The sequence below is a fragment of the Poromitra crassiceps genome (genome assembly GCF_964638095.1).
Source record: "Poromitra crassiceps genome assembly, chromosome: 1".
NCBI classification, from domain to species: Eukaryota; Metazoa; Chordata; class Actinopteri; order Beryciformes; family Melamphaidae; genus Poromitra; species Poromitra crassiceps.
In genome coordinates, this window is record NC_139623.1 from 77,698,428 (window position 1) to 77,842,606 (window position 144,179).

A 144,179-nucleotide genomic window follows, 5' to 3' on the forward strand; every position below is an offset into this window, starting at 1 on the left:
GTGTATGTGTGTGTGTGTGTGTGTGTGTGTGTGTGTGTGTGCTGTGCATGTCTGTGTGAATGTGTGTGTGTGCTGTGCATGTCTGTGTGAATGTGTGTGTGTGCTGTGCTGTGCATGTCTGTGTGAATGTGTGTGTGTGTGTGTGTGCGCTGTGCATGTCTGTGTGAATGTGTGTGTGTGCTGTGCATGTCTGTGTGAATGTGTGTGTGCTGTGCATGTCTGTGTGAATGTGTGTGTGTGTGTGTGTGCTGTGCATGTCTGTGTGAATGTGTGTGTGTGCTGTGCATGTCTGTGTGAATGTGTGTGTGTGCTGTGCATGTCTGTGTGAATGTGTGTGTGCGTGCTGTGCATGTCTGTGTGAATGTGTGTGTGTGTGTGTGTGTGTGTGTGTGTGTGCTGTGCTGTGCATGTCTGTGTGAATGTGTGTGTGTGCTGTGCATGTCTGTGTGAATGTGTGTGTGCTGTGCATGTCTGTGTGAATGTGTGTGTGTGCTGTGCATGTCTGTGTGAATGTGTGTGTGTGCTGTGCATGTCTGTGTGAATGTGTGTGTGTGTGCTGTGCATGTGTGAATGTGTGTGTGTGTGTGCTGTGCATGTCTGTGTGAATGTGTGTGTGTGCTGTGCATGTCTGTGTGAATGTGTGTGTGTGCTGTGCATGTCTGTGAATGTGTGTGTGTGTGTGTGCTGTGCATGTCTGTGTGAATGTGTGTGTGTGTGTGTGTGCTGTGCATGTCTGTGTGAATGTGTGTGTGTGTGTGTGTGTGTGTGTGTGTGTGCTGTGCATGTCTGTGAGGTGAATGTGTCTAGAGCTGCACAATATATCGTTTCAACATCGTCATCGCAATGTGCGCATGCGCAATACTCACATCGCAGAACGCGCAATGTCATAGGATAAGGCAAAGTAACTCAAACATGTCATGCTATAACTCTTTTGCTGGTTGATACTCAGCATTAGCACACTAGCATCCTGCCAATCACTCTGGCTGCAGCTAAAAACACTTGCTACTATGTCACCCACGCAGGTTACCCACTACCTTCTTAAAGGGACAAGGCTTGATGAGCTAATCAAGTCATTTGGTGAAAATTCCTGTATTCTTTCATATCGCAATATATATTGCAGAAACCAAATATATTGCAATGTCTGTTTTTTCCAATATCGTGCAGCCCTAGTGTGAATGTGTGTGTGTGCTGTGCATGTCTGTGTGAATGTGTGTGTGTGTGTGTGCTGTGCATGTCTGTGAGGTGAATGTGTGTGTGAATGTGTGTGTGTGTGCTGTGCATGTCTGTGTGAATGTGTGTGTGTGCGCTTGCGTGTACGCGTGTGACAGCAGGGTTACTGCTGCCAGGTCCCAGCCCACTTACTGTCACTACGATGTCTCTGTCTACAGAGAACTGGAATGTATTTTCAGTGTCTCAGCAGGCTGTCACCCCCTGTGTGTGTCGGTGGTAATACGAGTGCTGTCAGGCGTGTTTGTGTGTGTGTGTGTGTGTGTGTGTGTGTGTGTGTGTGTGTGTGTGTGCACAGGCAGACACACAATGCATTTCCCCCTCATATAAAAGTTGCCAATCCTGCAAAACAGAGACATAGAAAAGGCTGACTGAGACACGCAGACATCCCCCATGAATATCAGCATAATATCCATATTCATATCCACACAGCTGGAACACTGAGGCCAAATACTGTACATAGACATCCCCCCAGAGAAATAATCCACAGCCACAACACATCGTAAACACAGACACTCAGCCCTTCTGGCCTCTTTCTCTTTTGTTAGTATGCATGTCTGCGATATCGCCAGTCCAGAGTTGGCCTATTTTCTATCCTGTGTTTTCCCCCCTCCTCCTCCTCTGACCCGTCAGGTCATCCTCCTTCCTTCCTTCCACTCTCTCCATCTGCTCTCTTGGGTCGATTCTCCAGCTCCTGTCCCAAAACATGCATCAGCAGCAGCAGCAGCAGCAGCAGTCATAATCCTGTGAGCTTGACCCTTGAACACTCTCCAAGCACACGCTCCACATCCCAACAGTGCCAGAGATTACACACACACACACGCACGCACGTGCGAGCGCGCATGCAGGCACGCACACACACACACACACGGCGCGCACACACACGCACACACGGCGCGCACACACACGCACACACACACACACACACACACAGACACAGACAGACACACACACACACACAGACAGACACACACACACGCACACACGCACGCACACACGCACGCATGGATGCACGTGCACGCGCACGCATGCACACACACACACGCACACACACGCACGCACGCACGCACACACACACACACACACAGACCTCAGTCAAATACAATAAGAGATTGCAATTGATTTAGAACGTAATATGAATAGTAGAAGAAGCATTCTCTGTCTCACTCAGTTGAACATATGCATGTGTACATACACACACCTACACGCACACATTTGGCAAAAATTGATATCAAAAAGTACATTTTCATTGTTGGTAAACACAATTTGTATGATCAGTTATCTGTTGGTTTAGTTTACCGCAAGAAAATAGTATAGTCACAGATACTATACTGTATTGTATCACAGTATTATTATCGCAAACAAGTTGAGCATTCAGACTTATATCTATATTTATGTATTTGGGAGGTTTTTGTTTGATAATATTGCGTGTGTGTGTGTGTGTGTGTGTGTGTGTGTGTGTGTGTGTGTGTGTGTGTGTGAGAGAGAGAGAGAGAGAGAGCGCCGATCTTTGCTCTGCTTCAGGTTTCCCGAACACAGTAAGTCAAAAGGCCAAAGACACAAACGCAGTGTAATCCCTGATCAATCACAGATTTGATGGTCTAAAGATGAAACAGTTAATCTGTTCTCCTGAACGCCTGGACGGAATTTCATCAGATTCGCCTTAAACATTCACTTAGGCTCAAGGATGGATTTTGGTGGTCAAAGGTCAAAGGTCAGGGTCACTGTGACCTCTCAAACGCCATTTTCAAGCTTGTTAACGCGATATCTGAGGAACGCCTGGACGGAATTTCATCAGATTCGCCTTAAACATTCACTTAGGCTCAAGGATGATCTGATTAGATTTTGGTGGTCAAAGGTCAAAGGTCAAGGTCACTGTGACCTCTCGAACGCCATTTTCAAGCTTGTTAACGCCATATCTGACGAACGCCTGGACGGAATTTCATCAGATTCGCCTTAAACATTCACTTAGGCTCAAGGATGATCTGATTAGATTTTGGTGGTCAAAGGTCAAAGGTCAGGGTCACTGTGACCTCTCGAACGCCATTTTGAAGCTTGTTAACGCGATATCTGAGGAACGCCTGGACGGAATTTCATCAGATTCGCCTTAAACATTCACTTAGGCTCAAGGATGATCTGATTAGATTTTGGTGGTCAAAGGTCAAAGGTCAAGGTCACTGTGACCTCTCGAACGCCATTTTCAAGCTTGTTAACGCGATATCTGAGGAACGCCTGGACGGAATTTCATCAGATTCGCCTTAAACATTCACTTAGGCTCAAGGATGATCTGATTAGATTTTGGTGGTCAAAGGTCAAAGGTCAAGGTCACTGTGACCTCTCGAACGCCATTTTCAAGCTTGTTAACGCCATATCTGACGAACGCCTGGACGGAATTTCATCAGATTCGCCTTAAACATTCACTTAGGCTCAAGGATGATCTGATTAGATTTTGGTGGTCAAAGGTCAAAGGTCAGGGTCACTGTGACCTCTCGAACGCCATTTTGAAGCTTGTTAACGCGATATCTGAGGAACGCCTGGACGGAATTTCATCAGATTCGCCTTAAACATTCACTTAGGCTCAAGGATGATCTGATTAGATTTTGGTGGTCAAAGGTCAAAGGTCAAGGTCACTGTGACCTCTCGAACGCCATTTTCAAGCTTGTTAACGCGATATCTGAGGAACGCCTGGACGGAATTTCATCAGATTCGCCTTAAACATTCACTTAGGCTCAAGGATGATCTGATTAGATTTTGGTGGTCAAAGGTCAAAGGTCAGGGTCACTGTGACCTCTCAAACGCCATTTTCAAGCTTGTTAACGCGATATCTGAGGAACGCCTAGACGGAATTTCATCAGATTCGCCTTAAACATTCACTTAGGCTCAAGGATGATCTGATTAGATTTTGGTGGTCAAAGGTCAAAGGTCAGGGTCACTGTGACCTCTCAAACGCCATTTTCAAGCTTGTTAACGCGATATCTGAGGAACGCCTGGACGGAATTTAATCAGATTCGCCTTAAACATTCACTTAGGCTCAAGGATGAACTGATTCCATTATGGTTATCAAAGGTCAAAGGTCAAGGTCACATTGACCTAACAAATGCCATTTTCAAGCTCGGTAACGCCATATCTCAGTAACACCTTGACTAAATTTCTTCACATTTGGCTCAAATATCAAATTCTGCACAGAAACGCCTTGATGCAATTTCTTCCAATTTGGCTCCAACATCCACTTGGACCCAAGAATGAATAACGTCATGATATTTTATATCCAACAGTTCACATTACTGTGTATTAATTAATAATATGTTCAATAAATGAAGACTGGCCTTGCATTGATCAATTTAAAGTTTATTTTTTATATCCAACCATTCACATTAATTATACATGTTCAATAAATGAAGACTGGTCTTGCATTGATCAATTTATAGTTTATTTTGTCAAAAGTTCAGTGTAGGCTGAGCTGGCCCTTCCATGCGATTTTGTTCATTGAACAGTAAGCCAAAGGTAACTGTGATCTCACACACCCATACTCTCTCAGCCACCTGCAGATCCAAGAGCAGCACAATAAGTTAAAAAAGGATACGACACAAAGCACAATTACCGTGCCGGGATGCTCTTACCGCTCCTGAATGTTGCACATTCAAGTTGGAAACAATATGACTATTGTTGTTCTTGTTCTGTGGCGTTCCCATGTTCCCATGCTCTTTCCTCTAACACTGTTTATGGACTGATGAGGTCATTTCCCATACTCTGAACAATGGCAGAATATGAATGGAAGCAATGAGAGGAAAGGAAGGCGGGAGAGGATGAGATGTGGGGCAAACACAGTCAGAGAGGGGCATGGTGTGTGTGTGTGTGTGTGTGTGTGTGTGTGTGTGTGTGCACTGTGCACATGTCAGAGGTAGGGTGTCTGTTGTTCCACCCCCACCTAAAGCCCCTAATCAGATGAGCTGCACAACTCAGTGGGGCAGGGGGAGGGGTGTGTGTGTGTTTTGTTTACTCAGTAAATCTAATTAGTCACTTATTACTCATTTAAAAATGTATACAATTACTTTACTTATGACTTGGTATCAAAAGTAATTAGTTACGTTACTCGTTACTTTATTATTACTTTCGCTACCCTACCCTCTCATTTACAAAAAAAAAGTGACCTACAACCTGTTTAGCCAGCTCCTTTTAGATCTGAATCCACTTTATTGGAACAATTAAGGTTAATTAATTAACCTTACAGGAGGAGTCAACAATTAGCCAAACTGCATAATTTTTTATTTTATCTCCCCAATGTCCCATGGCCGAGAGACAGGGACTCTGTCCTGTGAGTGAGCACCGCCCTTCAGATGAGACGTTAAACCGAGGTCCTGACGCTCTGTGGTCATTAAAGATCCCATCTGCACTCTTCACAAGAGTAGGGGTGTAACCCCGGTGCCCTGGAGGGTGTAACCCCGGTGCCCTGAGGGGTGTAACCCCGGTGCCCTGGAGGGTGTAACCCCGGTGCCCTGGTGGGTGTAACCCCGATGCCCTGGGGGGTGTAACCCCGGTGCCCTGGAGGGTGTAACCCCGGTGCCCTGGAGGGTGTAACCCCGGTGCCCTGGGGGGTGTAACCCCGGTGCCCTGGGGGGTGTAACCCCGGTGCCCTGGAGGGTGTAACCCCGGTGCCCTGGTGGGTGTAACCCCGGTGCCCTGGGGGGTGTAACCCCGGTGCCCTGGAGGGTGTAACCCCGGTGCCCTGGAGGGTGTAACCCCGGTGCCCTGGAGGGTGTAACCCCGGTGCCCTGGAGGGTGTAACCCCGGTGCCCTGGTGGGTGTAACCCCGGTGCCCTGGGGGGTGTAACCCCGGTGCCCTGGTGGGTGTAATCCCGGTGCCCTGCCCTGGTGGGTGTAACCCCGGTGCCCTGGTGGGTGTAACCCCGGTGCCCTGGGGGGTGTAACCCCGGTGCCCTGGGGGGTGTAACCTCTGTGCCCTGGGGGGTGTGGCCCCGGTGCCCTGGGGGGTGTGGCCCCGGTGCCCTGGGGGGTGTAACCCCGGTGCCCTGGCTAAATTCCCACACAGGCTTTCCTTCAATCATGCCCACCTAATCATCCCTCGTTACTTAATTGGCACATTCAGTCCTCAACTCTCCACTGGCACTCCGTTCTGGCGCAAACTGGCTGCCGTGCATCACCCAGGTGGGTGCTACATGATGAGTGGATGAGTTGAGTCCCCCCCCCTTCCCTCCGCTGATATGTGAAGTGCTTTGAGTGTCTGGAAAGGCGCAATATAAATCTCCTGAATTATTATTATTTGTCTACAGTACATAGAACAAAAAACGAATCTCCCAGTAATGTAAGACTTACATTGCTAGTTACTGGGAAGGTAATAAGTTACAATTACAGTAATGTGTTACTTTACTGCCCAACACTGGTTGTGTGTATGACATGCGTGTGTGTGTGTGTGTGTGTGTGTGTGTGTGTGTGTGTGTGTGTGTGTGTTTGTGTGTGTGTGTGTGTGTGTGTGTGTGTGTGTGTGTGTCTGTGTGTGTGTGTGTGTGTGTGTCTGTGTGTGGGGTTGGGTGGGTGGGTGTGTGACCCCACCACGAGTGGGTGGGGTCTGAGGCAGTGAATGTCTCGGAGGAGATTATATCTGACCCCAGCATCACTGTGAGAGTGACTGTGGACATTTGTGGATCAGAACATCAGCTTCCACTAACAAATGCCCGAGGTCACCTCTTGAGGGCGCAACAACGCAGACAGCAACAACACTGGACTGAGTTGAAACTTCAAGGGAAGTTTGCATGCCTTCCTGTAGCAGATCACTCTGTCTCTCATGCAGTATTTAAAAATCCAGCTGTAGATGAGAGCATTGTCATCTTCACTATAAAAGCGAGACTACAGGTTTTACCAACCAAGCTTAACCTTTCCATCTGGTTTGCTGTCAATCATGCTCCTCACTGTATACTGTGTACATCATGGTCATGAACAGATAACTGAAACCATGTCCCACATCTTGAATGGTTGCCATGCATACAAAGGGCTCTATCTACATCTGTAGGCATGATAGAATAGTGGATTTGATATCAAAGGATATCACCTCTATCTTTAGATCTTCTATCTCGCTCTATAAACATTCCAGTGTGAAGCCGAGCATGTTCACCGAGCCTGCCCCTCCGCGTAAGGGAGGAGCGGTTGCGCGAGGTGGAAGGCTGGTTGTTTGGTCACCGCCCACCCGTGGTCAGCAGCACTAGGCGGTCTCCCCGCAAGTGGCGCCAGGGGGAGTGCAAGGGGGAGGACCGCGGCATGGAGAGGGTCCTTACGGCCTTGGCTGAGGTGACCCTCCCACCATCGGGGGTCTGCACTAGGTCCGCCACTGCCGCTAAGAAGCGCAAGAGCAGGACGCAGGTGGAGAACCGTAGTCCGTGGAAGAAGGCGAAGAAGGAGACCTCCTCTCGCCAGGACATGGCGGCCTTGTGGGCCGAGTTGGAGCAACTCAAGGCTCTGATAGTGCCGCCTGCGCACCAAGGTTCCTGGAGGGGCGCAGCCAGGGAGGACGCGCTGTCGATGGCAGCGTCGAACACCATGTTCCAGGACAGCGGGGAGGACCGCGAGGAGGAATATGATGACCCTCAGGAGTTCAGCAGGCACCGAGCGGGGGGTTGGTGCCCAGCCGCTGCGGGCAATACTGCGGGCAGCCCTGGCTAGGGTCAGGCTGGACGACGTGCTGGCGGTTCAGCCGAGCAACCCACTCTTTAGGCGGGCTCCGTCGGAGCCGCCCTTTGAGGTCCCGCCCTCTCCCGCCTTTCTGGAGGCACTGAAGAGCTGCTGGGCAGACACGGAGGGGTCGCCATGCGAAGGATGGCAGGACCCTGGCCTCCATGCGGGACGCGGGGGTCTGGCCCGCATGCCCCCGGTGGACCATTGCATAGCGTCGCTGGTCCTCTCGCCGGACGGCGCACTGAGGGACAAGGCCAAGTGTCCTAGCGCACAGTGCCGGGTCACAGATGACCTGCTGGTAAAGGCGTATTAGGCGGCTGCTCGGGTGGCTCGGAGGGGCAACTCCCTCTCCGTGCTCCTCCTCGCCCAGTCCCAGATGATGCAGGCGACGCATCAGGGGGCAGAGTTGGGACACACACATGAGGCGGCCCTGCAGGCCTTCGGGTTCATGTCAAGGGAGCTGGGCCGTGTTATGTCCACCCTGGTCGTGGCACGTCGGCAGGTGTGGCTCGCGCAGGCGCCTATGTCTGATGACTGCAGGCGGGTGTTGAGGACACTCCCGGTGGTGTCTGGTCAGTTGTTCGGGCCAGAGGCAGAAAGGGCCCTGGAGCGCAGGAAACAGACGAACCAGGCCTCAGAGGCCTGGGGTCGGCGCAGCAGAGGCGCAGGGGTGGCCTCGGCCTACGTCTCGGGGAGACGCAGCGAGAGGCGGGAGCCGGGAGCCGATACTGGGACTCGCCTGGGCAGGCAAGAGGGCGTGTCCAGGAGGCGACTGGCAGTGGGCGTCAGCCCAGGGGGGTGCGCCCTTCGCCCCGTGGGTGTGGGCGCGGCTATGACCGGCGTCCCCCCAGAGCCGCGGGAGGTCCTCCAGGCACGGCCTGAGAGGACAGGGCAGGCAGTGGGCAGATTCACACATCAGCACCTGGCCTATTGGGCGGCCCATTCACAGGACCCATGGGTCCTGGACACCATGTCCAAAGGCTACAGGCTGCAGTTCGACCACCGGCCCCCACCACCTTCTGGGGTCAGGATGACCTTCGTCACGGACCCCGCGAGGGTGCAAGCTTTGTCACAGGAGATAGTCAAACTCCTGGACAAAGGGGCTATCCCACTACTGAACCCACGTATACAGAGCGATGGGTTCTACTCCAATTATTTCCTAATACCAAAAAAGGACGGGTCGCTCAGGGCCATCCTAGACCTAAGGGAGCTGAACGTACATATGAAGGTCCTCCCGTTCCGGATGCTGCGAACGGCAGACGTCCTCCAGGCCATCGCTCCCGGAGAGCGGGTCACCTCCGTCGATCTCAAGGATGCCTACTTCTATGTCCCCATCCTCCCGGGGCATCGGAGGTTCCTCCGTTTTGCCTTTCAAGGCCGGGCGTACCAGTTCGCCGTCCTGCCATTCGGCCTGTCCCTGGCCCCTCACATCTTTACAAGATGCATGAGGGCGGCCTTGACGGCACTCTGCCTGGCAGGGCTGAAGGTCCTGCCTTATCTCGACGACTGGCTGATCTGCGCCCCCTCCCCTCCAGGAGGCGGAGCGCGCAACGTCCAGAGTCCTTGCCCATATCGAGGCACTGGGCATGTCCGTGAATTGGGAAAAGAGCTTGCTGTGCCCGTCCCAACAGACCACCTTCATCGGGTTAGCCCTAGATTTGGTGGCAATGCGGGCGTGCCCAACGGCGGAACGAGTGGAGAGGATCTAGGGCCTGCTCCAGTCTTTCGTCCTGGGCGCAAGCGTGACGGTCCGGACGTGGCTCAGGCTGCTAGGGATGCTGACAGCGGCCGCAGCAATCACGCCCCGGGGCTGCTGCATCTGCGCCCTCTACAGATGTGGTTCAGCAGCCTCCATATGGATCCTCGACTTCACAGGTGGGTCAAAGTCAGGGTCACACACAAACCTCTTATCCATCTCCGCCGCTGGCGGGACAGCACGTTCCTGCTGCACGGGGTGCCTCTCGGCTCGGTCCCAGCGCGGCGAGAGGTTGTGACGACGGATGCCTCGCCCCAGGGTTGGGGGGCGGTATGGCAAAGAAGTCGGTCCAGGGGGTGTGGTGCCCTCGGTGGAGGGGGCAGCACATCAATGTCCTCGAACTGCGGACGATTTACTTGGCGCTGAAGCACTTCTTGCCTTCTCTCAGGGGCATGCATGTGTTGGTGCGCACGGACAACACTTCGGCGGTATTCCACGTCAACCGTTACGGGGGGACCAGGTCTTTGGCCTCCTTGAGGGAAGCCCAGAGGCTGTGGATATGGGCCCATCCGCGAGTGGCCTCCCTGAGAGCGATGCATCTCCCAGGCAGTGCGAACTCGGTGGCGGACTACCTTTCGCACCAGAAGCTGCCTCCGGGTGAATGGAGGTTGCACCCTTAGGTGGTGCAGCTGGTTTGGGATTGGTACAGAGAGGCCCGGGTGGATCTGTTCGCCTCAGAGTCCACAACTCACTGTCCCCGGTGGTTTTCCCTAGCGGAGGCCAGCGCCCCACTGGGTATGGACGCTCTCGCCAACGCTTGGCCGAGTGGTCTGCTATATGCGTTCCCTCTGATCCCCCTGATAGGGCTCACGCTTCACAGAGTGAGGTCGTCAGGTCACAGGGTTCTGCTGGTGGCCCCCAAATGGCCAGCCAGGCTGTGGTTCACTTCCCGGCACTCCTCGGGCTGTTGGACGGGGAACCATGGCAGCTCCCAGCGAGGGTGGACCTCCTGTCCCAGCTGGACGGGGAGGTTTGGCATCCGTGTCTGGCCCACCTTCAGCTCTGGGTGTGGCCGCTCCTGACGGGCCCCGGACCCTCTGTGTGCGAGACGTTGTGTAATGCGAGGGCCCCTTCCACCAGGGCGGTGTATGGCAACTGTTGGGCGGCATTCTCCTCGTGGTGCAGGGACGGGGCATTGGACCCGGTCTCCTGCCCTGTACAGGAGATCCTGCAGTATTTGCAGGAGCTGTTTGATGCTGGCTGGGCTGCCTCGAGCTTGGAGCTGTATGTGGCAGCTATCTCCCTCAGTCACGCCTACGTGGAGGGCGTGCCAGTGGGTCGGCAGTATTGGGTGACGCAGTTCCTGCGGGGTGCCAGGAGGCTGCGGCCTCCCAGGGAACACCGGGCGGCAGCATGGGACCTGCCGCTGGTCCTGCGGGCCCTGAGCAGGCCACCCTTTGAGCCCATGGCGGGGATGGCCTTAAGGGCAGTGTCGATAAAGACTGCTTTTCTGCTGGCAGTTACGACGGCCAAACGGGTGGGGAAGCTCCACGCTCTTTCCATTAGCCCGACATGCCTTCGGTGGAAGGCGGATGGCTCGGGGGCTCTGTGGCCGAATGTGGCGTTCCTGCCCAAGGTCTTGTCCCCGACGCATATTAACCAGACCATAGAGCTGGAGGCGTACCATCCTTCCCCGGCTGGCTCTCAGCCCGGGGAGAGCGACACTTCGCTATGTCCCGTCCCGTGCGGCTTTATATCGAGGCGACGCGGAGCATCAGACGCTCAGAGCAGCTTTTTGTCTGCTACGGCGGGAAGAACAGGGGACAGGCTCTGTCCAAACAGAGGCTGTCCCACTGGATTGTGGGCGCGATTAAGCAGGGCTATGACGTTGCAGGGAAGCCTGCGCCCTCTGACATTGTGTGTCATTCGACCAGGAGTGTGGCCACATCCTGGGCTGCGATGACGGGAGTGTCCCTGGCGGAGATCTGTGCGGCGGCTTCATGACAGCACCCTGCACATTCTCCAGATTCTACCGCATCAACGTGGCCTCAGGGTCCACGCTGGCAGCGGCAGTCCTGCCATTGGCGGCGATGGACCAGTAGGTGAGTAGGTTCCTCGTGATGCCGCAGGTATAAGTCATCCACAGTTAGTAACTGCCACTGGCAGTCAGGAAGGAATGAAACGGAACGTAAGTTACGGAGGTAACTATGGTTCTGTGAATTCCTGGATGACTGCCAGTCATGCCGGTCACTCGGAACCTTCGGTGCGAGAATATTCTGAGATGATGTATGGTGGTTCACGGCGCACCTTTATAGACGCGCAGGTACCCCACATCTACATACGTTGGTATAAAAACACTCGTCTGTCGGGGAGTGCGAGATCATTATTCACAGTTAGTAACTGCCACTGGCAGTCATCCAGGAATTCAGAGAACCATAGTTACCTCCGTAACGTACGTTATGTCCTTTGTACTCTGTATTTATGTGGACATAAATAAATAATTTAAATGATACTACTAATTGATACTATTGGGAAACTGTGTAAGGTAGTGCTGGCAGACTTTAGAAATTGACTTGTGATTCCTTTGGCATGATTTCCTGTTTTTTACTCAGGTCCGAAGTGTCCCATGCATGGGTGAAAGTAGACCGGTGCGAGGTGGTAGGCACCATCTATGGGCAGTACCATTAAAAGATTTGGTGCCTGTATGCAGTTATCTGGAGGAGACAGAGTGATGTGCAGCTGCCTGTCAATCAAAACCCACAGAAGCCGTCACGATCGAATTTCCTACAAGGAAACACATCTGCTGACATTATGTCATTAGGTCAACATAAATAACACTAGTATCTCTTATTGCTTCTAAATTGTTCCAGTGCAGTGTTTTAGACCTGTGTGTTTTTAATCCGTGCTGTAACGCTAAGCGCGCAGCCTCTTACATCAGTGCTGCAGCTGGCTGCCAGTCAAAATAGTTTCGCCCGCTGACTGCTGTGTATCTGTGGGGTTTTGAGAGGCAGTCGTTTCTTGCTAAATCTAAAGAAAATAATGTCATGAATCATGATGTGTGGTTAAAGTTAGAAGAATGACGCCCAGGGATGACATTTCAGAGCAAACTATTTCTAGCTATTACCACAGCTTACTCAGAACACAACATTATATTGTGCATTAGGTAAAGAGCACCCATGCGGGTGACCTGACAGAGCCTGATTTTTTAATGAGGTAATTAGGATGATGTCATGACATCAGTGATGATGTCATCAGTGATGTCATCCTTCCTGGCTGAGGCTATATAAGTTCAGTGATGATGTCATCAGTGATGATGTGCGTAGCGAGCCTACGCACGCTCGATTGCTAATAGTAGTAAGATTGTAATTGCTAGAGTGGCGTCACTGATGACATCACTGAACTTGATTGACATCAGTGATTACAAGAATTCTGATTTTATTCTCTTCTGGGATTAAAGTAATCTCAGAATTCTGACTTTTTTTACTTAACTCAGAATTCTGAGTTTCTTTTTACGGTCCATAATGTGTACAGCAGCAATTAGACCATAACATATCTCATGCAGATGAATTTCATATCCTAAATGCTGTCATCTACTCCCACTGCTAACCTTCAAGGCCACCCGCAGACAAATATGATGTGGGCATGTAAACTACTTTAACTCTAATACAAGCCATTATATTTATTACCATAAAATACATAAGGCTCAGGTTGTACATGCAACAGTGCAGATGGCTCTTGTGCTAGTATATATGTGTGTCTGTGTTCCAGTGTGTGTACATGCATCCATGCTTTTCACATTTACTGAAGACTTGGCTGAAGTCTGTGGTCTGGCTAAATCAACAAATCAATAAACTGCTGATGATTCTGACCCTGGCGAAAATAAACAAGACTGTGTGTGATTTTGACGCTGATGACAATAGTGTGACACTGACTGACTACTAGCAGTGTTGGGAATGGTTCACTCTGTAGTGTAGTGTGGTCTAGTGCTGATACCCGTTGGAGCATGCAATGACTGTCTGTCTCTGTGTGTGTGCCACCTGCTGACTGCTGTGGGTAGTGTTATCACTAATTGATTGATGTGTGTGTGTGTGTGTGTGTGTGTGTGTGTGTGTGTGTGTGTGTGTGTGTGTGTGTGTGTGTGTGTGTGTGTGTGTGTGTGCGTGTGCGTGTGCGTGTGCGTGTGCGTGTGCGTGTGCGTGTGCGTGTGTGTGTGTGTGTGTGTGTGCATGTGTGAGAATGAGGGCAGCCTGATTGTTCTGGGCTGTATGGTTTAAGTCACCATCATTGTTTCCTATACTTGCCATCTCGAATATTATGAATGTTGTTCTTAATGCAGCTGCCAGATTAAATACAATTTTACCGACTGTATTCTGGACTAACACCAGTACACACCTGTGAGCGGTATAATACAGTCAAGAAGTATGGGGGGGCAGCCTCTGCTGTGGATTTATGAAAAGGGGATCAGTAAGTCAGTGAGAACAGGTCTCCACCTATTTATACCTCACTTTAAGCTGCTCACCTTTCACCTGCTCACCTTACTGTGAGGAGCTTAGCCCTCATGCTGACAGTGTGTGTGTACGTGTGCCTGACGTGTGCATGAATGTTGTTTTGATGCATTCTCTCTCCATGTGTTTCCACCATAGGAATGAATGGCCAGTCGGTGGAGATGGATGAGGGGAAGTCAGGGTATGTGGGCTCGAAGGTGGATCTCCGCTGTCGCTTCATCAACAGCGTCCCACCCGTCAAAATCTCCCAGGTATTATTCGCCCACCTGGAACCTATTGAAACACATGAAAGTGCAAGCAGACATAAAAACACACTCAACCAAACAAAAACAAACACACATTCTTCTGTTCATACCCATAGACAACATATTCCAGATGAACAAATCAACACTGTATTTATGCTATATATTTTTGAGACATTTGAAGATCACATTTAAAATGCATCAAAGTTGTCACAGCAAAGGAAAAAAACAGACTTCACATGTGGGCTAATGTGGACCCTTGCTAAAAACCCTTGCTAAATCAGGAATTCTCCCAGCCCAGGCTGACCTTTACCATGGTTTGACATGGCACCAAGTTTTGACTCAACTTCTGACTTCCAACTTGAGACACATCATGCGACAATTGGGATCAAGGACAGTAGTCAGGAGGATACCGCGATTACATGCCCCCGAATCCGGACTAGTATCAGCATATCCCTGAGATCATATTCAGATTTCTCAAAACTGGTATTAGGGTGCTTATCTGGGTTTTTGTAAACAGGATATGATGTTTACATATGGCAAAATGGGATACTCCAAATAAATATATTGTAAAAATATTGAATATTGAAATACTGTCCAAAACCAGTTTGACATAATGTGAGATGCAATTTGCAACTGAAATAAACTTAATTTGCAGTTAATTGTGCACAAGTGGAGGCGTCCGGGTAGTTTAGCAGTAGATTCCCTGCCTACCAACACGAGGGTCGGAGGTTCGCGCCCCCGTGTTACCTCCGGCTTAGTCTCGCTTGCCAGTTTGTGTCCAAACTCACAGAATGCGAGCACACTCACAACTCGAGTTCCATTAGGGTGCAGGGCCACACAAGTCATAAGAGTAATAGAAGAAGCAGGCCAGCACTCCAAAATGTCCTTTAGAAATGTAATAAGTCACCTGGGACGGCACCAGTGTTGGGCAAGTTACTTTCAAAATGTAATATACTACATATTACTAGTTACTTTCATTTGAAAGTAATAAGTTACTTTACAATATTACTTTCTGTGTAGAGTAACTCGTTACTTATTACACTACTTTTGCATTACTTTTAACAAAACAACAGCAGCAGCAGAATGACATCACCGCCCCGGAACCATCCCGAAAAATAATTTCAACCGCCTTGAAGTCAGTGTAAACTGCCCAAAATTCTAAATGTTATTCTTTTCCTTTGTTATTGTCGTCTATAGTGGTTATTTGCATAAAAACACACAGTTTGATTAGGAAATGATTGTATCTTTTTTAAATATGTGCTTTGATTTAATAAAATGTAACTCAATTTGTAACTTGAGTTACTTGACAAAGTAACTGGTATAATATTACTGAAATCCTATAAGTAATAAATGATATTACTGAGTTACTGCTAAAAGTAATATATTACATGTAATATGTTACTTTTGTAATGAGTTACCCCCAACACTGGACGGCACACAACGAACATTTCAGCGTCAAGCCTTCATCAGCGTTGTGTAAGGCGGAAATGACGACTAAATACATACAGACCGGAAGTACAATCAATAATTCAATAAAGGTCTATACAGGAAATGCGTGCATGTGTAAGCCCACAGGTTAGAGAGGGCCATGAAAATACTGTTACAAAATACATGTCATGTATACATAATATGACACTTAAAGAATATACAAAATCTTACCATAGAAATACATACAATTATAGAAACCTCACTCAGACATGCTCTCACATCGCTCCCTGAAAGCATGAACACCCTAGAATTGCACACAAAAAATAGAAGGTTAAAAAAGCGACCTAGTGCCTGCCAAGGAAAACAATCTAGCCGCTTTCACACACAGATCGCGCAAAATTGCAGTTCAGAAGGCCCGCAAAGCCGGCATCCTCGCCACAGAAATTGCTTTCACACACAGCCAAGCAGTACCGCCACATTCCCGTCTTGGGGTGTGCTTTCAGGTGACAGCCACCGCTCCCGGATTGAAAGGCGAGCGGAGGCATTTCCACCCAGCTCCTCCTAGCCCAAATTAATATTTTCATTAGGGATGTTCATCAATTATCGAAAATCGATAATTGATCGTTAAGGAATTGAATCGATCATGTGGAATTTGGATCGATTGTTGTTATTATTATTATTATTTTTTTTATTTTTTATTTTTTTTGCGGACTAGGTTTGGGTGGAATTCGTTCCTCCTCGCCCCACTCCATTGCACAGCCGACTAACGTGAGGTGGAGCTTCATATAGTCTCTAGTTTTCTGGCTGGGCACGGGCCTTTGTGCCAACAAAACTGTTTTAAACATAGGGAATTCACACCGGCATGCGCCGGGGACACAAACAAACGCACCCAGCGTCTGCGGACCTCAGTGAGGCTCAGGCCTGTTGATTTGACTCTTGTGCTGTCAGCTAAGCTGGAAGACGCCGATTGCCTTACATCATGTAACCTGACATGTAACATGTTTGTTTACCTGGCCACAGCGCTAGTGTCTGATATTCTTACTACACAGCGGCATCGCCATTATAGCTGGCCGAGAACGCGCAACGTTATTACCAGACCAGAGTAAAAAAATATATATATATATATATATATATATATATATATATATATTATTATTATTACGCTATCGATAATCGATTAATCGATAATTGATCGTGAATTTTCCCGATTTTCGATTATGGAAATTTTTCAAAATGAACATCCCTAATTTTCATAGGTTAGTGTAGCCTAGGCTACTGTATAATGAATGAATTCATTCAACAACCAAACATCGCCGATGTACGCCAGCCAATGTGCAGCTGTGGTCGTTAAGGATCAAACTGATAAAACACGAAAGTGTTGTCCACATGCAGCATGGTAACAAGGCTTTCAATATTCATCTGATCGACTTTATGGATCACAGATGCACCATCATGTAGCCTATTAGGTACAAGGCTAATTCTTATCTTTTGGTTCCAGTTTTTTGTAAAGCAAATTATTCCCATGAAGTAGCCTAATTAGCCTCCGTTCTGAAAGACGACGCCCGCATATCAAACAGCTGCAGTCTGCATAACGTTCGTCGGGTGAATAGTATAGGCTATAAATGCATATGACTACTATAACGTTAGTAGTTTTTGTAAGGGAATGCACAACTGGCTAGCTAGACAGATTGCAGTTCTGGAGCTGGTTTCCAGAGGGAATATCCTCAGACCAACTCGCCACAGACAGCTATAGTCCTCTGAAGCTTATTATTATATCCGTTAATTTTACCTACTAATGTCAACATCGTTTTTTTTTTTTTTTGTGATCAATTTTTTTATTGACATCAGTACTTCAGCATAGTTACACGACAATATGACAGACATTAGTCAGGATGCATGAGCCCTCAACCCACCTGCCCACTCATATCACCCCCCCAATACCCATCAGAATATATGCAGAGTGACATCAGTTTTGTATTTATCACAACACAAAAAGAAATACAAAATGAAATAAAATATAGGAGAGCCCCCTCTCCACCCCCCACCCCCCACCCCCCCGCGGTCTCTTGTTTAAATTAACTGTCTCACACTTCGCTATTGGAGCACTGGTTCCTGAGGCACTGAGGTCATTAAGTCAGAGATCTGAGATGCTACACCTCTCCAGAGTTCAAGAGTTGAGGACTTCGCTCTATTAATCCTCGCAGTGGAAAGTTCAAGCATTACTATATCACGAAAGTATGCCAGCCATTTGTGAATGTTAAGTGAGTGAGGGGGAAGCCATCTTTGGGCTATCATTTTCTTGACTGCGGTTAGGCCAGCAAGCCAAATCTTCCTCTGCTTCCCCGATAAGTTAAGCTTAGAGTCATCATTAATTAATAGAAGTATTGGGTCCAGAGGGAGTGGGTGTTCAATTAAATTTGATATTATTGAAGTTGTTTTATCCCAGAATTCTTGAACTAGTTCACATTCCCAAACCATGTGTAAAAAAGTTCCGACTTGTTCCGGTTGACAGAAGGAACAGAAAGGATTGGGAATGGCTCTAATCATGTGTTTTCTCTGAGGAGTCCAATATGTCCTATGACAAAAGTTGAAGTGGATCAACTGGTGATTTGGGTTCTTGGAGCAGCTGAAGATATTTTCCCAGACTGTGTCCCACTCAATCATATTTCCCTCTGAGGTCAAATCCTCCTCCCACTTTCTACTTATTGGCAGTTGTCCTATGAGTGCATCTGTTAGATTGGCATACAATCTCGACACCAATCCTCTAAGGTGAACCAGAAATCCAGTTAATGACTGGGTGTGCCTCAAGACCTCTCCCCCATGGAGCTCCATAACCTTTCAGGGCAGAACGTAAACGTAAATAAACAAAAAAGGTATTTCTTGGGACATCAAATTGAGTTCTTAGATCCTCAAAGCATAATAAACCATTCCCGTCATACATGTGATTAAGATTATAGATGCCTTTCTCACTCCATTGCTTACAAACAAAGGGTTTATTCCCAGATAGTATATGCATATTGTTCCAAATTGGAGTTTGGAAATGCCATTTGTTAGTGTAACGTAAATGTTCCTCCACTCGTTTGAGATTGACTATGGTATTGGCTATGATGGGACCAAAGGTTGACCTACACTTCTTTAACTTAACACCTGAGAAAGCCACATCCTGCAATCTTTGCACTCCAATCACTTGTTGCTCTAAATCTCTCCATGGAACTGTAGACAAGGGATCAATCCACACTTTTATACATCGTAATTGATAAGCCATGTAATACATTTTGAAATCAGGCAAAGCTAAACCACCATTGTTTTTTGTACGTTGCAGGGTAGAATATTTTAACCTAGGTTGCTTATTGTTCCATATGTAGCTACGGATTAGTGAATCAAGTCTTTTCCAAAAAGTTGTTGGTGGGGGCAAAGGAATCATTTGACTGAGAAAATTAATACGAGGTAACACGTTCATTTTAACCACAGCAATCCTAGATCGTAATGACGCTGGAAGAGTGGACCACCTGGCCAGATCACTTTGAATGTTTTTTAATATTGTCTCATAATTGTCTTTGACAATCTTATCTAGTGAGGATTGTATGCTAATACCCAAATATGTAATTTTGGATTGAATCGGTATCTTATCATACACGGATGGTGTCGCTGTCTTATTGTTTAGAAAAAGCAAATTAGATTTATCCCAATTGATTTTATAGCCGGCGAACGAGCCAAATTCGTTGAATGTCTTGAGAATGTTTGGTATAGATTCCTTGAGGTCAGAGATATATAACAGAATATCATCTGCATACAACGAGATTGAATTGTTACATGACTTAATTTTAATATTACAAATTTCCTTCTGCCTTATCATTTGCGCCAATGGTTCAAGAGAAATCGCAAAAAGCATGGGAGAAAGTGGGCACCCCTGCCGAGAACCCCTTCCAATCGAAAAGGGTTTTGAGTGCAGTCCGTTTGTTGAAACCATGGCTGTGGGATTTGCATATAACACGCGAACCATCTCAATAAACTTGGCCCCGAGGCCCAGCGTTTCCATAACTTGCCAAAGGTAGTTCCACTCTAGCCGATCGAAGGCTTTTTCAGCGTCAACTGATAGAATTGCAGTAGGTACTTGGAATGTGCTAGCCTCATGAATCACATGTAATAGCCTGCGTATGTTGTCCGCGCCCAGGCGCTGAGGTATGAAACCCGACTGATCGGGGTGAACCAGTTTACGGATAAAACGTTCCAGTCGGAGTGCCAGCACCTTGGCATACAGCTTAAGGTCAGCCCCCAGGAGGCTGATCGGCCTGAAGTTAGCACAGTCCAAGTGATCTTTACCTTTTTTGGGTATTAAGGAAATTAAAGCAGTGTTTGTCTGTTGAAGAAAAGTGCCTCTCTTTACAGCTGAGTTTATGGCTTGAAGAAGGGTTGGCCCTAATATATCAAAGTACTGTAGTAGCAGCTCAGACGGGATTCCATCTAGCCCTGGAGTTTTGCCTTTATTAACCCCTTTCAAAGCTGATTGGAGTTCCTGTAGTTGAATTGGTTGGCCGATTTCTTCTGCCTCCTCGGGGTCAAGACTGGGTAGATTCAAGTTTTCTATACATTTTTTGTATTGGGTCATGTCTGATTTGGAGTCGGCTGTATACAATTTTGAATAAAATGATTGAAAGGTCGCATTAATATCTTTTGGATTGGCTGAAACACCACTGGGTGTGCGAATGCTGTTAATTGCCGCTCGGGATTCACTTTGTTTAAGTTTAAGAGCGAGTAGCCTACTTGGTTTGCAGCCATTGAAATAGTAGTTTTGCCTCACTCTGTGCATTATGAATTCGGCTCTTCTTCTTAACAGGTCGTTCAATTCTGTTCGATGTGTCATTAAAAGGTTTTGTGTGGATTTAGAAAAACCTGTCTTAAGGGACTGCTCTAAAGAAAGGCCACATCGTTTGAGCATAAAGCCTAACTGAAGCTGGCCAACCTAACCTGCAGCTATTTAGACCAATAGAATCAAGGGATAGGCCCTGTGTCTGTAATCCTACTGTGACAGGTTTGACCTACAAGGTCAAAAGTATACACATTAAGGGCCATGTAGAAAAAGTACAAAATAGAAATACGTATTAGAAAAGGTTTATACGTAGAAAAAGGATAAAAATAACTAGAGGAAACAACCTAGCAGTAACTCCTCATTAAGGCCTTTAGGATGTTCCATCTGCAGAGTGTGGAAGGGGTGGAAGGGAACTGGGGTGGAAGGGAACTGGTGGGAATAGCGTGATCCTCCCACGTGCTACGTCCTGCAGCTCTTTCAGGTGAAAAGAAGTGGCTGGCAGCTGCGCATGTGTCGGAGGAAGCATGGTGCTAGTCTACGGCTCTCCCCAGATCGGCAGAGGGTGGAGCAGCGACCGGGGCAGCAGGGGGAAATTGGCCAAGTAGCCTACAATTGAGGAGAAAATGAGGGGGAAATCAGAAAAAAAGAAGTGCAGAAGTGGATCTATTTTCACAATCATTATGTTGTTTATTATACTCATTCAGTGAGTTGATTGAGATCTAAGGTTCAGTATTACACACCCCATCACTCCTATCATCTCTCCATCCATCCTTCCCTCCACAGGTGACATGGCAGAAGCTGGTTAACGGCAGCAAGCAGAATGTGGCCATCGCCAACCCCTCCCTGGGCGTGTCGGTGGTGCCTCCCTACAGGGAACGCGTGGCCTTCAAGAACGCCGCGGTGCGCCAACAAACTCCCACTTTGGAAGACACCACCATCACCTTGTCCTCGCTCCGCCTGGCTGATGAAGCCACCTACATCTGTGAATACACCACGTTCCCAGCAGGGAACCGAGAGAACACAGTAAACCTCACTGTCTATGGTAAGATGGATGCGTAGCATGTGACGTTTTAGCAAATTACAGGTGAAGCATCACTCTGAATTCGGACATCATGTGATTATGTGAAAGAATTAGAAACAGCATTTCCATGGTGTCTTGCTTTCGTAATTCAACATAACAGGATGGTGAGGTGAGGCATAATGCAGAGACTGTTCAGGACTGGTCAAAAGTTAAAGTTAAAGTGTAACTTACCCCCAAAACACTTTCTTTCAGCTTTTAACCAATATATATGACTTTGGGGGTGGTGTGTGAAGAATTCTGGTCAAAATTCCCACATTTGAGACCAAACTGTTGCCATTGTACCATTTGTATCATTTTCAGCCGCATAAGTTCCCTCTATGGGTTGAACACTGCTTTTTCTTGTGCCGTCAAATGAATGGGATATTTGGTACATCCTGACGTCACGGTGGGTTTAGCACGCGCCCCACTCATGTGAAAAATTGTTTTTTTCCCCATTGATTATTACTGTAGTTCACGCGGTGCGAGCCCTTTAAGACCAGTGCATCTATGGGTAGTGCCTACTGGGGCTAATATTAGCCGCTAGTTAGTTATGTTATATGGCAGTAAAATGCCACTGAATGACCAAATTGATATAACTTTTAACCATTTCGAGTAACACTGTTTCCATACGGATCACCAGCTTTAGTTTGTTGTTTATAACGTGGCTATATTCATAACGTTTATCTCGGATGCGTTATTTCGAATCCCACATAGGTTACGCCAAACCCCACATAGGTTACGCCTCGAATCCCACATAGGTTATGCTAAAACGCACATAGGTTACGCCTCGAATCCCACATAGGTTACGCTAAAACCACCACCGCAAAGTGTGTGGGTTTCAGGACGAAACAGTCTCGAGCCACTATCGTCATCTTTAGAGCACAATATTCCTGGAATGCAAGTTTAACTAAACAGTTACATGTCCTCTGCATTCTACATAAAATTAAGATATTACGGGTTGTTTTATTTTGTATGTTACATACTTATTGGCCAAGATATGTAAGTTTATGGGGGAGGAATTCTGCTAGGTAAGGAGGGGAGTGTGGCTGGCCATCTTGCCTGCGGGGTTTTCAGATCGAGTGGAGTGCCGTTTTGCAGGAAATCTGGGGGGGTAAGTCCCGCTTTAAATAAAAATAAATTAAAAAAATACTCATCATCTTTAAACAATTCCTGGTTCTTGCTAAGATAAATTCCAGTCACTAGGCATAACCATGGTGTCTAGGGAAGAGGATACACGGTTTTCAGGGTAACAACTGTCACAGGTTCGGTTATACGCTCGAGTCTATAGGGCAAACAAATAGCACCGCAACCCTGTAACATGAAAGAAATATGGCTGTCATCAAAGAGAATGGAAGTCTGCTCACCTGGCGCAGCCATTGCAGTCCGGCCCAGGTGCAGTGCCGAGGCGCTCTTCCTCGGGACAGCTCAGGCGATTGAGGACGAGTGGAGATCAGCAACTCCACCTCTGATCATTTAGACGCGTTGCACATCTAAACCCACACACTGGTAAATAACGTGACAAAAAGAAAGACAGAACGGGGGGGACTCCGAGCGAGCGGCTGTCTGGCTCGACTTCTGCGTAGATTTCAAAGAGAGAACAATCGCAGTTTCCGGGCTCATTAAATACCAGCCCTTGATGTCATTTCCTGAGCCAACCCCCTTTCTCTCAATGACAGCCATCAAAACATGAACAGATATATAATACATATAAACAATCATAACGTCCTATCTGAGAGGGAGAGTAGCGACGTCTGACTCCAAGTCTTGCATGCTCTGCATCTCTACCTCCTCTTTCTGTGAATCAACAGAACTACTGGTCAGTGTTTCAGTACTACAGTCAGCCTCCGCCACTGTACTCAAGTCCTCACCCGCCCTCTTTGATTCATCACTCTCTGAAGTTGCTAAAGCAAAGGCCTGCTCTGCAACGCACTCATTGATTGCCTTAACAGTCAACTCACTGGTAAAATGACTGTCCAGCGCTACCTCCTGACTGTTGCCTGCCAACTCATGACTCTCCTGGTCTTGATTCAACAGCTCCTCCACTGCTACGTCTGGCACATCAACTGTTATGGCCCCAGCCTTATCCTCAGTGTCGCTTGGTGCCATCATCTCCAACTGAGACTCCTCAGAAACCATTTCGACAGTGTCACTCACTATTAGCTCTTGTTGCGCTGCCCCATCTTTTCTCTAGATCCGGCTCATCAACTAACCGCTCTACTAAGACTGACTTCATCATTCTCTTTTCCAAACCAACTCCTTCTGCCAGGGATATCTCTTTCAACACACGTTTACCTAAGCTCCTAAACTGCACCTCAGATCATAAACCCACTCCATGCTCTCAACTGCTTCAGTTAGCAACACCGCCTCATCCTGGAGCTACTCCAGCACCTGCAAGCGCTCTTTCTTAGCTTGCTTAGCCTTCTTGTCAGCTGCCTTGTTCTCTTGGCGTTTCATCGTACGCAGCCTTCCCTTCTCCTCTTGTTCAGCACGCTCATCTGCCTTCCTCGCTTGCTCTGCCCACTCACGCTGACGCTGCACAGGATCATAGAAAATATCTGGAAACTGTTTACACAGCTGCTTCCACCTCTCCAGGTTACACAACTCATTTTCCTCCTTAGTCTCCTCAACCGAATCTGTACAGGTAACTACACATACAGGAGCAAGCTTTTGCTCTGGTGTTTCCTCTCCTACACACACAGCAGGAGCAAGCTCTTTGTCCTGAACTTCAACTTCCTGTGGATAGATGCTTGGAAACACTTTCCTTATGTGCTCCTGATTCTCTGGACTAAGCAATCTCATTGTCTTTGGAGACTCATCTAGGATGTTTTCACAATCCTCTATCCACCACGGGGTGAGCTCTACACTCTCTTCCACTGGTTGCGTGTTTGATTCCTGTGGCACCACAGCAACCGGCTCTGGAAAGGAGCTCCATTACTCCTTCACTAAGCAACGTCTGCTCAGCTCCAGTGTCTCTAAGCATTACGACTGGTGACTGCCTGCCACCCACCGAGTCCGAAACAGTACCTTCAGATGTAAACTAGTCTCTTAGAACAGACGAGTTGGCTTCCGCAATTTTCAAATGCTTCCGCCATACCGTCTGTACTTCGTGGGGGAGAATCATGTACCAACCGGAATGAGAAGTAGAAAGGCGGGTTTTCCGCTCATTAGTCCTATCAGAATCGCAGAAAGGCGGGTCTTCCGCTCATTAGTCCAATCAGAATCCAATATGCCGCATTTTTCGTGGACACGCGTGTCGTGATTGGTCGGATTCCGTCAAACTTCTTTCCTGTCTGAAGGTTTTTTCCCCAACTTCCTTGTGCATGTTCTGGGGGTGTAACGTACAGACTGTGTATACAGTAGCTGCATTCGCCGGATGTAGATGAGACAGTCTGTTTTAAGAGACTAGATGTAAACCCCTTATACCCACGGACATCTCTGTTACTTAATTATACTTTGGGCACTGGTCTTTCTTATGACCCACTTGGTTACACCAGTGGCAAAGCCAACCCCCTTTCTCTCAATGACAGCCATCAAAACATGAACAGATATATAATACCTAATAAAACAATCATAATGTCCTATCTGAGAGGGAGAGTAGCGATCCGTCACACAACCAAAACTGTTCTCACCCATGTTTACTTATTCATTTTTAGACATTTAATGTTAAATAGGTGTATATGTAAATATGGAGAATTAACAAAAAGTATTTGTTTGTTTCATTGAGACTTTCTATTCGCCCTGGACTAACATTATCCAGGGACGTTGAGAGATTTGTTATAATTAGGGATGGGTATTTGAATTTTTCCGATACCGGTGCTAATGCGATTTTAAAATCGTATTTTAAAACGGTACCGGTGCCTAAACAGTGCCTGGACCGATACTTTTCATAATTTAAAACGGATAACGATAATGTTAATGAAAGTGCATGCGGCGCGGGTTTTGGAGCACCGGAGGGCAGATATATCAGCAGCTCGGGCATAGCACCTAAAAGGCACTTAAATCTGTGTTGCAATTCGGTACCAGTAGTACCGGTTGTAAAGGTACCTCGCCTGAATTTAGCTCATGATGCTCTCCGCTGCACCGTGGGAAAAATGTCACTCACTGCTGCTTCACATAGGCTGAATAGGCAAATGCCTAGTAGGGCCTCATGCATTATTCTACTTTTGTTTTTCTACTTTTACTTCTCAGACCCTTTTCTATTTTGTGTTTTACAAAACGTAGAGGTTGGGGGTGATTGGTTAACTACATGGCCTCATCACTAATATTTAGTCCCATGTGAATAGGGCTTTTGACTGTCTCTTTGGATAGGCTGGAATAAAAAAAACAACAACCCTATACTGTATTGTATATTATAGGGTCCTACTTTAAGTAAATACCTGGCACATTATGAACAGCACTCTTGTTTCTTTTCATTGGCTCAGTTCGCCCCACCACTCAGATGAGTCTGTCCACTCCCACCCTGGTGGCCAGGTCACCCAATCTAAAAACACCAGTGGCTACCTGTGTCTCTGCTAATGGAAAACCACCTGGCACCATCAGGTGAGATGTCTGGTTATCTATCTACAGTATCTGTGTGTGTGTGTGTGTATGTGTGTGTGTGTGTGTGTGTGTGTGTGTGTGTGTGTGTGTGTGCATTTTGGTTTTTCATTGCATAATTCCATTTGTTATTTCACAGTTTTGATGTCTTTACTGTTATTCTAAAATGTGGACAATATTAAAAAATAAAGACAAATGTGGTGTGTCCAAACGTTTGACTGCTGGAGTATCTATATACAGTACACATCATTGCGTCGTGAGTGACTAAACGCTTTGTGATCCCTCGCCAACGTGAGCAGGTGGGAGACGAGGGTGCCTGGAGAAGCGACGATCCAGGAATACAGCAACGCGGACGGAACGTTCACAGTGCAGAGCGACTACATCCTGGTGCCCAGTCGGGAAACGCATCAGGAGACTCTCACCTGTGTCACCACCTACAACGATGAGATCTTCACTGACAGTGTCACCCTGGATATCCAGTGTAAGACTCGCTCTCTCTCTCTATGTGGTGGACAGATTGCAGCTCAAGTAAAAGTTTCAAAACAATATCATGAACTGAAGTCATATGGGGGGGGGGGGGGGTGCTGGTGTAGCTGTGTGGCACAATGTTATTATTATAGATTATTAGAGGGTTTGTAATTTTAATTGTGTGTGTGTGTGTGTGTGTGTGTGTGTGTGTGTGTGTGTGTGTGTGTGTGCGCGTGCGTGCGTGCGTGTGCACACCAGACGAGCCAGATGTTTCGGTGGATGGGTTTGATGGTAACTGGTACCTGAACAGAGAGAATGTCCAGCTGAGTTGCCAAGCTGATGCCAACCCAGCTGTCTCTCTCTATGAGTGGAGACTGTGAGTACAGCTTTATTTCTATCTGTCTCTCTGTGTTTTTTTTTTTTTTTTTTATCAGAGGTGGAAAATACTCAAGTACAAGTAGCTACTCGAGTACAAGTGCTTGTCAAATGTTTGTTTTGCACACTGCACTATGCAAACAGCACAGTAACATTGGGACTGCTCGCTAACAGGTCTAGAATCACTTCCACATTTTGGCCGCGCCCAAACTGGTGGCTCGTGCTCAAGACTGGCCAATTGAATTAGATGGGCGTAGTAGACGATGGAAAAGTAATGATCCCCATCATCAAATTAGTTCAGAAATCTCGGTTTAATTTGCCACTGCTGATAGCCTTAGTGAAATGGATGTATCTGATTGTGATATTGTTGCTGCTAGCAGCTCTAGCTCGTCTGGCAAGAATGCTGCTTTGCTGTAGTGAGGGAATGTCAAGAGACAGGAGGAGGATGACGACTTGTTATTGACATTTCATTTAGCAAGCCCATTCATATTTTCAGCCACTGAAGTCCAGCACAATGGTGATGTCCATTCAAAAATGAAGGATCCAACTGCGCTTCAGCTGTAGGAAGTGGCAGGTCCGGTGCATCACAGGAGGGACGCATAAATACTTAAAGGAATAAGTCTGGAGCAGCTCGGATCAAATGATGCCTTTTAATTAAGGTGCATAATAGTCAGACAACGTTTCGACGTACAAACGTCTTCATCAGGTCTAACAGAATAACAGGCAAGGAGAGCATTTAACAGGTGGGAAAAAGGGGCAGAGCTTACAATTAGCCAATGGCTTAGTCCTGCCTATTATTCAAATAGCTTCAAACAGAGCCTTTGCAATCAGCAATTATACAGTGAGCATAGTGAGAAGGCAAAAATAAAAGCCTGGAGTAAGATTAAAATGTACAATGTGCAATATTAAATAAACTCCAAAAAGTATTGAATCTGGCTTTGGACTAGAACTATTCATGTTGACAAATGTTATATCATAGATGTCACATGTGTTATTCCTATTTTATGATGGATTTTCCTATGTTAAGCCATGACAATAAAGGCTTTTTAAATTCCAAGCTCTAAGTCTCTTCCCACCTTACTGGATTTAGAGTGCCTTGGACTTTGTGTATACAGCCCAAGATTTTATTTATTCTTCTCACTGGAGGCTTTCAATCTTAGAGCTAGTATCTCAGTATGTATGTGTTCTGCAGGGTAAACGGTACCATACCCAGCAATGTAGAGATCAGAGACAACATCCTGACGTTTAAAGGGCCGATCACATACGACCTGGAAGGTACCTATGTGTGCGATGCAACCAACAGCATTGGGACGAGATCAGCCTCCGTGGAGATTGGCATCATAGGTACAGTTAACTGGGTCACCTGTCTCCTATGATAACATCGAAACAAAACAACATCAACACTACTGTTACTGTTACTACTACAGCTAATACTTTTACTCCACCATGCTACACATTTTTCTACATTTCTCTAATTGCTGCCTTTACTGCACCTGCATTTGATCAAAGCTAAAATGCTTCAATATTTGTTGTTGTGCTTTTCTTTTCTTCTTCAGAAACGCCATTGCCCCAGGTTGCAGTAGGTGATGTCATCAGCGTCATTGTTTTGTTATTGGCTGCTGGGGTGCTCATGGGCATTACTGTCACCGTCCTGGTGCTCAAAATAAGAAGTTGGAAAGATGCCGACTCGTATGTACACCATCTGTTATTATGCTCTTTGCCACCCAAATACTTTTAATTCCTTATTGAGATCCTTATCCTCAAACTTGTATTCTCACATTCTCTTTGATCAGTAATGAATCACCCTCCCAAAAACTGTCCCAACCTCCAAGGAAAAGGCCAGGGGATGACATGCAGGTATGGTGTGTTGTGTTGGGTAAAGATTGTAGACCCGACTGTACTGCTCTGTTTTCATTAGACATTATGTTCAAATAGTTGCCGGATCAGCCCGGATGTATAACGATGTAATGTAACTGGTAAGTCATTGCATAACATTGACTTTGTGAATGTGTAGATAGACATAATTAAAATGTTTGTGTGTAACTGTCTGTCTGTATGTACATTATGTTTCTATGTACCATAAAACTTCAAATAACTTTATTTACCTCAACCAAATAGAGTGCCATAGGGTTTTATTTGAGACAGGCCATTATATTTCCACCATATTTTCATAATTTTAATGATATTTTAAGGCAGTGGTTCGCAAAGTTTTTCATGTCAAGGACCCCTAATCTGACACAAATTAGACCACAGACCTCCCCCCCTTTCCATTTGATAAGATTTTTGCTGACATGCCTCTGGTCTCTCCACAGCATTCTGGAAAGTTTTATGAGGAGCTTCCCAGCACAGCAGACTATGTGAGTTACAGGCTGGCCTGTAACAAGGAGGACTACCCGGAGCCCTACTCCCCTCCGATCAACCCCCCTCTCTCCTTTCTGCCCCAGCACCCCTACCACTCCTCACAGCCCCCTGCTGCTGCCACCAGCAACACCACCACGTCCTTCACACAGGCCACTTCCAGAAACACCTTCTCTCCCCCTTCACACACCACCGCCATCTTTAAATACCCCTCCGTGCCGGGCTTGTCCTCTCCTCCGCCAGGAGTCACTCCATACACGTTTCCCAAAGAGCAATATGTCTGACGTAGACCCTCACTAACAGACTCCAGCCTCTTTAGAGCAATACGTCTGACGTAGACCCTCACCACAGACTCCAGCCTCTTTAGTGACCTCAGATGAGATTACCTTATTCAAAGCCTAACCTCTCCCACGAGAAGGTCGGACAAGCCTGTCTGGGACTGGACTACTGATAGCAGGCCGTGTCTACCTGCTGATTGTCTAGCCATCAGAGATGGCCCTGTTACTCTGTCAGCAGATGGAGGTAAAAAAAACAAAACAGGAATTCAGACAAGGGATGAGCTTTTTGTTTTTGGGCTTAGAATTAAGTCCAATTGTGGAACTTGTTCTGTCTTCTGTCCTGTGTTTTATTGTGTATCTATTCTTTGAGAAGAGGAGATTGTTGGAGCAGCTGTTGGAATGCTTGCCAGCAAGGTTAAATAAATCATAGGGTTAGGGTTCACGGATGAAGTTCAAGTTACAGATGATTTGGCTTTCAGTGGAAATCAGTTTGGAGTGCATTTATATTACACAAATCTATTATATTTGGTGGGAAATAACTTCAAACTGTATGGATGAGATTATTTCCCAATGTCCATATGTGCAGTTGACCCCATACTCTGTCCTCTATGATGCGCTCCTAAGTCCAACAAACTGACCAGTACTTCCACTGGAGAGCAGACGAGCTCACCTATTTGTTTTACTGCTTGTGCTGATGTAATACTTTTTACTGTACTTGTACTTTTGTATCATGTATGTTTTGTTTGCAAAGAACATTTTTTATTTACCGACGACTTTTTGTGTATTTATCACATTGATGTTTTTATTTGTGATCATCTGTGGGTTTTAGTATTCATTGACACTGGCTGTTCAAGAACCTTGCTTTTTTTTTTAGCATAAATAAAAGCAACCATGTTAACGTATCTCAAGTGTGCTACTAGACTGAAAACTACAAAACTATCAAAGTTATTCTACTATTTGTTTTACTCTATAAAGGTTACTTTCAAATAGTGATTAATCCATACGGGGTGCAAAATTCGTTTTAAGTGGTTTATTCCAAGTTAAATACTGCAATTTATACAGTGTAGTTATCATCATCTATATCCATAATTTCAAGATAAGAATTCCAAAAATATGCACTGGAAGTATCTGATGTGTGTTTTCAAACATGTCAATGATAACATTTATTTTTTTACATTATTTTTCCTTTCACATTTTTTTTAGAGTAATTCTACAGGTAATTTATTCACACGTATCTGATTGTCTTGGATTACAGTTACCATTATTTCTGTGATCAGATCAGTGTAATCCTGTCACTCGCTCACCATGCCAGGGATGACATCACACAGTGAGTGAGTGTTCGATTCAGGCCTCTCCACCTGCTGCTGAAGCTGCCTCTGTGGCCTGACCACAAATCCCTGAGTGCCTGAGCCAACTTCACCTGATCTGCCAACAAAGCCACAGCAGCACCGAGCTTCCACATGGCCCAACCTGCTTTTCCATCCCCGTCATCTGCCAGCTCAGCATATCTAAACCTCTTCCTTTCATCTGCTGCACCTTCTGTAAGCTCTGTAAAGAAAAGAGTTTCCTGTGCATTACAATACAACATCAGGTCTCAGGCAGGTGCTGACTCTCTGTAAAGAAAATAGTTCCATGTGCATTACAATACAACATCAGGTCTCAGGCAGGTGCTGACTCTCTGTAAAGAAAATAGTTTCCTGTGCATTACAATACATCATTAGGTCTCAGGCAGGTGCTGACTCTCTGTAAAGAAAATAGTTCCATGTGCATTACAATACAACTTCAGGTCTCAGGCAGGTGCTGGCTCTCTGTAAAGAAAATAGTTTACTGTGCATTACATTACATCATCAGGTCTCAGGCAGGTGCTGACTCTCTGTAAAGAAAATAGTTTACTGTGCATTAGAATACATCATCAGGTCTCAGGCAGGTGCTGACTCTCTGTAAAGAAAATAGTTCCATGTGCATTACAATACATCATAAGGTCTCAGGCAGGTGCTGACTCTCTGTAAAAAAAATAGTTTACTGTGCATTACAATACATCATCAGGTCTCAGGCAGGTGCTGACTCTCTGTAAAGAAAATAGTTTCCTGTCCATTACAATACATCATCAGGTCTCAGGCAGGTGCTGACTCTCTGTAAAGAAAATAGTTTCCTGTCCATTACAATACAACATCAGGTCTCAGGCAGGTGCTGACTCTCTGTAAATAAAATAGTTTCCTGTGCATTACAATACAACATCGGGTCTCAGGCAGGTGCTGACTCTCTGTAAATAAAATAGTTCCACGTGCATTACAATACAACATCAGGTCTCAGACAGGTGCTGACTCTCTGTAAAGAAAATAGTTTCCTGTGCATTACAATACAACATCAGGTCTCAGACAGGTGCTGACTCTCTGTAAAGAAAAGAGTTTCCTGTCCATTACAATACAACATCAGGTCTCAGGCAGGTGCTGACTCTCTGTAAATAAAATAGTTCCATGTGCATTACAATACAACATCAGGTCTCAGGCAGGTGCTGACTCTCTGTAAAGAAAATAGTTTCCTGTGCATTGCAATACAACATCAGGTCTCAGACAGGTGCTGACTCTCTGTAAAGAAAATAGTTTCCTGTGCATTACAATACAACATCAGGTCTCAGACAGGTGCTGACTCTCTGTAAAGAAAATAGTTTCCTGTGCATTACAATACAACATCAGGTCTCAGGCAGGTGCTGACTCTCTGTAAAGAAAAGAGTTTCCTGTGCATTACAATACAACATCAGGTCTCAGGCAGGTGCTGACTCTGTAAAGAAAATAGTTTCCTGTGCATTACAATACAACATCAGGTCTCAGGCAGGTGCTGACTCTCTGTAAAGACAATAGTTTCCTGTGCATTACAATACATCAGGTCTCAGGCAGTTGCTGACTCTCTGTAAAGAAAATAGTTCCATGTGCATTACAATACAACATAAGGTCTCAGGCAGGTGCTGACTCTCTGTAAAGAAAATAGTTCCATGTGCATTACAATACAACATCAGGTCTCAGGCAGTTGCTGACTCTCTGTAAAGAAAATAGTTCCATGTGCATTACAATACAACATAAGGTCTCAGGCAGGTGCTGACTCTCTGTAAAAAAAATAGTTTACTGTGCATTACAATACATCATCAGGTCTCAGGCAGGTGCTGACTCTCTGTAAAGAAAATAGTTTCCTGTCCATTACAATACATCATCAGGTCTCAGGCAGGTGCTGACTCTCTGTAAAGAAAAGAGTTTCCTGTGCATTACAATACAACATCAGGTCTCAGGCAGGTGCTGACTCTCTGTAAAGAAAATAGTTTCCTGTCCATTACAATACAACATCAGGTCTCAGACAGGTGCTGACTCTCTGTAAATAAAATAGTTCCATGTGCATTACAATACAACATCAGGTCTCAGGCAGGTGCTGACTCTCTGTAAAGAAAATAGTTTCCTGTCCATTACAATACAACATCAGGTCTCAGACAGGTGCTGACTCTCTGTAAATAAAATAGTTCCATGTGCATTACAATACAACATCAGGTCTCAGGCAGGTGCTGACTCTCTGTAAATAAAATAGTTCCATGTGCATTACAATACAACATCAGGTCTCAGACAGGTGCTGACTCTCTGTAAAGAAAATAGTTTCCTGTGCATTACAATACAACATCAGGTCTCAGACAGGTGCTGACTCTCTGTAAAGAAAAGAGTTTCCTGTGCATTGCAATACAACATCAGGTCTCAGACAGGTGCTGACTCTCTGTAAAGAAAATAGTTCCCTGTGCATTGCAATACAACATCAGGTCTCAGACAGGTGCTGACTCTCTGTAAAGAAAATAGTTTCCTGTGCATTACAATACAACATCAGGTCTCAGACAGGTGCTGACTCTCTGTAAAGACAATAGTTTCCTGTGCATTACAATACAACATCAGGTCTCAGGCAGGTGCTGACTCTCTGTAAAGAAAAGAGTTTCCTGTGCATGACAATACAACATCAGGTCTCAGGCAGGTGCTGACTCTCTGTAAAGAAAATAGTTTCCTGTCCATTACAATACAACATCAGGTCTCAGACAGGTGCTGACTCTCTGTAAAGAAAAGAGTTTCCTGTGCATTGCAATACAACATCAGGTCTCAGACAGGTGCTGACTCTCTGTAAAGAAAATAGTTTCCTGTGCATTGCAATACAACATCAGGTCTCAGACAGGTGCTGACTCTCTGTAAAGAAAATAGTTTCCTGTGCATTACAATACAACATCAGGTCTCAGACAGGTGCTGACTCTCTGTAAAGACAATAGTTTCCTGTGCATTACAATACAACATCAGGTCTCAGGCAGGTGCTGACTCTCTGTAAAGAAAAGAGTTTCCTGTGCATGACAATACAACATCAGGTCTCAGGCAGGTGCTGACTCTCTGTAAAGAAAATAGTTTCCTGTCCATTACAATACAACATCAGGTCTCAGGCAGGTGCTGACTCTCTGTAAAGAAAATAGTTTCCTGTGCATTACAATACAACATCAGGTCTCAGGCAGGTGCTGACTCTCTGTAAAGAAAAGAGTTTCCTGTGCATGACAATACAACATCAGGTCTCAGGCAGGTGCTGACTCTCTGTAAATAAAATAGTTCCATGTGCATTACAATACAACATCAGGTCTCAGGCAGGTGCTGACTCTCTGTAAAGAAAAGAGTTTAATGTGCATTACAATACAACATCAGGTCTCAGGCAGGTGCTGACTCTCTGTAAAGAAAATAGTTCCATGTGCATTACAATACAACATCAGGTCTCAGGCAGGTGCTGACTCTCTGTAAAGAAAATAGTTTCCTGTGCATTACAATACAACATCAGGTCTCAGACAGGTGCTGACTCTCTGTAAAGAAAATAGTTTCCTGTGCATTGCAATACAACATCAGGTCTCAGACAGGTGCTGACTCTCTGTAAAGAAAATAGTTTCCTGTGCATTACAATACAACATCAGGTCTCAGGCAGGTGCTGACTCTCTGTAAAGAAAATAGTTTCCTGTGCATTACAATACAACATCAGGTCTCAGACAGGTGCTGACTCTCTGTAAAGAAAATAGTTTCCTGTGCATTACAATACATCAGGTCTCAGGCAGTTGCTGACTCTCTGTAAAGAAAATAGTTTCCTGTGCATTACAATACAACATCAGGTCTCAGGCAGTTGCTGACTCTCTGTAAAGAAAATAGTTTCCTGTCCATTACAATACAACATCAGGTCTCAGGCAGGTGCTGACTCTCTGTAAAGAAAATAGTTTACTGTGCATTACAGTACATCAGGTCTCAGGCAGGTGCTGACTCTCTGTAAAGAAAATAGTTTACTGTGCATTACAATACAACATCAGGTCTCAGGCAGGTGCTGACTCTCTGTAAAGAAAATAGTTTACTGTGCATTACAATACAACATCAGGTCTCAGGCAGGTGCTGACTCTCTGTGGTGCGACTGTAGTTGCTGCCTCATGTCTTCAGCTCTTACATCTCTTACAATCATTCCATCACTTCTCTCACACATGAAGCCAGTTTGATTTATAGGGCTCTGTCTTCATTTCTGTTCATTTGCCCGACAAACCTCCAGTGGGTGTCCTATTACTTAATTTTACTGTGTCACCCGCTGAAGATAGTGAATGAAACACAAGCTGTAGGCCTACTCATGCAGTCCTCCTGGTCATTCATAATTAAAAGTGTGCATTGTATTGAGAGGCGCACACTTATTTAACAATATAATGTGTAGCACCATGTATATATATTTCATGTCTGTTGCAAATGATCAATATTGTATTTCAAAGATTTTCACTTTCAGTCACTTAAAGTACAATAATGGGTGACATTATGTAAAGGGACATACAACGAATAGAAAATGCACCTCAAATGTTTCCTATAAGACATTCAAGTCTAAACATAAAGCATCAGGGTGCTACATACAGTATACCTGCCATTATATGAATGGGAATGGGATATGGGGCTTTGGAATTAGACTCTCCGATAAATCTCTGCACATTCCAAGGAGAAAGATTTTGGACCCTATTATGTTGCTAATTCAAAAGTCCCGGTATTTCTACATTTTTACATGTTTATCTCATTTGATTACTTAATCTTGTTCTTATATGGATATATGGCTGATAGGCTAAAGCCATCTCACAATGTGGCCCTCAGTGGCTGTTTAGGTTCTGCTGCAATTCACTCCTCCTCTCTGCCAAGTAAAGAAAACTGATCTCCGTCTTGCATTCATTCATGACTGTCTCACATTACATACTCTCATAATATCACTTACTAGCTCCCCCCCCCCTCAGTCATAAACACAAAAACATAAAACATATAACTGACCTTTACCTAACTACATTTTACTTCGAAAACTGCTAGAGAAAATAATAGCATAATGATGCAATGAATGATAGAATGACAACCCACCTTTTGAATATAACATTACAAAATAAGAAATGGAGTGAAAGAGTTCAAATGAGTGCCTCCTGAGCAGATTTATTTGATTGTTTTATTTATTTTCATGATTTATACTTACAATTTATTTTCCCCCTTTCTCTCAAGTACCCCCTGTAGTACCTCCACGTACCCCTAGGGGTGTGCGTGTACCTCAGTTTGGGAACCCACTGACTGGCCTTCCCCTTCCCTCTCCAAATGGTTGCCTCGTATAGTGGCGAGGTCACAGCATGCAGGGAGGAAACAGGTCATTGCTGTCTAAATCTATTTGAATCCTAATCCCATCAGTAGTCTTTACTCTGTTCTCTGGACTCTAGATGACCTCCCAAAATGATCATCTCGTCTAGAGAGAGCTGCAGTCATTATCACAACCCACCCAACACCACTGCGGATGCTATTGTCTTCACGAAACAAATGCCTCCATGTCTCTGTTTTGGCTTTGCTGACCTCATCACCTCCCTTGGCACTTGAATGTCTTGCTGTCTGTGCAAAGGGATGGGATTTGTTTCACACTAAAAGCACAAAAGATGGGCTAAGAATTGATGAGGCCAGGAATCATTGTGTGTGTGGGGATCTAGGAATGCAAGTTTTGTTGATGTTAAGAGTAGAGCCCGACCGATATATCGGTCCACCGATATTATCGGCCGATATTGTCCGATAACCGATATATCGGTATCGGCCGATATGTTTGGCCGATATGCCGATATTTTTTTATTTTGTATTTTTTAAGTCATAGACTTAATATACGCTGTCGTGTATATTTGATATTTTTTCTTAACTCAAGTTATATTTTATATTTGTTCTATTTGTGTTTTTGTATTTCTAGTTATTTATAATGATTAAATTCCCAGTGAAGTTTACCGTTTCATTGCATTGATGTCATTTTGGACAATAAAGTTGATTGATAAGCTGTAAAATATCCTCCCTACATTACATATCTCAAGTCATGTCAAGTCATATCTTTGTCAAGTGTTTGATATTTGAGGGATCATTGGCAAAATAATTGTGTAATATAATGGTGTATTATATTATATAAGAATATCGGCCGATATATCGATATCAGAATTCTTTAACTTCCTAATATCGGTATCGGCATCATCGGCCTCCAAAATCCAGTATCGGTCGGGCTCTAAGAGTAGTATGGATGGTCTGTGTGAAGGAATGTTGATGTTAAGAGTATGGATGTTAATTAGTTAATGTGCATGTGTGTGCGTATGTGCATGTGCATACTGTATGTGTGTGTGTGTGTGTGTGTATGTGCATGTGCATACTGTATGTGTGTGTGTGTGTGTGTGTGTGTGTGTGTGTGTGTCTAACCCTAACCCTAACCCTAACCCTACTGTATGTGTGTGTGTGTGTGTGTGTGTGTGTGTGTGTGTGTGTATGTGCATACTGTATGTGTGTGTGTGTGTGTGTGTGTGTGTGTGTGTGTGTGTGTGTGCGCGCGCGCGTGCGTGCATGGAACAGTAACCTGTCCATCCATCTTGTATAATAGATGAGCTCACTATCACTGTGTCATTCTAGCCCTGCTGTAAGAGAGAAAGAGAGATAGAGAGAGAAAGAGAGAGGGAGGTAGAAGTATAAATAATTGATCGCAAATCAGTTTAGTGACCCACAGTCCTTTTCTACTCTCAGTCTAATGAAGCTTGTGCGTGCGAGTGGATTCCCTGCTAAACTACTGGATCAAAGAGTCGTAGTTGGGGAAACTTATATTTTCTGTAATCCAAAATCCTATTTTTTTTTTGGTGAAGAGGTTGTGGGACTGAATATCATCATGATACCATGGTGGCCCAACTGCTAGGGCTGCACTCCCTCTTTCTGCTTGCAAGCCTGCTCACCTCTACAGCACATGGTAAGACTTTTCTAAACTAAAATTGGAGCTATACTTGTTCTTTGGTAAACCAGTACTGTAAGTGTAAAGTTGGATTTAAAGTGACACTGATTATTAATAGCAGTGGTGGGGAAGAGAGGTAGAATTTCCCAATCAAGTACAAGTACATAATGTTACTTTGCTGATATTTTAGAAGTACAGAGAATCTTTTCAAAGGAGATATTCACACATCCAATGCAGGTGCATTGGAAAGTATCACTTCAGTCTTGAGAAAGGAAGACCCCGCGCACTACTTTTGCTGATCAGCAAACATTTCGGTCCCTCCCTTCATCAAGAGTATTTACTAAATACGCCAAATACTTTAATAACTAAAAACGAAGTAAATATTCTTAACGAAAGTCCAGAGGGACCAAAAAAGGTATGATCAATAAATTGTGATGCTGAGCAACAGCAGTGTGTAGGATCTTCCTTTCTCAGAACTGAAATTAAAGTAACTAAAGTAACGGAGTAAAGCTCTATTAAAGTAAAAGTAAACATGTACTAGTAAAGGTTACTGAGTTACTTTTTTAGAAAAGACAATGCTCTTTGCACACACAGTCTGTTTGTTTCGTATGCGTTTTTTAATGTGTTGTGTTGAAAAATAAATACTCTCTTTTTTTGTGGCAAAAAAAGAAAAAACAATGCTGTCTAGCTATTACCTTTCCCATGCAACTCCAAACTGCATTGTTTTGATTGAATTATTTTGAAAATTACACAACAAAGTAAAGCCAGATTACTCTTATCTTCTTCTCTAAATTGCCGTTCATTATAGCTCCACAATTTGTCAATTTGCTATTGTCCAGTTTGAGCCACAAAACATGCAATCTGTAATGGATGTGATTTAAAATGTAGCTAACAATGATTCAGTAAAATGTACTCAAGTAAAAGTAAAATTACTGACTTTAAAAAATACTCACAAAAGTGCAAGTACACTAAAAGCTACTTTACAGTCATGTGTAATAAGTTATTTCCACTCTTGATCAATAGAATATAATAGGTATAGTTAGTTTGTACTTAAAGGTAAATATAACCACTAACTTAATCTATTTCTGATGATGCCATATTGATAATTACTGTCGATAGCATGAAGACAGAGAGAGAGAGACCAAGGAAGAAAAAGACAAGAACTGGTTTGACTGCCAGTGGAAATGTTAATCGAGTAATCCTGTATCCATTTTGGGATCCCTCTGTTAACCCATGTAATTCAACACGTTAACGGGCCACACAACACCACCATCTCCCTTTACCTTCCCGTAACACATTGCCCCCTGTGTCATGTGTTCTCTCCCTTCTCCAGCGGCGGACCTCATTAAAACTGGGGAGGTGGTGTACAATGACGCGCGTGTGTACGGGGTGTTGCACAGAGCGGTGATCCTGGAGTGCGGTAGCAGACCGCCTGACATGTACATCTGGAGTTTCACCAAGCCGAGCACTGAAGCCATCAAAGCTATTGTGTATGACTTTGGGAAAGGGCAGAAGATCCAGAAGCTGGCCCAGCAGCTCGGAGGTGTGAAGGTGATCTCCAACAGCGCCTCCGTCAGTATCGACAGGCTGCCGCTGGCTGCACAGGGCCTGTACACCTGCCAGGCCGTCTACGACACGGACCAGGGCGCAATACTCTACTACTACTACGTACACCTCATTGTCCGTGGTAAGACTATACACAGTACTGCACTCAGAAAACACATCTTACCCAGGCCCACCCACTTCTTGCCCTGGCCCACCCAAAAAAAATGTTTTTGTTGTTTTCTAGAGGCAAACTTGCTGCTGCCTTGCTAGCTAATGGTTTTGTAGCTTAAAAATGCAGGGCACATCATCTCCAGAGTCTAATGCATGACGACTTCATGACATCTAGGAATTTTGCGCGCTTCCCGCGCAAAATTTCATCATGCAATTGCCCCACCAATTTTATCCAGGCCCACCCATAATTGAATTTCTGCCTACGCCCCTGATCTTACCTACTGCAGGCACAGGCGTAGCTACGAATTGTAGGCCCCTTACTGTATTGCTGGTGGTTCTCTGGAGGGTTGTGAGATCAATTTGGCGGGAGACATGAAATACTCAGCCTCCTCTGATAATGGAAATGAGCTGAAAAGGAAAATCGTGTTATATCATTCTTTCATCATGCACTCTAACAGTAACAGGTTCATCAATAGGGATTGAGTTATTTAAAGGGCTCATGTGCCTAAAAACATTTAGAAGCGCCGATTTATGCATAGGTGGTGACACCCCCCCCCCCCCCCATCCCCAGTATTAAGTCATCTAAGTCCAGTTGTCCACCCATCCACAACACAAAAATACCTCTACACATTCATTTGTGTTCAATTATCAGACTCCTCTCTCATTCAAATGATGGGTTTGGGGCCCTAACCTAAGCCTTTAACCTTGCTTGCAAGATGGATAACCTTGCGAGATCAAAAGAGATTCTCTCGATGTAATCCATCTTGTCATGCACAGGCAGTTAAGATGATTGGCCGAACCATGCCGGCTCGACGACTCAACGGCAGCCTTAGGCGGGCTTAGGCTCGTCTGGGCAAGTAGTGGGTACATGGTCTTTGTAGTTCTTTTCACTCGTCAACATGGCTGCCGCCGCGCAAGTGACAGGCAGTCTGAATGAAATTGAATGTAACGTTCCCAATTCTATGTATTAAATTCTAAAAAACGACCCTCAACATTTGGGAAGGCTAAGCCACACAACTAGTTCGTTATAATCGAACGTCATGCTTCGAAGGCGACTTTACGACGATGAGGACGGTGAGGACTCAATCAATGATAGACTACCACGGAGATCAGGCACAGGCACCTTCCTCCGGTCGCAAACGTGACGTCAGAGGCATGGCGATCTAATTGGTTGAAGTTAACACGCACCAGCGGTGATAGACAGATGGGTCATCCAATCACCTGCCAAGTAGCTTGGAAAAAGTGCCCGCCTCCGTCAGCGGGTTGGATTATTGCATTGCCAGATGGACTGGTTTAGTGAAAGGTAATGTGAAGGTAAACCGTCCATCTGGCAGCGTCAGGTTAGATAGCCTCAGGTGGCTGTCATAACCAAACTTTCACCTGTTCAAAACTTGGTAGGGATGACCATTTTTTTTGCTTCCTCAAGTTTGTCTCAGATCACATGACACAAAAGTTGCTCTGTTTGAGAAACTTATATTTGTTTACAGTTTTGTAAACAACCAAAATATTTATGGATAAACACTTGAGGACCACAAAACGCATTTTAGTCTGGACCACTTAGATTAGGGGCCCCTTCCTCAGTTTAAGGCCCTGGGTAGTTCATACCCTTATTCCCTCTATTAAAGCCCCCCCCCCCCCCCCCAGACTGCAGGTGAAAAAGTATTATTAGCTGTCTGGGACAAGGTGTTCTATATAATGTCTGTTCATCTGCTTCAGTGACAATACACATATCTAAATGTCGTGTAGACTTGTATTGGACACTATATGTGACTTGTCTTTCGAATGCAGTTCCAGTCAGCAAGCCTTATGCCATACCAAGTGATGCATCGCCAGTGGAAGGATCTTCAATGTGGATGCATTGCCGCCTGGAGACAGGGACTGCACCTCTGCGCTATGAATGGAGGCACGACACCCGCGAAGGTGTCTCCAGAACCTTTGGCCAGGGCAACAGCAGCATAGTCAACGTCACCCAGGTCAGCCGCAACCACACAGGCTGGTACCGCTGTCTCGTCAGCAACGATGTCAACCAAGAGCGCTCTGACCGCATATGGCTGGACATCATCTGTGAGTAGAATAGATTATGGAGCATTTTGGGTTCTTCACTCAACTCAATAACCATGGTGCTTATAAAGTAAAGTAAAATAGTAGTAAAATGGACTGCAGCACTTTTCATGATCACTGGCCAGTGATAAATAATGCATTAATAACATATAGAAGAGCTTCATAACACATTCAAGCCCAATCATGTCACATTCACAGGTGTTTTGCTTGCACCTGTGTTTACCCTGCCTTTTCGACACAAAATTGCCCCTCGTGAGAAGGGTCTATTGTAATCAGTTCATCCTTGGATGTTTGTGCCAGATTTGAAGAAATTCCGGTAACGCTTTAGAATACAGCCCGCAAATAAGCATGTAGTTATAGTATAACTACGGGGTACAAGGAGTGAATTCGCTTTAGAATACAGCCCGCAAATAAGCATGTAGTTATAGTATAACTACGGGGTACAAGGAGTGAATTCGCTTTAGAATACAGCCCGCAAATAAGCATGTAGTTATAGTATAACTACGGGGTACAAGGAGTGTAGTTATAGTATAACTACGGGGTACAAGGAGTGTAGTTATAGTATAACTACGGGGTACAAGGAGTGTAGTTATAGCATAACTACGGGGTACAAGGAGTGTAGTTATAGTATAACTACGGGGTACAAGGAGTGTAGTTATAGTATAACTACGGGGTACAAGGAGTGTAGTTATAGTATAACTACGGGGTACAAGGAGTGAATTTAGACTTTAACTAGAGGGTAACAAGATCTGTAGTTATAGTATAACTACAGGTACCCCATAGTTATACTATAACTACAGATCTTGTTACCCTCTAGTTAAAGTCTAGTCTAGTCTAAATTCATTTACAGTCTAAATTGGGGCTAGACTTTGGGGACAGTTCTTTTGAAGTGAATGGGTAAATAACTCCCCTGTAAGTGATGTTTGTGTAGATGGGCCATTGTATTTAATTGAGCAGTATTCTGCCATATATGATGATATGATGTGGGGACATTTATTTTTTGTATCATTGTAAAGCAACAGCACAGTAAAGAGGGATATTAATCTAATATTATGTCTGTAGTTCTTTATAGATCAAACCTTAATTTGATGATAGGGAGGGCCACAGAACAATGTACTCGCTACCAGATTTTGCTGAGGGCAGCCACCATCCTCTCCCCTTGAAAAAGAGTTTGCCATACAGCCAATTATGTCGCGTGAAATGCATCTGCACCAAAGACACTGACTTTGAGCATAATGTGTCCAAAATGTTGGCAACATTTGAAACAAGAGGCTATAAAAAGAAGACTCTTGAAGAGGCTAAATAAAAAATCTCTCAAAAAAACAAAAGAGACTTTTTAAAACCTAGTCCAAAAAATAAGTCCAATGTAATTGTTTTCAGCACTAAGTACACCAAGTGTGCCGAACAATTTACACGAGTTCTTTTGAAACAGTGGCACATTTTGAATTCTGATAAACATATTGAACACTTGTATATAAAGAGCCCCCTCTGGTGGTTTTTAAACGGGGCCGCAATTTAAGTGATAAATGTGTACTGCCTCAGATCTTCCTCCTACTCCTATGTCTTCTCAAACTCTCTTAACTCCTATTCCTAATGGTAATTATAAATGTGGTGCATGCACACAGTGCAATAGCACTAAGAAAAGCCAATTCTTTCGACACCCACATTCAGGCAAGATGATACCTGTTAGAGGAGTTATTTCATGTGCTACAAAAGGAGTGATATATTTACTGGTTTGCTCCTGTGGTAAAGGATATGTTGGCCAAACAAAACGTCAACTTAAGCAAAGAATTGCAGAGCATCGCAGTGCTATTAGACGTAAAGATGAAACCTCTCCCATTGCAGTCCATTTTATGAAAGGGAATCACTCTATTTCAGCACTTCGTTATACAGGGATTGAAAAATTATTTCTTTCTTGGAGAGGAGGAGATCTGGAACGCTGCCTGTTACAAAGAGAAGCATACTGGATGTATGAACTAAATACACTTTCTCCTAATGGTTTAAATATGGTTATGACCTTAGGCCATTTCTTTGAATAATTAATGTATTGCTGTGTAAATTGAGACAACTAGGCCAACCTTGTTGCCTAAATAGGTGCCTAGTTTGGTACCATATTACATTTTTTAATGATTATGTACTTTAATTGTGAAATGTTTTTTCCTAAAAATATTATTGGATTATTGATTTGTTGAAAATGAAAATCTGTACTTAATTGAATTTGTACATGTTTTAACCCCTTACTGTAATTGTCTCACCTGCAACTGATTTGAGAAGGTGTGCCCTATAAAAAGGGTCACACCTACTGATGTTGCACTGCACCCTGACGAAGGCACTTTTGCCGAAACATGTTGGTGTAACCCATTAAACACAGCAGAGGAGACTTTGGGCCCTATCTTCCTAACGGCGGTAATTTTGCGTTAGCGCCCATTTTGCGCTGGAATAGCGCCGCGCAAAGCCCTAATTGTAGGCATGTCGGCCCGCTGCGCTTCACGTCATCTCGGCGCAAACCTCCATAGGCATGTTTATGCCCATATAGGATTCACAAGGTGAGATCACTCCCCTTAAAAGCCACAGCATCACCGCCATCACACACCAGCTTCTTTCTTGCTGAGAGCAAGCAGAGAAACAGAGAGAGAGAGAAAAGAGAAAGGGGGAGAGAGAGAGAGAGGGGGGAGAGAACGAGAGAGGGAAGAGAGAGAGGGCCGCCGCGCAATTACGCAGTGATGTCCCAAAGCGTGCGCTTACTGTAATTAGACGTTTCGTTCATATAGGCTATAACATAGGCCTACACATCTAAAAATATTTGTTTCTTTAATAGGGTAGGAATGTGTGAGATTTTACTTCTAGCCTATTTCAATAGCCTATGTCAGAATTGTCCACTCTGGTTAAGCCACTGACTGCGTTCACGCAATCCGCGCTGTGGAGAAGCTGGTCTTGCATGCGTGCAATTGCAGGGAAAGAGGTTACTGTACTGGCCGGACACTACAGGTGTTGTGCCAAAAAGTGGGTCGTGCCCTGGGGGTTTTGGGCCGGCCGGCCAGGGTGGGGAGAGGCAGCTTGGCACAACACTGTCACAACTTTCTCAAAAGCAATCTACTGTTACCTCACTGCACCACAAACCTGTATGGTCGGGAATCATGTAGCCTAATAAAACCATGACAAACAAATTCTCATTTTTAAATCAAGGTGTGTTTTTTCTGCAATGTAGGCTATAGTTGAAAATCAATGTGGCATTCTGAGGAGAGAAGAGTGTGTGCAGGCGCGAGTGGAGGGTGACATCCATGCCGTGCGTAAATGTATCCAAGCAAGGATTTCCTGCACTGCACGGAGAATACTGTGTGCACTCAGGCGTACGCCTGGCATAGTGTTTTTTTTCCGCTAAGACCAGCTATTTGCTGGCATTAAAATTGAGAGCACCCAAGGCCCCTTTTTCTAACACATTGCGCTGGAATGCCTATTTTGGAACGAGCAACGCCCAAACCTCTCTTTGCGCTCGGAACAAACCGACGGTATCTTCCCCAGAGCGCTAAATGACACTTGCGCGAGACAGATGATAGGCTAGACTAGAGGCCACGGACATGCCTGGGCCACACCTACAGTACACCTGTGTCTGCGATTAGACCGCAGCGCAAAACTGGACGGTGGAGGCAGACGATAGCTTAAGACGCACGGAAGATAGCAATAAGAGGCGCGCAAACAGCAGCGCAAACGATAGCGCCGTACGAAGATAGGGCCTTATGAGTGTGCGACTTCCTTTCTTTATGTCATAAAGATTATTGAAAGATATTCCATATTACAGACTGAAATGCTATAACAGAAGTAGAGTATTGGCCAGAATGACATGAACATTTGGACACTTATTCAGCGGGTATCTTGCATGTTGCGTTCAGGTGCACTGTAAAAAAATAAATAATAATAATGCAATTCCATCGCGGGGCACACAGGGGGCGGGGCCGTATTTTGCCTATGTGTGGATTAAAGTCTGAATTCTGATTTTCACATTAAAGTCAGAAATCTGAGAAAAAAGTCCCCATTTAGACTTTAATGTCAGAATTGTGAGAAAAGTCCGAATTCTGAGATTCAAGTCGAGTCGATTTTTTTTCTTCATTTTAGTTCAAATACATGGGTATTCAGTGCACCTATTTATTAAAGGTCCTATCCGTAAGTTTGGCCGGAAAATAAATGTTCACAAAGTGTTTTCTATTACCAATGAGTGAATACGCCGTTCCGTAACTTAAAAAATGAGCCCAGCTGCGTCTCTCTGCGTTCACCCATTGCAAAGATATTGCAGGATTTTCATGCTGGTCGCAGGTTATACTTTCCCGGCAAATTTGGCGGATGTGATGTTCTGTGCATTCACGAGCCTGCCTCTTGTCCTCATGGCTCCGGCGGGAAATATACCAACGAACAAAGAAGATGGCTAACAGGAATTGGCTAACGTTGCGTTCGTTGCATTGATAGTAAGTTCGTTGCTAGCTGCCAGCAAAAACAAACAACACAGACTCCAGCAAAAAGTTCACACAAAAATAAATACATATTTATCTAGTGAAGCCCGTCTCGCCAGACAGCAATAGTTACGGATAGGACCTTTTATGTATGCAAAGAAAATCACAAAAATCTAATTTCTTTCGTTTTTCACACTTTTTCACATCAAAAGTTCATTTTTCAAGATTTCATTCATAACAGTAATCTACAGTTTGCTGACGTCACATAGTACTATCAAATTTCTACCCCATTTCAACCAATCATATCACGACATGGCAGCTGTCAATCAATCTTCATTTCAGGAGAATTTTCTCCTCCAAATGAAGGAGAAAATGGCACCTCGCAGAATTTCTAGCCCATAAACCAACTACTACCTTGGCCAATTGTATGTAACATACAAAATAAGACAAACGGTAATGTCTAAGAATACAAAGAAATGTAACTGGCTCGTTAAACTCACATTCCAGGATAACATTAACGTAAAGGTTCGCCCCTCAGAGATTCCAGGCGGGCAGGCAGCACTCATGCATCGGATTGTCCGCTCCGCTCCACACGGAAGCAGCTGGCTGCCTGGTACTCTGCGGATCCCACTCGCGTAGCACCACAACATGCTGAATCCCACTCGATTTGGGGGCGGAACACGCCAGGATTGGCCAAAGCAAAATCCAGTCCCCAAAATTGTGAAATCAAATCATCGACATGCTACTATGGCCTGCCTTTCAACCTGTCATCTCACACAAGTTTTGTTTTTCAGTCTGAAATGTGACTCCGACCCACGCGCCACTTGGGCTCCGTTGGGTTCATCTCGTCTTTAAAGTCAGAATTCTGAGAAAAAAATCAGCATACTGTTACATGTGACATCACTGAACGTGTCAGTGATGATATTACAGATGTTGTACTGGAATTTGAATATCTAGGGTGCTAGATTTGTACTGTTTTAGTAGTACAGTTCATAGTACAGCTCTTGCAGACAACTACAAATCTCACTACTTTGCATGATTTATTACTGGTCTCTGCCATCCCCCCCCAATTGTCTGTATTGTTTCTGCTTGACACTGACACTGCACGATAATTCACTTTCCTTGAAAAACTGCTTCATCTTCACAATGACAAATTTACTTTTCAGCAAGAGAAGTCATGAACCCCATAAAGCATTGTGCTGTCTTGACTGGTTTAAACATAGCCAATCGAACCCGTGTTGGCTTAATGCTTGCCCACATATGGACCCAAATTTGGTAATTTTAAGAAAATATGGGCATGCCCATGTTACAAGGAAATACATCAAATACAACAGAGGTCAATAGTGTATCTGAACTTGCCAGTCAATAAATTCAAGCAATTCTTAAATGGACATTTGAGTGGTGTAGATATCAGTTGTGCTCATTATTCAGGTTTTATCACTTGTCATTGGTACAAGTGTTAATGCCAATGTAAGAAATGTCTTCGATAGCCCAGTATTACCTAAGGAAGGGGGGAGGGGGGGATGGGGTGTAACATTCTAAGAAAATACTCAGTGAAATTCTGAGATTAAAGTCATAAATTTGAGAGAGGAAAAAAAAAATCTGAAATTTGCAAGGGAAAAAGGTTTTTCTTTAAAGGAGAATTTCAGTTTTTTCGAAACTGGAGCCATCTCCTGCCATTAATTATGATTTGTCCACTCACCCGGCGATCCCCGCGGCGTATCTGGGCGTCCTAGCGTTGTTTTGATATCAATAGCGTCCAAGTCAGTCGTAAAGTGAAGTTGATTTGGGGCCAAGTGTGAGCCTGTATTTCCTGCATCTAAATAGCTATTTTTCTTCCCTTTTTCGCCAAATATCGCCATAATCTGATCCGTCAACATCCAGCAGAGTGTTATTTCACCCCAGGCTGTTTCCTGGAGTGCACAGGGATCAAATTACCTCAAACGTGATCTAGGTCACCAAGTCTCGTGAAGTCCCGCGATACTTTCCTGTCGACTGGCCAAATACAGGCAGGACGCTTTGCGGTCGTGGTTTTAGCGTAACCTATGTGGGGTTTGGCGTAACCTATGTGGGATTCGAAATAACGAAGGTTATGCCAAACCCCACATAGGTTACGCTAAAACCACGACCGCAAAGCGTCCTGCCTGTATTTGGCCAGTCGACAGGAAAGTATCGCGGGACTTCACGAGACTTGGTGACCTAGATCACGTTTGAGGTAATTTGATCCCTGTGCACTCCAGGAAACAGCCTGGGGTGAAATAACACTCTGCTGGATGTTGACGGATCAGATTATGGCGATATTTGGCGAAAAAGGGAAGAAAAATAGCTATTTAGATGCAGGAAATACAGGCTCACACTTGGCCCCAAATCAACTCCACTTTACGACTGACTTGGACGCTATTGATATCAAAACAACGCTAGGACGCCCAGATACGCCGCGGGGATCGCCGGGTGAGTGGACAAATCATAATTAATGGCAGGAGATGGCTCCAGGTTCGAAAAAACCGAAATTCTCCTTTAACTTTAACTTTCTTTTTACTGCATCTCTCTTTCATCATCATTCTATACCAGTGGTAGCCAACACGATGCCCGCGGGCACCTGGTCGCCCGCGGGGTGGCGCTGTGGCGCCCGCAGGCCACGTAAAAAAAATAATAATAATAATAATAATAATAATAATAATTTACACAAACAAGACAAAACAGACAAACAGGCTCAGACACAGGGGAAGAAAGGACAAACAAAACAAAAAACAATATTTTTCTCCTCCCTTCCCACAATAACACACGAAAGTAGAAAATAATTGGTTTAACAATGCATACGTTTTAAAAACGTTTATTGTCTGTGTATAATTAATTATTGATTAACTATTTTGATCCACCTGGGCTGGGGTCAAAGTTTAGTTTTACGTTATGTCACTACGTCATTCACTCTGCGACAGTGCGACTGCCAGCTGCCAATGATTATATCAGTTGGCTAAGCTAAATGATGGAAAGCAAGAACAATGGCAGAAAAGCGAAAGAAAAAACATTACCAATTTCAAGAGGATTGGGAGGAAGAGTTCTTCTTCACAACAGTGAAATAAAAGAGTGTATGTCTCGATTAAATGCATAATACTCATTATTTAAAGGTCCCAATTCGTGCAGCTGTAACCTCTTAAAAACGTGTGTCTCTGGTCCATAAAACATGATTCTGGATTAATCTGTCGAAAATATAGCAACCCCGTTTGTTGTGACGGAGTTGTCCCTTCCTCATCTCGTTGCGTCCCAAGAATGGCCTGTTTCTATAATATATTCAGAACTAACAGTTCCCATTGGCCGCTGAGGGAGAGCCCGCCCCAGGCTCCCAGCGGCCAATCAGATTAGCGTCTGTGGACCAGCACGCTAGGTTGCGAGTTATCGTTAACTTAACAGTACTACGCTAAAGAGGACATCTCAAAATGCCTAGACTTACCGAATGCACCTCTGCAGTTGCTGGATCACGTACAGTTGGCGTCGCTCCAGCTAGAAGTGTTAATTTTGTGGCTATAGACTAAATGGTGCAGGTAGCTTGTGTGAGAGAGACCCGCGCAGTATGCAGGAGGAAGCTAGTGACGTCCCGATTCCCCCAGATTCCCCTCTGGGCAAACGACGCGTTTGGGGGTGTGGCTTGGAGGAGACTGCAGGGGGACGCTGGATAGGGACAAATCCAACTGTGGCAGTTCTGAGCTTGTGACCACTCATTACAGGGAGGGCTGACAGCAGTATATATGCATTTACAAGTAAAAACAGCTTTTGCACGGAATGGGACCTTTAAAGGTAAATCGAGCAAATTTCAACAGGTAGCCCCCCACATGACTCTCTACCCTTCAGGTAGCCCTCGACCTCAAAAAGGTTGGTGACCCCTGTTCTATACAGTATGTGTGATGCAATGCTTCACAACAAGTTGCTTAATGTGTGTCTGCTCTCCCCGCAGATGGCCCAGATGTTCCTGAGATAGATGTGACTCCATACAGTGTGACAGAGCGGGGCTTCTCAGCCATGGAAAGAGAGACTGTTTCTTTACGGTGTCAAGCCCAGTCCAACCCGCCAAGTCAGTACGTCTGGTTCTACAACAACTCCCAGATCTTCGGTGGACAGCAGTACACCATCCCCACGGTCCGCCGCACAAACGCCGGCACCTACGCCTGCCTGGCACAGAACACCTACCGCAACACCCGCTCCAGGAAAACCATCACCCTGACTGTCTACTGTGAGTTTGGCCTCTATCCTTTTGACCTTGGATCGTGCCATTCATTAGCCATCCTTATCTTCTGTGAACCTCACCTCTCAGCCCTAAGCTGTGTTCTTCCATCTTGGCACTGCCAATACGAAAGCTGTAAAAGATTGAATTGTAAGTTTCATATCATTTATGTTAGCGAAATCATCCAAACCATTTACAGGACTGAAGAACGCAACCCAGGATTCAAATCTTGATTTCCTTCTTTATTAAAAACCAAATCCCTGAAGTACTGCTACCTGATCTTTTTTACCCGTTCAATAATTGAACGTTTCCTGATGTCAGTGTTCTGTTAAGCATAAATCGCTCTACTCTCACTGCCTTCTGTTTTCCTGTGTTGACTTTCTGACTCCATTCATGACATCATCTCTCACATTTCAACGACTCAAAGACATCCAAACCTAACGTGCGAGCAGGCAAATACAGACTGCACACATGCAGCCATGCGCTTACACCCCAGCCCTTCCTCGTGCGCGCGCACACACACACGCACGCACGCACACGCACACACACACACACACACACACACACACACACACACACACACACACACACACACACACACACACAGCAGTGTGGGAATGCAGCAGACCTATTCTCCTGTTTGGACCGTCGGGGAAGGTGATGGCACTGTGATGACAGGTACCTCGCTGTGATGTCACAGCCATGGCAAGCGTTGGTTGGCTAGTAGGCCAGTGCTTGTCATACATACTCTCCTGTTTTCCTTTGCTGGCACGACATAAACCCTGAATTGATATTAGTTACACAGGGCATGCACCTGATCTAACACAAAGTCCATCACCCCAGAGAGCTATGGAGCGAGGAAAAAGTGATTCAAGGCAACACATCAACCAGTTTGTAAGTCTCCATGAAGAATAACCAAATATAATAGTGCTGTGGATCACTTTTTCCTCATGACTACAAGACCCTTTTTTCCATAGAGCACTCTACACCTCTCTGCCTTTAACATCGGCAGTTAAGAAGCTTTCCAGCCGTTTTCTAGGAGCTATACTGCTGTGCAAAGCCAAAAGGGGGTAACTCAATTTTAGTCAAAAATGAGATTTTGTCATTTTTGGAACATTACAGATCTGCTTTATCATGTGGAAAAATATCTTGAGTCAATTTTGTTGTTTTTTGGAGAAAATAGGGGGTCATATTTCCAGTAACTTCCAAAAGCCCTAGAGAAGCCAAGCCAGACTGAGGTAACATCAGTTACGGTTGTTTGGTTTGACTGCACTCTGAATGCTCTGCCCTGCAACCATAGACTGTAAATATAGCCTGCAACGCATAAAAGGGGGTAACTCACCAGAATGCTCAGGTTGAGTTGAGGTATACGTTACCGTACTGGGCAGGCCGAATGTCATGATTATGACATCGGACCGATAGCATGCCACCCCCACCCACACAGACACCCACCCCACCCACATTAACCCCTGAGGTGCCAGCTCATACATTAACCCCTGAGGCACCAGCTCATACATTAACCCCTGAGGCACCAGCTCATACATTAACCCCTGATGCACCAGCTCATACAACATTAACCCCTGATGCACCAGCTCATACAACATTAACCCCTGATGCACCAGCTCATACAACATTAACCCCAGAGGCCCCAGCTCATACCACATTAACCCCCGAGGCACCAGCTCATACATTAACCCCTGATGCACCAGCTCATATGACATTAACCCCTGAGGTGCCAACTCATACGGCATTAACCCAGAGGCACCAGCACATACATTAACCCCTGAGGCACCAGCTCATACATTAAGCCCCAAGGCACCAGTTCATACCACATATACCCCTGAGGTGCCAGCTCATACAAATGTAACCCCCACGGTGCCAGCTCATACAACATTAATCCCTGAGACGCAAGCTCATGTGACATTAACCCCTGAGGTGCCAGCTCATACCACATTAACCCCCGAGGCACCAGCTCATACATTAACCCCTGACGCACCAGCTCATACGACATTAACCCCTGATGCGCCAACTCATACGGCATTAACCCCGAGGCACCAGCACATACATTTAACCCCTGAGGCACCAGCTCATACATTAACCCCAGAGGCAGCAGTTCATATCACATTTACCCCTGAGGTGCCAGCTCATACAAATGTAACCCCCACGGTGCCAGCTCATACAACATTAATCCCTGAGGCGCAAGCTCATTTGACATTAACCCCCGAGGCGCCAGCTCATACCACATTAACCCCCGAGGCACCGCTCATATGAAATTAACCCCCGAGGCGCCAGCTCATACCACATTAAACCCAGAGGCGCCGCTCATATGAAATTAACCCCGGAGGTGCAAGCTCATACGGCATTAACCCCTGAGGCGCCAGCTGATACATTAACCCCTGAGGTACCAGCTCATACAACATTAACCCCCGAGGTGCCAGCTCATACGACATTAACCCCCGAGGCGCCAGCTCATATGACATTAACCCCTGAAGTACCAGCTCATACAACATTAACCCCCGAGGTGCCAGCTCATACAAATGTAACCCCCACGGTGCCAGCTCATACAACATTAATCCCTGAGGCGCAAGCTCATGTCACATTAACCCCCGAGGTGCCAGCTCATACCACATTAACCCCCGAGGCACCGCTCATATGAAATTAACCATCGAGGCGCCAGCTCATACCACATTAAACCCAGAGGCGCCGCTCATATGAAATTAACCCCGGAGGTGCCAGCTCATACAACATTAACCCCCGAGGTGCCGCTCATGAAATTAACCACAGAGGTGCCAGCTCATACAACATTAACCCCCGAGGTGCCGCTCATGAAATTAACCACAGAGGTGCCAGCTCATACAACATTTACCCCAGAGGCGCCGCTTATGAAATTAACCTCAGAGGTGCAAGCTCATACGGCATTAACCCCTGAGGCGCCAGCTGATACATTAACCCCTGAGGTACCAGCTCATACAACATTAACCCCCGAGGTGCCAGCTCATACATTAACCCCCGAGGCGCCAGCTCATATGACATTAACCCCTGAAGTACCAGCTCATACAACATTAACCCCCGAGGCGCCAGCTCATACGACATTAACCCCTGAGGTACCAGCTCATACAGCATTAACCCCCGAGGCGCCGCTCATATGAAATTAACCCCAGAGGTGCCAGCTCGTACAACATTAACCCCTGAGGTGCCAGCTCATATGACATTAACCCCTGAGGTACCAGCTCATACAACATTAACCCCCGAGGCGCCGCTCATACGAAATTAACCCCAGATGTGCCAGCTCATACGACATTAACCCCCACGGCGCCAACACGCCAACATGAACATTAGACGTCATGTCTATTTGATCATTATTATCATATATACTGGTTTTATATAGTGATAAGCAACCAATTGAAGGATCAAATTGAAGTTACTGTCTTTTCGCTTGGCATCACCCCTTATTATTTTGCAGACAATGCAAAGCCAGAGTAAGGTAACTTCCAAATCAGGTTCAAAGGTCAAGTTTGAGCAAAAATAAATTGTGTAGATAAATAACTACATTAAAAAAACAAATAATTAACACATTTCCAGTTTTCCCGCCTACAATACATTTGGCTGGACAACAACAAAACTTTAAAGTCATTTTTCTCAGTTCTACACTCTGGCGAGTTACCCCCTTTTGGCTTTGCAGGGCAGTATAGTGTTCCCTTTTTTACACACATCTCGCACATTAGAAAACAGTATGATTCTGTGCTTTATCTTTATCTGAAAGGAGAGCATATTTCTTCTTGTATAATTTTGTTAAGCTGACATTTATCCCCAACACACTTGTAGCCCCAAAGTAGGCTGAACAATTAATGGTAATTTTATCCAAATCGCCTATAGGTCATATTGCATTATGCCAAACTTGCATTAGTATAGGCCCTCTATACTAATGCAATTTTCAAATCACAGCAACCACAATATTTGTGGTGAAATGTAACAGCACAACAAATATTGGTGTGCTGTAAGAGAGATGTCCGGGCCTACACATCATATTCTACAGACATCAGAAAACATCTTTGTTTGGTACATGATGTAAAAAAATTATCATTCCGTCTAATATCGCAAATCATCTCGCAAATTGCAGTATCAGACAAAAACTATCACAATTAGATATTTTTTTCAATATCGTTCAGCCCTACCCCACAGGCATTCCCTTGTGTTATGACGTGCCGTGTCCTCCTGGCTGTGCACATCACTGCCTTGTTACGTTGTATCTTCTTATCCCCACAGACCCACCTGACGGCTCCCCCTCCTGCTCTGTGGAGGCGGCTCTGAACCACACCTCTCTGAAAGTGCTGTGCTCCTGGCCCGGTGGACTACCCTCTCCCTCCCTCCAGTGGACTGGCAACCGGCTGGTCTCGGGACAAGATGTGGCTGACCACCCAGGACACAAAATAGATAAACTGACCAACAATATCACCTTGCTGCAGGCTGGTGTCCAGACTCCCAACAACACCTTGTTCACATGCATGGGCTCTCACGCTGCACTCCCTGAGCATACTACATTTTGCAGAGCGCGCACGTGTGAGTGTAGAAACAAAAAACAAAGCACAATAAAAAAGCAAGAAATGAGTTACAAGACTAAATATTTTGTATTGTACGCTCAATATTTGCATAATATAGACTGTTATCCAAACCTACACTTTCTCACATGTTACTCCATTCTGCCCCTCTATACACCAGATTCTCCCCCTGCAGAGCCACTGTGTTTTGCCTATGCGACCCGTAACAATCAGTATCTGATGCTGTCCTGCACCTGGAACGGAGGGGCCCCCAGGGCCTTGCTGTGGTGGGAGGGGCCAGGCGGCCAGGGCCAGGCGGCGGCTGAAGAGAACTCCAACATCCTGGTACTTCGCTACGGCACTGCCCACAGCGGAGAGGCCTACGCCTGCCATGCTAAGCACCCACTTCTGGCCCAGACCAAGACCTGCAGGCTCACACTGGGTTAGTGCATCCCTCTTCTTCTTAACAGTGCATAGAGACACTGCATGAAATAGGCCACGCCCATCACGGGGGAAAAGCTCCATTCATTTCCACACACCAGCGTCATTTTCCTTGAATTAAACATAGCTAAAAGCTGTTGTGTGGTGGGCTGCGCAGACAACAAATGTAAAAAATCGCCAGTTCAAGTTTTTTTGTACTCCTGAGCAAAACAAGGAAGCCATTGAGAATTGGCGAGAAGAAAAATGTGGATCTAGCTGTCAAGAAGTAAGTTGGAGTGTTCATCTTCCGTATATAGGATCTTTTTGTGCAACACGCAACCATGCACGTGACATAGGAGAACGCCACGATTGGAGTTCCCCCCCCCCGTCTTGGGCGTGGCTTCTGAATGATGATGTGTTACGCAGTGTCTCTATTGCAAGGAAGATGTTCATTCATTCATGTGATCAATATATCCACTCTGTCACCTGCAGAGGCCCCCGTGCTGATGACACAGCGCAGTGTGGTGTCTGTGTACGAGGGGAACGATGTCCAGCTCACGTGCATCTTGACGGCCAACTACCCTCCAGCCAGTCAAATCACCTGGTTCAACAACCAGAGAAAGGAAGTGTGGGACACGCCTAGGAAGTACCAGCTGCAGCGGGCCGCTGCCTGGGCCAACCTGACCGTGCGAGAGGCTGATGGAACACAAGACAGCGGCCAGTACTGGTGCTCTGCTTCCAACGCAGTGGGAGGAACAGAGATCCCTGTAACATTGCTGGTTATGAGTAAGCTGGTTTTCTCCACTTATCTCTTTTGTTCCTACCAGAAATCTTTTGACACGTTCAGTAGCTTGTGTGTTTCCGTTTTGGCTGTCTCTGTCCCTTCCTCAGGACACCCCATGCCCCCTAATGCGACCCTGGTCAAAGTGAAGTACAGCAGCCCTACGCGCAGCGAGGTGGTGGTGGAGTGGACGATAGAGGACGACGAAGAGAAAGACAGAAGGCTGACGCATTTCATCTTGGAGCACAGATGGGTGAGGGAGCGCCCGGCGAGGAGAAGCAGCAGCAATGTTTCGAAGGGAGGGGAGGAGGAGAGGAGCGCCACCCCAGTTTGGCTGCGCACCGTCGTCCAGGACCCGGAGGTCCGAAGTCACACGCTGGGAAGACTCGCGCCCATTCTCATCTACCAGTTCCGCATAACGCCCGTCAACCACCGGACCATTGGATACCCTTCAGCGACAAAGACTCCAGGTAAGTGAAATGGAGTAATGAAAGTGTGGTTGGAAATGTATTTGCTGGCAGAGAAGTGAGGAAGAGAGGGGGACATGAGTGAGGGATATCTTGTGATGAACTTTAGTAGTACCATGATGTAACACCACACCCATCAGTGAGTCTCTGTTATCTGCTGCCACGGTGCTCTGGTAGAGGCACCTGGAACATTGTGTTTATCGCCTGTCCATATTCAATTATTGATGTACTATTGGGATATTATACGACTTTCTTTATTCCATCGACAAAAGTTAATGCGTGTTTGGTCGAAAGAAAATAGTTCCTACAGGAAAATGCTCACAACAAGGTCTGTGGATTATCTTGAGTAACCGGGGCATGATTTCTGGAAAGAGACATTGCTGTGGAGTTTTTCCAACTGTATGTTTTAGCGCTTTGAGCACCACGAGCCGAGTGCCGTCCAGTTCCATTGTATATTGAGAGAAGGCAAAAATATCTACAGCAGATTTCTCCAAAACTCAGCAACTCACACAAAACGATCTAAATGGATCAATATCACTACAGGTAAGAGGGGAAATATGCATTTTTGATTTTGGAGTGAACTGTCCCTTTAAATGCTCGAAGGGTGATTTTCAAAAGCAATTCTCCTATCGCCTCTACTGAAGCAATAGATAACAGAGAGTCAATCACCTCTACTGGAGCAATACTGTAGATAACAGAGAGTCAATCACCTCTACTGGAGCAATAGATAACAGAGAATCAATCACCTCTACTGGAGCAATAGATAACAGAGAATCATAGATTTTGGGATGACAGTATATCATGGCCATGAGGCTGCACAACACAAGGTACTACAAAAGTTCAACATGACTTTTATAAAGACATGATAAAAGGACAGAAAGAGATATGTGCGATGAAAGGTGGCAGGTGAGTTAGGTGATTTATGTGAATACGTTTGTTGATGTCTTGTCGTGATTCTGTGATTGCTGTTGATGAATAATCCAATGACGATCTAACCTTTTGTTTCTCTTTTTGTGTTGTCCACTTAGGTGAAAGACACACACAGACACACACACAAAACACACATTCTAACAACGTCACGCACCTCACCGCCTCACTCCCCACGCAACACGCTCGCTTCCTGATTCTTTCCACTCACTCCGTCACTTCCTCTGTACCTCCTTCGCTGTGTATCCCTGCTCCTCCTCCTCCTCCTTCCCTCTAACTGGCCTGTGTGGTTATCTACTCTGTCCTGACCTGGACCATTGTTGTGTTGTACTTGTGCAGAATATAGTAGGTGGCTCTGTTGAGTGCATAGACAGGCTCGCAGCTCAGGGCAGGATTAGGCCAGTGGTTCTCAACAAACGTTATGAACACAGACTTTCGATGTGCTGTGGATTTCTGAAACCACAACATTGAGAACCATGATATACATCTTGCAACAACTATGAGATAACCACCTGAGCGTAGCTAGCAACTGTCTTCCTACTTCGGCGTAGGTGTACTATCAATGGTTAACTGTGATGTGTTGCAGCGGACCCATCCTTCAGCGCGTACCCTGCTGTGATTGGAGCAGCCATTGGGGCAGCGATCATTGCAGCCATCCTCACAGCACTGCTGATCCTGTGCATCATACGCAACCGCAACAACAATCCTCGTGAGTCGCACCACCGCCCGCATCCTCTCACCCATAACTAAGCCGGCATCACGTTACATGTTACTGATGGTAATGATGTAAACTATTCTGTGTTGCTCCCAACAGGACTACATGACATGCTGTTTGGCATGTGAGTATCTGTATATCTGTGTGGTCTGTCTATCTCTGTATGTAATACTGACATATAAGGTAAAAAATTTACTCAAAATGTGTGTTCTCTCTGTGTGTCCAGGCAGCACGGCCAGTCCAGGGAGAACATCAACATCCCAGAAGATGAACTGGTGAGAGAAGGGTTAGATGGAGGAATAGAGGATATTGGTGCCTCAGCCAGACAAGGTGAGTCCTTTTCAATCCCACACGGATTTTTTAGTTCAAAGTTCAATAGAACAGCTTGTTAACTCAGGGTCTCCACTCACTTTCATATAGAACAGCTTGTTAACTCAGGGTCTCCACTCACTTTCATATAGACCGCTTATACGACTACGTCACACTGACATCACGCAGCGTCGATGCGCAAGACGGAGGCAGAAAGACAGACTCCGTGCAGCCCTGTCAAGTACTGTAGTTTTCCAGTGCCTGTGAAACTATTCGAGCAAGACATGTCTTCGTGTTGTGCAGTGCGATGCCAGAATCGGAAAGCTATTGTAGCCGAGTATTCGGGTCCGCCTATCCACACTTGGTTAATAAAATAATAAACGATAGAGCCAGGCTGTAACGTTATAACAAGCTTCTCCCCACATATCCTGTTCTACGGCAACTCGAGGGAACATACACAGCCTCGCACACACGCAATAGAACACAACACAACACTGAACAGTCTGTTACACTATCAACAAAGCAAGGACTAAAGTTTTACCGAATCCCGTCAACTCATACTGCTTTTAATGCTAACCGTAGGCGTCTTTGGTTGCAAGCCGAAAGAGGAAATCATTAAAAATGCCCGACTTTGCAGTGCTCGCTCATTTCATATCAGGTAAGCTGTAGCTGTAGGCTGCTAGTAACAACCAAGTAACGTTAAATATGAGTTGAACTGATTGGAACGAGGACATCATTAAAAATGCCCGACTTTGTAGTGCTCATTTCATAATCAGGTAAGCTGCCTGCAGCCTGTAGCTGTAGGCTGCTCAGCCACATCGCTCGGTTAGTTAACAACCAAGTAACGTTACATAATGTCATTATTGAGTTGTGTGCATTATCAACATAACAATATATCTTTGCAAGTTACAGAATAATTATCTACGCTATCCCCAGTTATAAAGGAATGCACGATATGTATTGCTGGCCACTCTAGGCTTGGCCAATTGACAGCGCCAGTGCGTATGGTATGGGTCTGTAAGACGTATCCCATTAACCAACGTTAATTTCGATGCATAACATTGCTTATCACTAGGCGATAAGCTGTGGTAGTAAGCCGAGAACTGCATTTTAAAACTAAAATCTAACTGTGTGTCACAGATGGGCACAGAGCAGTCCTGACAGCGGGGCTTTTACACAGCTCTCTGTGTCTGTCAATGCTGGGCTCATGGCTTTTTGCCTACACGATGCGCGCGCAGCTCCAATGTTGACAGCTGTATAAGGGGTCTATAGAACAGCTCGTTAACTCAGGGTCTCCACTCACTATCATCCTTTCTTTTGGTGGGGGGTTAAAGCAGAGGTTCTCAAATGTTTTTCAGCCAAGGACCCCTTACAAGATAGAAAATATACCGGGGACCCCCTCATTCTGATTTGTGATTTTGGGCTAAGCTTAAGTGTTTCCACGGTAACGTGCTTGACTTTTAAATTGATAGGTTTGTTATTAGAATGTAATCCATGAACTATTTTAGATTTTAAGCATAAACTATTTTCGTTGAACTATGAAGATTTTGGGGGATTTTTTTTTTTTTTTTTTTTTAAATTACATTACATTTACATTACGTCTTTTAGCAGACGCTTTTGTTTTGTCCAAAGCGACTTACAATATCACAATTTGTCAACAGTACAAAAAACCACTATGCAACACAATCAATGACAGCAAAGATATTTTGATAGACTAGCACCATGTAGGAAGTAGTTTGAGAAGGAATAAGTAACATGTAGCATTTTTTTTTCTTAAGCGCACCGCGGACCCCCATTTGAGAACCAATGGGTTAAAGGATTGGAAATTGGCATGTTTTGAGATCAAACTTGACATTGGTAGGATTGAACTGAGGCATATTAATGACTTTGAGTCTTATTGTTTACTAGAAGATCAAGTCCTTTCAAGGCCATCCATTCTTTGTTAAAAACTTGGAAGGCATTATTTTGCTTCTCAAATCAATAAACTTCCAAGGATTTTTAAGTTTATGAGTGGACCAGTAAGTCTTGCTGCAGCCAGCGAGCCTAACTGATGTTGAAACCGATGTGTTTTGCAGCTCCAGCCATGGCATTTCCCAGGGCATCGTCACCCCGACCTGCCTCACCCATGAGTGCCACGCCTACCACCGGCCAAGCCCCTCCCCCCGGAGACGAGCCCGTCAACGTCACCATCACTGTAAAGGCTACAGGCTCCTAGTCACATAGTGAGGATGCAATCACCTTTCATCCCCACGCACTTCCTGCTCGACAAAAGTCATTCCCCAGTTGGAACCATCAGTATTGCCCACCTGCAGTTCAGCGTGCCGACAGCTCACCGTGCACTCACAAAAACCTATTTACATTATTTTACATACTGTAGTTACAAGTTCCCTTCCTTTATTCCCTATACAACATCTAGTGTGTCATACTGTTGTTTTGAATAAACGTTGAAATAAGTGAGCAGTGCATTTCTACATTAAAGAAAATGATGTATATATTACCGTTTGTTTACTTTTATGATCATTCAACTTAAGTGGGGTACTTGTGGGGCTCTGAAAGCCCCTATTGATTCCTTGTCATACAATTAACTATGAAGATATTTTTTATAATATCTACCCCAAAATGATTCTAAAATAATGAATTGCTGACTGAGTGCTCATTTAGAGGACAGGACACCAAAGTAATGTAATATGCATTGGCATGAAGCTTACAAAGTTGGTCTTTTTAATAATTTATTCAAGACTCTGGACTGTATCATCTCAAACAAACTTCTATCCTTGTGGGGACCTTCCACTGACTACTAACCTTAAACCCAACCCAAATTTAACCTAAACTCTAAACCCAAATCCTAATCCGGTATCCAAAATAACCTCACCCCAAAGGTTTAATATTTAAACAGGTTCTCACAAGGATAGAAGTTTCCCAACAAGTACAACAAAAACAAACGTGTGCGCACGCACGCACGCACACACACACACACACACACACACATCGAAACAAATAGCAGACCACAGCAGACTGATGAGAAAAGTTAACTACAGTATATACAGGTTTTCTCTCCAATGTCCACACCAGGGATCTTCCCTGATGCGTGCGGTTCTTCTCCCCCGCCTGTACACACGTTTATAAGGACCGAGGGCGGTTATATGATGGGGAGCAGGATCTTCTGAGTGCTGATGATGTCACCAAGCTTCTGTTTTATCTTCACAAAGAGACGCTTAAACTCCAGGCCGTCGCCCTGGAAATGCACACAGAAAAAGCGCACTTAGGTGAACGCAGGCTCTCACAAAACCGATGAGTTCAAGTTACTGCTGGACCTAAACATTAGGTTATACCCAACTACTTATAGTCAAACGTTTCAGTCAAGTTCTATTTTTTGCTTTTACAGTGGAAGATAAACTTGTTGGAGCCTATCACTCCTTTACATCTGCCATTATGAGAAACTAGATTTCGCTCCATTTGTGCTGGAGTGACAGCAACCGCCTTCCTGTTTTGTGCCATAAAACAATCTCCTTTTGTATCATAAAACAATACCAGCAGAATTCCTGCTAAATTCCTGACAGTGGCCCACTGTGCAAAACCGTGTAGAAGCCATTAGAGGCTGCCAATCTTCTCCAGGGTATATGCAGAATCCTGAAGTTAAATTTTTCAAGACCCTTCCAATAAATTTCAAGACCCCATTGCCACTTCGAGCTGTAACCGATTACATCAACGACACACCTTCAACTAACACAATTACTATACATTTTGAGTTTGAGATTGCAAAACTAAACGGTCATAGTTTGCCATAACTTCTATCCACTGTATCAATACAACAGAATTCAGATAGGCTGGGAAGGAATAAAGCTCTGGAGAATAAATTGCGTGACTAACCCAAAGGCAAGGTTTATTTAAACTTAAAAAAAAAAAAAGTATATTTATAACAATAACATGCTCACTCGCTCGCTCACTCACTCACTCACTCACACATGCACACAACAGTGTTTCCCTGAGGATTTGGAGAGATCATGGTGGATAGACCCTGGACCCTGTACATTTTAAAGTAAGATGCATCAATCTGGTGCACTCTGAGAGCAAAATGAAGAGGTTGAATTGAAATGAATATATGTGGCAGACTAGTCAAACTCTATTGTGGCGTGAGAAACACTGATCAACTGTCACTGATACAATGCTACAATTCCTCAGAAAGAGACCTGTGGCGTCATAGTTTCAATGTTGATGCACACACACAGCCTCTGTCCATGTGCTGGTGAGCATACGATGTATGATGACGCAAGACAACGTTTTAACCATTGATAGTATAGTTTTAACGTACCTTGAATTTGGCAAATAAGGATGGCATTCCAACATGTTTAATCCTCCCTGGCCATCTGTGCTTTTACCCAAAATATTCCCACAATATTAACTCATTGAGTGCCAGCCACTTTTGGAGAACGGACGCTCCCAGTGCCAGAGTTTCAGAGCGTTTTCAGTGATTTCTCGAGGCCCACAGAATATTGTGTGATATTACTATGTAAACACCGAACACGCACAAAGAACGAGGAGACTCTATTGTATCATCAGCAAAAAAAAGTTTATTGATATAATTTTCCGTTCTTTAGTTATCAGCCGGAGAAGATAGGTTGTTTTCAGCAAAAAGAGACGTTTCAAATTAGAAGCTGAGATATTCAGCCTTTTGTGAAATGAAGCATTTCAAGCACATTCACTGACTCTGAAGCTAATATTTTCTGATGTGACACCTCAAAAATAATTTCCTTCAATAAAACAGTGAAAACAAAGGAATTTTGTTTGGCAAAATAATATTTTTTAGCTGCAACCAGCAGCGCTGGCCCCTGCGTGCGCTGCTGGTTGCAACTTCTTGCTGGTCTTGATTTACTGCTGGTGGGCATCAGATATTCTAGCTTGTGTTGCCAATCCTGTCCTGCTGTCTGGGTCTGTCTGGGTCGGTGTTGGATGCTGCCCTGCGTGCCCCACCCCCCCCCCCCCCCCACCCCCTCAACTGCAAACCCCTCCTCCGTGGGAGTGTCTCTGGTGGCTCTCTGCTGCGTTTGCTGTGTACTGAAAAGTGCGCTACATCCACCCTTTTTACAGCGTTCCACGTGTATTTGTCACCGGCTCCCATGCTTCCAGTTGAGAATAATAACAACTCCACAACTAAATCATGCGGATGGGCTATCGCAGCGGACACGGAGGGGCTCAATTGTGGCAGCAGATTGGCTGCTGCAGGCACAGCTAACGTTATGCTTCATGCATATCGATGCATACGGATGCGATTTCCGTTTCCCCATGACTTCTTCTCTGTTTTTTCCTCGCCTTTCTGTAATCTGGAGAGCACTGTCGCCACCTAATGGGTCTGTAAAATAGCTTTTACACATTCAACATCCACCATACTTTCACAGGAGATGCATCAGGCTTTAATCCACGTCCCACCGTCAAAAACGCAATTGACGACTTTAGTCGTCTTTGGCACTCAACGTTACTATTTGAATTGACGACTATAGTCGTCATTGGCACTCAATGAGTTAAATTTGTATTTTTCGACGGAGGAAAAGTTCTGGGGGTTCTCGGGTTCTTCTCGTTCAGCAGCCATTATCACGTTGAATTGCAACAATAGCCTATACGCACGGTTGTAAACAGTTGATGACTTCTTGGCAATCAGTCAGTGATGATCACTCACAGCTACACTGATTGCTCGTGTAGCTGGGGGGAGGGGCGTAAATACACTCTGTCAAGCGACCTGGGCACTTTATGATACTGTGGGGAGCGGTGAGGAGGCGGAGAATGACTTGATAAACAAAACATGTGCGCTGTTGTGAGGACCAAAATAAATGAATTCACGTAAACTTTTATCAAAATCTTTGGACATATATGCTATTCACATCGAAAAATAACACATTTAAACACATTTAAAGGGTCTTGAATTTGACATTTACTTAAGACTTTTCCGTAAAAAGTGTTGAAATTCAATACCTTTCAAGGGTCTTGATTTTCCCTAAATTGAATTCCCAACTTTCAAGACTTTTCAAGACCCCGCGGATACTTTGTTCTCGTCGATGGTCTCACTTGTTAACGGTAATTATACTAATGTCTCCAAATGAATGTGGTGATGATGTTAGCATGAAGCCCAACACTCAGACTCACCTTCGACAGTCTGAAGTCCAGCAGCACTCTCTGATTCATCTCCAGCAGGTGCACTTTGAAGATGAGCTTGTTATTGCGTTTGTCCAGTGTGCTCACTGTCACCTGCGGAGAAAGAGGTGTTAAAGCAATCTGAATGATGTGTCCAGTGTGCTCACTGTCACCTGCGGAGAAAGAGGTGTTAAAGCAATCTGAATGATGTGTCCAGTGTGCTCACTGTCACCTGCGGAGAAAGAGGTGTTAAAGCAATCTGAATGATGTGTCCAGTGTGCTCACTGTCACCTGCGGAGAAAGAGGTGTTAAAGCAATCTGAATGATGTGTCCAGTGTGCTCACAGTCACCTGTGGAGAAAGAGGTGTTAAAGCAATCTGAATGATGTGTCCAGTGTGCTCACTGTCACCTGCGGAGAAAGAGGTGTTAAAGCAATCTGAATGATGTGTCCAGTGTGCTCACTGTCACCTGTGGAGAAAGAGGTGTTAAAGCAATCTGAATGATGTGTCCAGTGTGCTCACTGTCACCTGCGGAGAAAGAGGTGTTAAAGCAATCTGAATGATGTGTCCAGTGTGCTCACTGTCACCTGCGGAGAAAGAGGTGTTAAAGCAATCTGAATGATGTGTCCAGTGTGCTCACTGTCACCTGCGGAGAAAGAGGTGTTAAAGCAATCTGAATGTGTCCAGTGTGCTCACTGTCACCTGCGGAGAAAGAGGTGTTAAAGCAATCTGAATGATGTGTCCAGTGTGCTCACTGTCACCTGTGGAGAAAGAGGTGTTAAAGCAATCTGAATGATGTGTCCAGTGTGCTCACTGTCACCTGTGGAGAAAGAGGTGTTAAAGCAATCTGAATGATGTGCCCAGTGTGCTCACTGTCACCTGCGGAGAAAGAGGTGTTAAAGCAATCTGAATGATGTGTCCAGTGTGCTCACTGTTACCTGTGGAGAAAGAGGTGTTAAAGCAATCTGAATGATGTGTCCAGTGTGCTCACAGTCACCTGTGGAGAAAGAGGTGTTAAAGCAATCTGAATGATGTGTCCAGTGTGCTCACTGTCACCTGCGGAGAAAGAGGTGTTAAAGCAATCTGAATGATGTGTCCAGTGTGCTCACTGTCACCTGCGGAGAAAGAGGTGTTAAAGCAATCTGAATGATGTGTCCAGTGTGCTCACAGTCACCTGCGGAGAAAGAGGTGTTAAAGCAATCTGAATGATGTGTCCAGTGTGCTCACTGTCACCTGCGGAGAAAGAGGTGTTAAAGCAATCTGAATGATGTGTCCAGTGTGCTCACAGTCACCTGTGGAGAAAGAGGTGTTAAAGCAATCTGAATGATGTGTCCAGTGTGCTCACTGTCACCTGCGGAGAAAGAGGTGTTAAATTGATGATTGAAAAGTATCAATTAACGTTAGTCTTTACTGTCCAACATATGGCAGTTCGGAGAAATTGTTTCACAACAAGAGACGGATTGTTTGTAGACTGCATTGACAACTAACAGCTGCGTGCGGAGTGCGGACTGGTCTTCATAATGTTGTGGAGCCCTGCAAGACACACAGAGAGCACAGCCCTCGTCGCGTGTGTGAAGAGAGGGAGAAGCGGTGAGACAGAAGCAAACTATTTTTTGCAGATCTCAAAAGCAGGTAAACCACTGTGGGATTAGTGAGACTATTGCTAAAAGTAGAAGATACTGTAGTGATGCGCGCTTCGTCAGTGTGCGCCCTGCAGCCTGGGCTGTCATCCGCTCAAACAGTACTTCACGGGGCAGCTGCGTGTCAATTGACGTGCCCTTAATATGCAATGCGTGCAGCTCTAAGCAGTATACTGTAGCCTATCAGAGGAATGTTTTTGTTTAGATGGCGGATGGAGGATTAACTTGTCTTCTCGTTTTGTTAATGTGTTTTCTTCTGCTTGTAGATGTAAAAATAAACGCTTTCTAATGAAAAGAAATCAAGCATTTGTTGTGGTAATGGTTTAATGGGGCACAGACAGTCAAATAGCACATTTTAATCTTCTCGGTTAACCGACCAATTGTCGGCTAATGAGGGTCGGTTGTCGGTCAAGAAAAAATTATGATTTTCGACATCCCTAGTGTCCAGTGTGCTCACTGTCACCTGTGGAGAAAGAGGTGTTAAAGCAATCTGAATGATGTGTCCAGTGTGCTCACTGTCACCTGTGGAGAAAGAGGTGTTAAAGCAATCTGAATGATGTGTCCAGTGTGCTCACTGTCACCTGTGGAGAAAGAGGTGTTAAAGCAATCTGAATGATGGACTTTAGCATCTGTGGGAGGTTAGTGTTAAGCTTGCTGTGTGTGTGTGTGTGTGTGTGTGTGTGTGTGTGTGTGTGTGTGTGTGTGTGTGTGTGTGTGTGTGTGTGTGTGTGTGTGTGTGTGTGTGTGTGTGTACAGGTAGCAACATGTACCTGGTTAGCGCAGCTGTGTTTGAAGGTAAGCCCCTTGCTGATGCAGGCGTCTCTCAGGGCCGAGAGGGAGGAGTCAGCGTCCACAGTGGTGAAGAAGCGCGTCATTCTCCGCACTAGCCTCTGCCAGGGGGTCTGCACACAGACAGCAAGAACAGACAGCAAGAAGAGTTTAGCACTAGCCTCTGCCAGGGGGTCTGCACACAGACAGCAAGAAGAGTTTAGCACTAGCCTCTGCCAGGGGGTCTGCACACAGACAGCAAGAAGAGTTTAGCACTAGCCTCTGCCAGGGGGTCTGCACACAGACAGCAAGAAGAGTTTAGCACTAGCCTCTGCCAGGGGGTCTGCACACAGACGGCAAGAAGAGTTTAGAAGCATTTCAAAAGTGCACGGATCTGGGATGTTCAGCACAGAGCGCACACAAACCCATACACACAAAGGGTTAATTGCCATTATGTTGACAGATATGAAACATGAAAACTTATATATTGCTATTGTCATGTGAAAACCATGTAACTCTTGATTTTCATGTTTTCACTTCAGTTGAAGAGTGACATGCTACTCAGAGGGTTGAGAAATTCTGCAACCTCTTGGGCTTATGAAAACAAGGGTAAAGTTCCACAGGGCAAAGTAAAAAAAAAACTATTTTCCTTAGTTCCTGAAAAGTTGACATTTCACCTGACCAAGTGTGTGAATGTAGGATAATGTGAATCACCTGGCTGGCTCCTGGAGTGCCGAGCAGCTGGCTATTCAGCAACATGTGCTCAGGCTTGGCGGGCTGGGAGAAGCTGACCTGGCCGTCTGCTTGTCCGATCAACAACATGGCTTCCCACATACAGCCGGGGTCGGGCTGCGAGGTGGAGAACTGCATCCTGTCATCACTACAACAAGTAGAGGACAGCCAGGACGGGCTCACGGTTACAAAGCACGAAAAGAAAAATACAGCAGATAGATACAGCGAGGAAGACGGAAGACAAAACGTTCTGACCTGTTCGCTCGGGAAATGAGTCCTGCATCGGATCGAAGAAGTTTGTTTGCTGAGCCGAGGGAATCCGACGTGCGCTTTCCACCTAGCCAAACACACCAACAGAGATCAGTGTAGTGTACATTAAATCCTAATGGTGAATCCACTGAGTAGGAAAGTTTTGGGCAAGTTACTTTCAAAATGTAATATACTACATATTACTAGTTACTTTCATTTGAAAGTAATAAGTTACTTTACAATATTACTTTCTGTGTAGAGTAACTCGTTACTTATTACACTACTTTTGCATTACTTTGACCAAAACAACAGCAGCAGCAGAATGACTGCTCGCTGCCCCGGAACCATCCCGAAAAATAATTTCAACTGCCTTGAAGTCAGTGTAAACAATCCGAAATTCTAAATGTTATTCTTTTCCTTTGTTATTGTCATCTGTAGTGGTTATTTGCATAAAAACACAGTTTGATTAGGAAATGATTGTATCTTTTTTAAATATGTGCTTTGATTTAAATAAAATGTAACTCAATTTGTAACTTGAGTTACTTGACAAAGTAACTGGTATAATATTACTGAAAACATATAAGTAATAAGTTATATTACTGAGTTACTGCTAAAAGTAATATATTACATGTAATGTGTTACTTTTGTAATGAGTTACCCCCAACACTGGTAGGACATGTTAGGCAGGAGCCGTTTTGGGAGCAGCTTTGAGTACCTGGTCTGTAGGTCTGGGTATACCAGCGGTCTTTCTTAATGTCGGAGACACTGATGCGTCCCTCTGGACTGGCCAACAGTAATTTGGACAATAGACCTGGAGAGAGAAGTGGGAAGGAGGTGTAAAGTGTTTAGGTCACTTTAGGTAACAACAAGACAAGCGTGCTGTTTTTCTTTTGGGACCTACTGAGCGGTGTTGGTTCTATCTTCTTCCAAGGCGGCAGATAGGTTTTCTTCTGAAGCCAATCTGAATACTCTTGACAGCTCTCACTGGGCTGATCCCATGGCAACTCTGAAACAAAAGCCTCATAGTAAACCATGACCAAGTGTTTCTACTGCACAGACACAATGATTTCTAATGCTTGTTGCATACGAAAGCCTTGGACTGCTGGCTCCATTAAACAAAAATAGCTCAACACTAAATTACAGTAATATTCCCTTAATATAAAATAAGAAACACATAATAACACTGTATGTTAGAAATGCCTGCTGACAGGGCCCGAAATTAGAGCCCGCCACCCGCCAATGGCGGGTAGATTTTAGGTTTGGCGTCTACAATTTAAGCTCAAGATTGACTTGACATGTATTGATAAGATTGACTTGACATGTATTGATTAATCAATCATCAATCAATATATTAAAATATATATAATTTGCTTAAAATTTTACTCTGGCCTCTTATTTAAGTGTGTATTCTTCAACGTAATACCTTATCTACTTGAAATGTACTGAAAAAATGGATATATATATGGATATATGGGACACAAAAATGCATTTTTTTTTGGCCGGTAAGAAATATGCTTGGCGGGTAGATTTTTTCCATCTACCCGCCACTGGCCGGTGGGTGAAAAAGTTAATTTCGGGCCCTGCCTGCTGATGTGCTGAGTGACACATTTTCTCAATTTGTGGAGAAAGTTCACATGAAATATGAATATTGTAGACAAATCAGTATTACGATAATCATGAACACTTTTTTCACTATTGATAGAGTATATCACGTTATGCCTTATGTATGCAAATTACATTGAAATGCACAGTAATGTTAAGTGTAAAACTCTCACACACTGTCTCCACTTGCAAAAAGGTTTATTAACAGAAAGAATAACGTTTCGGTCCAAAGACCTTCATCAGATTCTGATGAAGGTCTTTGGACCGAAACGTTATTCTTTGTGGCACTGTCCAGCAGTAAAAGGTTTTTGGTTCGAAGATTTTAATTTTCTAAAGTCTATTCTTTGTGTAAACATTCCAATATGTCCTACGGTGTAAGGATTAAAGGTCCAGAGTGCTCGGAAGTCCAAAACTGGCGTGGTGAAGGTGCTCTTTGGTGAGGATCACAAAGGTTAAAAAAAGAAAGGTCCAAGGCACTCTTCTGGCAGAAAGTAAAAAGCCTTTATTTACTGTAGATGGCTATATCATTTTGAAAGGTTTAAAAACATAGCTAGTGCATGTTAAAAGAGCTGGGACATGACCCGGCACAAACAGCCTTCTTCAGGGTATGTGTTCACTGGGCAGTAAGGTGGTTGGAATCAACTCTTCAATGATTCAACGCCTGATCGGTCTAGCATGTCTCTCAGTCAAAGGGACAATACTACCGTACTCATCAATTGGAAAGAGAGGAATCCTAACTGTTTCAACTTGGAGAACTGGCTCAAGGACTATCTGGACTTGATTTCAATGGAACAAGCAGCTATAACCCTTCAGAAGTTCAACAGTGGACTTGAAGGTCCTTGGACTGTAATTAGGACAATTCTGAATACGGTAGACCACATACGATTTAATAAATTGTTTGACGGCAGATTACTATGTATTATCTGTTAAATAAAATGACTGTAACCTAACCTGACCCTGCCAGATGGTCGTGTGTTCTTGATCTTATGGTTTCGCACAAATTCAGCTGCCTCTCAAGTTTAGATGTGGTTTGCTCTGCAGTCTCTGCCCCCCCCCCATTTTTCCCCCTTTTCTTTTGGTGTTTGTTCTTTCGTGCTTTATTGTATTGTATTGTAGTACTGTTTGTATTGTTTATGATTTCACTTAAAGACTATAAACAATAATATTGAATTATATTGCCCAACCCTACTTCCTGGATAGTATTCTGATAAATAATTCACATCCTGGCATTTCAAACCTATGCAATTTGGGGACATTTTTACCTTCACAACTTTCAAAATCAGTACAGTAAATCAGAAAGCTAAGCAGTAAGTTGTAGAAGCTTTCGGCCACAGTAAGCGCCTGGGGGTTTCCTTCATATAGGAACCCCTCACCAAAACATGCAATATCCTGGTCCTGAAGTGGTGCCTCCTCTGGTCGTTAAGGGCGCCTGTTCGGAGGGAGGAGAACTCGTTGGAATAGCGTGATCCTCCCACATGTTATGTCTTACCGCTGAAGCTTCCCCTGTCAGGTGAAAAGAAGCGGCTGGCTACTGCGCATATCTCGGAGGAAGCATGGAGCCAGTTTAGGCTCTCCCAAGATTGGCAGAGGGTGGAGCAGCAACCAGGATAAATAAATTTAAATTGGCACTAATGGGGGATAAAAAAATCAGGGGAAATATATAATATATATATATATATATATATATATATATATATATATACTCTGTGAAACCATGTGAGTTCAGCTGCCCACTCGTGCTGAGGACAGAGAGAGATGGAGAGAGCTTGTCGACAGATCGTCTGTGTGGTGCCAACGACCCTCCGGGTTATGGGACAGGTGAAGGTGAATAGCCTATTGCAAGTAGGTTACAATGTCCATTGTCCAACAAGTTTTCTCAATTCATTTGCATTAACCCCTCTTTGTGATGTGATACGTTTTCTCTGTGAATTATAGTTGATTGCCTCACTGAATTATCTGCTAATACCCAATTTTAGCAGCAGAATTTGATGTCCTGGCGTGGCAAGTCTGTGCATAATGACATATCCAAAAGCAATTTTACTCTGCACTGCGCTGTGCAGCACGGAGATTATGGTGCGCTCAAGCGCAGCGGGGTATTTTAGTGCGTAAGAGGTGCTTTTAAAAGCTCTTAGCACAAAGTAATTGCGCGCATGCTGACGATAGGAGAATGCCATCTGTCCCCACATTTTTGCGCGGAAACACCTGGTTTGGCATGTGGCATGCCTACCCCATGCACGTCCAGTACAATTATAACAGGCGTGTGCTTGTGCACGCCCCCAATTTGCATTGCGCACGGCGTTAAACCAGCGCAAAAGCTAAATTACAGCTTTTGCGACGATAGGGCCCACAAACTGTTATCTTACCTCCGGCCAGCATGGCAGTGAGGACAATCCCACATGACCACAGATCCGCAGGCTGGGCTTTGTAGTCCATTTGGCTGAGAAGCTCTGGCGCCACGTAGGGAAGTGTCCCACAGAGTCTGGCCAGCTGACGCTCTCGCCCTTTGTTACGAAACACGGTTGCCAGGCCAAAATCTGTCAGCTTCAGGTTATCTTCAGGTCAAGAAGAACAGCAGAGACTGTCAACAACTACAATGAATCCAAACCAAAGCTAAAGCTATTCCTTCAGCGGTCGCATGCACATCGCCTTCCCTCACCTTTCTCATCCAGCAGTATGTTCTCTGGCTTGATGTCTCTGTGGGCAATACCCCTATCGTGGAGGTACTCCTGTAAGAAATGCAATTAAGGCATGCTAAGGGGAACTGTATTATCCCGATGGGGAAATTTGGGCAGTCAAGGTGTAATACATATGTCACAGGTCGTTATTGTGGTTACCCCTGGTTACTCTAATGTCATGTGATGTATGATGTTGCACAAGGTTTGTTAGACAGGAAGTGGGAGTTGGTTTAGATAGGCTATATGACGTGGCCTTTAGCTGCGTGCAGTCTCTCTGCTAGTGATCAAGAAAGCCACGTATTCTCTGTCGCTCCCATTCTCTAGAGCAGGGATGTCAGAGATACGGCCGGTATCTTTTTTTGCAATTTTTTGCATTTTTTTTTTTTTGCTTTATTTGCAAAAAATACGGTATTTCGCCCGGAAAGCAGTTCCTTAACTGTAAAACGAGACCAAAACCGAAGTACTGGAAACTGGAATCACTGAAGAAAGCATGCAGGGTGGCTGTAACATGTGATGCGTGGACTTCAGTCGCAACTGAAGAAAATGGAGGAACATTTGTTTGTTTACTTTAATTAATGGATACTGACAAATATACCTTGCTTAAAAAAAATCCTGCTTGGTGAAAAAGATGCATCGAAAATCGTGATTAATCGTAATAATCGTTTAATAATCGAATCGTAGCACCCTTAATCGTAATCGAATCGAATCGTGAGGTGCCTAAGTTGGCACACCCCTAGTATCAAGACGTATATGTTGCATTCTCTGCATGTTCAACCCCTACGCCTACGGCCTGTTTCTGCAGCCAGGCTGGCCAGCGCAGACAGACAGTTCCCCAGCCCCATAAATCTTGTAAAATTTGTCGGAAATAGCTCCCCAACAGATACAAACACATGAGCATATATGTGTTTGATATACTGTACATACAAAAAACTGCCGCGATCAGATTTGTGAAACAAGCAAAAAAATAAAAATAATAATAATTTCCTTCTCCCTGGTTTCTCCTCTGACAGCCTGAGCTCACCTCAACAGACTGTGGGCGCTTCGCCTACGCCTGATCAACGGAAGCTGTGCAACCAGCACAGCTGTGGATTTCCTTCGCTCTGATTGATTAATAACACCAGAATCCCCAAGGTTGTTGGCAGATATAAAGGACTGCATGCATAGAAGTATGAGGATCTGTAACCTCTGTAGTGACAACTGTGTGGGAGACGAGTATCATATTTTGTTTGAATGCAAGAATGCAATCATTTTGAATTTCAGAGTTATATTTACCCAGATATTATTTAACTCGCCCATCTATGTTTAAACTGATCTTACTACCGTAAATTCCGGACTATAAGCCGCACCTTTTTTCCCGTTTTTTGGGCTTTTTTGGCCCCTGCGGCTTATATAACGGTGCGGCTTATCTATGGATTTTTTCAAAAAAAAAAAAAAAAAAATCTCTCTTTTTTAGCACTCTTTCTAACTATAAATCCACTTCTGTTTTAATTTCCTCTCTTGCCCTCTTTTCACCACACTGTATGACACTGTATGACACTGTGTGCACTGTAAATAACAACACAGGTGGTGTTGTGTTATGATGTTTTGTTGAAATGTTAATAAATGGGAGCTTCCTCAAACAGCCATCTCTTTCCCGACAATCCCCTCTGTGCATGAACCCTTACATATGGTAATTAAACATTAAAACACAAAAAAAATAAAAAAAAAAAAAAAAAAAATACCATTAACTCATTCACTGCCAACAACGTATGAACACGTTTTCAGAATCCAGCTGTTCCCTGCCAACAACGTGTTTACACGTTTTTGGCATCGATTTTTTTTTTTTGACGGTGGGTTGTGCATCTAAGCCTTTTACATCTCTTATATAATTATTGGAGCCACCGAACGTTTACAACCCATTCCACCGACCCACTAAGTGGCAACAGTGCTCTCCTCGCTAGAGGAAGGAAAGCATTTTTTTAACTTGTCAAGCCATTCTCAGCCCAGCCATTCTCCTTTTCGCGCTGATTGCTGGCGATGCGGGATTGCAAATTTACATAATAGATTCAGCCGATCTACTATGATCGGGTGATAGATTACAGTTGGAGGAACACACTTTGAAACACGCAGCATAAATATGACCAGAATCGCAAAAACTTCTCTCAACCAAAACTCCAAACGAGCGAGTCCTTCCCGACTTCCTCAAACAGCGGCCCAGACATGCAGGCACAGGAGAGCAGCAAAGCACTGACTGGTGACAAGCTTGTCCGCCCACGGAGGGCGGAGTTGAAGCAACTCGAGAGGGAGGGAGAGAGAGAGAGAGAGAGAGAGAGAGAGAGAGAGAGAGGGAGGGAGAGCGAGAGGGAGGGAGAGAGAGAGAGAGAGCGAGAGGGGGAGGGAGAGAGAGAGAGAGAGAGCCAAAAATGAATGGTTAAAGTGACAGTTCCATCCAATTTCACAAAAAGCCGTTTATCTCTGAATATTCTTTTTCACGCTAAAACCATGCTGTATTCAACTGCTAATGCTTACATAACTACTAACTCTACAAACTAACTCTTTTAGACAGAGAAAGTACACATTCTATTAGTACTTTTGAGATATTGTATGTTCACAAACTCCAAGCTGAAACGAATCCTCGGCTCTTATAAAATGAGCCATAATCCTCAAAAAACGGCTTGGCAGAAGCTACCTACAGCAAAAAAAAACGTCTGGCAGTCAATGTGTTAAAACACCCGCGGCTTATAGTCCAGTGCGGCTTATATAAGAAAAAAATAGTCAACTTTGCAGGTGCGGCTTATACACCGGTGCGGCTTATAGTCCGGAATTTACGGTACTACTTTTTTGAAGAATGTCCTGCCTCTGTTCAAATGACATATGCACTAGCCATGCCGTGTGCCATTGTTTATTGTTTTTGTATGTTTTGTTTGTGCTCCAGACGTTGTGGAGCTTGTACACAGTGCCATTTTACAACAAAATGCAAAGTTTTTAACCATCCAACAGGAAAAAAGATTAAAATCAGAGGAAAGATATCTTGCACAACCACCAATGTTATTTATATGCTCACCTGTCCCTGTGGGAAATCCTACGTGGGCAAGACGTCAAGCGCACTTAAGACACAGATAGCAGAGCACCGCAGTACAATCAGAAACTGTGATGTAAAAAGCTCAGTAGCCATCCATTTCACGCAGGCACACCACAATGTCTCTCAACTCAGATACGTGGGCATCGAACATGTTACTGCCCCTAGACGCGGGGGAAACATGGACAATCTCCTTCTAAAGAGAGAATTATGGTGGATTGACTTTTTGGGCACCATGGCACCTATTGGACTCAATGAGGACTTTGATGTCAGGCCTTACTTGTGAGACCTCTGTGCTGTACTCATATTCCAGTTGTTTTTTGCCTTTTATTTCCTTTTGATACAAGACTGTATGGATGAATGTTCTCTGTGAGATACTTAGAGGGCGGAGCTGATTGATGGCGTCCAGTTCTAAAATATGTTCTAAAAAATATGTTCTAAAATATGTTGTGCAAATATACTGTGCAGTGATTGCTGTGTAGAGCTATTGTATGTTCATTCGGAGCACTGAATAGGTTCTGCCACCATTTTCCTTTTCCTTAGAATGTGATTTATGCTTTGTGAAACTGCTCTGAAGATTGTACCTAGGTCTGCCTCCACACCACTAGGCGGAGACAAAGACCCATGAAAATGCTATTTAAGCACTTCCTTGAAAATGTATTTTTCACTTGACACTGACGAAGGCCCGAACCAGGCCGAAACTGTTGGTCTTAAATGTCTTAATAAATGTCCGCCACGGGAGCTATCTAAAATTGTGTTGCAAGCCCTTTTTTTCGTTTGTTTGTGCTCCATACCATGTGATCATGGTCAATGAGTCACATTAAATAAATGAAAAAATTTAATTATTTTTCTGCTTCACGTCGCGCGTCCCCTGAAGTTGGCTCGTGCCCCCCCAGGGGAGGCACGCCTCACACTTTGAAAACCGCTGGTATAGATCATTATATCCTCTATCTACATTGCAAAGAGAGCAGAACATTGGAGGGAGGTTAGACCAAAAGAATAGCTTTCTTCACTCACCACAGCCGCAATCAGCTGCTGGAAAAACGTATGCGCATCTTTCTCTGCCATCCCAACATCGGGCTCTAAGTCGGAGAGAAAGACACGAGTAAGACAGGTTTTTGTAATATCTTGAATGGATGACCATCATCCAAAAATACAACAGATAATCACAGTGTTACCAGGCCAGGCATGTCATCCAAAGCTGCATAACAACAGGCTTTAAAATAATGATGATACTTTTATTTATTTTCATAATTAATTAGTGATGTAAATTGTTCCATCATGTTTTTTGTCAATTAAATCCTCGTTTATTGCCTCTATCCCTGAGTTTCCCCTATCACTGAATAGATGAGTCGGGTCACCCCGCTTTTCCATCCTAAGAATACAATTCCGGGAAACACAGAAAATTAAAATGTTGAATTGATCACAAAAAAAGAAAATTAAAATGTTTGCTATGAAACCAGTCAAATTTAAAGATATTGAATATTGGCTCAAAAAATCATGCATAGGTGGGATTTCAATCCAAGATAATATCAGTATCGGCCTTTAAAAATCCATATGGGCCAACCCCAAAGTAGAAAAGCAACCCTGTGTTTGGCCGCCAGCCCCGCCTGTCTCACCTATCCGGTCAAAAAGCTCTCCTCCACTGCAGTACTCCAAGAAGAGGTAGACGGTCGCCCCCTCTTGCCGATGGCCAAAGAAACGTACAATGTGGGTGTGTGTGAGCATCTGTTGAAAAGTACTGAACGTTACACAGCACACACAGACACCACGATTCACTTAACACAGATTCTTGGTGGTTACGAAGGTGCCATTAGTCAACTTACCTGGTTAGATGATGGTAAAAAAAAAGAAGCAACTAGGTGCTCAATCAGAAACGTGGTTTCGGTCTATGCTTGGCACACAACGTGGAAGTATTTCTGACCACACTGACTTCCACTAGCATCACAAAACAATTTCTTATCCAAACATTTCAAATAGCTGAGCACTGGACAGGATGCACATTCTAAGGCAGTGGTTCTCAACATGGGGTCCGGGGACTCCAGAGTTTTGCTAAACATCACCATTCTTTCATTTACAAAGAGAGTGAAAACAATTAGAAAATGGAGAAGAATTACCATTTTGGCCACCGTTATCTCTCTACCTACACTAATAGTCATTGAATTCTGGAGAAAATCTTTCTAAGAATGTCTGAAAATATTCTCAAATTTTGGTCTCAGACTCCTTGAACATCTGTGTAATCCGTTTACAGTTAGCTAGCAACCCACTGGATTAGTTATTGGATGGGCTAGCCTATCCAAGCTAGTAGCCAGCTTAGACAAGCTAATGACCAGCCTAGCCAATAGATGAGCCAGTGGGTTGCTAGTAGGGATGCACCGATTGCCATTTTCTTGGCCGATTCCGATTTCCGATTTTTGAATAGTCTGACTTGCCGATACCGATTTTTGCCGATTCCGATTTTTTTTTCTAAAAACAACAATTGACAGCTTACACAAACGTTTTTGTAACTTTGTTTGAAAATTAAGATTCATAGAACAATTCTTACATCTAATGGGGATCCAAATAAACAAATAAACAATTCTTATCATTTGCATGAAGTAGGACCATCTCACTCAAACACATCTCAAAATAAAAGTGTTCCAGGTTAGGCTACTGGACAGAGCTTTTTTGTGCAAATACAATGAATACAAAAATTTAATTAAATCCAATAGCCTATATCCCACAGCTATCATGCATTTACTTTTCCAAAAGAAAACAGGTGCAACAGAACATCAAAATGATCCATGGACAAGGAGTTTAGACTGGCTCCAGACCAGTCCTCTTGAGTAGAGGGGAAATGAGTTTATGAGTTACAGTAACGATCTTCAGTCTGAATATCAGGCGGAGTTTACACACAGTCCGAAGTTTGGTATGCGTATTTTTATCTGCCATCCGAAAAAATATCGTCACGCACAGAAATCCTTGCACACTTGTGAGTCCGATGCATTTTTATTATTATGTCCGTCGTTCTCATGTCGTTCTATTTGCAATACGAAACAAATAGTCTCTCCTGTATCAACGTTACAACATGACTTGACAGGCTGAGGCAGCAGCGCTGATGTGGAATGGAAAAGGCAGGTCGGGGAATGGTTATACTGGACACAATGCTCGCGTTCACCTCGCCAAGCCGGCTGTGCGCTGTGGCCGGGTGCAGCAGCACTGCTTCCCGGGGAGAGAGAGCAGAGAGAGGGGGGCCAGTGAGGTGAAGCGAGCCGCTCAGACTGGACTCCAGCCGAGCGGGACTCGGCCGCATCTCTGTCTCCACGGCTTATTTTCGACTTGCATGTGTGACAAACTGCGAGATTTGTCTACTTCACTGACGGTGAAAAAAATCCACAACGAGGAAGGTATGCTGGCGTGTGTGGTGTGGTGGCTGGGTGCCTGTCTCGGTGCTTTGGGGTGCGCGCACGTCATGTGAAAATCGGCTCACAGAATCGGCTATTTAGAGTGACCGGCGCAGATCACCGATCGAGGCCGATCACGTGAAAATCGGCCATTTCCGGTCACGTGCCGATCGATCGGTGCATCCCTAGTTGCTAGCCTCTCCAAGATAGTAGCCAGCTTAGACAAGCTAATGACCAGCCTAGTCGATAGATGATCCAGTGGACTGTTAGGTAAGACAAATCAATAGCCAGCCTAGACAAGCTAATGACCAGCCAAGCCAATAGATGATCCAGTGGACTGCTAGGTAAGACAAATCAATAGTCGGCTTCTCATTTCTCACTGACGGTCTCTCAGTTGCCGGTGCTGGCAGATCATTGGCCAGATCCATAGCTGGCTTCGGCAAAGATATAGCCTCCGACGGCTTCTCAGTAGTGACCTACCCTATGGATGAGAACTTCCTTCTTGACGTTGTCGGCGCACTCTTTGCCCTGAGAGGTATCGATCACCTTCACCGCCACCGCCTCCTCCGTCTGTTTGTTCACCAGCAGCCGCACTCTGTGCAGGGAAAGATGGAGGGAGGGGAGGATTTAGGGTTCTTTGTTTTTGTTTACAGGCTTAGTTTATAGAATTTAAATGTAACCTTGTTTAAATGTAACCTTGAATCTGTACACAAAGGGCAGAATGCACCTTATATTTTAGTTGCAAACCGCTAGAGGAGGCTGGTTACGTTACATCAAATCAGTCACAATAAACCAGATTTTAAAATCATACAAACTTTCCAGCCTTTTCTTTATTCTTATATTAACTGAGCGAATATCTCGCTTCAGAGCACGTGAAAACTACCTCAAGATGTTCAAACAAGACATCATTCATGGAGAGATGGAGGAGAGCATGATCACATGATGTGAGAAAATTGACTGAATGGCACCAGCCAGAGTTACCCCGCTAGCCAGGCGCTTCTCGCTCATACTGAGCATTAGCGCCCGGCGAACGTCAACGCATTTCCCATCAAACAATTGTGCCGCTCTCACGTCTTGGTATAAAAGCCAACCCTTACCTGAGCCAAACACGTGAAGTGATGACCAGCCTAGCCAATAGATGCAACATCCTCTTCTTTTAATAACATATAGTTGCCTCTTCCAAATTGTTGCATAAAATCTAGTCTGGGCACCTTCCACCCCGCTTTTTGTCATGGGGGCGTAAACCCGGGAATCAGAATTAACACCGGATGGCAATGCGCCTAACAACGTATTTGTTGCCGTTAGCTTGACGCGGTGATGTTACCTAAACTAGAGCCTGATCAAAACAAAGCTAGCGTTACATAAAACAAAACGTTCATGCAATATGGCTCGACACACCGTCGGCCAGGTTTGGAATACTAAGCTTTTCCCAAAACCAGTTGGTAGACATGCGAGAACGTCTCTTCCCTCGATTAATTGTCTGATGCAAAGCTTCTGTATTGGCTTAAAAGATGTGAGATTGTGAATCCGCAATGTTTCTAAAAGAACTTCTTCAAAAACTTCGTTCGGTACGTCCATCTTTTGTTTTGTTGTTTGCCGTTCTGATACTTGGGTCAAATTGTCAAGTTAACGTGAAAGTTGACGAGCTAGAAACGCTGCCATCCGGTCTAGGGCGGGCTCTAGGTCGGAACCAGTAGGGTGACAAAATCAATTGTGGGCGGGAGCCAGGCTCTTTCTCGCCGAGAAGAGCCTGGTGACGCGAGGTTACATAAAATCCACTTTTCTGTCTTTGAAAAACCGAAAATGTAGGTGCAATACCATTCAGGAAGTGTGGGGGGCATTAGTGAGTAGTGAGTAAACCGTGAGTCGTTGTTCCGGGTTGCTAAAGCTGAATGATTTTCGGTTTTTCAAAGACAGAAAAGTTGATTATATGCAACAATTTGTAAGAGGCCACTATATGTTATTAAAAGAAGAGGATGTCGGGCATCGGATAGCGTCTTCACTTCACGTGTTTGGCTCAGGTAAGGGTTGGCTTTTATACCTAGACGTGAGAGCGGCACGATTGTTTGAAATTGTTTTAGATGGGAAATGCGTTGACGTTCGCCGGGCGCTAATGCTCAGTATGAGCGAGAAGCGCCCGGCTAGCGGGGTTATCAGCCAGAGATGCAATGGCATTAGAAAGAACGGCAAAGTAGGTGCTGTAACGTTAAATGAAATTAAATGAAAGCAACTTACTCTCCATAGGCTCCTTCCCCCAGAGTCTGCACCAGGTCCCAGCCTTGCACGAAAGGCACCGCCATACTAGTAGAAACACGCACAGGAAACATCAGCCACACACGCTCCAAACATGTTTAAAAAATACCGGTACATAATGTTACATCTGTCAAATTGCTAGTTTAAATGCTTGAATCTATCCATTCCCTTGCATTGAGCAATGGGGACGGTAACGTTATAGCGCTGCGCTGTCATGAAACTGTCATGTCATGAAGATGCACAAATGCAGGAAAAGTAAACAAAAAAGGTTACAGGCATAAATGTTGTTTTTACCTGTAATTAATTCCTCGCCCAGCGTGGTTTTCCTAATTTACAGGCAACGATGTTATCACCGCTGCAGCCTATTCAATTTAGAGAGTTAGCAGGTATTAAAAGATCGCATTGCAGTGAAGTTGATGTTTTGCGTGAATTTGGCGCGCCGTTGCTGTTTATGACAACTTCCGCCTTCTTCTTCTTCTTCTACTAGTGTTTTATGGCGGTTGGCAAACAACTTATGGTGCATTACCGCCACCTTCTGAAATGGAGTGTGGATCAGAATGGACTTCTAAAACACTACACTATCCTCCTGACTATACTACTTAGTCCATTTTTTCCTCTAAAGATGAAAATATATGCCTATACCCCACATTCCCTGAATTTAACTGCAATATTTCTTTTAACTCCAGCTTGATACGATTGCTCTCCAATCTGTTGTTGAGAATCTGTCTTTCCTGTTGGTAGTATAGACAATCAATCATGACATGTTCTACTGTTTCCTGCCTATCGCAATATTCACACATACCAGTCTCATGTTTTCCCATGATCTTAAGTGTACTGTTAAGCCCAGTGTGCCCAAATCTCATCTTTGATATGATATCTTCATCTTTTTTAGTTCTGCTCATGTCTCTCACTTTTTTCTACTGTCTTTTGGATATTGTAATAATGCCTACCTTTAGTTTCTTTATTCCACTCCTGCCATTTCTTTTTAATTTCTCCTTTGACTAAATATATAGCCTACTTTTAACTTCTGCCTTACTATAACTTACTACCATATTTATTTCTGTCTTATTAGTTGCATCTTTTGCATAGCCTACTTATCTGCCAGTTCATTACCCTCCACTGCTATATGTGCTGGGATCCAAATACATTTCACAGTTGTTCCTGCTTTACTGACTCTGTTATTAGTTATTAGCTGACTCCCAGCTGTTGTTGTTGTGTCCTTGGGCAAGACACTTAACCCTCATTGCCTCGTATGAATGGGTATGAATGTCTATGAATGTTGGTGGTGGTCGGAGGGGCCGTAGGCACGAAATGGCTGCCACGCTTCCGTCAGTCTTCCCCAGGGCAGCTGTGGCTACATCACCCGTAGCTTACCACCACTGGTACGAATGATGTGAATGAATAATGATTTCTGTGAAGCGCTTTGGGTGTCTAGAAAAGCGCTATATAAATCCAATCATTATTATTATTATTATTATTATTACCTTCTTCTTCTTCTTCTTCTTCTTCTTCTTCAAGGTTTATTGGCGGTTGGCAAACAACGAATTGGTGCATTACCGCCACCAACTGGTATGGAGTGTGGATCAGAATCGATTACTCTACTATTTAGTATCTTCTTCTTCTTCTTCTTCTCTTCTTCTTTTTTAAGGTTTATTGGCGGTTGGCAAACAACGAATTGGTGCATTATCGCCACCAACTTGTCTTTTCCTTCTCCTTCCCCTTCTTCTATTTCACGGCGGTTGTGGCAATGGTATCACCCCCTAATGTCTAATGTTACGAATCTTTTAACGTGCGATCGGGCTGAATCTTTCAGGAAGTGTGTGACCTAACGGAGCTGGATTTTTTAATTAAGTAGCCTAATTAGGGCCGATTAATTGCCCTAATCACCTGATAATGATTGCCGGAATTACCAGGTCACTCGCGCAAAGATGACATCATCACCGATGACATCACTCACTGATGATACCATCATTGAGTGCTCGAGTGACATCAGTGTGATGTCATTGTCAATGTCGAGTGACATCAGTGATGTCACTCGACTGGTGACATCACTAATCTTGAATGAGGGTGGTGTCTGTGGCGGGGGAGAGGATGTTAGTACTATCGGTCACAAAGAGAGGACGCTCCAGAGTCTCTGTAAAATTTTCATAAAATCTATAGGATCACCAGAGGAAGAAAAGTGGTGGTCATCAGGGATATTGCCGAACTGGATAAATATCAGGGTTGCCAACCCCTGGGAGATCAACATCAATTGAAACTGTAATTGAACTTGAACTCGCAAAGAGCATGTAGTATGTGTGTGACTGACATGGACATCAAAGATGACAAGCACCGTCAATTGTCAACTATAGACCTCCCGGGCCAGGCAGAACCATCATGAGGGCCGGTTCTGGCCCCCAGGCCGCATAATGCCCAGCCAGGTCTGCTCGAGTCTACAGTGAGGGAACAGGAACACACACACAGGGAACATGCACTCAGTCACACACACACACACACACACAACCGAACACATGATCTCCCGTCTTCGAATGGCGGAGATAATAAATCATAAATAACATGAGCATAAAAGTCAATGAATGGTTTACTGATTAATTAAACAAATAACATTTATTTAAAAAAGAAATCCTCCATATTTCCAGCCAGTAAATTGTTTGTGGTTTAATATAAATCACTGCAACTGCAAATTCTCTGTTGATTTGAAGAAGCACTTTTATGGATCATTAAATCAACAGGTCAATAAGCAATTCTCAATGCTGATGCAGGTTTTGGGAAATGATGAAGCAAGCGTTTGCACTTTGCTGTGATTTCACAATATTTGAAATCTGTTGTTTCATCCGACATGTGACCGTGTGTGTACACATGACTGGAAACGAAACCAAAGTCCAAAACCGAGAGAACTGTCAAAATGATCCTCTGAACAGGTGACCAGGGAAATTATTGAGGTAGGCCTATTTTATTTATCCAGATGTCTTTGTCAAGGTCCAAATAAAAATAAATCCAGAAATGGGTCACTGTTTTGGGAGTATTTGGTTTGGTTTATTTGGCATTCAAAGCAATTACAATACATATATACATCAAACATTAAATAAATCATACAAAAAACAAACAAAACAAACAAAACCGATGAATGCCTGGATAGCCCATTAAGCTGGGAAAGTCCTGCTTATTTCCGATGGGGTCCAGTAAGAAGCAACAATTGTTTTACACATTGTGTACTCTACTCCACTGGTTCTCAAACTTTTCCCAAGGACGCCTAAACTGACACAAATTAGACCACGGACCCCCATTTGATAAGATTTTTGTTCCAGTGCCACGTATCTGATTGTTGCAATATATAGTTTTATTGTATGAAACCCATGGCCAAAACAATCTGTCATTGTGTTACTTATGGATGGAATTATAGTAAAAATAAACTATTCCCCTTTTTGCTGGGGACCCCCAGAACCACCCACCCACCCCTCCCCCCCCCAAGGACCCCTGGCGACTGGACCACACTTTCAGAACCACTGCTCTACTCTGCGTTAGTCAAACAATGAAGTGAAACGGAGTTATTTATTTTCACTATTACACAAGTGTAGAAGATTGCTCAAGTCTAATGCAATCAGGGAAATTGTCTATGCTGGAATGTTTTAGGTTCCTCATTGATTTCCTGTTATTTGTCACAAAGTTAATAAGTGACAGATGGTCTTCCTGTCTTTCTGAACATTACTGTTCTCTTTGGAATAAAGGGCCAACATTTGCAAGATCACCTCACTGTTAAGCTTTTCCTCAATTTAAGATTGAACATGGAGTTTTCTGTTCACTGGAGTTGCTTTGCTGTTCTTCTATGTCTCCTGTGTCTGGGTGAGCTCCTTTTCAATAACATTACAGATAAAGGACATTTAGAGATTGCTTTTATTTTTATATATATTTTTCTGTTGTCAAATTTTCCTAGTCTGGTTTTTGTAAAATATCAGAGTTTTTGTAAAATTATTAGATGTTATGTCAATGTATGATTGTACATTCTGATATAAGTTTGTGTAATTACTTTCTAGATAATAATAATAATAATAATGATGATGATGATGATGATGATGATGATGATGATAATAATGATAACAACAACAACAACAACAATAATAACAACAATAATAATAATAACAACAACAACAACAACAACAACAATTGTAATGGGACAATATATATAATGTAGCTTAAGAAAATTTGCAATATGAGACATGCCACTACAAAAGGATGAGATGACAGAGTTCAAACTAGATAATTTTACAGTAATTAGAAAAATCAGATGAAGGCGCAGTCAGAAATTGCAGGGGGGCGGGCTTGAATAAAAGTGGATGGGCCCCACAAATTATGTCTCATAAGTTGTTGCAGCAATTTGGGGGTTGATATCATTTGTTACACAGATTTGGTGCAAGATCTAACCATTTTTGACCACTCGAGAATTGATCAAAATGCTCAAAAATCCCTCATTACCACATTAAGACACCACAACCTTGAGCAACACCATAGAAAAATTCACGCTGTGCTTTGGTATCAAAAACTTGGCATCTGTAATTGCATTTTTCAGCGATTGAGTGGCAAGCACTTCTGTTATGGAAATTGCTCAGAAACCCCCTTATTGTCAATATACCTAGGAAAGCTATACATCCCCTGAATGCCCTAGGTTCCTAATTGTGGTTGTAAAGTTTCACGAGGGTGTGATTATCCTAGAGGTCACAATAGGTCATTTTATACAGTGAGGTGAAGTTTTGAAAAATGGTTTTACTACAATGAAATGGCTTATCAAACACATGAATACAATTAGGGGTCATTGAAGCCACAAGCATCTCAGGTTTCCAGTCATACCCAATTTATTCCAAGACTGTTTAGGGACCACCGTATGGAGAAATATTCAGAATACTGCATGCAAAAAACAGCATCCCCCCCCCTTTTTTTGTTGTTGCCAAAAAACAGTATGGTTTAGCATAAAGTGGGCATGTCTGTAAAGGAGAGACTCATGGGTAACCATAATAGAACCCATCCCCACCCCCCCCCCATTTTTTCTCATCCCATTTTTATCCCCCATTAGTGCCAAACAGGCCCAACCCTTGCTATGCCCCTGATTGACACCAGAATTTGTCAATCTTTTAAGAAAAAGTAAAAATGATTGACTTGCGAAAATACTCAAAAAAAGTACAACAGTACTTACTTGCACCGTTAATACTCACTGTAGATTTACAACTAATATCTTGAGTGTACATGCATATTATTTGCCTCGAGCAATGCAGCAACATAGCTGAAGAACTCCATACTCCACATACATAACAATAAACTGTATTTCTCTTTCAGGTAGCGGTGTTCGGTGCAACTGCACGGAGGACAATATGCAGATTGAAGGAGGTGGTCACTACACACTGACCAAGCAGCTGCAGATCGGCAGCACGTTGATCTACCACTGCCCTGAGGGTTTCTACCCGCACCCCCACTCGTCACGCCTGTGCCACCCCATTCGCAAATGGAGACCACCGCCAAGAAGATTTCCGCGTCAGACATGCAAGAGTAAGCAAGCACCAACCTGCCTGATAGGAGGATGACAATGTTGCCCCGTAGTGAACATCTAACCGGATAACTCAAACCCCTTTTATGTTGTTTTGCAGTGATCGAATGCCCTGACCCCAATGTGCTGCAGTATGGAAGTGTCTTCCCGCCTCAGGAAAGGTACTATGTAAGCAATGAGACCAGATTTGAATGCTATTCTGGATACACCCTGCGTGGCTCAACCGCACGCGTCTGCCAAGCAAACGGGAAGTGGACCGGTGCCACTCCCATATGTAGCCGTGACAGTAAGTCTTAATCAGCACTCTCTCTCGCTTTCTTTCTCTCTCCGTCTTCCTCTTTCAGGTCTGTGATATCTCCTCATTTTGTCAAATAATAAAACTAGCAAAATGACTGTTGTCTTTTCTCCTATTTGAACGCAGCCGGGGATCACTGCGCTGATCCTGGTATTCCAGCCGGAGCGATGAGGTCAGGGGACCTATTTGCAGGGGACATATTTGGCATTGGTGACACGGTGAAGTACAGCTGCAACAACAATCTGTTTTTGAGGGGGTCAAATGAGAGAGTGTGTCAAGAGAACGGCCAGTGGACTGGGACAGAGCCAGCATGCTACTGTAAGACAACACCTATGCCAGGGATACTCAACTTGCTTTGCCCGGGGGCCACTTAATACGTGAAATGATAGAAGGCCAGGGGCCAGTTAATAAACAATCGATATACATTTTTGGTAACCCTTCCTTTTACAGTCCAGTAATTACCAGGCATTTACCAGGAAACTACCAGGTAATTACCTGGTATTTAGAAGTATTTACCCTGTAATTACCTGGTAACTACCAGGTAGTTACCAGGTAGTCCCCGGGTAATTACAGGGTAATTACTAGATATTTTTCTGAATATTACCTGGTATTTACTTGGTGATTACCTGGTATTTACCTAGTAATTATATATTACAGATTGTAAACCTCCACTATCACCCATCATTTTGTCTAAATGTGACCGTGTTAGGGTGACAATAACTCAGATCTTTACAAGGTAATTACCAGGTATATACTCAACATTGGACAGGTATTTACCCAGTAACTACCAGGAATTTACCTGGTAATTAGAAGTATCTAGTGGGTAATTACCCGGTAATGACTAGTTATTTTCTTGTGTAGCGGATTGTAGGTTTTTGGGGTGTCAGCCGGAGTTTAGTCTGACAATGTTGTGCACACCGGATAGTTAGTTAGGTTAAGTACATACATAAGTGCCTGGGTAGCGAGCAGACGGCGGTATTTGACAATTTAGCAGCTAAATCATAGATTATTGAAAGATATTCCATATTCCAGACTGAAATGCTATAACAGAAGTGAAGTATTGGCCAGAATGACATGAACATTTGGACACTTATTCAGTGGGTATCTTGCATGTTGCATTCAGGTGCACTGTAAAAAAAAAATATATATATATATATATATATATATTTTTTTTTTTTTGCAATTCCATGGCGGGCCACACAGGGGGCGCCCGCGGGCCGCATGTGGCCCGCAGGCTGCCAGTTGAGTATCACTGACCTATGCTGATGACATTCTGTGTTCTTTAGAAAATGGCCTTTTTTCTGTATGGGCAGCAGTTCTCCAATAGTAGAATGTAGCATTTTCACATCTGTCATAAACCACATGATATTAAAGGTTTAGTATGCGGCTTTTGCTTGTTGCAGACAAACACACCTACGATACTCCTCTGGAAGTGTCCCAGGCCTTTGGCAGTGCAATCAAACACAGCCTCACCACCTTAAAGTCCACCGGTAAGTCTCTGGAACAGTTTTTCTTTTAATCTGTGACTAGTATTAATATTAATAGTGTAGTTTAAAAGTGAAAGACTTTTTTTTCAATTCGAAACTAATGAATGTTTATTTCATGATTAATTTTTCCCCCCAGTTAATTCTGGCTTAGTAGTTCAGCCCCTTTCAGACATGCAGCCCTTTTCAGACATGCCTTTCCCAGAAATGTCCTGGGACAGTTCCTGCATGGGGTCATCATGTATGAATGGGTACAGGGTTATATAACCAGGGAAATGATGTACCACCAATTTCCCACCACAAGAGACATACCATTCCAGGGAATATCCCTGCATGCGTGGCATGTCTGAATGTGACAGCAGTATCATTGCAGGGAAGTGCAACTTAAATGAGTCGATTTGAGAGACAATGGCAGTGCCAGTCTGGAACACAACTCTGAAAAGTGGTTAATACCTGCCCCCAAGCCAAAAAAAAAGGATGCGTGATAGACATATGAATTGACCAACCAGGGACCCCGTGGACGGTGCATTCGGAAGTTGCATCAGCTAAATCGACCCCGGTGAACTGCTACAACCACAACAAACACAAGTGTTGCACGTCCTTGAGAGCATCTATGCCATGGACCTGGCACACTTTCTGTAACACAGGCAGCCATTCAATTATTTTGCCCACTCATTCTTCCTGCAAGACAGCCTATCGCTACTTTTTGGTCGCTCCTTTCATCGTTTAGGTAAGGCTACGTTCACACAGCCATCCTTAGTGCTTGAATCTAATCTTTTTCCCCCTAAAGTGACTCAGATCAGTCTTTTTCATGACTGTGTGAACAGTACAAGTCACATTGAAAGTTACTTTTTTAAAGACGACCTGGGCTACTTTCAAATGTGGTAAAACATCAGATTTGAATCTGATGTTTTTGAAAGTGACTCCGGTGTGAACAGACATCTGGCCCATATCTGACTTAATGCTTCAATGTGACTTCTTCTTCTTCTGTTGAGTTTTATGCCAGTTGTCATCCTTAAATGGTGCATTACCGGCACCTACTGTATTGCTAAAACTATAGCGCAAATACAATATCAATAAAAAGTGTCCACCCAAAATGCACCCATTCACCCCAATATCCATACTGTGGCCCAGACCAGTCGTCTAGGCCGAAGCGAACGCTTCATTCAGCGTTTTCGTCAAGTCATCTCCCGAAATGTCTTCAATATCAAAAAAATTCCTGGCAACGTCCACCACTTCAAGTGACTTTTACATCATTCCAGAGTGACATTCGTCACTATTCTGCGCTGGCGGGAGGAGGGAGGGGGAGGACCAACACGCGGGCATTGAAATTAAACCGTGAACAACCATGGATGTATTAAAAGAACAACAGATGAAACAACATCGTCAGCTACAGACATGTTTACTGCTGTCTTCTTCCGGGTTTATGTAGAACAGCAGTGCGCTGCGTGTGACGTTATTGTTGTTCTTCTGCACATGCGGGTCACTTCATGTCCGTGATCTGTTCACACTGGAGTCGGATATGGGCCACTTTTAAAAAGTCTGTGTGAACAGCCACACAAATAAATCAGATGTGAGCAACAAGTCAGATTCAAGCACTAAGGATGGCTGTGTGAACGTAGCCTATGTCTCTTCACGGTGCTTCGCGGCGTTCCAGATTTCTCCTCCAGCATCTGGACGTTAAAGTGCCGGAAGTCTCTTGTGATTCAGAGACTTATGTGTGATTCAGACCCTCCGTCGCTGGAAGCTTGCTGACGTCGATGGTGGGTCTGACCACATGAGACTACCTCTCCACAGCTGCCCACCTCAGAGCCCCTCTCCCCTTCCATTGACTGTGCCTTGCCCTAGCTATCCGGGGTGGGCCTTTTTCACTGCAGCCATTTTGTGTCTAAAAGGCAGGATAAACACTGGTGCAACCAAAGCATTCATGAGGGCCCCCAGCACTGGAACACCTAAATGGATTGGAAGTTGGAAACCCTCATTTTGGTTGCACCTGTGTTTACCCTGCCTTTTAGACACAAAATGGCTGCTGTGAAAAAGGCTGTTTTTACAGATGCAGGGGGATGATGCATAAATGTCAGAGAGGGCAGTTGATTTTTTTAAGTGATATATCATATTTTACTCCACCCCACCTAAATATCGGACAGTCCCTAAGCACATTGCCTTGTCATGTTTCCCCATGTCTTGGTGGCAGTTAGACTGAAACCTGTCAGACTTGAAAAAGAGGTGAAATAAAGGTGTTCTTCATGCGAGGCTGAACCTGTCATCATCTCTTGTAAAGTATTGGTTGCATTGCAATTGCAATTCAAAAAGGAACCCCAATGTCCCAAATGAGCACTGCTGTTGGATAAGAGATCATTTAAATACTTTTAAATAATGCCACAATTAAATTGTAGGTGTATTTGTCTCGACAATGGCTGACCATTGATACACTTCAAAAAAGCTTTTGCATGATTCCAAAAAATTCCTTCATGTTTATGGCAAAATAATAATTTGGTTGTGGTGATTTTTTCAGAGGACATTCAAGATGGGAGAAAAATCAAGGTCACAAAAAATGGGATACTCAACATCTATATCGCCGTGGATATTTCTGAGAGCATCGAAGAGGACCAAATTGTAAAGGCGAAAGATGTTGTTAAAAAACTTATCACAAAGGTAAGAAATAGACAGGGCGCTGGCTGTATTCTAAAGCAGTGTCAATTCCCCGTACCTATATAGTAACTACACTGTAACTACAGTACAGGTGTGGTACCCTGTACTTACCCTGTAAGTACAGATTTAGTTCCCTGAACTTACATGGTAAATTCACTTCTTGTACCCCATACTTACCCTGTAATTACAGGTGTGGTACCCCCTACTTACCCTGTAAGTACAGATTTTGTACCCTGTACTTACAGGGTAAATTAACATCTTGTACCCCGTACTTACCCTGTAAGTACAGGTGTGGTACCCCATACTTACCCTGTAAGTACAGGTGTGGTACCCCATACTTACCCCGTAAGTACAGGTGTGGTACCCCATACTTACCCTGTAAGTACAGATGTGGTACCCCATACTTACCCTGTAAGTACAGATGTTATTACTCTGTACTTACAGGGTAATTTGCGGGCTGTATTCTAAAGGGTTACCGAGATGGCTGCAGATGGCCCTAACCCTAACCCTAACCCTTGTATACCTTGAGGGTGGAGCATGTTACCCCATAGCCTATTAAACAGAGACCGAAGAAGGACGTGACTTCGGCTCTCTATACATTTGCTGACTTGTTAAAAACATGTTAAAAAATAGTTGTAATTGTAACTAGCCTGGACATTTAGTCGATCTTCTGTATAGGGATGGATGACATGCGAGAGGCTGCACTGGGCTTGGCAGAGCAGCTCAAGCCAGTATTGCTTATGGGTCAGAAATGTCATTCAGTTATAATGAGCAACTTCAAATTAGTTTAATTTACTTAGAAGTCATTTATCCCAATACATGCGGACCAGCTGCAGAATAAGCTATTTTGACATGGCATGTTTGAACATGTAAGTAAACAATTTAATATAATCAAAAACGTTCAGCTCACAATCTACTTTATACTCATTTTGAGAAACATGATTTTCATCGGTCTACAGAAAAATCTGCTCATTTCACATGGCTGTCCTAATAGCTTCCTCACTGGCAGACAGTATACATGGTTGATTTTATTTAAGGCACTTTACCATGAGGTAGTCAAAGATGTTCTGGTCCTGGTTGCATTATGAAGTCTCAGTTCAGCTCACTGCTAGTGCCTCGGTTCGCTCTGCTTATTGGCGACCAGGGTTAAAACAGCCCATTAGAAGTACATTTCATTATGAATTACACAGGCATCATTTTAATAGAGGCTTCTTGGCATGAACCCCTTGACTTGATGCCAAAGCATATTACTACCCACTCTTTCTGCTGATAAATGGATCAAACACTTAACAAAATAACAACCATAAGCAGTTTTTACACATACAGATACCTTGCATTATTGAAATATTATATATGAAATATAATATGTAAGATTCTACAAAAGTTTCACAGCTTTTACAAATTGCATTATGCATCTACAAAGTTGTTCATGCTGTGTACAGTCTTACAGTAGAGATCTGCCTTGTGTTTGACTAACATATTATGACAATGTTTCACCTTACAGATTGCCACTTTTTCAGTCAGTCCGAATTATCAGATCATCTTTTTCTCCTCTGAAATATTTGAGATTGCCAACATAATTGACTTTTTTACAAGTAACACAACATCACTTCAGTCTATCGTGGCTAATTTGGATGCATTTAATATAGAAGGTAAGTCAAATTGATCAACAATATTATAGCCTACTGTTGTCTGTTCGTAACTATGTACTGTACATATTCAGTTTATCCAGCCTTATACTCTATGTGTGTGTGTGTGTGTGTGTGTGCGTGCGTGTGTGTGTGTGTGTGTGTGTGTGTGTGTGTGTGTGTGTGTGTGTGTGTGTGTGTGTGTGTGTGTTGCCCCCACAGAGAGAGATAATAATCCTGGGACAGATCTGCACCGTGCCTTCAAAATCTTCGAGGAGCGAATCGCTTTTATAAAGCAACGTGTTGGAGAACAGGCTTTTCAGGATCATCATCACGTTCTGATTTTTTTCACAGACGGTAATTTCAGTCTGTTCATATTTATTTTATTTTATTTGACCTTTATTTAACCAGGAAGGGGAACTCATTGAGATTAAAAATCTCTTTTACAAGAGAGTCCTGGCCAAGACAGGCAGCAGCACAGTGACATGGTTCCGACATATGACAACATATAACAAAATAAAACACTAGGAAGCACAGTTAACATCATTCATAGCATCTGCAGGCAGAATTGGACGTTTCAAAATCTATCAGGAGCGATTTAAAAGCATTTAGCGAGACCAGCTCTCTGAGAATCAGGCTGTTTTGTAGCTGGTTCCAGGAGGAAGGCGCAGCATACCTGAAAGCCTTTTTCCCAAGCTCGGTACGCACTCTAGGGACAGATAGTAACAGAAGCTCCTGTGTGCGTAGACGGTAACCTCCTGATTCTTTTCGATCAATGTATACCTGTAAATATGCTGGGAGCAGACCAAGGATAGCCTTGTAAATAAAGGTGTACCAGTGGTTGAGTCTGCGAGTGGACAAGGCAGACCAACCCACCTGAGCATACAAGGTACAATGGTGAGTGAGAGCTTTCAGATTAGTAATGAATCTCAGTGCACCGTGATAGACAGTGTCAAGCGAGTGGAGGCATTGAGAAGATGCGTGCATACAAAATGTCACCGTAATCCGTAATCCAATACAGACCATATAATAATCCTATCAAAAGAATGTGAAGTGTCTGTGTGTGAGTATGCCATTTTACCTACGTGACCTAAGGGAGCCGTATTTTTGAATTAGGCAATTAGGGCTGACTATTGCTAAATGGACAAAACTGGCTAAACTAGTGGCCAAAATGAGTGAACACAGGTTCAGCACCATGGAGAGCTCCATTCATTAGCTACTGATGGAAGACACCTGAGTGGAGGAGTACAGTCGAGCAGAGTTGTAACCAGCCACTGTGGACTATGAAAACCCTCTGCGGAGAGAGAGAGAGAGAGAGGAGAGGCCGCATGCCAGCTCTGTGAGAGAGGCCTCACTTATGGCCCATTTCCACCGCTGGTATCAACGCGGCCCCGCCCAGCTCGTCTCGCTTTTTTGTCTCATTCCACCGATCGAAAACGGGGACAGCCCGGGTTGTATTGGGGTCGAGTCGTGCTACTTTTAGGACCTGCCTCGTCGAGGTTCTATTCTGTGAACCCGGGTTCATACGGTGACGTGAAAACATTGTAGACGACTGATTGGCCAGGCAGAATCGTGTTTACTCTGTCTATCCTACTGACAGTCAATGCAATGCAGCATACCAGTTTAGTGGGGATTACCTTCTCTTCTGTTATGCTTTTCCATCAGTCTTTTGTGTTGCTGCCTTCGCCTCTGGTGAAATAAAATCGTGGCGGTGGTTTCAATTGTCCAAAAGTCCGCTGCTCATGAAGCGCTTGTAGTTGAGTGCTGCGTCGGCTCCGCTAGGCCGCAGGCGGGGCTCGGGTGAAGCCGCGGTCTTGCCTGGTGAGGCCGCCGGGGTACAGGCTTCACTCTAGCGCAACCCTCGTCCCTCGCGCAGCGCATGTGAGTTTTGACTAACAACAAAGTGATATCCATTCTCCTGGCCGATTGTCACATTTGCCCATGTACACTGTAGGTCATTTAGAGGCACCAGTATTTCATAAACAGTTTAAAAGTTCTGTGTATGGATTTAATTGTAACGTTATGTTATAGCCTACTTCGGAATATGGGCGGAGGGCAGATATGCGGTCGCTATGACGACCAGGTGTGGGCGGGGGCAGATGACCAGCGGTGGAAGCAAAACGTCCATAGAGTTGAAACAAGTAGAGCCGAGTGGTGACGGACTGTGCAGGGCTGTAAAATGTGGTGGAAATGAGCCATAAATGAACTGTCAGGGGTGTCAAACTAAGTTTTGTTCACAGGCTCACATGCGATCCAATTTGGTCTCAAGTGGGCCAGACAAAGAAAATCAATGCATGATAAGCTATATATGAATAACAACACCTCAAAATGTTCCAGTTTCTTTTAGTGTAAACAATTACAGGTACATTTTAAGAGCATGTTTTCACATAATGGTTATCGCAGCTACATGTACCATCATAGGCCTATCAAAATGATCGAATCTACTGTTTGTAACTGTGCATTACAATTGGCAGCAACTGTCCAATTCTCTATATTCAAGGGTAATGAAAAGAGTAGTTGACCATTTAGTGATGAATACAGAAAACATGAATAGGCGACTTAATTTAACTTGCTCCTGAAACCTGCCATAGCCTTCACACAAGTGCATAGAATTGGATTGAAGGACTTCTCAGTGCAATGTTCACACTTTGCAGTCATCCTGTGGGTTGGATTGGACCACCTAGTGGGCCGGTTCTGGCCCTCGGGCCGGGCCATATGTTTGGCACCCCTGCATCTAGTGTATTTAGTTCAACAATGAAGTGGCAAGTTTGTGAAATCACATGGACAGCTTTTTGATGCCCTCAAACATTTGCTACAACTATTCATCGTTTGATATGTGCAGCATGTCACTATAGCCGAACACTATTCACGCTACCATTCATTCCTTTGAGTTTGCATTCAAATAATGAATGGGTTGAATGGTTATTTGAATCAACCAAGTTATCTTCACTCTTTTGGAATTACACATGGTATATAAAGTATAATTAATATACTGTTCAAAGCTGACTAGCTGGGGAGCTATCAGCACGCACACTCACCAGATAAAAAAGTTGTAGGTGCAAGGCACAGGAGTTTCCAAAGAGTAGTAGAGAGAAGGAGCCAGCACTCAAAAATGTCCTTTGAAGGTTTTATTCCGTTTCACTCATTACAACGTACGCGTTTCAGCAAGAAGCCTTCGTCAGCGTTGTGGCTGATGAAGGCTTCTTGCTAATATACTGTACATAAAACATTTCAGGTATTTACTGTATATGTTTATCTTTTTTTTTATCTTCTTTTTTATTATTTTATTTGACAGGGACAATGGACAGTCACAAACTGTCCCAGACTTAGCTAGGAAGCTAAATTTCATCTGCAGTCCCTGGGTCCCTAGAAGATACAAGGACAATCACAATCTGCTCTTAATATGTTAGAGCAGTGATACTCAACTCTAGAGAGCCACATGCGGCTCCTTTATGGGTAGTTGTGGCTCTTTTAAGTCATACTTAAAATAAATAAACACATAAACATCTAAGAATAAATGAAGGGAGGAAAGGGACTTTTTTGGATTGTGGCTCTTGCAAAGATTTTTTTTTGTCAATATGTGGCTCTTGAGGAGGGAAAAGGTTGAGTACCACTGTGTTAGAGCAAAGGGTAAGACAGAGAAAGTGTGTCTGAATAAAGCTCTTGTTTCCCATCAGTGTAATGGTTATTAATGCATTGGTTTCTTTTGGCTGCAGGTCGTTATAATATGGGCGGTTCACCCCTACCCACTGTGGAAAGAATAAAGAACCAAGTATATATGAACCAGCAGACGAGAGATGAATATCTTGGTGAGGTTTACCCGCTTTATTATCAGATGCATAACTGTATGTGGCTGTACATTTAGTGGTGGTTTTTGTTGTCGTTGAAATTAAAATTGACATTCAGCAATGTTTTTGTGTTAAAATAAGTGTTAAATGGCGGCTCGATATTCTGACAGCAATCACTCATAGAGACTCAAGGATGGCGGCGTTGGATTCGGGGTCAAAACATACATATAGTCCTCTTTAGGCATCGCAATCTGAGTTTCTGCTTCCCAGAAAATGTCAACTTTTCTCTGATTGGATAGTTTGAGGTCGGCGCCAATTTTGATCAAATTTTCTGGGAAACAGAAGGTTTCTATTTCAGTGATTGCTGTCAGAATATCGAGCCATTTAACACTTATTTTAACACAAAAACATCGCTGAATGTACCTATAATGCAACTATTCTGCCTTGATGCTCACCCAGATTCTTCCCTACTCCTGACACTTCACTGTATATTATCCTCTGACAATATGGGATCTTGCTAAGAAAATTTTGAGCAGAAGAATTCAATAAGGTGTAATATGTGCAATAGGGGCTATGTCTCATCAGTCCTTCTCTTACAGACATTTACATTTTTGGCATCGGGATTGAAGTCGATAACGACGACCTGCAACCCCTTGCAACAATGAGGACTGGCGAGCAGCATTACTTCAAACCAAAGGATCTCGATAATTTGCAGAAGACCTTTGATGAGATGATTGGTAAGTGGTCTGTGAAAGTGGAAGAATTTAGAATTTGAGTTTTGAAGTAACACAGTTTGCTTCCTGTGTCTTTTCACACTTGTGTGATTTGAGATCAGTCAGCGGGCTCTATTCTCCCCCTGGCCTTAAATCTGCGTTTATGGCTTGGTGCACTGCTGTTAGTGGGCGTGGTCACACTCATTCCCTCATTTTTGGCTGTGGGGCGGCTGTAGCTCAGGAGGTAAAGCGGGTTGTCCACTAATCGCTTTGGATCAAAGAGGTCGGTGGTTCGATTCCCGCCTCCTCCAGTCTGCATGTCGAAGTGTCCTTGGGCAAGATACTGAACCCCAAATTGCTCCCGATGGTGTGTAGGCACCCTGCGTGGCAGCCTGCCGCCATCGGTGTATGAATGGGTGAATGTAGACTATCTACTGATTGTAAAGCGCTTTGGATAAAAGCGCTATATAAATGCAGGCCATCCCATTTACCATTTACCATTTTTCCTTGACACTAAACGCCAGAATGCGCGGCGCTAACCATTTAACCACGCCTTTTTAAGCGTAGAATGATTCACAAGTGTTGGATTGGTGATCTCCAGTAAACCAATCACATTATTCCCTTCCAAGCTCCGATCCGCAGAGCGACTCCAGTCTGGTCAGAAAAGCCCTACAAGCAAAAATCATGTAAGTCAGGAGGAGGGGATGAGAAGATGACTGGCAAAGATGTGAAAGAGAGAGTGAGAGAGAGGGGGAGAGAGAGTGAGAGAGAGAGAGAGAGAGAGGGAGAGAGGGAGTGAGAGAGTGCAAGTGAGTGAGAGAGAGAGAGAGAGAGAGAGAGAGAGAGAGGGAGAAGTCTGTATTCGACGAGCATGCAGACACAACTGAGAGTTGCTTTGGAAAGGAGCTGCATGCATGCATCGTCAATACACGTTCGCTAATAAAAACAGTTTGTTTTGCTGGATTGTCAAACTGTCAATAGTGTCTGGCAACATGGAAATAACTATATATATTTAGCTGATTGATGGATAGTTTCCCATTCAGTCCCTCTGTTTTGGCCACTTCTTCCTTTCACTTTTGGGACATGGAAGAACTGTCTCCAGCACAGCGCTGTTGATGAGACGAGAAAGGGGGAATCCTGGTCCCTCTGTCTGCTCCTTTCTTTCTCCTCGCCCCGGAGAATAATATTCAGGTATAGAGTCGTTTCTCCATGTCAGCAGGCGAGGAGAAAGAAAGGAGCAGACAGAGGGGCAAGACAGCGAAGCTCGCGCTGTGTCTGTGTCACCACGGAGGTGCATCCCCGACGCATTGAATAAGGCCTGCTTTTGAAAAGCGTTAACCGCAAAATTAACGCCCGTTGGGAAGATTGCTTTAGGCTGGTATTTAAGGCCGAAACGCCCATTCTGGCCTATTCTGGCACTGCGCATTTTGCCCATATTAGTGGGCATGGACCGGCGCAGTGCCTATTCTCGTGTCGGCGCTACACGCGGCCTTAAGCATTATAACCACGCCTTTTAAGCGTAGAATTATTCACACCGTGCTCATTGGAGAAGTGCAGTAAACGAATCACAATGTCCCTTTCATGTTCCATTCCACGGAGCGATCCAATCAGGTCAGAAAAGCCCGACCAAAGCGCTCTGAGCTCCCCCCCCCCCCTGCTCTTTCATCCCCGTCTGTCTCCATATATATTATTCCACATTATTATGCTTCTCAAACCAATCTCACTGCAGTTTAAATACAGCAAGCATGTAAATACACTACACTATAGCAAGATTGATTGATTGATATCTTTATTGATTCAATAAATGCAGAATTGTGCAAGACAATACAACAAAATAATATTGATCAAAAGGAGTAAAACACAATAAAGCCAGAGGGCTTGTTTCCATTGTGGTCCTTTGTATGGGACAAGTGGAGTGAGTGTATGTGTGCATGTGTGAGCACGTGTGTGCACGGGCAACATAAACAACAAATACATTAAACAACACTACTCAACATCAATCATTCCTTTGATTCAAGAATGATTGACCTTGGAGCCATACACTCAATGACTGATCAGTCATTGAATGAATGGTTATTAAACAACAACAAAAATGCACCAATCAATAAATAAAAAGAGAGACCAGCTCATATAATAAACCAAAGACCTACCAGGGGTTCAAATGCTGCAAGCATACAGGAGACAGAGGAAAATAAAAGGTTAGGAACGCATTTGGGAACCAACCAGCCATTTTTTCAAGGCGAGCTTAAATGGCATGGTGCAGGTTGGAGACCACATTGCATTAATATGTGGAAGGGGTATATAGCAATGGGATTTGGGGGAAAAACACTTTTTTTCAATCACACATAGCTGCGTTTAGACTCGTTTTTGTAATCAGCAGGGGGCACTGGTCCATTTCATGGAACTACCTTTTGTGATGTCACAGGGATGGAAAATAGTTTAGGTGACAGTCACATTTTTCAGCCAATCATGAGCCCAAAATGTCAATTCAGATTTATTTTTAACCTGCACCATGCTCTTTAAAGGAAAACCTGGAATTAAGGGTCTTTATACTCTCAGGGAGTTTGTTCCATAAAATAGCTGCTGAATAAGAAAAGGTACATTTACCCATTAACTCATTGAGTGCCAATGACGTCGATCGACGTCAAAGTAAATAGTGACGTAGAGTGCCAATGACGTCGATCAACGTCAAATGAGTTTTTTGACGGTGGGACGTGGATCAAAGCCTCCTGCATCTCCTGTACAAATATTGTAGCTATTGAAGGTGTATAACCTATTTTACGGACTCATTAGGTGGCGACAGTGCTCTCCAGATTAGAGAAAGATCAGGAAAACAGCAGGAAAAAGCCCTGTGATGAAAGAGAAACCGCTCATGCTGCAGCCAGAGCCATATAGATTGCTCTGGCTGCAGCTGACGTTGGCTGCGAACAGCAGTCAATCCGCTCCCACAACTGAGCCCCTCTGCCTCTGTCTGTCTGTCTGCATAGTTTCTCCACACGATTAGCCGCCAGAAAAGCAGCACCCGACACTGAAAAGCCAAACCATTCTCAGCAGTCCGGTTTGGCTTTTCCGTGTCGCGCTGGGAGCCGGCGCACAAAAACGGAGCACTCCGAAAATAGACGCTGGGTGCGTGAGGCTGTGTGTTAGTGTGGGGAGGAGTTTGCAGCTGAGGGGGGGTAGAGGGGGGTGGGGCACGCAGGCCACCACACAACTACACCACGTCACTACATCAGAAAATATTAGCTAGAGTCAGTGAATGTGCTTGAAATGCTTCATTTCACAAAAGGCTGAATATCTCAGCTTCTAATTTGAAACGCCTGAAAACGCTGAAACCACATATCTTCTCCGGCTCATAACTAAAGAACGGAAAATGGTATCAATAAACTTTTCTTTGCTGATGATACAATAGAGTCTCCTTGTTCTTTCTGCGTGTTCAGTGTTTACATAGTAATATCACACAATATTCTGTGGGCCTCGAGAAATCACTGAAAACGCTCTGAAACTCTGGCACTGGGAGCGTCCGTTCTCCAAAAGTGGCTGGCACTCAATGAGTTAAAGATTAAAATTTGGGGGGAACAAATGTTGGAAGTGCTTCCTCTTGTGGAGTAACCATGTACATCACTGACTTTACAGAAGTAGTCGGTGAGGTAGCGAGGAGCCTCCCGTTTAAAAATCCTGAAAACCATGCACAGTTTGATCTGAGAAACCCTCTCTTGCACTCTGAGCCACCTAAGGAAGGAAGTGAGAGGGGAGGAGATGGATTCTGGGATGCAGTTTCAGGATAACCCGTATTAGTTTATTTTGAGATGTCTGTAGCCTGTTTTTGAGTTTCATGGTGATTGCCGTGAACCAGGAGGAGCAAGCATAGTCAAAATGACATTGAATCAGAGCATTTGCCAAGGTTACAAGGGCGCTATTATCTATGATGGATGAAATTCTGGCTAAGAATTTGGATTTTTGATTTACTTTGGAAATTACTTTTAAGGCCATGCTCTCTCCAGAGAGTTTGTTATCTAAAATGCAGATCAAAGTGAAAAGAATGTTCTAAACGTATCGGCTAGAAAAATATAGCCTATCCCTGGATGTCATGATGAGATTAGATTGGTGAAAGTTTAGGCAGAATGATATCGTTTTCTCTCACTAGCTTTTCTTCTCCCCCACTGCACAGGTGGGATGATGCAACAGCCTCTGAATGACAGGGGCTCAAAACTACTGTATAACAACTTTTTTTCATCTGTCATTGTGCCTATCTGACGCGCGAGAGAGAGGGAGTGAGAGAGAGAGAGAGAGAGAGAGAGAGAGAGAGAGAGTGAGATGGCAGAGGAGAGCTGCGCGTAATTACGCACAAATCCCCGGCGCACTGAATAAGGCCTGGTTTTGAAAAGCCCTAAACACTAAATTAACGCCAGGGGGGAAGATAGCGTTAGGCCGGTATTTAAGGCCGAAACGCCCATTCTTTACTTTACTTTACTTTACTTTATTGGTTTATTGTGACGGGACAATGCACATTAATGGACATGTTCAGAAATATAGAAGCCTCCATATACGAAAACATGTAAATATGCCGGAGTTAGCTAGTGCTAGTTTACATCCGTAGTCCAATTACATTCATTCAACGCACAAACTGATATATATGTAACGTGTCATCGCAAGAGATACCACAACATTACAGACATCAAATTACAGCAAAACACAGACAGGCTGTACATGCAGCATGTCAGTGCTAAGAAAATACTACACCTTACATTCATCAGGTTACATGATAACAATACATAAATACAATACGAAAGGCTACTCTACTCTCTCTTAAGTGCTACACTTAAGTGGTGAAGTGCCTAGTGCAGGAGGAAGAGAAGAAGATTTGGAAGGTAGCTATTCTGGCCTATTCTGGCACTGCGCCACGCCTCTTTGGCGTAAAGCGCATTTCGGGGTCTAAAAACATGATGCTATCTTCCCGAGGCAGGCACAAAGCATGTTTTTTTGCATTTAACACCGGTTTAGCGCCTAAGGCTAGTGGGAAGATAGAGCCCTAGCTGTCTGTTCATCTAATGCAAATGAAAATGAACCCCTAAATATAAGCTAAGACATTTTGGTGTCAGTGCTCATCCAGCATCCATCTCCACTTTGCAACTTAGCAGACAGGAGGGGTAGAGGCAATGAGATCATAATTGCAGAAGAGGGCATGGTCTCTTATTTCTTTGAGTACTAAAGAGCAGGTATAATCGTCACTCTTAATCGTATGCCGTCTCTATAGAATAAATAGCCTGACACCATCGATGTGGCGGGGTATAATCATGTGGGACAGTAAAGTAGTATAGTGAAAGAGGAGAGCCGGCACTCACGGTAGGCTAATTTGAAAAAAAAAGCCTTTTATTGGGCAGTGAAAAATCGGACGTTTCGGCGTAAAGCCTTTGTCAACAGTAAAGTAGTATCCCACTGAGAGTCAATGCAGCAGGAAGATGCAATATGTAACCTTTAATGAAGGCATCATTAAAAAAATCCTATGCACTCTGTGCACTGCCTGGTGGCACCTAGGTCCATTCGGACTTAACACATTGACTGCCAGCCGTTTTTTTTTTGCTGTAGGTAGCTTTTGCCAAGCCGTTTTTTTGAGGATTCTGGCTCATTTTACAAGAGCCGAGGATTCTTTTCTGCTTGGAGTTTGTCAACACAAAGTTCACAAAAGTACTAATAGAATGTGTGCTTTCTCTGTCTAAAAGAGTTAGTTTGTAGAGTTAGTAGTTATGTAGATATTAGCCGTTGAGTACAGCATGGTTTTAGCGTGTGAGACAGGAAGCTGAGATAATCGCAGTTTTGTGAAATTCAATCAAACACGCAGAACAGTCACTTTAACCATTTATTTTTGGCATCAGTGAGAGATCAGACATCCAAACAATATAGTTCCGAACGCCCTCTCCTTCAACTCCTCCCTCCGTGGGCGTGTCTAGTGGCTTTCAGCCTGCGTTTGTCACAAGTGAGTGCTCTGCTGCTGGGAGCCTGGCAGGGAGTTTGAGCAGCCTGCCTCCCTGGCAGCGAGTGTGGATACTGTAGGTCTCACTCGTCTCTTGGGTTTGAGAGCCCCGATGAAGCCCCGTGCGACTCTAGGCTTTATGCTGCCCACCATGGACAGTAGCCACACAGTCCATTTCAGGAAACCCCCACCGCAGCAGCGCGAAACCGTCCCCGCCTACAGTATGAGAATGAGGCTCGTTCGTTTTTGACTGTAAAATCGCCAAGCCATTTCCTTGATTTCCTTCCTTGGAGGAAGCAGCCGCGGGAGGCGGCTGCTTTTGGTTGACTTTATATCTGTCGGGAGAGGACCGTCGCCACCTAGCTGGTCGGTAAAATAGATTATACACATTCAATACTTCCAATATCTCCATAGGAGACGCGGGGGGCATTGATCCACGTAGCACCGTCAAAAAAATATATATATATTTTTTGACGACTCAACTCGTCGGTGGCAGTGAACAGCTGGATTGTGTTTGACGACTCAACTCGTTGTTGGCAATTAACGTGTTAACACATTCACTGCCAGCCGTTTTTTTTTTTTACTGTAGGTAGGTTCTGCCAGAGGGTTTTTTTGAGGATTCTGGCTCATCTTTCAAGACCCGAGGATTCTTTTCTGCTAAGATTTTGTGAACACACAATATCTCAAAATAACTAATAGAATGTGTGCTTTCTCTGTCTAAAAGAGTTAGTTTGTAGAGTTAGTAGTTATGTAAGCATTAGCAGTTGAATACAGCATGGTTTCAGCGTCAGAAAAATTATTCTGAGATAAACGGCTTTTTGTGAAATTCGATAGAACAGTCACTTTAACCATTCATTTTTGGCATCAGTAAGACGTCAGACATCTAAACAATAGTTTTGAACAGTCATTTCCTCCATAACAGCAGGAAACCCCCCTCTGCTTCCAACTCCTCCCTCTGTGTGTGTCTTTGGCTGCAGCGGCCGTGTCACAAGCTCGTTTCTGTTGCTCCTAACCTCGCGTCACCAGGCTCACTGCTGCTGCTGCTGTGCCTGTCTGCGCGGCCGCTCTTTGAGGAAGTCTGGATGGACTCGCTCGTTTCTTGGAGTTTTGGTTGAGAGTTTTGATGAAGCTTTTGCGATTCTGGTCATATTTATGCTGCGTGTTTCAAAGTGTGTTCCACCCGTAATCTATTATGCAAATTTGCAATCCCGCACCGCCAGCAATCAGCGCGAAAACGAAAGCGTTTTCGCCAATCCATTTTCATGAGAATGGCTTCGAGGAAGCTGCTTTTTGCTTGCCTTCCTCTAGTCAGGAGAGCACTGTCGCCACTTAGTGGGTCGGTGGAATGGGTTGTACACGTTCGGTGGCTCTAATATTTTTATAAAAGATGTGGGGGGCGTTGATCCACGCCCGACCGTCAAATTTTTTTTTTTTTTTTTTAAGACGAGATATCTCGTCTTTGGCAGTCAACGGTTGGATTCTGTAAGACGAGATATCTCGTCATTGGCAGTGAACGTGTTAACAATGTTAAAAATTTCACTTAGCAGATGCTTTTATCCAAAGCAACGTATACAACACAAGCAATGATCTAGTCAGAAGACAACAACATGAGTAAGTGCCATGAGGCCAAGTTTAATATCGTAAAAGAGATGCTACAGCAGACTCTATCCTAGACTGAGCAGATGCCCTCCTCTCTCACCACAAGAAGAGGGTCGTCTTACCACGGAGTCATTACGCCATGCTATTTGTGAATGAAGCTTGCTTGTCAAATTTTACCAACTGGTCTCTCATGATTGAAATGGATAGATAGATACTTTCAATCAATCAATCAGCTTTATTATCAGACTCAAAATCCATAAAAACATACATTATAAACACACAAACGCAACAAAAACATCCCTAAAAATGAAAGTGAAAACCATTGCTATTAGCTATAATAAGCAATTATACCAATGTTTCCACATTATGACATCACTGAAACTAGGATTTGAGAGCAGCATGATAATGACATTCTGAGAATCATTCAATCGGCAAGAACTTGTACATCAGATTTCTCAAGAGCGCCTGGAAAGTGTTGACTCTTGCCTGGCAAAACAAGTAACTCACACTACTTTTGTTCAGCAAAATCCGCATACAGTCGGTCACTTTATTCATCCCCTTGGGGAAATTCAGGTGTCCAGTAGCTCACATAGTCTGATTAACATATAACTACAATAAAAGAGGCAATAAAGTATTCCCATGGATGGATTAAAAAAACAGTTACTTAAAAAGAGTTAGGCTACTTAAGTAACCTATTCATGTTTTCTGTATTCTTCACAGTAAACTATTTTCAATACCCTTGACTATAGAGAATTGCACAGTGCCGTCAATTGTAATGCACAGTACAGACAGTAGATTTGACAATTTGTTTGATAGGCCTATGGTAGCTGAGATAACCCTATGTGAAAATAATGTGTTCTTAAAATGTACCTGTAATTCTTAGTTTACACTAAAATAAACTGGAAGATTTGGAGGTGTTGTTATATATAAGTTAATATGCTTTTATTTTCTTTGTCTGGCCCACTGGCCCGCCAAATGTGTCCCGTGAACTACGTAAAATGAGTTTGACACCCCGCTTCATTGTTGTATTACTAATACAAATATATTTTATAAATGTTTCTGCTCCCTTCATTTATTTATTTATTTATTTATTTATTTATTTATTTATTTATTTGTTTATTTATTTGTCACAAACTGCCAGTTGTACAGGGGGTGGTGGGGTGGTAAAGCACAGGTTGAGCTGTAATACTGCTATTACCATTGTGAACCATCTTATAGAGAGGCAAAGTGGAACGTCACTTCCTGCTTCAGCACTGTACCAGAGATTTTCATCCGCCATTTATTTTCCCATAGACATTTCGTAAAATGCTTATAAAATTGTTGTACTTCGTCGAACCAAACGGTTCAGCTAACGCTATAATCGTGAGAGACCATAGAACATTTCACTGGGACCAAAACTAAAAAAAACAACATAGAAAAAATATTTTCTTTAAACCCGCATTTTTCTTTACATTTTGGTCCCAGTGAAATGTTATGTGATCTCTCCTGTTTCTAAATATATCCGTACCATTTGGTTTGAACCAGTAAAACTATTTTCATTTTCCCATACACATTTTACAAAATGTGTATGGGAAAATAAATGGCGGATGAAAATCTCTGGTACACTGCTGAAGCAGGAAGTAGGGGGTCACTTTGCCTCTCTATTCTGTCTAAGACTTTGCACAGCATTTGTTTTAAAACCCAAAAAGAATTGGAAAAGCAAAGAGCATCAGTTTCAGCTCCCACTCCCTGTTTTGTCATTCTTTGGTGGCTGCACGCAAATTGATTTGTTTTCATGAAGAGAGATTAAATTGTGTTATTTTTGGTTGTGTACTGTTTTTTTCATACAGATCAAGAAGACGTAAAGGATCTCTGTGGTCTTCACATATACGACTTGGGTGACAACCCTAACCCTAACCCTAACCCTAACCCTAAAGACATTAAAACATTGAAGAAAATGTATCCATGGCTGGTTAAGATTACCACCAAGACGGTGATTATTATTTTATAACGTTTTCTCGTCTCCATTGTTCACATATGAAATTGGTTTGCAAGTTGGAATATGGGAATTACAAAATATCGTTTCCATACATCGACAGTTCAGTTTACCATTATACTAGATTGTGATATATGACAGACTGTTTAGTTATAGGCATTACAATTGTTCATGTTAAAATTATTATTTTGCTTTGGACATTGGTCATTTGGACATTTGATGACATCACAGGTTTGAATCTGTTTTGTGATTTCTGTTGATGTTGACACATGTTGTCCCCTCCCACTGACGGACTTCACTTTGTTGAATATTCAAACAGATTTGATTTGACCAATAAGAATCAGGACTTCAGATGTAGGATTTTGATGTCATGTCAGGTTGCTCTTGCTGTAGCAGTTGTACAGTGGTGCCAGACGTTATGCTTTGTATTCATGGAAACAACAAATTGCTTGGTTCTTCTGTGTAAAAAAAGTAACATGTTTATGAAAATAATTATTTAAAGTGGAAAATAATTTTAACTTCATTTTAGACTCGGAAATGCCTTGGCTCCCTGGTGACCCCCAAGTTTGTCTTGACTGCTGCTCACTGCTTTGAATTTGAAGATAAGCCTTCTGACATCCAGGTCGACATCGATGATAACAATGCTCCAGGTAACACACAAAATGTTTATTTAATCTCCTAACCACTGGCCTGATTTAATTCAACTTTGCAAGATTACACATCTGGTTATCGATTGGCCCAAGGGCTGTTTGTATTATTTGTGGGGGTCGTTGCACTTGTTTCAACATGTGAGTGAATCTGGGGGCCTTATAACATATTATCAGGAAGTAAATGCTGTTTGGGAGCCAATGATATTCTGTGGAGTAACCATTTACAAACAATTCATGAATGCTGCAACTAAAATTTTTGATTTTGTTGCTCTCAACCGTGTCCCCTCACAGCTATTAAACAAGTCAAAGAATTAAAATTACATCCGCTCTACAATATTACTGCTAAAAAGAATGAGGGAGTGGCCGAATTCTATGACTATGATGTGGCTCTTCTGCAACTGCAGGATGATGTTAACATCTCCCCTGATGTCAGGTAAGCACACAGGTTGTAACATGATTGTAGTTACCAGCTGCGACAGATGGTATTGTTTTCACCTTGTGAGTCTGTGTGCGTGTGTGTGTGCTTCAACAAGAGCAGACATATTTTAGCTTGCTCTAAAATCAAAAATATACAATGTACAATTAAAAATACAATACAGTAGGCTACATAACTTTTTCAACACATATCCTATCCACCAGTCCAAACCCCCCCCCCCCCCCCTCCCCCCGCAGTCCAGTTATTCACAGGCAGCTGTGTCAATAAATTATAGATCCTATAGCCTAGATCTATAATTCTTGTATTGTATCTTATATTGATTTGGTACTTATGGTAAGCTATATCTTGTATTGCATCTTGTAATTCCTATATATTATATTATTATTCTATATTATAACCTACATCCATCTACAGTGGAATCCGCTTATATGATTATACTATAATGATCTCTATATAGATTCTATATAGCAGAGGTGTGGACTCAAGTCACATTCACAAATCTAATGACTTATAGACTCGACTTGACAAAATCAACAAAGACTTGAACACCAATGACTCTTGACTTCACTTGGACTTGAGCCTTTTGACTTGAAAAGACCTGATACCTTCCGCGAAAATAAAATAATAAAAAAGATAGTCTCTTTATGTTGTGCATAGGATAACTGTTCGTGGAACTCAAGATCAAAGTGACACTTTGATTTTACACAGCGTAACAACACGCAGTTGTTAGATCGCAGGGTAACGTTAAAAAAAATAGCCTCATTGGCAGAGTGACAGAATGCACACTCAACGTGCAATTATTATGAGCCGTTTCCACGTGCATCGATGAAAACAATACATCACCATGGAGTTGTGTGCGCAACCCTCTCCATTCCTCCCACCTAGCTGGCACCCAGAGCGTCTCAGTCATCTCCTCATAATCGTGCTTTCTGTTGTTGTTTTTACCTCCACGAAAATTGCGCTTATGGTGCCCAGCTGCATTCACTTTATGCCGTTGAGTGACTTTTTACACGCCGGCAAAACGCTTCTCTATGGGAGGTACGGTGGTGCAGTGGTAAGCACTATCGCCTCACAGCTCGAAGGTCGTGGGTTCGATTCCCACCTGGGACGATGTGAACGCTGAAGGAATGCGTGCCCATCCGCATGTCCTCGAGTGCCCACCGCCCGGGTGGGGTCATCAAAAGGGCCTTTCTGTGTGGAGTTTGCATGTTCTCCCCGTGCCTCCCGGGGGTTTCCTTCATATAGGAACCCCCTTCACAAAAACATGCAATATCCTGGTTGCTAGTGTGGTTCCTCCTCTGGTCGTTAAGGGCGCCTGTTCAGAGGGAGGGGAACTGATTGGAATAGCGTGAACCTCCCACGTGCTATGTCCTACCGGTGAAGCTTCCTCTGGCAGGTGAGAAGAAGCGGCTGGCTGACTGCCCATGTCTCAGAGGAAGCATGGAGCCGGTCTCGGCTCTCCCCAGATCGGCAGAGGATGGAGTAGCAACCAGGATTGAGAAATCAAGTGAGCACTAATGGGGGATAAAATGGGATAAAAAAATCGGGGGGAAATTATATAAAAAAAAAAAAAAACGCTTCTCTATACTCTTTGGGATTTTCTCTGCCCCAACACTCCTGACTCCCATCTCCACTGGAGACATTTGCGCTTCCTTTCCCCTGTCATTACGTTGCCACTACTATGCGCTTGGCCCGTGTATATTTGCACAGTTGCAATTCTAATGAATTAAGCTTCAGATAGTCGAGCGAGGCACCGTAGCCATTCCTGGGCAGACCGCGCGCGATGTGGGGAGGAGGGAAGAGAGCAGTAGAGGGAAGCAGCCTGGTGAAATGAAAACCGGTTTTATTCCTATGTACACAATGGAAAATTATCGAGGTAAGAGAACGAGAAAAAGAACGATAATAGGTCTGTTCACCCCCCCAGGTGTGAGCGACGCTCACTGTACGCTCATGGATTTGCAAAAAGGTGCGCTCAGCTCACCGCTCATGAAAATAATGAGCTTGCTCAGTGAGCGGCGCTCTTAGAGCGCGTTCATGCACAACACTGCTACTCAGTATGATGTACCACTTTACTTGGAGATGCACAAAAAGAGTGATTCATGAGTCGTTACTACATACACATACACAAAATTGTGGTAGTATATATTATATACTACCACAATTTTGTGTACCATATTGTAAAGTATTACCACATTATTTTTGCAATCTTTTTCAGACCTATTTGCATACCTTGCACCCAGGAGACCAGTGAAGCTCTGAAACTGGTCGGTGAATCCACTTGCAAGCAACAAGGTGACACAGCTCCACCAAAATGCGTTGCACCCCATTATAGATAAAACTTAATAAATTATAACTGAATTTTTTATTCCTGATCTTTATGTTTATCTTTATCTTTGAGTAATATTTCCAACACAATTACCATTAGATTAGAGCAGTCCCTCAGTTACAGTTTACGGTACATGGACAGTAAAAACTCTTCCGGTGAATGATTCTGTGTATTCTCTAAATGCAGAGCAGCTCCTGTTAAAAACTCATCATGAAAACCTCAGTTTCCTGACCAAGAAAAGTGTGCGAAAAGATGTCATCGCTAAGCTTGGCGATAGTGTGAGTTTTGGCATATATGATGCCTCTTCCAGATAACTGTGCCTCTGTTGTGTGTGTGTGTGTGTGTGTGTGTGTGTGTGTGTGTGTGTGTGTGTGTGTGTGTGTGTGTGTGTGTGTGTGTGTGTGTGTGTGTGTGTGTGTGTGTGTGTGTGTGTGTGTGTGTGTGTGTGTCTGTCTGCTGTCTGGATTTCAGACTGCAATGCATTAATATATACCCACACACTAAACACACCCTCTACCTCTTTCCAACTCTCCAATAGAGAGGTGAATGTATCGGCCATGCCTTAGACGCAAAGGGCATAAACATAACATCAAGAGATGCGACGGTTGCTGTGACTGATAACTTCTTGTGCACTGGTGGCCTGATGCCTCAAAGAGATAACATGGCATGCAAAGGTACGTTTTCTCCATGCCATGTCCTTATCACAAGTAAAAGTACCAATTACTTCTATAAAAGTACTGTTTTATGTACCAAGCATCTAGCCTAGCTTTCTCATTATGCCACTTATCAAGCAAGATATGAATACATTTGCCTGCTTACTGTATGGTTTGTTTGTTTGGGGGTTTTGCACTTTACGGGCCCTATCTTCGTACGGCTCAATCGTTTGCGCGCCTCTTATTGCTATCTTCCCAGCGTCTTAAGCTATTGTCTGTCCAGTTTTGCGTTGGGATGACACAGGTGTAGGCGTGGCCCAGGCGTGTCCGTGGGCCTCTAGCCTATCATGTGTCTCGCGCAAGTGTCATTTATTAGCGCTGTGGAGAAGATACCGTCGGTATGTGCCGTGCGCAAAGAGAGGTTTGGGCGTTGCACGTTCCAAAATAGGCATTCCAGCGCAATGTGTTAGAAAAAGAGGCCTTGGGTGCTTTCAATTTTAACGCCAACAAATAGCTGGTCTTAGCGCAAACAACCCTGCTAAGCCAGGCGTATGCCTGAGCGCAGACAGTATTCTCCGGCGCAGTGAAGGAAATCCTCGCTTGGATAGGCCCATTACGCACGGCTCGCACGTGGACACACTTCCTCAGAATGCCACGTTGATTTTCAACTAACCTACACTGCAGAAAAAAACAGACCTTGATTTAACAATGAGAATTCGTTTGTCATGGTTTTGTGCGAAAAAGTGATTTGCGTTTTGAATTGGATTACCAGGGGAATGAGGGTCTGGCGGGGGGGAGTCTGTGTGTAGCGTGGGGAGGGGTGCTTTGTGTTCGGCTAGTGTGCCGTGTCCTGAAGGGGGGTCTCCCCGGATAAGGTGTGAGCTGGGCCGGGTAGGCAGGCCGAGGGGGGCGGTGCACAGGGTGGGTAGAGGCACTGCCAAGGCACCGAGGCAGCGCTGTGCTTGGTCCCGTGGATCGAAATCGGTTTCTGGCACAACACCGGCCAGTAGGCTATACAGTAACCATTGATAGTATACAGTAACCTCTCTCCCTGCACCATTGCACCATGCAACAATAGCTTAACCCGAGTGGACAATTCTGGTATATAGGCTATTGAAATAGGCTAGAATTAAAATCTCACACATCCCTACCCTATTAAAGAAAGAATATTTTTAAATGTGTATGTTATAGCCTATATGAGTGAAACGACTAATTAAAAGGCTACTAATTACAAAAGCATACATTTTCGTTATGAATCCGAACTGGTTCATCCTCCAATTCTCTCTTCCCTCTCTCATTCTCTCCCCCCTCTCTCTCTCTCTCTTTGACTCTCTCCCTCTCTCTTTTCTCTCTCCCTCTCTCTCTCTCTCTCTCACTCTGTCACTCTGCTTGCACTGAGCAAGAAATGCTGCTGCCTGTCACACGTGCAGGCGGTGACGCTGTGGCTTTTAAGGGGAGTGATCTCAACTTGTGGTGAATCCTGTTAATATGGGCATAAATACGCCTATCGGGGTTTGCACTGAGATGACGTGATGCGCAGCGGGCCGACACGCCCACAATTAGGGCTTTGTGCGGCGCTATTCCAGTGCAAAACGGGCGCTAACGCAAAATTACCGCCATTGGGAAGATAGGGCCCTACATATGTTAAAAACAAAAAAAATGCAACAATTGTGAATTGTGACTGGTGGGATTAAATGGGGTAACTTTTTTTAAGCCTTTTATAGTAGCTCTAAATGGTCCTAACCACTGTACTCCTGATATCTGTGATTCATCAAGGAAACAGCAGATAAACAGCAGCAAAATATGAGTGAAGGTTTCAGCAAATCAGTAATGGCTGCCCTGTGTGTGTGTGTGTGTGTGTGTGTGTGTGTGTGTGTGTGTGTTTGTGTGTGTAAAACCTTGCATGTACTGGGACAGGCGACTCTGGTGGAGCTGTGTTCAAGAACTACGAGCATCGCACTATACAGGTAACAGGTAGAAAAAGAAAAGTGCTAGAATGTTATTCCAAAATTAGAGATACACTAGTTGGGAAAAAAATACCCATACTCTAATAAAATGATTGCTCACATTAAAGCAGAGGTTTTCAAAGTGGGAGGCGGGCCTCCCCAGGGGGCCTCCAAACAGTTTCAGGGAAGGCTCAGTGAATGGAAGTGATTTCTTTTCTTTTCTTTTTATCAAAATGAGATTACCGGTACATAGAATGGCCGAAATGTGTGTGATTTGGTTAAAGAGATAGTTCAGAGAGATACAGTAGATTGGGGGAATTGGAATTGGTTTTCCCACTTTCCCAGTCAGAAACAAATAAATGCCTCCAGACAGACCTTATTTTAATAGTCTGAAGTATGTCAAACAGCAATATCAGGCTTTATACAACAGGTAGTTCCGGCCGAGCAATTTGATTGGACAAGAGGGATCCTACCAGTGCCGATATTTCACGATATTTCACTGGCGCTTCACTGTGTGTAGATCACTCCGCTTCACAGCTGCTGTAATCAACAAAATGCTTCACAGCTGTAGAGTAGACAGTAGTAAAGTAGACAGCTTGCAGTTAATTAGGCTGATTAGGCTACATTTTCGGCAAAGCAGAAAGCTGAGGGGAGTATTTTTGTTGGCGGAGGAATAAATGGAGAAATCATATATTTTCTCAGCTTTTTGTCATTTTTTAATCAGCTTTGTTTAACACTTTCAGTGCCACGGCCCTTGGGCAAAAGGTTGCTTGCTGTGCCACATAGGCCGCAATGCATTTTAAAACAGTCATATAATTTCTTTAATAATTACTATGTAAACACTGAACACGCACAAATAACGATGAGACTCTCTTCTATCACCTGCAAAAAAAAGTTGATTGATCCCATTTTCCGTTCTTTAGTTATGAGCCGGAGAAGATAGCTTGATTGAACGAAAAAAAGAGCTTTTTTTCTACGAGCTGAGATAATGAGCCTTTTGTGAAATTAAACATTTCAAGCACATCACTGACTCTGAAGCTAATTTTCTGATGTAGTCACACCTCAAAAATAATTTCCTTCAATAAAACAGTGAAGGCAAGGGAATTTTGTTTGGAAGAATAATATTTTTAGCTGAAACCAGCAGCGCTGGCGCCTGCATGCGCTGCTGGTTGCAGCTTCTTGCTGATCTTTTGCTGCTGGTGGGCATCGGATATTCTGGCTTGCGTTTGCCAACCCTGTCCTGCTGTCTGGGTCTGTGTTGTGTACTTGGCTCTGCGTGCCCACCTCCCCCCCTCCTCCTCCCCCCCCCCCCCCCCCCGTTGTGGGAGGAGTGTCTCTCTGCTCTGCTGTTTTCTCGTTTTCTCTGCCTGTGCTCAGCACTGAAAAAGTCCGCTAGATCCTGCTTTTTTACAGCCGCGTGTACCAGCTCCCATGCTTCGAGTTGAGAATAATAACAAATCCACGGCTGATCATGTGTTGCAGCGGACACGGAGGCTGTTGCAGCGGACATCGAGGTGCTCAATTGTGATAGCAGATTGGCTGCTGCAGGGGCACAGCTAAACGTTGCTTCAATGAAGCCGCTGCATACGGACGGATGCGATGCGATTTCCTTCCCCCCAATGACTTCTTCTGTGTGTTTCACTCCACGTTCTCTCATCTGGAGAGCGCTGTCGCCACCTAAGGGTTCTGTAAAATAGGTTAGACACATTCAATACCTCTGAATATTGTAAGAGGCGATGTAAGAGGCATAGATCGACACCCCCCCGTCAAAAAAAAAAAATCGAGTTATGACGCCATTTGGCGTCGCTGGCACTGTACGGTAAATTTCTAATGACGCCATATGGTGTCGCTGGCACTGAATGTGTTAATAGAACTGTTGTATAAAAGCAATATCACACTCAAGGTCGTGCTGTTGTTGTCTAATATCGGCACTGCTGTGATTATCTTCGGCACTCGGACTGCGGCCTCGTGCCTACGACCGAATCACAGCAGTGCCGATATTAGCAAACAACAGCACTCCCTCTCGTGTGATATTGCTTAACTGTCTCAATTGTTGAGTGTCTATGGGTAGGGATTCACCGATCCACATTTTTTCACTTCCGATCCGATTCCGATACCTGAATTTGGATATCTGCCGATAGCGATATTATTCCGATACCGATGTTTTTCTTGAATATACAGTATAGGCAAAGATTTGGCCAATTAAAGATTTTTTTTTTTATATTCCTTGCAAAAAGCAGACAAAATTAAGAAAATATACAAGGCAAAGAAGGATACTATTATACATGGGCAAATTAAGGCTGGCAAATTGCTGGAATTGCAAAAAAATAAAATAATAATAATTTTTGATTCCGATCCGATCCGATTCGTGAATTATGTCAGTATCGGCACCCGATACCGATATTGGATTGGATCGGTCCCATCCCTATCTATGGGATCAAATAATCATGATCCCAATAGGCATCCAGGAATCTAGCTAAACTAAATTAAGCAAGTAAAGCAGGGGAGACGGGCTGGGGGCTGTGTCCCAAAGCTTTGTCTGGGGGGAGGCCCACAGTCTCAGACTTTGAAAACCCCTGCATTAAAGTAAAGTAAAATGTGGGTCAAAGCTAGACACCATTTTAAGAGTCACAAAATAGTTCAGTTTTTAAAATAGAATTTAAAACAGGTGATTAGTGGCAAACATTTTGGTATCAAAGCCTTTCTTGAAGAGACCCTCATATCAAGTTTGGTGCGTAATAACTCCCACATCTTTCGCACCACATAGACATGCCAGACCTCAAAATGTGCGGCTTATTGCGGAAAGATATGCTCTGACTTTGCTAAGGGTTTTGTCAAGCGGTTTGGGCGCGATTCGCGATTAAGCTCAAGTTTTTTTCCCATTCACTTGAATGGGGTTTCAAAAAATCTTGCATTAAATTAGCTGTATCTCAGAAGCCATAGGCCCTAGAGCAGGGGTGGGCAATTATTTTTCATGGGGGGCCACATGAGAAACCCAGATTGTTGCCGGGGGCCGAACAAATATTGTCATGCCGTAACCCATGGATGGGTAACTTTGATGATAGAGAGGGCCACAAAAAATGTCCTCGCTACCAGGTTTTGCTGAGGGCCGAACGGCGCCAGCGTGAAAAATTTGGTGCATTTGAAGCCACGTTTAGAGGAATAACTCAGTTGTGATGTCATTATTCAGTCTTAACCACCAATATTTCATCCTTTTCTCACTCACTCCTATGTCATCACCTGCTCTCAGGGCTTGAAATTAACTTTTTTGACCACCTGCCAATATGGCTGCTAGATTTTAAAGTTACCAGCCAATTAGAATTTCCACTAGCCAAAATGTTTTTCTTGAAATAAATCAGAATATGAGTGGGTTAATTTAAGCATAAGTATCAGTAAGTGGCCCGGGATGATCAAAGCCTGTGTTGAGGGTCACACGAACAAAAATGCAGTCTTGAAGCTAAATAAATCCAAAACCAATGAGTTAATTATTTAAATTTCTAATTCAATGTAGCCTTTTAGTCATAAAGATTATTGAAAGATATTCCATATTCCAGACTGAAATGCTATAACAGAAGTGGAGTATTGGCCAGAATGACATGAACATTTGGACACTTATTTTTGCAATTCCATCGCGGGCCACACAGGTGGCGCCCGCGGGCCGGCCCGCGGGCCGTAGTTTGCCCATGTATGCCCTAGAGCTACCAAACTTGGTAGGGAGGTTCACAGAGGGGCCTTTTACTATCCACAGAAAAATTACACCAATTGACCTGATGGTGGCACTATAATAGCCCTCTTTATGTTTTGGTCCATAACTTTTGAACCGTAGGGTCCACAAACAAAATCCTGGATTTCTTGGGTAGGCTACTTCCGCATCTACTGATATAGGCCATGCCCATTTCGTCTGACTAGATTTTCTGCCATTTTGAATTTGGTCCAAAACAGTTTTTTGTGTGATTCCTCCTTCTTTCACCAAACCAAATCACACATCATGTGTGGACTGTCCTGCACAAAACCCATTCCGCGGTTTTCGGAAAGACTGCACCATTGCGATATAATTGACTTCCAAACTTCTGTGGGTGGGGCCTATTTCACAAAAAACGCCATAACTCCGGAACACATCGTCCGATGCTAACCAAACTTGATACAGGTGTGCAGGGATGTACTCTGAGCTGAGTAAAAAACAATTGTGTCATTTTGCCTATAGGGGGCGCTATAGCAACATTAAGTACCTGTAGCTCACAAACCATAAGAGCGACTGTTCCCAAATTGGGTCCATAGGTTCATAGACTACTCTTCTACTCTGCCCTAAAGAATTACACCGATTGACTTGATGGTGGCGCTATAACAGCCATATTTATGTTTTGGTCCATAACTTTGGAACTGTAGCTTCTAATCTTCAATCAAAATTATTTTTACCCAGGTTTCCTTGGCTCACCCCACTTTTACTCATTGCTGTGATCAAGGAAATTACACCTATTGACCTGATGGTGGCGCTATAACAGCCCTCTTTACGTTTTGGTCCACAACTTTTGAACTGTACCGTCAACAATCAAAATTATTTTGCCCCTGTATTCCTTAGCTCCTCCCGCTTCTACTCACATAGGCCCGCCCATAATTACTTAGTCCACCCTAACAACCATTGACAAACGCCCTAGCGATCAGCCGTAAACACCCTAGCAACCAGTTACCACACCCTTGCAACTGCCTAGAGACGTCCTAGCTACACATTGCCGATTGGGGCTGCATGGGCAGGGGCGTTGCAAGGGGGCGGGCCGTGGTGAGGACAGCAAGCACAATTCAATTTTCATTCGGAAATTTAGCATGTTCTAGTTTTATTTGAGACACAAAATGTTTTCGGCCATCTAGCCTTCATCAGTGTGTTCAGCCCGGTGGCCAAAAAAGTTGTGTTTCAATTCAATTCAATCAAATGAATGAGATATCACTGAGTGTGACCCTCTCTTCAAGAAATGGTTATGATTTGAGGATAATGCACCAGATGGTCAGAGCACAGTGGCATCCCTGCAAACAGATTCGGAACAAAACCCTTCTCATGATCTGAATTTTAATTTGAATTCATGTTAGTACTTATTGACTGTGTGAAGTAGCCTAACCAAATGTTTCCTCCACAGATTGGAACAGTCAGTTGGGGAACCAAGAATCTGAAGGATCTGACAGAACTGTGCGATGGTCGTCGTGATGTGGTGTCAGATAAGGACTCCAGAGATTTCCACATCAATCTTTTCAGAGTTGTCCCTTTCCTCAAAGATGTCCTTGGAAACGACAATCAAAATGACTATGCACCACTTCACTTTTTGGATAACTAGATGCTAGGGGTGTCACGATATTTCGTCGCATAATATATCGCGAAATCGAAACGTCACGATATGCGTATCGTCAGAAAAAAATGATATCGTAAAAAGAGGTTTCGATTTCAACGGGACTCACATGGTTAAATAAATGATAAATAAATACATCAAAATTATTTACTTTTGTTAAAAAAATATTGTTAAAATATCGTATCGTACCGTTATCGTGAACCCAATATTGTGTATCGTATCGTATCGTGAAATTAGTGTATCGTGACACCCCTACTAGATGCACATACCAAGATTCCGCTTGCCATTTCATTTATTTGATTTCTATATATGTTTCACAGCTTTTAAGCACTCGGTCTATGCTATTTACAGTAGCTGATTGACACATGGTTGAATTCACAAGCGCTTGAATTAAGCTTCTGGCATACTCTTCGCGCACGCGCTGGAGGCGGGGCTCCGAGGAGGGCGCACGCACTCTGCGCAGGCCAAAACAGAACATACTCAGTGCTCAGCTCGCTCCTCCAGGCAGTCTGAATGAAATTTAATGTAACGTTCCCAATTCTATGTATTAAATTCTAAAAAACGACCCTCAACATTTGGGAAGGCTAAGCCACACAACTAGTTCGTTATAATCGAACGTCATGCTTACGTCGGTGAGGACTCAATCACAGCAGATATCCACTGATAGCCTACCACGGAGATCTCACAGGCACAGACGCGCTGATAGAAAAATCTCCATGGACGCGCCGCGCTGCGCTCAGGCCTCGCCCCCCGACACGCCCCGTGCGATGATGTCATAATCGCCGCGCGCCCTATGCGCTTGGCTGGGCGCGAAGAGTATGCCAGAAGCTTTAGTCAGTCCTATGCAAGGCCGGATTAACCATATGGGCAACCTGGGCAGGTGCCCAGGGGCCCTCGGTGTGAAGGGGCCCTCCATGGGCTCATGTTGGGCTCCACAGAACTATGACACAAATCTAAGACCAATCAGGACAAAATAAAATTTGTTTCCAAGAAGATTAAGTCTGATGATTTAGTGTCATTGGATGCCTGTGGGCAAGTGGTGACCAGGGGCACGGGAAGTGGGGGTGCTTGTGGTGCTGCAGCACCCTCTGCTGTTTTGTATTGGAAATGTAATGTCAATTAAAAAATATATATATATATGATTAAAATGTGTTTTATATGTTTTATACTGCGATATTTAGGGTTTAGTTGAAGACTATGAGCAAAGCAAAGAGGGTGATGTTATTTTTGAGGTTTGGTTTATAATAATAAGATAATAAAATATAAGACTAAATAATTTCAGTGTTTCTGCCTCTGTTGCTGTCTGTTGTAGTGCAAAACGACCTAAAGTGAGTGCACTGGTAATTATACGTTGGTGCACCGGATGCACGTGCAACCCCTAGTGGCCTGATTATTTTTTTATTTTATTTCTACATAATAAACTATTTAGATGTCCCCCATTTGCGCGAGATAGAGCGCGAGAGACCGAGGCAGATAGAGAGGGAAAGAGAGAGAGCGAGACGAGACATGAGAGCAGGGGGAGGGAGAGAGAGCCACGGCTGGCACCCAGCTGCTTGTTAACTTCACTTAACGACACTACTGCAGCCTGAGAGACTAGTGAGTAGGCTACTCCCAGTAAAACAAAATATATAACAATACCAATAGCGTGCAAATATAGGCTACTTAACCATAAAATAGGATACCAATATTAATGCAACAGTGGGCCTGTATCTTCTTTGTACAAAGCTCACCAATGTTGTTTTAGCACAATTGAAGACAGCCTCAAATATTTCTCAACAGCATCCTGTCTTTGAGATGTAATTTGCGATGCAGATATTTCTCTACACTGCTGTTACAAAGGACATTTATAAATTCCATAAGCTGCTCTTATTCTTAATGTTTTGTTCAAATGAACCAGTAATGTAGCCTACTACAGTTACAGTATGGTTCTACTTCAGTATAAGCTATTAGTACATTGTTCTACTAGAAAAGATTGACTAACTTTAATGCTATGGTTGGAAGGCACAAACAAGAGTGGGCACCAGGAGAGAGAGGCGACCAGCTGAGCGAGCTCCGTGAACTTCATAGAGAAATAGGTCTTTTTTTAGAGTAATTTCGTTTTGTTTATAATTTCGTTGCTTCTATTCGCTTTGTAAATATCTAGTGTATATATCAGTGTCTTTTATACAGTGTGCATAGTAGCGTATGTGCACTTTTGGCAAAAGAGAGCGCAGCACCGTGGAATACTGTGGATTACCGCCGGCCTATTGTTCCCACTGCATCCCCCCCCCCAAATGGACAAGGCCAGCAAGATGGAGGACAACAACGCCAGCAGTATCACCGTACGTAGGTACAACAGGGACGCGCTGTTAAACATCAGAAATGCACGAAAACACCCCAAACAAAACTGGTCAGCTCCCGACCTCTCTGAATTCCCTGAACTTAAACGGCAAAAGAGAGGAAGACGAGGGGGTCTGCTTGCCCGGCAGAGAAGGCGAGCGAATAAACCACCACTGCCCAGCATTCTCCTGGCTAATGTGCAATCATTGGAGAATAAAATGTGTGAACTGAGAGCAAGGGCACAATTCCAAACGGACATAGCGAGATGTAACGTCCTGTGTTTGACTGAAACCTGGCTTTCACCCGACACTACGGACCACGCCATCACAATCCCCGGGTTCAGCATACACAGAGCAGACAGAGACGCGGAGCGATCCGGGAAAGCGAGGGGCGGCGGGGTCTGTCTGATGATAAATAAGAACTGGTGTGCGAATATCACTAACATCGGAACGCACTGCACAGCGGACTTGGAATACGTAATGCTTCAATGTGTACCGTATAGACGAGTTTCCTGGGCCGTTCCTAGGGCGGCGCCATAGCAGCCTTTCGTGTCCCCGGCTTCCGGTTAAGTCCACATTGCGTCCACAGCAGCGAGCACATCAGAAGGCAGCAGCCGAAATATCCAAACTTTTTTACAACGATCGATAACCTCAGCTACACTAACGTTAGCAGACGTTATTAACAATGGGTTATTCTGGAACACATTGTGCAGTGCGTGGCTGTCACAAAACACAGTGCGCGTTTCCATCCACTGCTATTTTGCGAATTATAGAGCTGACAATCACCTCGTGTTTGAGGCTGTCTGAGCTGCTGATCAGCTGCTAGACCCAATATACAGCTCTGTTAAACACATCTAACGTTATTAATTTAAAGTTTCTTGATGATCTACAAGTAGACAAAGGTACCATAACGCCATTTCTGGATTACCAGGTGCGACTCGGCAAACTAACGTTATAATCCCAACCCGATCTCCCAATTCTTTTTTTTTAAATAGCAACGTTTGTGGACCAACGTTGCTATGTTACAATTTCGTCTCCGAAATTGTAAAATGGTAATCCACGGAGCAGATAGTAGGTGAATACAATTTCATTCAAGTCTAGAAGTGAGTCGCCTTAAAGTTAATATCCCAGTCTTCTTCTGTTTACCACAGCGGATATTGTGCTGCGTATTTACCATGATTTACCGTGTGTAGCCCTATTGTGTGGGAGGCTACACACGGCATGTCATGTTTTGCAGTGATCAAGGCAAACTGGGTTGTTTTTGAATGGAGAGACACCTAACGTTTGTCTGGCTGACTGTGACAGAGGAGAGGACTGTAACCTAACGTTAGTCTGACTGACTGTGACAGAGGAGAGGACAGTAACCTAACGTTAGTCTGACTGACTGTGAGAGAGGAGAGGACTGTAACCTAACGTTAGTCTGACTGTGAGAGAGGAGAGTACTGTCACTGTAACCTAACATTAGTCTGACTGACTATGACAGAGGAGAGGACGGTAACCTAACGTTTAGTCTGACTGACTGTGACAGAGGAGAGGACTGTATAGCCTAACGTTAGTCTGACTGACTGTGACAGAGGAGAGGACTGTAACCTAACGTTAGTCTAACTGTGACAGAGGAGAGGACTGTAGCCTAACGTTAGTCTGACTGACTGTGACAGAGGAGAGGACTGTATAGCCTAACGTTAGTCTGACTGACTGTGACAGAGGAGAGGACTGTAACCTAACGTTAGTCTGGCTGACGCTTCTGAGCTTTTGAGATAGTTCATCGCGTTGCCGTCCACCGCCATTGATTCCTCAAAATACGCTATAATCCTGCCTGTAGTTACGTTCGGCCATTTACACATATTATCTTCCCATGTGTCCACTGTCAACGGGTGTGGGATAGACACTCTTTCGTTAGATAGGAGACTCAGAGAATGATCCCAAGTTTGCATTTTTCGGCGGTCGCTATGGCTACTACGGTAGTACGTTACGCTTCTCCGTATTCACAAACACCGGAAGCGACAGACACGATCGCGGCCGAGTCCGGAAGCAAACCGGAAGTGCCCAGGAAACTCGTCTATTACAGCCCGAGGGAATTTACGTCAGTCACCCTTGCTGCAGTGTATATCCCCCCCCAGGCCAACGCCACAAACGCAGTCAAGGAACTGCATTGCGCGATCAGCGCACAGGAGCTTAAACAACCTGAAACAGCACTGATACTAGCAGGCGACTTCAACAGAGTCAACCTGAGGAAGAGATTGCCTACACTCCACCAGCACATCAATTTCCACACACGGGGAAAACGCACACTGGACCAGTGCTACTCGAACATCCGATACTGTTACAAGGCTACACCCCGCCCCCCCTTCGGCAGATCGGACCACGCCTCCATCCTGCTTGTTCCCAGGTACCATCAAAAGCTCAAGCAACACCCCCCGGCCTTCCGAACCGCCCACTGCTGGTCAGACCAATCAGAGGACGTCCTGAGGGACTGCTTCGACCAAACAGCATGGGAAGAGTTCAGGGCTGCAGGGGACCTGGACGAATATGCAGAAACGGTAACAGGCTTCATAAAAAAATGCACAGAGGATATAATCCCCCCAAAAATAATCAAACTAATGCCAAACCAGAAACCCTGGATCAACAGTGATGTCCGGGCAGCCCTCCACGCCAGGATCACCGCCTTCAACTCTGGAACACCAGAGGAATACAAGCAGACAAGATATGGCCTCCGAACCACTATAAAAAGAGCACAGAGAGAATATGGCAATATGCTAGAGTCCAAACTGGACTCTAATAACCCCAGGCATCTATGGAGAGGACTCCATGCTGCCACTGACTTCAAGGGGGAGAAACAGCAATCCCCCCACACATCACCCTCCCTGCCGGACGGACTCAACGCGTTCTATGCTAGGTTTGACCCCTCTGCCAGAGCGCCCCCCCCCCTCCTCTCCTACCCCCCCCCCACCTCCCCCCCCCCACCCCCCCACCTACCCCTCTCCCCCCCACCACCCCCCTCCACCTCCCCCCCTCCTCTCCTCCCCATCACCCCTCCTCCTCTCCTCCCCCCCTCCTCTCCTCCCCCCCCTGCCACCTCTCCCCCCCATCACCCCTCCTCCTCTCCATCCCCCCACCACCCCCACTGCCCTCCTCCTCTCCCCCCCCACCCCTCAGCACCCCCACCCCCTCCCATTCCCACCTAACCACCAACCCCCCCCCCCACCTCCCACCCCCCACAGATCCAGACCGCCCTCTCACCATCACTGAGGATGAGGTGCGCCGGTCGTTCTTGCGTATCAACCCACGCAAGGCGGCTGGCCCGGACGGCATCCCCGGGCGTGTCCTCAAGGCCTGCGCCCACCAGCTGGCAGGCGTATTCAGACATTTTCAACCAGTCCCTCTCCCTCCGACAAGTTCCCTCCTGCTTCAAAGCAGCAACAATCATCCCCATTCCAGAAAGTGACCAGCCTCAACGACTGGCGCCCAATAGCCCTCACGCCAATAGCCAGCAAGTGCTTTGAAAAACTGGTTATATCACAGATCCACCCCACACTCCCCCCGGACCACGACCCGCTACAATTTGCATACCGCCTCAACAGGAGCACAGCGGATGCAGTAGCACACGTGCTCCACACCGCCCTCTCCCACCTGGAGGGGAAGGACACCTATGTGAGAATGCTGTTCGTGGACTACAGCTCAGCATTCAACACCATAGTACCCTCCAGGCTGGTACGCAAGCTCAAGGATCTGGGACTAAACACAGTAATGTGTGACTGGATCCTGGATTTCCTGACAGATCGCCGCCAGGTGGTGAGAGTGGGCAACCTCACCTCCTCCCCACTGACCATCAGCATAGGAGCACCCCAGGGGTGCGTCTCCAGCCCCTTCTGGTACGACCTCTACACCCACGACTGCGTGGCGACTCAATCTTCGAACACCATCGTGAAGTTTGCAGACGACACAGCAGTCGTGGGGCTGATCTCCAGGAGCGATGAGACGGCCTACAGAGAGGAGGTGGGGGCCCTGAAACAATGGTGCCAGGACAACCACCTCTCTCTGAACGTCTCCAAGACCAAGGAGATCATTGTAGACTACAGGGGGGGGGGGCGCACACCCCCCAATCACCATCAACGGCACAGTGGTGGAAAGGGTGGACAGAAGTACCTGGGAGTCAACATCCACCAGGACCTGACATGGGCCGGTCACACCGCCACTGTTGTCAAAAAGGCCCAACAGCGACTACACGGACTCAGGCGCCTGAAGAAATTTGGGCTAAGGCCAGAAATCCTTAGGGACTTCTACAGAGGCACCATTGAAAGCTTGCTGACTGGCTGCTTCACCACCTGGTACGGGAACTGTACCACCATGGACCGCAGGGCGCTACGAAGAGTGAGACGTGCCGCCCAGCACGTAACAGGATGTGAGCTGCCAGAACTGCATGAACTGTATAACCAGCGGTGCCTCAGGAGGTCCCTGAAGATCATCAAAGACACAAACCATCCCCACAACAGCCTGTTCTCCCTGTTACCCTCAGGGAGGAGATACAGGGTCCCAAAAGCACGCACAAATCGCTTGAGGGACAGTTTCTTCCCGCAGGCCACGAGACTCCTTAACATACACAAATAGTGTAGTAGCTGTACTGTACCGTACTGTAGCTGCTACCATTATGTATGTCTAATGTTTAATTGTATGTTTAATTAGGTATATGCTATTTGCACCTGTACAAATACAGAACTCTTCGTTCTGTCTTGCCCTTGGACTGAGCAAGTCGCATCTCCTCCCTCTCCTGCTTCCTGACTCCCCAGCTTGCTCCCTGCAAAAAAACCTTCTGCTCTCCGCTGGCTATTCATAGAACCTAAACCTGAAGAATTATGGAATTAATAAGCTGGTCTCTCAACGCGATTGATAAGTGATTTATGTTGCAGAGACGAGCCCCGAGGAAAGATTGGGATTATACTTTCACTCGGATAACCAAATTATCCATCATTGTTTTTTTTCATTTGGACCCCGAGACTGCCGAAAGGTGCATGACAAATTATCCCCGTTATGAAGAGCTGGTGGAGACGAGGAGCAAATCCCCCCCCCCCAACCACCTCTCACCTACAACAGCTGCAAGATAAGACTTTGGTCGAGGCCGTTCAACAACGAGGAGGCCTCCGTTATCTGGCTGCTTAGGCTACACAGCTCACATGGACAATCTAACGGACATTCCTGCCGACAAGCAAACTGACTCACACACATATCCTCCACCGATCCCCCCCCCCCCCCCCCCCCCCCAAGCAGCACAGTCCGGCCTATAGCTCTTGCAAAACCCTTCCTGGACGCCACCATCCTCACCCCCCCCCCCCCTCCTTCCCTCGTTCTCATCTGAATGGGGCCATATAGATGGAGGCTGCTATGAGCGATATGCATAGCCCCCAGTTCCTGTGGGAACGAGCTTCTCCCCCCCAGCCCCCCACTGCTAAACCCCCGCAATCCCTCTCCCTCCCCCACCTAGTTTGTTTGCAACGGACGTTAATTCCTTACATGTAACAACAAATGTTATGTATTGTACAATATTCAAGCGTGCCATTATTCCTTTCAAATCTAGAAATAATGTAAATAGTCCATAATTCGAGTATTGAATGGTGATTCCCATTCATGTGTGTTTATGTCTCTAAATGTTGTACGTTTCAGGACCGCAATGGAAATAAGCCGCAAGGCTTTATTGTGTTTTTATCCTGGGTGAACCTGTCTGTTTCCCTGTATCTGTGTTGACTTTTTCACCAAAATCAATCAATCAATCAATCAATCAATACATCAAATACGTCGAATTTAAAATGTTTAAGCACGTCTAAAGTATGCACATGACATGTGCACCTATGTGCAGTGAATATGCCACTGTCTCAGACTTGTCTTATCACGCTACTGCCTTATTGCTTGTTGTGTCTCTTGTTGTTTTTGCACTCATATGCCCTGTTATATTTGTACTATGTTGTAAATGGAGTCCACAGCACAAGAATTTCACACGTGATACTTGTACCACGGAGTGACAATAAAAATCTTGAATCTTGAATCTTGAACATGCCATGCATTTGATATCTGAACAGAAGCCATGAATCCCATATCAACAACCTGTCTGTTCTGTTTTATTGTAGCCTACACACTTTAGTCACATGTGTTGCTTACTGTAGGCTATTTACATAGCCTGGGAGTTGGGACAGTAGATCCTTCTCACTGGGTATTTTTTGTCGAAAAGGCAGGGTTAACACAGGTGCAAGCAAAACACTAATGAGGGCTTCAAACTTCCATGATTGGAATTTGGAAACCCTCATTAGTGTTTTGCTTGCACCTGTGTTTATTAAACAATTATTTTTTCATCATTGTAAAGCCACAGCACAGTAAAGAGGATATTAATGTGAAGATTAGCCTCTTCATTTTGCTCTCAGAGTGCATCAGATTCATGCATTTTACTTTAAAATGTACAACATTTCTTTGTCCAGGGGGGCACAGCCCTAGCCTAGGTAAACCCAGCCCCCACGTGACCTGCTCTCTCAGTTCCCAGTCACTAGCGTCCAGGCCCGTATCTAGCCTGCCACACTAGGGTGGGCTGGTAGGGGGCAACTTTGGCGGTAGGTTGCCAGAGGTTGTGTGTTCGGGGATGGGGATTAAATTGCATTATATTCAGTGGCGCTGGAAGTACTTTTAGGTAGGAATGGACTCTCGGTGCTGCCTGCAAGGGCAGCGCCGAAGAAAATTTGACGTTTTTTGGACTTTCATCCAAGAATATTTAATTTTAAATTAACATTAGGATTATACTGTTGTGATGTCATTATTCAGTATCTTCTCCTTTTCTCACTCACTTTCATGTAACCACCTGCTCTCCCTTTAGTCGTTTTACACTACAACAGACAGCAACACAGGCATAAACACTGAACCAAATTGTTCCAGTAGGAGTCACCATTCTGTTTTGGGTCACCAAACTGTAGGAACTTTCACTCAGGTGACAGGCCAGTGTTTACATTATTATTGTCAAAACTATTAGCAAACTATGTACAAACTAACTATTTACAAAAGTATTGCTATATTTCCAAGACGTTTAGTCTTATTCAAATTCAAACTGAAAAGTGACAAAGAAAACTACTTTGAAAGCAGATTGACTTACCCTAAAAATAAATAAAAATACTTCATCCAGTTTAAAATAATCAACTCCATAACATTTCTTTTCATTGGATGATCTTATTTCTCAAATCAAATTAAAGACTAGTGCAGTGAGACTTAACCATAGCTAAAAACTATTTGCCATTTAGCCTTCAAACCTATATTTACAAGACTTTTAGTCTTATTCAAACTCAAACTGAAATTAAAACTTTGAAAGCAGATTGACTTTGTTACCCTAACAAATAAATAACAATCCTTCATCCATAGTTTAAAATAATCAACTCCATAATATTCTTTGCATTGGATGAGCTTATTTCTCAAATCAAATTAAAGCTATAACTACTGTTAGGTGCCCTAAACTAACTAACCCAGTGGTCTCCAACCTTCGGGTCGCGACCCTAAGTGCGGTCGCCTGGAATTCAAAAAGGGAGATACAAAAAAAAAAAAAAAAAAAAAAATTGGGTGGGCAAGATTAATTTTTGGGTGGGCATAGCCCACCCCTGCCCCCCCCTAGAATCGGCCCTGCTAGCGTCTAGACCCCGAGCCATTCAAATCGATTTCTGGGGCGATTGAAAGACCCACGCAGACCCGCAGCCAATGAGTGACGGCGTGACTGCCAACATCAGTCCTGCCGTGATCGGCCAATCAGAGAGTGCGTCTTTGTCAATGACGTGTAACAGCTGCAGCGGCTTAGCACTACCTAGCCATTAGCTTTTTGTCTTTCCAAAACATAGCTCCCGAGCTAGCTACTAGCTGGCTAGCTATATTGGCAACTACTTTGAGGAAATTCAAGTGAAAACAGCTGTTAATGTTAATGTGGGAATCGTGTTGCAGATCGGTGGGGAGAATGATAAAGATGAGGATTTACATGGACGCTGTGAGCTTGTGTATGCAAATCCAGAGAACTTGATGAAAACAAAGTGGCTAAATATCCTGGCATCGGGTACATGAAAATTAACGTTATTAAATGCTGTAACGTTAACGTTACGTAATTCGGCAAAGCTCAGTTAAAAATATAACATGTAACACTTGACACAATCAAATCTAACTTTTTCACAGCAATACTGTACAGTCCAGTGGTACGGTGGGCTAATTGTTTGAATTATATCGAAATATATTTGCATGGTGTAGCATGTAATGCAGATACTGTAGCTGGATACTCTGACACAGAAAGGCAGACAAGCTAGCAGCAGGGATCTTGTCACACTGATTCCAGATAAACTCGTCTGTCTAGCCAGCTACACAATATTACTGTAGCCTACATAATACCACAAGCTAAATGCAGCATATGCCAATGTAAGGCTGGGTAGCATTAGCTAACGTCATCCAGGCTATACAGTAATAGGCTATTATAAAGTTATGAAACGCTGATTCAAACGTTACAACGTGTGTTTTTATTGTAAAACTAAAATGTGAAGTAGAGCCAATTTATTGGAGCGGACATCACAGTAGGAGATGACGCGCGTTAAATCGACGAGGGGTATATATAGACCCAGGATTACATATATGTTTCACATAGGGTGGTGTTTTCATTTCGATGTTTTATTTGGTCCAATATTGAAATGTTCTACAATTGCAGGTTGTGTTACCATTACACAAAATTCAGATACCTTCATATCTATTTCGGCTCATTTTGGTTGCTATTTAGTAGCGAAATGGAGTAGCACAATGCATGCTGGGAGGAAGTGAACAACAACAAACCATAACAAACGCATCACAGAATGAAGCCTAAGCTGGTAAGTCTGTTAAGATAATGTTTAGCGAATATAATTCATAATCGTTTTAATAATAATAATAATAATTCTAGGCAATGAAGACAAAACCCAAGACTGTGTTACAGTAGGCTAAGTGTATCTTGTCCTATAATTGACCAGACTAGACAGAGGTTGAAGTACAAGAGATAACATTTATTACAAAAGTTTACATCATCTGCAGATCACCAGTTACTCATGTCAATATTTTACCCTAAAATGTTTTAGCATTGATTTTAAAAGAATTGCAAAGAATAACAGTTTTATGTTCTCCTGTAGGATGTGTTTTGGAGAGCTTGATTCTTCGCTCCGTTTCCATTTCTGGAGAGTATTCAATGTTTCCTCTGCTCTTGTAATGAAATTGGAACACGTTTGGCAAATCCGACATGATTTTCTCTCCTGTTGGTGTAGTTTTACACCAACCCTCTCCAGGCGTAGAAATACCCCCTTCTTGAGTGGTTTGCAGCTGCCCAACTTGCCTTTAGAATGAAGGTTTCTCTTACACAACCTGCAAAAATCGTTCACATTGGTGGTAGCCATCGCGCTGCTGTTGTGGTCGCTAGCAGTAGCCTAGTCTAGTGAATGAAAGTGTAGTTAGCTCGCGTGCTAACAACAAAGGTCGCAGAGTGATGACGCCATCTGTTGCACTGCGCATGTGCTCTGTGCACTAAGCTGGTTGGATGACGGTTGCGTGATGGAGTGGTCTATCGGGGGGGGGGGGGGGGGGGGGGGGGCGCAACAACCGCTAGAAATCGATTACCATAGGTGGGGGACCAGACCCTTGTGACTGTAAGCAGGGTGAGCCTGAGAGCAGGTCACTGGGGGCTGGGTTTACCCAGGCTAGCACAGCCCCCCCTAGAAACCCCCCAGTCAGACTAATATTTTTATCCTGCTGGTGCTACCCCTGTTTGCAAAGTCTAGAATCGCCTATGAGTGAGTGAGAAACTGAATCTCAGAAACTGAATAATGACATAATAACAGTATAATCCTAATGTTAATTTAAAATGAGATATTCCTCTAAATATGGCTAAAAAACATCCAAATGTCCAAAAAAAGTAAATTTTTCACAGTCCCTTCCTTGCAGCACCCCCTACTTAAAAACAGTTCCAGTGTCCCTGGTGGTGACTGATCAGCCATTCATTTTTCCATAGAAATTTTGTAAAATGCTTATAAAAAAATTGCTTTGCTTGGTCGAACAAAGCGATTCAGTTATATTTAGAATCAGGATTTTACTTGGACAAAAAAAGTGTTTTGTTTTTATCTTGTTTTCCCCCTTCTTGTGTCCGAGTGTAATGTGCGGGGGGGGGGGGGGGGGGGGGGGGGGGGACGATGGGTAGGGGAGCCCCTGGGAGCTTCAGTGCCCAGGGGCCCCTGGGGGTGTTAATCTGGCTCTGGTCCTATGAAAAACATAAGTAAATGTACAGCATTGCGGCATTTAACCTTGGGCGCATTTCAGCGCCAAATAGATAGTGTGATGAATTCATGAAAACAGCAAAATTATAGTTACAGCTTGACATTTCAGAGACACTCAGTACATTTACATGCACAGTTAAGTCAAGCTATGGTTATAGCTTGATTAGGCTATTTACTCGGACTATGTCCTTGTCCAACTATAGCCAACAAGCACGGGTGGGAAATCGATTTTTTTGATGGAATCACGTTGCCTCCACTACAATAGGTGGCGATATGCACTCTTTCCCCGCAGGCTCAGCCAATTCTACTCTTACAACTGGTAGCAGCAAGTCTCTTAATAATGCAGCTATTTCGTTAAAAAAGATGATATAATTATACAAACGTTTCCCCTCAAAACGATCACTTCTGGCCCATATAATAGCAGTGTGTTAGTGAGAGACGCTGCGCCCTGTGTGTATTTTAGTGATAGGACATTGTTTTGCTGTGTTCTGTGTTTATGTGGTCGAGTGAGGTTGTGTTTATGTGGAGAGAGAGAGCGCTGATAAACCGTTCAAATGCAGGGATGGTCACAAAGCTGCCCCTTGTGAGCTCAATACAGTTGAAACTAAGATATTCCATTAAAAAAATATTTTTTCTAGACACAGATTTAGCTCTACATCAACGAACTTCACATTTAGCTTTAGCTAATCGCTCCCTGGCCGCTAACGTAACAGTTTTACACGCTGTTCGACTTCCAGGTCAAAGACCGTTAGCGCATGCAGTGATCGCCTCGTCCAGGTCCAGTCCGACTAGCCTGTATACATGCAGGAGTAAATCGACTTCCAATCACATTATCTGGGTGTGTTAGTCGGACCTTTATAACTTCGATTTCAGTCGAGCTAACATATTTACATGCATTTCAAAAGTCCGGTTTTAGGCGGACTAACGCAATAATTTGATTTTTTTAAAGTGCATGTAAACGTACTGACTGTGGCGAGATCAAATACAGATTCAATTCAGGTCACAACTTCAAGGGTCAATAAACCCTTTTTTTTCAGCTTTAAACCAATGTGGCTTTTTAGTAGTGTTGCTGAAGGTTTCTGGTCAAAATCTCCACATTTGAGCGTAAACTAAATTTTCGTGTGGTGGCCCTCTAGTGGTTGAAACCCACTTTCGCAGTTGGGTCTGCCAAGTGGCTGACCTTAGGTTCCGATGACATCACCAAGAACCCCTTTCCAACCCAGACTCAGTCTAAGCCCCGCTCAACCGGGCAACGCCACATTAAGACTCTTGATTTGCTTAGTTCCCCTTTAATTAACAAAGCAGCAACAGACTTCATCTCAAGGATCCTTCAGCACAAGGATATGCTAAAGCCCTAATCTGCAGTATGTTGACGCACAGCTGCCCCACTGCTGGCTCTGTTTATGTGCTGATTTAATGGACTGAACACATCGTTTTCCCTCTGAGACTGATTGAGCTTTTGATACGAGGATTGAACATGGTACAGGAAAAAGTTTATTGCATTACACTGGTTCTGGCATACAGGGCAGTACACAGACAGCCCCTCTGTACTTACAATCTATGGTCAGGCTCCAAATCTCTCACCGTTCCCTCCGCTCCTCCACCAGCGCAGGACGCCTCGCCCCTCCTCTGCTACGGGGGCTCAAAAATCGCTCATCCCGTTCGCGACTCTTCTCGTCCCTGGCACCTCAATGGTGGAACGAGCTTCCACCTTCGGTCACGACGGCCGAATCACTGCCGATCTTTCGGAAAAGACTAAAGACTTACCTTTTCAGGCTCCATGTGGGCCCTTCTTGAACTAACTTCTTTCTCTCTCTTAAAAAAAAAACTAACCTAAAATCTAAACTAACCTAAACTAAACTTGTACCACTATTCCTTTCAGAAGTTGTAGTTGTCATAGACTGTGTTGCATAGTTGATTGCTCTATTGCTGACAAAAATGTGTTATTGTAAGTCGCTTTGGATAAAAGCGTCTGCCAAATGACGTAATGTAATGGAATGCATTAGTAATGTTTGCAAACACTGAATTAAAACAGATGACACAAAAAGCATGTTGGTTATGTTTACATCAGATTGACAAGAGAGCAAACAGCCATGTCACAGATCTACACTTCATGTAATCTTTGCTATTTGCTGTGCATTATTGCATACTTGAGTGATTTGCCATTCTGCATCGTAGTAGCATTATTTTCGTAATTGATTAACCAGGCCATAACACATTCTGCCTTTTCTTGCCAAATTTCATGACAAAAAACATCTACTGTACTTAAAACATTTAATCAAAATACTTTTAGGGGCGACCAGCAGAGCCATCTACCTCCCCCGCAGCTCCACTGACAGAGCCATCCGCCTCCCCCCACAGCTCCACTGACAGAGCCATCTACCTCCCCCCGCAGCTCCACTGACAGAGCCATCCACCTCCCCCCGCAGCTCCACTGACAGAGCCATCCACCTCCCCCCGCAGCTCCACTGACAGAGCCATACACCTCCCCCTGCAGCTCCACTGACAGAGCCATCCACCTCCCCCCGCAGCTCCACTGACAGAGCCATCCACCTCCCCCCGCAGCTCCACTGACAGAGCCATGCACCTCCACCTGCAGCTCCACCGACAGAGCCATCCACCTCCCCCGCAGCTCTACTGACAGAGCCATCCACCTCCACCTGCAGCTCCACTGACAGAGCCATCTACCTCCCCCGAAGCTCCACTGACAGAGCCATCCACCTCCCCCTGCAGCTCCACTGACAGAGCCATCCCCCCCCCTGCAGCTCCACTGACAGAGCCATCCACCTCCCTCGCAGCTCCACTGACAGAGCCATCCACCTCCCCCGCAGCTCCACCTCCCCCCGCAGCTCCACTGACAGAGCCATCCACCTCCCCTGCAGCTCCACCGACAGAGCCATCCACCTCCCCCGCAGCTCCACTGACAGAGCCATCCACCTCCCTCGCAGCTCCACTGACAGAGCCATCCACCTCCCCCGCAGCTCCACCTCCCCCCGCAGCTCCACTGACAGAGCCATCCACCTCCACCTCTGCTGTAACTCAGAGGATCATTTTTCCAATCCTCTGTGCAGGCCTGCGCAATGCGGACAATCGACCTGGCTTCAAGCCAGCTCAGGCCGCTTTAATCGAACCCTGTGGAAAGTTAGATTTTCTTCTCGATATGTGGTGCCTCTGCACAGCGTTGAGATATAGGCCCAATATAAATAAAGTTTATTGTCATTCATCGCCACGTTTTTATAGCCTACAAACAAGGCCCTTCCATTACAAATGATTTGTTGTGGTCAGCAGCGCAAGTTTATGGCTTCAAACCATATTATTTTGCTGTGTGATGATCTGCTGACTATTACTCTGCCAGCATTTAACTACTGTAGTAGGTCCAATATACAAAAACTGTGATTAATTTTCAACATCAAATATCTTCGGTTAGTCTGAGATGGTGAACTATGTGTGTGTGTGTGTGTGTGTGTGTGTGTGTGTGTGTGTGTGTGTGTGTGTGTGTGTGTGTGTGTGTGTGTGTGTGTGTGTGGGAAGGGGGGGGGGGGGGGGGTTAGGGCTTGGTCACTGATGTACTGGTTTCCCAGGAGAGCATTCATGTGGGTACCCTTTAACTAATTGGGAAAGAGAGAGGAGGTCAGCAGGATGAAAGGGGCAGACGGAGATGCAGGCACACAGGGGTGTGTGAGAGGGAGGATGAATGAGAGAGGCATAATTGAATGAAAGCCTATCTGAATCCCGGTCCGTCTCAGATGCTGTATACACAAGGCAATTTAAAACCAGGACCCTCCCTTATCGAATGCTTCTCTTTATCTCATCTGCTGTGTACAGCAACATCACGTGCTAAACACTGCAGCCTGAACCTCTTTGATAGAAATTTATATTTTATAGGTAAACTGATTCCCACTGGTTGGAAAGAACAGGACTCGATATCACACACACTATACAGACAGTATAGCCTAGCCTATTCCTGCCCCACCCTCGCTCGCTGTTCAGCGCAGCATATTCCTGATGAAGCATCCTGCTGCTTCATCTCTAGCTGATCTGCCTCAGCAAGCCCTAAATCAACCTTATGGGCCATTTTAGAGATTACTACCATTAAAGAGCGCATAGCCTCGCCTACACACGCTTCATTCCTACATTCATACTCAGAAGCGTGTGTGTGCACATGCATCCATGGCCTCTTCTGGTTCTGAAACTTGAATGGGAAATTATGTAAATGACAGAATAAAACTTCTATGTTACTGAATTATATCAGACTGTTACTGTGCTGCATTATGTAGCCAACTCATCAGTGTTGATACAGCCTTGCAGCTTCACCCTGTTAATCATGTTACACATTTATCTTAATCATTCAACGCTCATCACTTCTTGTTGGTGTGTAATGCAAATATCATACATTCATGTAAACAATCAAATATTCATCTGTAGATGTGTGTAGAACTAGAAATGTACAATAATCAGATGATTATTGTACATTTCTAACTGCATTTCATTTTTGTTCATTTAGATGTTTGTTTCTGAATCAGGTGGTAACACTTCTTTTTTTTTTTTACTTTACTGAATTACAAATAACATGTACAAAGTTAGCTGTTGAGATGGTAATTAGGCTACTTTAGTTATTTTCATACACACAGAGATAACACGAATGAAATATAAAAGTAGCCTATATGTGTGAGGGTCTGGTGGAAACCTGTACTGGCTTATATGAAAACCACACCTGAAAGACATACAAAAGGTAAAATACAAACATACAAAATCACCAATACATTTTAAATATTATTGTTAAAAAATTTAACTATAACTTTAACTATTCATTTAATATCATCTTGTTAGAAAGTAGCTAAACACATGAATGTTACATCATATGGTTAGCTTGTAGGCCTACTACAGAAATTCATCTGATTTATGAAAATACTGATTACAATTATGCATTGTGAGCAATATGTTGAACAGAATGCGATACACTTACCCTTTGTCGGTATTTTGTAGTTTAACTGTCTGACAACCTTAAAATAAAACGAAAATGTATTCATGCTCATATTTCTTGGAGATGTCAGCTGAGAGTTATCTCTGTGTCTCTCTTTGTCTTTGGCACAATGTAAGTGGGGGAAATATTGCGCCCTGTAACTTGAAGATGGCCCGGAGACAAATATGTGAAATACCAGTGATCAACTTAGAGGAGATCATTTTCATGTAACACTTTTGTAATGGTGATGCCTCGAGCTAAAGCAATAAAGGAGGGAAATGTGCCTCTTGTCAGCGTTTGCGTGGAGAAGCACTTGCATGATTAGATGTCGTGCGGTCGATGCAGCCTCTTCTTCTCCCAATCATTAAGACTGCTCTTAACAGATTACAGACCCCTCCCAAACACACAGCGTCTCCTCCTCCTCCTGTCTTACAGACCCCTCCCAAACACACACACACACACACACTCCTCTTTCTGCTCCTCCTCCTGTCTTCCAATACTCTCTCTTTCAGCCACGCTGAAAATAGGAGATTTGCCTCTCTAAACCATTTCTCCGGGTTTCTCTTTGAATTTTAACCGTTTTCTTTTATCAACAACATTTTGTTACACCTATTATCACCTCTTGAGCTTCTGGTAGTTTAACCTGTACAACAGATGAATGGATGGAGCGATGAAAAGATGAACTGAAATAGCAGACATGAAAGAGATGGACCTGCTAGCAATCCTCTGCCACCTGCTGCTTTTGTGCTTTGTTCCATCTACAGCCACTAGCCTCATTACAGGTGAGTAACAAGCCAACACACACACACACACACACACGAACACACACACACACACACACACACACACACGAAAACACACACACACACACACACACACACATACACACACACACACACACAGAAACACACAGAAACACACACACATACACACGAACACACACACACACACACACAGAAACACACAGACACACGAACACACACGCGCGCGAGCACACACACACACACACACACACACACACACACACACAGAAACACACACACACACACACACACACACACACACACACACACACAGAGACAAACACCTGATTCACTTGTGTGTATCTCTGTTTGGTTTCCTTATGGTGTGTCTACCTGACTCTACGCTGGCTGTGTTTACTGAAGCGGATATATTCGAAGCAAGAGGTAAGGCTATACACACTCTTTCTGAAAAAATGTGTCTGATGATGAACGCTCTCCAGAACTGTCTCCATCTCTGACAGCATGTATAGAATCATTCTCTATAAGCTTAAGGCACACACACTGCGATTTCTGCCATTTGAGGCTGCATGCAATGTGGACTCATTGAGCTGATACTTGACGTGATATTATTACAAGGGAAGACATTGAGAAGTCAGTGGACACACATCCCACTACTAGAATTGGAGAGTGGTCTGTGTGTCCCACCATTCCAGGACAGGAAAGGAGGAGACAAGGAGATGAGAGAGTAGAGGACAGGAGACAAGGAGAGGAGAAGAAGAGAGAGGAGACAAGAAGAGGAGGAGGTTATAAATGATAGGGCTTTAACTAACGATTCGTTTTGATAGTGGATTATTTTCTCGACTGATCGATTAGTCATTTGGTCTATAAAATGTCACAAAATGGGGAAATATTTCCATCACTTTTTCCCCAAAGCTCAAGATGACATCCTCAAATGTCTTCTTTGTCCTGACCAACAGTCCACACCCCAAAGATCATCAGTTTACTGTCATAGAAGACTAAAGAAACCAGAACATATTCACATTTAAGAAGCTGGAACGAGAGGTTTTTTTGCATATATTTTTTATCTTAAGAATGAGTCTAAACGATTAATCGATTGAGAAAATAGTTGGCGGTTAATTAGTAAGCTCTAATCAATTATAATGAATGTGTGTGTGTGTGTGTGTGTGTGTGTGTGTGTGTGTGTGTGTGTGTGTGTGTGTGTGTGTGTGTGTGTGTGTGTGTGTGCGCGTGCGTGCGTGCGTGCAGGTCAACGTGTGTGTAGGATTGGCAAAGGGAGGCCATGCTACAAGCTGGCTTATTTCTCGGAGCCCCGGCGGCGGCTGAACTTCGGGGAGGCGGAGCTGGCGTGCCGACGTGATGGCGGCGAGCTGCTGAGCTTGGAGTCTGCGTCTGAGCAGAAGATCATCGAGCAGCTGGTCACCGAGCTCCGCCCCGCTGATGGAGACTTCTGGCTCGGCCTCCGCCGTAACCACGGAGACCACGACAGCAGCACCGACTGCTCCCCGCAGTACTACTGGGTGGATGGCAGCAAGTCTACATTCAGGTGGGCTGACTGTCTAACTCTAAACTCATAAAATAATGTGGTCGTGGGTTCTCAAGCTGGAGGTCGGGACCCTCCAGGGTGTCGCTTTTTTCCCTCGTGAAATAACATAATTTTGAAAGTTTTGCTTCTTTGTAAGGGGTCCAAAATGTAGGAGAACTACTGGTTTAGTGGGACAAGAGGTTCAACTGAGGACCTGATGTGTTTTACACTTTACAATTTTGTTTTACACTTTACACAATTTTGTGGTATGCCTCCTGGTCACTGCACTAGTGGCTCCTCTGGTCGGTCGGGGCGCCTGTTCGCAGTGTTCGGGGGGGGGGGAAGGGAACTGGTGGGAATAGCGTGATCCTCCCACATGCTACGTCCTGCCGGACCGGTGAAGCTCCCCGCTGTCAGGTGAAAAGAAAGCAGCTGGCAATTGCGCATGTGTCGGAGGAAGCATGGTGTTATAGTCTACGGCTCTCCCCAGATCGGCAGAGGATGGCGCAGCGCCCGGGGCAGTATAGGGGGAAAATTGGCCAAGTACAACTGGGGAGAAAATGGGGGGGGGGAATCAGAAAGAAGAAAAAAAACAAAAAATGTGTGGGTGGTGACTGCAATTCAATAGTATTGGCCCTGTTTACCCTGCTACCCGGGAGCTTCTCGCTCATACTGAGCATTAGCGCCTGGGGACCCATGTAGCATTTCCAATGAGACCAGCGCGCCGCTTTCGCATCTAGGTCTTAAAAGAATCCTTACCTGAGCCAGAAACTTGAAGTGAAGACGCTAACATCCTCTTCTTCTAAATAACAGATGTTGCCACTTCCAACTTGTTGCATGAAATTCACTTTTATGTCTTTTATCTCAAAAAGTAAAATGCAATACCATTCAGGAAGTGTGGGGGGCAGTAGTGTGAACACAGTGCGTCGCTGTCCATACTGCCCCCCACACTTCCTGAATGGTACTGCATCAAGGACCTTTTGAGATAAAATACATAAAAGTGGATTTTATGCAACAAGTTGGACGCAGCAACATCTGTTATTTAGAAAAAGAGGATGTTGCGCATTGGATAGCGTCTTCACTTCAAGTTTCTGACTCGTAAGGATTCTTTTGAGACCTAGATGCGAGAGCGGCGCGCTGGTCTCATTGAAAATGCTACGTGGGTCAGTATGAGCGAGAAGCGCCCGGCTAGCAGGGTAATGGTAGCCTGGTAAACCAGCCCGTCACGTGAACTCACTTTTCATTTGGTTCTGCGTGACGGTCTGGCCCCAACTCTTCACCCAGTCCTTAGCAGGGGCGGGAGCATGGGCGGGCGTAGTTGCCTTGACAGACAACTCCTTCAGCCAATCAGGGTCGGATACAGTCAAACCCAAATCCACTCGGGAGAATGGCAAAAACAAAAGCCGAGAAACTCCGCGGTTGAGGCGATACTGTACTTGTTTAATTGTTGTTTTTGAGTCTATTTCTGCAATAACTGCACTTTATGGCTGTTTAAACTAGACAAATGCTGACATTACTCCTCGAGACGATCAGGCAAGGAGGCGGCCATTATTGTTTTGTAACCTCGCGTCACCAGGCTCTTCTCAATTGTTTTGTTAGTGCAGTGCTAGTAGCGTTCCTGATTGGCCAACTTGAGCTGTCAATCACAGCGCAGTCGCTGATTGGCTCTTCCGCTCTGCAGCTTCTGCTAAACCCGGCCCCCACTGGTGTCGGGGCCAGACCGTCACGCAGAACCAAATGAAATGTGAGTTCACGTGACGGGCTGGTATACCAGGCTAGGGTAATGGCCCTGTATGATGAGCAATGTGTCTAAGAAGAGAGGGGCTGCACATTTGGGTTAGGGGAGGCCTGTGGGAAAGGAGTTGCAGTCACAGATACTGTATATGTGCTTGTGTGTGTGTGTGTGTGTGTGTGTGTGTGTGTGTGTGTGTGTGTGTGTGTGTGTGTGTGTGTGTGTGTGTGTGTATGTATACATCTGTGTGTGTGTGTGTGTGTGTGTGTGTGTGTGTGTGTGTAGGAACTGGCACTGGGATGAGCCATCCTGCGGGTACGAGGTGTGTGTGGTGATGTATCACCAGCCGTCTGCTCCCCCCGGGCTGGGTGGACTCTACATGTTCCAGTGGAACGACGACAACTGTGAAACCAAGAACAACTTCATCTGCAAATACACTGCGGGTACCACACACACACACACACACACACACACACACAGACAGACAACTGTGAAAAACCAAGAACTACTTCATCTGCAAATACACTGAAGGTACCACACACACAGTTCCAAACCAAGAACGACTTCATCTGCAAATACACTGCAGGTAGCCTACCACCACACACACAATTACAATGCTCCTTTCACTCAACACTTCCTGGATTGTTATTTTTTTACGTTGTACATTTGATGCTTGTGTGGGATGTGATTTCTTTGCAGAGAAGCCGCTGGATCCTTCCCCTTCTCCCAACTCCACCCAGACAGGTAGAGAGTTTTCAGTGTGATTGATTAAACAATGGTAATAGCGCATGAGTGAGTAGACATTTCTGATAGTTTGACAATGACTGCACATAATACGCAGTGGGAGAGACTGAACACCATCGATGCCTTTGATTACAGATGCCCTACCCACATCTGTGCTAACAAGGAATCCAACGGACCACAGCCAGGACACAAGCACAGGTCGGCTGGCCAACATTGACAGTTACAAACCTCTTCTGAAAAGGAGGACACTCATCTAAATGCTGTCTCATCCATGGCAGCATTACAGTCACTAAAGCCAGATTTCTCCTGTGTCTGTCTTTTAGCTCTAAATGTGATTTACATCATCCTTCCCACCGTACCACTGCTACTGCTGTTACTCACAGTGACCGGAGTCTGCTGTTTCAAACTGCTTACCAGACGGTGAGGATCCAATAGAAAGGCAGCAAAGCAGCTAACAAACACCATCAAAATAAAAATAAACAACCTACCCCCGAACTCAAACTTGAACTGAGGCTAAGGATTTACAGCAATCACTTTTTGAATATTTCCTTCCACAACCTGTACAATTAGTGACCTGTTGGGGAAAAAAACAGCATACACCAGCAAGAAATTCATGCTGGTATCCACCTTATTTTTGAATGCCCCACTGTAAAAAAGAATCGTGGGTACAAGGTCCGGTTTAACGTGACTCATTGTTGCCGCTTGCCATTTCCTTTGTTATACTCTGGCTGCAGACCCGAATTATAAACCGGAAGCTGGAGTCCGTTATAAAAGTTATAAATATAGTCACGTTATAAACAACTAACCAACGCTGGAGGTCCGTATGGAAACTCGAAATGTGTGTTACTCGAAATGGTTAAAAGTTAAATCAATTTGGTGGCGTTTTACTGCCATGCAACATAGCTAGCCGCTAACATTAGCCAGTTAGTAGCCGACTACCCACAATGCATTACGTTATCCCAGCACCCGAACGACACGGCTGTAGAGCAGAATGGCTCTGCTGTAAAAGGGTAAAATCCTCATAGACATTTTTTTGTCGGGGGCTGGGGGTTATCTAAATTGGTTACACCGGAAATAGAACCCATAGTTAACGTAAGGCAAAATGGCCGCCAAAAATAAGGTGGATATGCTGTTTTTTTTCCAGCAGGGTGAGCTGCTGTAACTCAAACATGAATGTGGTCAAAAGTGTCTAGGTTACAAATCTCTGTGTGGCTAAGCGTACAATTCAGAATTCAAAACTTGAGGCATATTTACTATTATTGTCACTGTTAGAAAGGTTCCCGCGCAGGTGCCTATTTGCGGCAGGGTGGGCTGGGCTACCACGAATAATGACATCATCAGTGAGTATGACATCACAGTGGGAACAGCGAGCAGCCATGACATCACAATGAGAGTAATGAGGATGAAGTCATAATAGCACAATGACATCATACATTCAGGCGGTGTCTCATCATAGACGCGTGGTCAATGGGTCAGCATGGGGGAAATCTTCCCATTCTCCCCATTCAGCATAGTTAGCATTTAGCTGCTAGCTCAGCCCAGGCAGACAGGATCGGGGATTCAACCACCGCAGTAAACGCACATCTGAACAGACATCGATGTACCTGCTCTAGAATCCCCAATCCTGTAGTGTAGAGCCGCAGCCCCGTCCTTTGGTGAGTCAGCCCATTGAGATATATGGGTCCCCCCCCCCCCACCATCTGGTCGTTGCTGCCTGCAGTTCCCATTGTGATGTCATACATCACTGATGATGGCGGTAGCTCCAGGGGGTCGACCGGCCTGATTGGCCCTGGATTGGACGCCTTGGAGGCCACCCCGCCACAAATAGCCACCTGCACGGGAACCTTCCTAACAGTCACTGTAATTGCTAATGAACCAGCCAGTTTGCTTATTAGGACTATCCATAACCTATGACCTATAAGAGACATTTGGTTTATTCTAACAAAGAATTACGATTGATTGTATTGTTATTCTAATCCAAATTATGAACATTTTGGAATATGCCCGTTAGGGAAACCCCAAAATAAAATATGTACTTAAAAGGTCAGATAAGAGGTATTTTACTAAAACTACATTTATTATCACCAGCAAAAGCAACTATAAATGTATCTCTTAATATGGCATCAAAATCTCTATGTCTAATGTTTAAATGGAGCAACACGTATCTACTCTGGTTTCAATCCGTATTCTTTGGTGACGTTTGAGCAGTGATCTTACTCTTTATGTTTCTGTGTTTTTTGTGCCTGTGACAGGAAGAGGAAAGAGCAGAAATCAGAAGTGTGTCAGACAGAGCCGGGCCTGATCTGCCCCAGCCCAACTCCCACCGACGTCTACAATGTCATCCGCTCCCAGAAGGACGACGACTTGGCCGCCACGCGCCCGCACACCAAGAACACCTCCTTCTTATGCTCCTCCCCCGACACGCCGACCGGCGACTACGACAACCTGGGCGGTCGGGACACGGAGAGCGGCTTCGTGACGCTCGCCAGCACCGAGAGCTGCTTCCTCAACTTTGACCTCCACGACCTCAGCCTCGGGCGCCGTGGCACCCGCGACTTCTACGACACCAGCCTGGGTCGCTCGGGAAAGAGGGACTTGTACGACAGGAGTCTGGGCCGTCGCACGACAAAGAGCGAGCACTACGGCAGCGGTCGCTACGGCGACCACGAGATGTACGAGGCCGGTCTGGAAGGAGGAAGGAGTGACCTCTACGACTCCAGACTGGCGGTGCCCGGAAGTCACACGGTGAAGGCCGACCTCTATCAGACGTACATCACCAACAACGGCAAGGAGGACACTTACCAAACCAGCCTGGGGTCCTCCTACACAAGCCGCGCATCCTACCAGGCAAATCTGGATTGCTATAGAAACGCCCTGAGTCTCGACGGCGGCAGGAGATACTTCAATGAAGAAGACTGGATCAGCAGAGAAAACTACTGATCGGCCACACAGCAGCCCCTATAGTACAGTACATGTGCGATAGTGTATGTGTGGGTTATGGACGGGCAGAGAATGGTTAGAAAGGAAAGCAAACGAATGGGGAAGAGAAGAGCTCCTTTAGATCAGATTAAAACAGAAATCTGCAGTAGAGATTAGAAGCCCCGGCCCAGTGAGACCAATAAAGTCTAAGACAAAACCATTAGGTCCTGATGGAGCAGTGTAATTCAATTTTGTAATGAATCCCTTGGGCTATAAGGAGTACACTGTATTCGCAACAAGGTGAGTTTGAATCCAGTCCAGACCTTGCCGCATGTCATCTCCCTCTTCCTCCCCCACAATGCAAGGTGATTTAGTGACCCAGTGAGTGAGTGAGTTAGTGACCCAGTGAGTTTAGTGAGCCGGTGAATGAGTGAGCCGGGTCAGTGATCTCAATCTCAATGTCCCTCTAAGCACTGAGCCCTCACAGTCTTAATTGACATCAGCTGGTAAGTGATTGAGTGGGAGAGGCTCCAAGGGCTCAAAATGGTATAAAGAGGAATGGGACAGCACCTCTCACGTTACCCTGACAACGCCAACAACAAGTGCAGCCATGTTTCTCATCTTTGTGCGGTTCAGATTTGTTCTCTTACATTTCCTTTTTTTTTTTTACAATATTTTGTATTCGTTTCAGTTTGCAAATGATTGTAACAGTGTAACAGCATAATAGATTATTTTACAAACAAGTATATATACCCGCTCCAGCCACCTTCCACCGTCCGTGAGTGCGGACATTGAGATTGGGCCACTTAAGTGACCCAGTGAGTGAGTTAATGAGCCGGTGAGTTAGTGACCCAGTGAGTGAGTTAACTCATTGAGTGCCAGCCACTTTTGGAGAACGGACGCTCCCAGTGCC

At 44.4% G+C, this 144,179-nt stretch overlaps 5 protein-coding genes across 5 annotated transcripts in view; 4 read left to right on the plus strand and 1 right to left on the minus strand.

Moving 5' to 3' along the window:
* Nucleotides 1-29,679, plus strand: part of nectin1a (nectin cell adhesion molecule 1a) — a gene marked incomplete at both ends in the record, with an annotated part of 32,249 nt that extends 2,570 nt beyond the window's left edge. Inside the window, 9 exons of the mRNA XM_083647359.1 lie at nucleotides 14,254-14,366; nucleotides 21,382-21,640; nucleotides 26,080-26,197; nucleotides 26,494-26,675; nucleotides 26,921-27,038; nucleotides 28,230-28,381; nucleotides 28,594-28,726; nucleotides 28,831-28,894; nucleotides 29,350-29,679. Coding sequence (XP_083503485.1) covers nucleotides 14,254-14,366; nucleotides 21,382-21,640; nucleotides 26,080-26,197; nucleotides 26,494-26,675; nucleotides 26,921-27,038; nucleotides 28,230-28,381; nucleotides 28,594-28,726; nucleotides 28,831-28,894; nucleotides 29,350-29,679 — 1,469 coding nt within the window. The remainder of the gene's footprint in view (nucleotides 1-14,253; nucleotides 14,367-21,381; nucleotides 21,641-26,079; nucleotides 26,198-26,493; nucleotides 26,676-26,920; nucleotides 27,039-28,229; nucleotides 28,382-28,593; nucleotides 28,727-28,830; nucleotides 28,895-29,349) is intronic.
* An 8,216-nt stretch (nucleotides 29,680-37,895) lies between these two features.
* Nucleotides 37,896-60,760, plus strand: vsig10l2 (V-set and immunoglobulin domain containing 10 like 2; the record flags this gene model as incomplete). Its single annotated transcript, XM_083658063.1, has 12 exons — nucleotides 37,896-37,965; nucleotides 39,281-39,634; nucleotides 41,452-41,727; nucleotides 50,122-50,397; nucleotides 54,655-54,948; nucleotides 55,108-55,368; nucleotides 55,839-56,132; nucleotides 56,238-56,597; nucleotides 58,108-58,230; nucleotides 58,336-58,360; nucleotides 58,463-58,566; nucleotides 60,621-60,760. 12 exons carry the CDS (start codon nucleotides 37,896-37,898, stop codon nucleotides 60,758-60,760), a joined length of 2,577 nt encoding a protein of 858 aa, XP_083514189.1.
* Nucleotides 60,761-61,375: 615 nt separating this feature from the next.
* chek1 (checkpoint kinase 1) lies at nucleotides 61,376-81,448 on the minus strand. Its single transcript, XM_083634871.1, has 14 exons — nucleotides 81,325-81,448; nucleotides 81,013-81,078; nucleotides 79,258-79,372; nucleotides 77,014-77,122; nucleotides 76,412-76,476; nucleotides 72,318-72,387; nucleotides 72,025-72,213; nucleotides 68,961-69,065; nucleotides 68,775-68,870; nucleotides 68,066-68,147; nucleotides 67,793-67,958; nucleotides 67,081-67,212; nucleotides 64,684-64,785; nucleotides 61,376-61,780 (listed from the first exon to the last, which is right to left on the minus strand). The coding sequence occupies exons 2-14, from the start codon at nucleotides 81,075-81,077 to the stop codon at nucleotides 61,685-61,687; spliced, it is 1,392 nt and encodes a 463-aa protein (XP_083490997.1). The 5' UTR covers nucleotide 81,078; nucleotides 81,325-81,448; the 3' UTR covers nucleotides 61,376-61,684.
* Nucleotides 81,449-84,744: 3,296 nt separating this feature from the next.
* Nucleotides 84,745-119,288, plus strand: LOC310782073 (complement factor B-like). The gene is made up of 18 exons (XM_083642740.1): nucleotides 84,745-84,873; nucleotides 86,359-86,568; nucleotides 86,667-86,852; nucleotides 86,988-87,179; nucleotides 88,265-88,351; nucleotides 90,861-91,000; nucleotides 92,502-92,649; nucleotides 92,848-92,982; nucleotides 96,342-96,434; nucleotides 97,013-97,150; nucleotides 106,526-106,668; nucleotides 107,201-107,321; nucleotides 107,613-107,754; nucleotides 109,973-110,049; nucleotides 110,270-110,361; nucleotides 110,622-110,757; nucleotides 112,654-112,703; nucleotides 117,812-119,288. Exons 1-18 carry the CDS (start codon nucleotides 84,816-84,818, stop codon nucleotides 118,004-118,006), a joined length of 2,343 nt encoding a protein of 780 aa, XP_083498866.1. The 5' UTR covers nucleotides 84,745-84,815; the 3' UTR covers nucleotides 118,007-119,288.
* Nucleotides 119,289-136,291: 17,003 nt separating this feature from the next.
* Nucleotides 136,292-143,287, plus strand: layna (layilin a; the record flags this gene model as incomplete). The annotated part of the gene is made up of 7 exons (XM_083658187.1): nucleotides 136,292-136,367; nucleotides 136,752-136,772; nucleotides 137,595-137,892; nucleotides 139,889-140,046; nucleotides 140,303-140,347; nucleotides 140,671-140,767; nucleotides 142,600-143,287. The coding sequence occupies 7 exons, from the start codon at nucleotides 136,292-136,294 to the stop codon at nucleotides 143,285-143,287; spliced, it is 1,383 nt and encodes a 460-aa protein (XP_083514313.1).
* Nucleotides 143,288-144,179: the final 892 nt, after the last annotated feature.

Bases quoted from the DNA above. Each gene is read 5' to 3' on its own strand.
- chek1 (XM_083634871.1), bottom strand. From the start codon at position 81,077: ATGGCGGTGCCTTTCGTGCAAGGCTGGGACCTGGTGCAGACTCTGGGG. The intron at 77,123-79,257 runs GTAGGTCACTAC...ACTTTTCAACAG, and splicing joins AGGAAGTTCTCATCCATAGG to ATGCTCACACACACCCACAT. The intron at 68,148-68,774 runs GTACTCAAAGCT...GTGTTTGGCTAG, and splicing joins TACCCAGACCTACAGACCAG to GTGGAAAGCGCACGTCGGAT.
- LOC310782073 (XM_083642740.1), top strand. From the start codon at position 84,816: ATGGAGTTTTCTGTTCACTGGAGTTGCTTTGCTGTTCTTCTATGTCTC. The intron at 84,874-86,358 runs GTGAGCTCCTTT...TTTCTCTTTCAG, and splicing joins TCTATGTCTCCTGTGTCTGG to GTAGCGGTGTTCGGTGCAAC. The intron at 86,853-86,987 runs GTAAGTCTTAAT...ATTTGAACGCAG, and splicing joins TCCCATATGTAGCCGTGACA to CCGGGGATCACTGCGCTGAT.